Here is a 130,366-nt window from a genome sequence, read left to right as displayed (position 1 = left end):
TTGTAACTAAATCAGTTTACATATCCAAGAATGAACCAGATTTAAGTTAGGTGATTGAGATGCCAAGCCCCACTTCTGTCTAACAGTGGTTGTGTTAATGACTGCATAAACACAGACCTTCAATCTGGCCTTGTTACACTGAAGGGACTAGACAGATGTTATCACCGATTTTGAGAACAGGAGAGAAATGGCATCGATTTCAGCAAAGTAAATTTGGAGCAGACAGAGAAGCAGCTCCCGTATGGGAAGAAATACTAAGTCCTGGGTGGAAAAACTCAAAGGTGCTTCCTTTGGTGCCGGTGCCCATGCACACCTGAGCCACTGGTGTGCCCTAATGGGTGCTGGGTGCTTTGTGTGTGTTGCCTCTGTTCCTGCCCCAAACAGTCCAGACCGGGTTTACGTCATGACCAGAGCCTTAGGCAAAGAAACTAAGAAACGGGGAAATCATCACTGCCTGGTGACAATGACAGCCTGGAGAGTTTGAATTTGGAGTCTCTCTGTTTAAAGCTGATGTCTATTTTAAAACGAGTTGGAGAGCGACTGTTTTAATAACCTTCCACAGGGCTGTGGAAAAGCACTGGCTTCCATGTCCCCCTATAAACCTCTGGTTGAGCTGTGGTAGTAAGTTTGAATTCTAAACTTCTCTAGGTTAAAGTCAAAACAAAAGACCATCACTTATGCCTTTCTGAAGTTGTTGAACAAGCACTTGCTTCTTTACTTTACACCTTAGAAGAGGTGGATATACAAAGTGTGTTGTGTGTGTGTGTGGGGGGGGATCAACCTTTCTGCCCAACTAGTTCAAAGGGAGCTGAAACCAAGCCCTGGGGATTCACTTCGCAAGCCTAAGTGAATCTTTAAGAAGTGACGAATTAAAAGGTGCCCTATTTAAGAGTGAGGCGCGTGCCAAAATAAATCAGGCAGATATACCTGCGTTCATTCAGCGCTCCAGAGCAAGCCCTTGTCAAAACGACAGTGAATGGTTTTTGTTTTACCTGAGAGTGACAGTCGGGAAAAATGCACAGAATAAAAACAGGTTTCATTGAAATCAGCCTTCAGAGCTTTGAAAGCCTTTAAAGGATGTTTAAATTCCAGGGAAATGGGAGCAATGATGCCTGAAAGATGAGGTGGGTGGTGGGCGGGTGTGTGGGGGGGAACAGATGTGAACAGCTCCCAGCCACGCAGTGACCAGCTCTCAGTGTTGGTGCTACAGTGTGTATAGTAATCGCCACTGTCCACTCCTGCTGTGCCCAGGCCACCTGTTTCCTTCCTGTCACTCACAAGTCCTTAGCAAAGCCTGAGAGGAAAGAAACGTCACCCCATCTCCCAGGCTCCAAAACTGAACCTCACGGTGCAGAAGAGCTCCGCGCTGATAGTGGAGAGCCCAGGTTGAGAGTGCCAAGCTCTGTCCTCTGATGTGAGCATCCTCCAGCATCAGGCCCCTGTGTCCTTGCAGAAAATGCCTAGAGTCCTTGGGTATTCAGTCGCAAGATGTGGCAATTCTATTAGAAAAATCACAGCACACATTGCTCTGTCTGATTTGGTACAAAAACTGATTCTTAAGTAAAATGATTGTAGTTATTTTAAAACAAAGGGGGGGGGAATCCAGTTTTATTCCTGAGAACAATAACAGCTCTAACCCAGTCGAATGAATATTTAATTCCCAAACAAAACCTTCACAGTCTCTTTATCTTCCAAGGTACAAAGATCTGAAGAGGCTTTTTTTGAGCGGGCTTCCTGCTCATCTCGCCTGAAGAATATTAATGACAGCCAAGTGGAATACGTCTAAATGGTCTTGTGAGATGACAGCCTCTGGTGACTTGGGTCTTTCATCTGCTGAAGAGCCTCTTTCCACTTCTGTCATTCAGTCTGGGGTCACTACCTGGAGTGGGGAACTGTCCAAGTGACTGGAGGTAGAATTAGCAGGTCCAGGAGCTGGCATATTGTCACAGTCAAATGTCAAACCATCTGTCTTTATACTGTGCTGGTAACAGCTCTACTGTCCCTAGCCTTTGGTGCAGGTGGTGGAGGAGCCCAAGTCTCTCTCATCTCAGATAATGGGATCGAGCCTTGATCTCAAGAGTCTAGGCCAATGGCTCTCAACCTTCCTCATGCTGCAACCCTTCAATACAGTCCCTCATGCTGTGGTGACCTCCAGCCATAAAATTACTTCATTGCTACTCCATAACTGTAACTTTGTTTCTGTTATGAATCATAGTATAAATATCTGATATGCAGGGTAGGTGACCTCCAAAGGGCACACGACCCACAGGTTGAGAACCACTCGTCTAGGATGTTAGTGACAGAAAGGTGTTTCCTCTTACCTGATCTGTCTTGTACCCTTTTGGACTTTCGTGGCAAGAATGAAAAAGTGCCCAAGTGCCCCACAGCTGTTCTTAGCCCTTCGGGACAGAGCACATCATAGCATGAACTAAATAAAGTGAGACTCGGTGATTAGTCTGTGTTCAGACAGAAGAGACGCGTCAAGGAGGTCCCCTAGCTATCTTCCTACCGGGCACCAAAATTAAGCAAATTCTTATTAAGGAAATACTGTGTCTGAGCAAGTGGTCACCCTCTCCTTGTCAGCTGTCACTTTTCTCATGGATAAGGGTGGGGGACCATTGCTGCTGGCAAGTCACAGAGAGTTGTGAACCCAAAAAAATCTGGTTTTAGATTCTGGCACTTTGACCTGTCACATTGTCCAACCTCAGATAAGTCACCTGACCTCTCTAGAATCCATGTGTCAACCTGAAGGCAGGAGAAGTAAACATGATGTTTCCACACCCGCTGCAAGAGCTGCTCAGTGCACACTGCCTTTCGTTATCGTCCAAGAAAGGATATAAGCTGTGGTGTGAATTCGTACTTAATCCTTTCACGTAACACCTTATCCCTTTCACACCCATTGTTTTAGCGCAGCAACTTTGAAAGTATGCAGGACGCAGAGCGAGTACTACCCCTCTGTTACTATCAAAGAACTACAAAGAAGTGCACACGTAAGTCTTTGAAATTTTCACTGCCTCAATGTGTCGGGGATTTATACATATAAGAAAGAATCGTTAAACATAAGCTGTATGCCAGCTCCTGTGATGAGCCCTGGAGATTAAAAAAAAACCTAAGTGTATGCATGAGTGTCCCAGCTTCAAGAAGCTCAGAGCCTGGTAAGGGGGTAAAAAGTTAGGAGAGAAATAAACTATTGTGTGGTCAATTCTCAAATGTGCTAATACAACACTGGCCGAGCTGGGTGCTCAGGGATGAATGGTTGAGCAGGAAGTGACCGTGACGTTGGGTAGAAGAGCATCTGCAGAGATGGCAGGGCCAGTGGACATGGAGTACCCGCGATAACTAACAGTGAGGCCGAGGAATAAAACCCCATTTAAACTGTTGAAAAGCACAGAGCTTTTTCAGTTTGTATTTGAAAGCTAGAACAGCAAAGCATCCAAAGACTGATACAAATGATAGCCTCATTGTCTCATAGATAATCAGAAATGTCTAAATTGAATGTAGATCAAACTAGTTATAAACCATGACTAAATAAAACTGATTATTGGAATGTAAGTAATAAGTCCGGAGAAGGCAGCCTGTCAAAGACATCTGATAAATCTATTAACCTTTTCTAGAAAAAGCCTTAGAGAGTCAGGCCTGGTGATAGCATGTCTATAACCCCTAGTTCTCAGGATGGTCGTGAGTTCAGGGTCAGCCTGGGCTCCACAGTGAGTTAAAGAATTCACTAACTTAGTGAGAGCTTGTTTAGTATTGTCAGAAAGAGGGTGGGGCTGGGGATGTATCTCGGTGGTAGGTAGAGTATTTATCTATCGTGTCTAAGGCCCTGAGTTAAATCCTGGTGATGAGGAGAGAAATGGTGGGGTCCAGTCTCAACAGGTTCATATGTTCCAGTATAGGAGCATGTGGATTAGAAATGTTAGGCAGAAAAACCAGAGACACAAAAGAAATAGACAGAGACACAGGATCGAGTCGGGAGGGCAACCCAGTGAATACTGAATCTGCCTGTGTTTATTTCTCCTGAGCTTTAAATACCCCAATCCAAAAGTGGGGGAAAGAAGTGAAGACTTCATTACCATGGTACAAACAAGGAACAAACAAAATAATTACCATCTTAATACCTAGAATACCAAATAATCACAACATAGGTCAAGTCTTCAGGACTTCACAGTAGTAGCCACACCTTAAGTCAAACCTCCTGTCAGTAACCTTGAAGGAGAAAGGACAGGCCTGAGCTCTCTGACAAGTCAAGGTGAAATGGATCCATTTCTGTGGGCTCCGACAGAGAAAAAGGAGCAGTATTAGAAAGTCGAATTATAGTAATATTCCCTTGGCACACTGTCTTAGTCAGAGTTACTATTGCAATGATGGAACACCATAATCAAAAGCAAGTTGGGGAGGAAAAGGTTTATTTTTTTGCTTTTACATTATGATCCATCATTGAAGAAAGTTAGGCAGGAACCTTGAGGCCGGAGCTGATGCAGAGGCCATGGAGGGGAACTGCTTACTGCCTCATTCTGCGTGTTTGTTTGTTTTATAGAACTCAGGACCTCCAGTTCAGGGTATACCAACCCACAATGAGCTGGACCCTCCCTCATGAATCACTAAGAAAATGTCCTATAAGCTTGCCCACAGACTCATCTTATAAAGTTGTTTTCTTAATTGAGGTTCCCTCTTATCAGATGACCTTAGCTTGTGTCACACTGACATAAAACTAATCAACACACATAAAATAATATTTACCTCAAACAAATAACTGGTATGAAAAAACCTCTTCAGTGGACCTTGAGGGTTCCCCTACCGAAATCAGAGGTCAAGGATGGGTATGGTAGCACCTACCTTTAATCCAAGCACTTGGGTTGCAGAAACAGGTAGATCTCTGTGAGTTCCTGGGCCACATTATGAGATCCTGTCTCAAAAATAAATAAATAATAAACAAACAAACAAATTAGAAGTCAATGCTGTCAGCTTAGCTATTATATGTTGAATTGATGTTATTCCCCAATCTGAAGGAGTGAATAAGGAAATCGTGTGTGTAAATAGCATCAACCTAGACAAATTGTCGGGAGAGAATAGCTAAAAGAGTCTCACTGCAGAATGCTCGTCTTACCTAGGGAAGAAGCAGGTAGCGTGGCCCAGCAGAATGTACAGCCATGGAAACCAATGCATGCAAAGGGGGTGAATGTCTAAAGGGAAGAACACTGAGGAGGTGAATATAGAGACAGTCATCCTTGACCACGAAGGTAAGTAACAGGGCTGTTCAAAGATTAGTAGCAGCCCAGGACTGAACAAATTTGCAGGTCGGAACACGGTAGTCCTGAACCACAGTGCTCAAGCATCATTGCTCGGAGCTGAGTGACATGGGAACCAGCGCAGTTAAGAGCGAACAGACTGTGCAGAGAGAAGGCTGGGGTGAGGGCCTGTGATACATCACAGGAGTGCACCAGAGGGCACTGCTGGAAGCATTCAGGGACTGGTACAGATCTGAGTTCACCAAAAGTTTTTTTTTTTTTTTTCCAATTTGAAGGTGGTGAAAAATTTAACAACAATGAAAGGTTGCACACTTCCAAATACAGTTAGAACCCACAGTTTAAGAAGCCTGGTTAGAAAGGGACAACCAAATTATCTTCGTTTAGTATGCACCTTTTGTCTTTGTAAACATAAACCCAAAATTTTTAAACTGTAAGATACATGCATATGAAACATTCATAAATCTGCTCCTGGTTCCCTCCCAGGAAACCCACTGACCTGCAGAGCCTCTCCTGCATTCTCCTGAGTTGTGACTGTTTACTACAGAAGTGCTTAGCTTTGTCTCATGGGTGTTTACTTTTAAAATAACTGCTTTTGTGCACTTTGTGCAGTGTAACTTTCTTCTCTGAAGCACAGTGAAGCATAGGCAGGAGTCATTGCTCATCCACCCTCTTTGGAACAAGCCGGAGACAACCAGGCAGGTAGGGATGTCACTAGGGACTAAGTGGTAAAGACTCTTCTTTCCAAGGCTCTGTTTGGGGCAGCCCACATTGACTGGGTTCTATGCGTTGGCCTTTGTCATTATCCTCAACTCCCTTTGGGGTGTGTGTCATGGGAGGAGTAGGGTGGTGGAGTTAGGTGAAGTAGCTCTCCCTTCCTCCTCCTGGAGATGGGCAGGCTCGGTGACAAGGCATGGGGTGGGCGCTGACATGTGCTGGGTCTCTCTGCTATCCCAGCTTCCTCCCCGGTCTTCGCAAGTACATCCTGATCACTGCGCCTTGCCTGTGCGTGTCCCTCTCTAGTCCTTCTTCCCACATACCCCACCACTGGAGAACTAGCCTCCCCTTGTCCTTTGAAACCCATCTTGAACAGTGCTTGGTAAATGCTTCCCACCGTTCTATTGACTTACCCTGATTTTCTAAGGCTTTCTGCCCCCCGTGTTACCTATAGAACTGAGTCTGAGGGACTCCGGTAATCTACCGGGCATTCAAAGCAGACTGGGAGGGATTCCCATTACTAGTGGCAGAGCTCCTGAAGCTGCAGCACAAACTTAGGACCTGAACAGTTGCTGATTCTCGTAGACATCCCCAGAGACTTGGTGGAATATCTTCTTATCCACATGGGAAACAGGGTGGGGCAGGGGAGCATTTTTCAGGTCCCTCCTCCCTCTGCCCCGTGTTCATTGCCAGCAGCACTCTGCTCATTACTGAATGGGTTCCAACCACAGAGGTCCGCTTTAGCCATCTTACCCCACCAACAGGTAGACGTGGAGATGCTGTGTCATCCCAAGCCAGAATGGGTCTCCAAAGAGCCAGGGTCTTCCTTTCAAGTGTGGTTTAAATACCCATCCCCAGTCAAGTTTAATTTCAGTGTGTGATGTTCACGAGACCAGTGTCCCTCACAGCTCTGCCTGGGGCTCCAATGGGACTTCTGCAGCAAAGCCTTTTGTCCCTGGAAGACTCCTACTGTCTTAATGAACTGGGACTCTGTTTACACCACTTCCTCATAAGCCCCCTTGGCTGCTTGATGAGAAATACCAAACTCCTTTGCCTGTTCTCTCTTCCTGCCGTTATTTGGCACTTGACCAGGTCTTGTTATCTCCTCATCTCCAAATGGCTGTTATAAGAATCCACACTTTAGTCAGTTCATAAGTCATCGTTACTCAAGTTACCCTCTTTCCACGGGGTTCCTCCTTCCCTTCTCCTTTCAGTTTTTGTTTTTGTTTTAGTGTGTGTGTGTGTGTGTGTGTATTAGAATTAACGTGTCTACGTATCTACATTCTTGTTTTGCTTTTCTCTCAAGAAACACATATATTGTCTCCCCATTTTAATGAAGGTAGAAATTGAAGCCCAGGAGAAACAAATGATGCCCAGATAAATGTCACAACCAGTAGTTGGCCTCTGACTCACAAATTCCAAAGCCCTGGCTCTTTTATGACTCAAGCTTCCAGGAGAAAGTGGGAGACCTCCACAACTTTCAGAAAGCTCAGGGGCTCTGGTCCGTGTGCTCCTTGAGTCTTTCTAAGTCTGCCTGACCAGAGGAGGGAGACTGCTGGTCTAACTTGATGTAGGGATGGGTGGGATTCACTGCTAGCCGTGCCATGTCAGCTCTGTGCAAACATTGGATTTGCAGGACATGAGGAAGAGTTTTTATCAAACCCCAAATGGGCGACTTTTTTAAAAAAGATAGTAGCATAATAACCATGTATTCTGCTAGGTGGTGGTGGCTCACACCTTTAATCTCAGGCCTTGGTAGGCAGAGGCAGGCAGATCTCTGTAAGTTGGAGGCCAGCCTGGTCTACAGAGTGAGTTCCAGAACAGCCAGGGCTGCACAAAGAAACCCTGTCTGAAAAAGAAAAGAAAAAAAGTAAAAGAAAACCATGTATTCTAAGGGTACCCCAGGTAGAACATGGGTGTGGTCTTGCAAATAATGGTATAATGTTGCTACACCTGAAGTCATCATTTCAAAAAAAAAAATGTCTTTACCAGATTCTCCAACAAAAAAATACTAACATAACAGAGTTGCAAAGAAAGCTGGTCCGTGGATAGGTCTCTGAATTTTGTCAGATCAAGTTCATCTCTCTGTATTGGATTCACCAGAGTAAGAGGAAAGACAGTGGCAATGAGAATTGGTACCTTCATCAAGACAGAGAGAGAGAGAGAGAGAGAGAGAGAGAGAGAGAGAGAGAGAGAGAGAGAGAGAGAGAGAGAGAGAGAGAGAGAGAGAGAACGAGCGAGCTCGGGGCCATGGATGAGCCTGGGTGCAAAATGCCAAGAAATTCAGATAAAGCCCTACACCAGAACAAAGCAAAGGCAGAAGGTGAGCAGAAGCGGTTATCAGGAATACAGAGCAAATGGCTCAGCACCAGGGTAAGGAAAAAGAGAACAGAGCTCCCCAAAGAACACCAGCATCTCCATGACCCACTCTTACAGGATGCTCAGGCCAATGGTGGGCATTGGTCCTTGAGTGAGGACCAGTTGTGTGGATGACTACTACAAAGCTTTAAAGCAAAAAGATGGCTATCACTGCACAGGGCCTCATGCCTAGCATCAAGGAGGTGAGCTGTACATGAGATGCAGTGGACTGAACAGGTAAGGGTGAGAGGAAGCCTGGGGTGAATGAGAGACTCTTGCAGCTCTGCCTTTGCATATCTGCTCAGGAAAATTATCTTCCTCCTTGGAGCCTGGGCTTCTGAGCACAGTGGGGGGACTGGGTGGTAAGTGCAATGTTATAGAATAGTTCAGGCCTGGGAATAAATGCATTGGTGAATATGAAATTGGTGTCAACAGGGTTGCTAGCCTCCTATTAAGCAAGACTGTGTCGTGCTAGAAGGACACCAGCCAAAGGACTCCCAAACATTGCTTCCTCACCTGACCCTTGGACTTCATCACCAGGAGCAACTGAGACATTCGTGTTCACCTAAAGAGCTCTCGGGTGAATGGCACTGAGGATGGGGATGAGGAAATTCTAATTTGCTCCCAGCAAAGAGAATGGAAATCTGAGGTTTGTCATGAAGTTCCTATCTTGCCATTATCAAATAATGAATATAATTACTATGTTAACACCATACATGTACTGATCCCATCCTGGGTGTCAGGTACTGTGGAAGTGGCGCTCACATATCATCCTTAATCCTGACAAAAAAATCCCAGAGAGGAAGACTTCCTGTTGCATGGATGAAGAAATGCACCTCAGAGAGTCTGGGCTTCACATCCATGGTGACACGGGGACCCTTGGCAGCACCTGAGGACTGAGCTCCCTGACTCCATGCCCTATCTCTGAGAGTTATGTGACCTTGGGCAGTACAGACCCCTCATCTGTGACGTGGCAGATACTGATCATAATTCATGTTGTAGAAGGACTCTGGGAATAAATAAATCAAAATGAAGAATATAACTCCAGCCCATCGGGACTCCTGTCAGGATTGAAGAAGTTGATATGCCAGAGTGCTTTGTAAATGGCCCTGCCCCCTACAAATGGTATCATAGTTATTACTATTATTCCAAAAAGATGGCTGTTCCCAGGAAACAAAAACAACTGTGGTACGTATTTATGCCAACATGCCTCCGAAACAATTTCTACTGTGACAGGTTGCCTCCCTAGCATGTTATTAAAAGGTTAAGGAAAATGAACGGTGGAGGATTAAGATTAGATCTTTCACACATGAAACCACAAAATCAATAGAGCCCCTTAATCTATCCAGTGATATGAAGAAATATACTGAGGTGCCTGGAACAATTACTCAGGAAAATGTCAACAGGTATTGACAAGAAGTCCGGCAAGGAGATGGCAGCCTGGCTTGGCCACTGACTCCCTCACCTCCTGGGAAACAGAGACTAATAATGTTCAGAGAACTTCAGAAGGACGAGGGAGCCCTTCAAACAGGCACTCTGCATTCCCCCAAAGTTCTGTGTCTGCTCTGTCTGTTTCTGCAATTGGGTCAGAGCTGCGTGGGGGGGAAGTGAGCATCCCAAAAGCACCATGGGGAGTGTGTGATGACACCTATTTGTGGTCACTATGGGGCCTTGTTAAAACCTGCTATTAGTGTCCTTATGCAATGATAGCCATTATCACTGCAACTGAAAATTATTTAGCATTGAGGGAATGCTAGTTATTCCCAGCTACCTGTGGGACCAGAGACTAAGGCTGGAAAAGGATGCTTGGAGACAGCTGAGGACCGAAGAATGCCATGAGTATTCCAAAGAGGCTTTTAAGCCAACAATCTAAAATTGGATGTAGTCTCAGACTCAAGTCTGACCCTCGGGCACCCAGAGAGAGAACAATCTTAGATCAGCTTGAACAGGTCCATGGTTCTCTATCTGCATGACCCTTTTCCTACAGTCAGAGGGAAAAAAAGGAGCTTCATTTGTGGGAAAATTTGTCCAGTGTCAAGCTAGGCTCACAAATTTACATACAGCATCCCAGAGTCTTATAGCTCCGTACAACTCTCTGCCCTTTGCAAAGAAAGATTTGGGCATCCGAGAAGCATAGCGCCTTGCCTAGAGTCACACACTGATGAGTGACGGGATGAAGTCCTACTCAGGTGCTGTGCCTCAAACATCCACAGTGTGCCGCTCTTCAGCACTGCTTCTCAAAAGCACCAACCCCACTGGGCATAATGCATACCTGTGATCCCAGTTCTCTGGGAGCTGAGTCAGAAGGATCTCAGATTCAAGGACAGCCTGGACCACACAGTGAATCTGAGAGCAGCCTAATCTGTGTAGCAACGAACTGTCAAATAAAGAGATAAATATAACAGAAACCCCAAACCAGAGACTGGGTCAGAAGTACAGGGCAGAACTGTTCAGCTCCTTCCAAACAGGGCCAAATAGTGGGTCTCACAAATGCTGAATGTACCAGCAGCAAGGGCCCTAAAAGAAACAGAGAAGATGAGCAGGCCCTGGAGCTGGTCAGGGAGACCTGGACTAAAAGTGCAAGGTTAGGAAAGAGGCCCCACTACCAAGGACATGCATGGAAAGCCCAGGGGATGCATCACTTCTCTCAGGGCACACTCACTAGCTGTCCTCCCACACTTGAGGGCCTGGAGAATGAGATTTGAGGGTCTAGTGGCCCCAGGCATTCCTTCTGTAGGCAAGTTAACACAAGCTAGTGCAGCTTCCAGATCCAGATGCAATCAGTCTTCTTTCCAGTAGCCAAAAAGATCTAGGTTGCTCTGTCTTCTGCACCTGAGCATGGTAGTGATATTTTAATAAATAAATCTTGCCTGAAGATCAGAGAGTAAAACAGCTGCCCTGGTCAGCCGTACAGACCATGCAGTGGTGACACACACCTTTAATCCCCAGTGACCACACTAGTTTGACATAGAAATCAGGCAGTAGTGGTGCATGCCTTTAATCCCAGCCCTAGAGAGGAATATAAGATGGGAGGAGACAGGTCTCAGACAGTCTCATTCTGAGATTCCTGGAGGCAGGATCTCTATTTTGGACTGAGGTAGAGGTAAGAGCCAGTGGCTGGCTGATTTGCTTTTCTGACCTTCAGGTTGAGCCTCAATATCTGTCTCTGGGTTTTTATTAGTTGTGCTACAGAGCATGAGCAGCTCATACTGCCTCAGTGAGCCTACATACGTATGTGTTATGCTAGCCCAATTCCATGTGTTTTATTTGCAAAGTTAAGAAGAAACATACAGAATAAACTGAAAAGTCCTGGCTAAGGTTCTGATGTCAGATTTGCTATCTTTAGATACGGAGATAGCCCCCCCCACACACACACACATACATATTGACAAGACCAGCTTCTCCTGGCTTGAATTTGTTTGTAAGATATTCTCACCACTTACCTTGAGTATCCCTGCTCTTTTTGCTCATGTTCTACCTCTGTATTATATGGCTTCCTTACACTAGGGCTATACAACAGTTTGAAGACAAGACCATAGCCTGTGTGCCACTGATTCATAAAATTCTTAAGCCTTTAATCCTAAGTTTAGGGATAACTTTTGTGAAGTGGCATGCAGTGACATAATTCTCACTTTGGTCAGAAGGTTTGCCAATTTCTGTGAGTATATATATATATGTGTGTGTGTGTGTGTGTATGTATGTATATATATATAAATATATATATGAAAGAGTGTGTGTGGTTGTAGTGCAAATTCGAATTGGTTTTTAATAATAAAAACCCAGAGTCAGATATTAGGGGTGGAAGCTGAAAGATCAGAGGAGCAGAGAGTCTGCCACTAGATCTCACCTCTACGAAATCCTCAGACCCAATGAGTTATCCTGTCCATACATGTCCTAAGACTGAATCCTGAGCCCCTGGCTCCTCCTGTTCTATAGCCCTCTCTCCGCCCAGCCATATTACTTCCCATCTCTGCCTCCCTCGTGTGGGGATTAAAGTGTGAGCCACCACTGCTTGGCTCTGTTTCTTTTTCAGACTGATTCAATCTTGTGTAGCCCAAGGTGGCCTTGAACTCACAGAGATCTGTCTGCCTCTGTGTTAGGATTAAAGATATGTGCCACCACTGCCTGGCCCCTATGGCTAGTGTGGCTGGCTCTGCACTCTGATCTTCAGGCAAGCTTTAGTTGTTAAAGCACAAACAAAATATCACCACATGTGGTAGTGTCAGCAGTGGCTAAACAAAGGCATTGGGGGGCTCTATTTGGGGGAGAAAACAACACTTTCGATTGATTCATTAACTCATTTTGTTATTGCAACCAAATATCTGACAGAAACATTTAAAGGGAGAAGGCTTTATTTTAGATCACTGCCTCAGCAATTCAGCACACAGTTAGTTCCGCCACACACTTGAGTGGAACACTGTGGCAGGGGAATGTGGAGAAGGGAACTTTTTGTCTTCGGAACCAACTGGAATGGAATAATGAAAAAAATCACAAACCGAGTACAGTCACCAAAGGCATTCATTCACCCAATGACCAGTGTTCCCCCAACTGGTTCCTACAGGAAACAGATCTTCCCAAAACAGCACCACCAACTAAGGACCAAGCATTCAAATTAAGATCCTGGAAAGTACAGTTTATATTGAAGCCATAACTTTTAACCTCCAGTCCTGAATGATGGTGACCGTATCACTGTGTGATCTGTATTTCTTCAATCTCCAATAGTCTCTGAAGTCCTAGTAGTTCCAAAATTGTTCAAGAGTTTAAGTTCAATGTTTCCTTTAAGACACAAGATAAATTCTTCCAAAAAGCATAAAGACACAGAAAAGAGATGAATCCAAAGCCCGACAAGGAAAAACAATCATCCCTGTAACTCTCCATGCACTGTCTGAGGCACATGGTCTCTTAACAATCTTGGGGAGCTCTGCCCCATGGCTTTACTGTTTGCAGCCACATGGCCTCCCTTTTGTCTGCCAACCCTGCTCACTGTCTGTGACTTTCCTCAGCAGGCCTTCCATGGTCCTGGGCACCTTTGGAATCCCAGGGTTTTCATTTCAGATTAAGTTTCGCCCTCACTGTGTGTGTGTCTCTCTCAAGGATTCTGGCCCTGTTACAGCTACCCTAGCCCCCAACCCAGGAATCGATTTACAGTTTCTAATTCATCATTGTAGATATAGGCAATGATTTGACTTTATTTTCTCTCCACAAACGAAAGCTCTATGAGTGCGGTGAGCACGAGAGTTACTGATGCACCTTCCACCTTAGCACAGAGCCTTGGTCCAGTGCACAGTGAACGCTGAAAAATAATTATTTTTAAATGTATAAGTGAATCGATGGAAAGTTTAGGTTTGTGTGAAGTTGAGAGCATTGCAAGCGTGCAGACTGAAAAATTGTTCATTTGCTGGGCTAAGGAGTTTGAACTTGGCCCTGTAATGAGTGAATGAGCAGACGAACAAAGTGGATTAGATTTCACCATTTGCTGCAGCTAATCCGCAAAATCAATGCAAATACATAATCCATCCAGTTGTTTAAAGTCCCCCAGGCAATTAGTTCTGTGGCACAATGCCAGCTACTATCCTGTTTCCCTCCTCACACATTTGAGCATTCCTGGAAATATTTGAAGTAGAAAATGAGTACTCTGGATATTTTTATTGTTTTCAAATTCAGCTGCCTATACTTACGTATTTTGATTTATTATTATTATTAGTGTGTGTGTGTGTGCATGTGCGCATGCCTGCATGCTTATGGACACACATGCCAGAGCCTAGAAAACAATGTGGAGTCAGTTCTCTCCTTCCACATACATGATTTCCAAAAGTTAAACTCGGGTTACCAGGCTTGCACAGCCAAGGCTCTTGCTATCTGAGTCATCTTGCTAACCCTCTACTTGTATATATCTTTAAACACACAAAAATATGTGTTTCCCTTGGTTGAACTCAAGGTATTTCAATGTCTATGCTGATGACGTCAATGGCTTACAGTTCGGGTGACTAAAAGTTCAAAGAAGCATGGCATATAAAAGAGACCAAGAACGTGAAGTTGCCTGACTCCATAACCAACCCATTCTCCAAAATAAATGAATGAATGAATGAATAAATGAATGAATGAATATGTGATCAAGTCTTTGAGAGCCACATTAGAGTCTTTCAAGAACAATTTCCCCATGATTCCTACTAGCCCTACCTCACAAAGCTTCTATGCCGCCACCACCACCACTGACTTACGTGACCAGGATTCCAGCACACACACAATTGGGGGGACACACTGAAGCCATAGTACTTGCGCTCTATGTTTGTCAGGGAGATTGGCCCATTTGTACTTAGTGCACCTAACACACACTAAAAGAAGCCTGTGTACATCCATACAGAACCACCTGCCCATCCTCCACATGAGGAGATAATACAAACAGAGTATGCACAATCCCCCTCTCTGTCAAACAGGAAAAAACCCTAGGTGGCAGTGAATCTCACTAAATAGATCCCACCTTTGTGTCCCTCCAGAGCGGTCACGACTCTGAGATGGCTTTCTCAACCATGACTCTTCCAATGAACGTGCACCATGCTTTGAGAATGAAAATTTAAGGAATGAGAATTACAGGAGGGATACAATATTAGTTTAGGTAATTTTAACCAACATAACAGAAAATCCCTAGCACCTTCGTGGCTCAGACACTTATCAAGAACTGCCTATCGGCAGAGAGTGGAAAAGACTCTGCTCCACTCAGTCACACTGAGCCCTAGACTTCCCAGCTGCCCTCTTCTGCATCACCTTCTAGGTTCAAGCCAGCCATTCACACCAATGGGAAGGAGAGAGTCTGTGGGAAGGACATGCATGAGGAGATCATGCATGCCCTATGTGCATCTCCTAAAGTGGCAGCATCACTATTGCACACCTTGCCTTGCCTGTTATGTCAGTATTGTAGGTGCAGGGTCCAGTGCAGGGCAAGACCATGGGAGCCTTTCCTCCCCAGTATCTTCATAGTCCCTTCTGGCTCTATAAACACTAGTCAACATGGGACATCTTTCTCAACTCTCCCTGTTAGAGATTGATTTCTATATGGGGAAGAGCATGGGAAGCCTACCCATAGCTGAGGAGCAATTGGTAGTTGATAGCAGGTAGGGGAGTGGATAGTTGTTATTCGTTTGGGGGCATAGCCACTAATGTGTTGTCCATGATTCCATGGGTGACCACACACCCATGCAATACAGGCAAAACTAATTGGACACAGTGGGGAGAGAGAGACGAGAGAGAGAGAGAGAGAGAGAGAGAGAGAGAGAGAGAGAGAGAGAGAGAGAGAGAGAATAGATAGAAGATAGGTAGATAGATAGATACATACATAGATACATACATAGATACATAGATAGATGATAGATAGATGGATGATAGATAGATAGACGGATGATAGATAGATACATAGATAGATGATAGATAGATGGATGATAGATAGACGGATGATAGATAGATAGATACATAGATGATAGATAGATGGATGATAGATGGATGATAGATAGATGGATAGATAGACAGATAGACACATAGATGAGGTAGAAAGAGGGACCTGTTGAGAGTGTCTTGGGGTTGGAGAAGAAGGTGAATATGACCAGAATGTATTGTATACAACTACAAAATTCTCAATAAATTTTAAATGATAATGAAGAAAAATAGATGGAGTTGCATACATCACTTCTCTCTATTTCACCGAAGAGATTTTAGGTCCACACATAATGAACAGTCATGGGAGCTGAGAAATGTAGCAAAGCCTGACAGGAAGAACATGCGGCTCCGTCAACAGCTATTCTCTTGGCCACAAAGGGATGACACTCTCCCATAATACCAGGGCCATGATTTGGTTTTCTTTTTATTTTTTCCTTCTTTCTCGTTCGAATCTTACCTTCTTCTGCCCACTCAACCCACCATGCTTCTTCCAGGAGCAGTTCTAAGCCATGGTGATGATACTATGTATGGCATGCATAAGGGGTTGCAGTATGCGCAGCCACCTTGAGGGATGGAGCCAGCACAGCCAGGCATCTGCTGAGGGCTCTTTTAAAGCAGGTGCCCTCGGCCTCAAGGAAAAGCCTTCAGGCAATCCTACAGAAATCAGGAGTTTGCAGACACCAGAAGGACCCACCACAGTGGCCATGGAAGACAAGGAGCTCTTTTGCAGGGGAACCATGCTGCCGCCCACAGGTGTGTGTGAGGCGAAGGAGCAATTGTGTTCCGCCCAGAACAATGCTGCTCAGAGGAGCTGCCACTCTCAGCAATGGAAGTTAATGTGCCTTCCTTAGCAGAGCCACTCTCTCACAGCCATCCCCTTTGTGCAGAGCTGTGCAGTATCCAAAGCCGCTCGCAGACAGCATGACATTGGCCTCTCCCGGAGACTGACTCGATGCTTTGCTCTGTTTCTATCTCGGCAGTGCCTCGGGACTCTCTGCTCCAGTGCTTTCCATAATCCATTCTCTACACTGCAGCCGAGAGACTCTATCACAAAGCGAGCTGCCTCTTCTCTCAGCCCCTGATGTCCAGATGCTCTCCCTGCACTCAGAATAAAGTCCTTGTCAGCAGCACTATCCATGAGACCCTGGTTGTATGATCCCAGCCAACTTCACCATTTTCATTCCTGTCTACTGCTGGTCATTCTGATCCCCTAGGTGGTGACACCTTTGTGTCTCCACGCTGATACCCTTTGTCCCTGCAATACTGTATCCCCTCCCTTTGGTTTTCTGACTGCTGCTTGACTCCTAAGACCAGCTACCTGCTGGGAGCAGTGAGACCCCAGATCCTGAATTTCTTGTAAACAACTTGTTTTCCCCTGATCTGAGTGCCTACAGCTGCTCTGAGCACAAGACCTTCAGGAGTTCCTGATGGCAGGAGAGTGGTTTCTGGTGGGTTTGGCTGGGGTGTGGCTATCTCTATATAATCTGCCCTTGAACACAATAAAGAGAGCATTCTTGTTGCTTTGGTATCAGTGTTAAAAGGTCTGCATGTCTGTCTCTGCGTCTGCATTCTCAACCTCCAGCCCCTTGCCTGAAGCTCGCGAACTGAGTTCTAACACACAGAGTGCAGACACGGGGGTGCGGTACACAGCAGGTACCTTCAGAGAATACATTGCTCCTAACCACGCACACATGAATGTACTTGTCATGTGCCCAGACAGCACCAGGAAGACCTCTGTCACAGTGCAGCTTCCTCAGGAGGCTGTCTGCTCTCATGGGGAAGGGCTATGGCATCTTAGCACTGTCCCCATTGTCTAGTAGGTGCTCAATAAATGACCATTGCAGCATGATTTCAAGAAGCCTGCATGGGCAACTCAGGTAAGTATTGCTCAGAGGCTTTAAAGGATTTTTTCAGGATATAAACGAATAAATAAGATGCAGTGATTAACCTTGATTGGATTAAGGACTTCCTGGGAATTTAGTAAGGCAGGCCCCTGAGTATGTGAGGAAAGGCATCTCTAGAGATGGTTGGAGAGTGAGGGTACCCATGGAAGGAATGAACATAGCTGATTTGGGGGGTTCAACCCAGGATGGCATTAGTGGCAGGTAGTGAAAGGTAGGGATTGGAGTCTAGTTGGATAAAGTAGGTCTCTAGGGCCTTGTATCTTGTTCCAGCCTTTTCCTGTACACTGTAAGATCTATTCTTGCCTTTCAAGAAATAGAGAATCTTTGCCACATGCTTCTGCCACCATGATGCTCCGCCCAAGCAAGTGAAACATATTGAAACCACAAGGCAAACTAACTTCCTGCTATTGTTTCTGCCAAGTGTTTTGGTAACATGGGCAAATATGTAAACTCTTTCCTCTAAGTTGCTTTTGATCATGGTCTTTATCAGAGCAATAAAAAACCAAACTAAAACACACACCCAGCAGGTGATTGAACAGAGTTATCAGCTTTGCCCAAACCTCTTGTAAGCTACATTCAGCAGTTGTTTGTTGTGCATAAAACGGAAAGTCTGTACCAGGAGCACAGTACTGTTGTGGTAAAACCCTGAACCTTGGCAACGGACGTGGGTATAGGCTGCAACATTCCATCAGCAGAAGTTGGCAGATGGGTTCATAGAATGGTGAATTAGCATAGAGTTTAAGGCTTAGAAACACACGAGCCATTTTAAAGGTCCCCTGTGATCAGCAATAAGAGGTCCGGCCCTGAGGACAGCAGCTAGGCTAGAGGTCTGGTGAGGTATTGTCTTTTCATCTTTTCACCAGACCTGGAGCAATGCTGGCACTCTCTAAGAGTCTCTGTGAAGAGACAGAGTCTAGAGGTCAGAAAAATATTCTTGTACCTAGCAATGGATTTGTTGTCAGCCCGCTGTGGAAGCAGCTGTAAAGCTCCAACCTACAGGCATGGGGGCAATCTTTGGTTTGTTGGTTTACTGTTGATCTCAAACAGGATGATAAGTGGGAAGACTATGTATGACATTGCTACAATCCTGGCCGTGGAAGTGTGTGTTATTAACTCTGCAAGTGCAGGCTACCATCCTCCCACACGACCTCAGGTGAGCAGCATGGGGAACCCTGGGAAGAGATATTTTAGGGACCAAAGGACCTGACATTATTATAAAACAATGAGGAGTATTTAATCCCTGTGGCATCTATTCTGGGCAAGCACAGAGGTGAAAACTCATGATTCACTCGTGTAACTTTGACTTTAAGTTCCTGCGTGGATATTTGGCGGTGAGCAGGTCAAAAGGAGACCCTTGCTGTATAAGGATTTGGTTTCTCTTACATGTTCTGTAGTCATTAGTTTTTTGCTCTTTTTGTTTTATTTTAACAAAACGCCTCCCTCAGATTGGCCCATGCAGTACTTTTTAGTTAACGATAAATGTTAGAGGCCCAGCCTGCTGTGTACAGTACCACTACTGGGCAGGTAGGCCTGGGCTGGGCTATGTGGAAGAGCAAGCTGAGCAAGCCATGGAGTCAAGTCAGTCAATAGCATGCTTCCAGGTTCCTGTGTTGAGCCCCTGCCCATGATGCACTGTGATCAGGTTGAGTTAGCCAAATAAACCCATTGCTTCCCAAGTTCCTTTTGGTCGTGATCTCTTTACTATGACAATAGAAAGCAAACTAATACACACATGGACGGGAATAGGGACAGTTCTTGGAACTCAATTTTCTGCCTCCTTACCAATGATTAACTGCAGCAATCAATTGTGTCAAAGTTCAGATCGACTGAATCCTTGGTGACGTTGGTGAGACAATGCCTCCTCGTGCTTGAGTTAATGGTGACTGTAATATGGACAGGCTGATCTGCTGTAGAGAATGTGAGGGACCATTATCTTCCCTAGATGTCTCTCCACTCCTTTTCTGCGTGCCCGACCTCAGCCCAGCTACTCCAGCAGACACGGAGAGGCGATAGGCTGGGAGAGCACCACAATCGATATCTGGAAGTAGGTTAAAGGTTTCCCATTTAAAACATTTAAATCTGGAGACAGCCTATGGAGTGGATGTCAATGAATGGTCTCTATTTCATAAATAAGACAGTTTTGGAGAAATGGGTAAGAGCAAAGAACAGCAAATGCCTTTTCTATGCCATCCTCATGATATTTGTCACTTCTCCCCTTCGAGGTTCCTCACCACGTTCCCAACCCATCCAACATCTACTCTTTAAAGAGTTTATTGACGCCACTTGATGAGAATAATTGGTGATTTGATTTTAGTTTGTTGATTCTTGGAAATATGGAAGGTGCTTCTCTAAGCCTCAGTATTTGAATCTTGCCTAAGCATTGCACAGTGCATCTCTCTCTCTCTCTCTCTCTCTCTCTCTCTCTCTCTCACACACACACACACACACACACACACACACCAGTGCTGTTCTCTTTGCCACTGTCTCCAGGTTGGAATCAGGACCACAGTTTAGGTGGAACTGGAATGTGTAATACCCACCTCACATCTGGTCATGGGTAACCTAACAGGTGCTTCTTCCTCCCTCCCTCCCTCCCTCCCTCCTTCCTTCCTTTTTTCATGTTGTGTGTGAACAATCATATGTGTACAGAGATCATAGGAAGATATTGGGTGTCCTCCTCTATTACTGTCTATCTTATTCCTTCAAGACAGGGTCTCCTGATGCTGTACAGGTGCTTGTGGCCTTACCTAGTAGGTTTTTGTTGTTGTTTTTCGCTTCAAACATGGGTACTGATGATCTGAGCTTAGTCTTTCTGTTTGCACAAGTGCTCTTACACACTAAGTCATCTCCCTCACCCCTGAGATGCATTTCTAGTGGCTGAGTTGATTGTATGATTTCCAGAATGCTTCTCTCTGGTCTTTTCCTTTAAGGTGACTGAACAGGGAAGGGTGCCAGATGAACCTGGGAGCTATCCTGGGCAACAAAAGTCTATGGATGGGGTTGCCTGTCCTGCTAGGCTCAGGTAGTATACTGATGGTTGTGAGTGATACCTGTCTTGGCTGTGGTCCACCCCAGAGAAGGAATCATGGTTTCTATAACCTAGCAGATGAGGGAATCATGGTAGGTGAAGAGTCTGGTAGCCACTCAGTTGTATCAACTGTAACTCTCAACAGTTTCCAGCAAGACTCAGAAACAAATGTTGAATTTTCCTGCATCAATCATCTGATAACTTTACTTCCCAGCAAGGTCAAAGTTGATCGCCCCATAAATAAGACCCTATAAAACCTGTGTCAACACAACAATGCATTTTAGGATATTTTCGTAAAATTATAATTTTTACAATATCACTTTACATGACATTAGCACATTTGGCATCTCATGATTCCTCCAGTTCTGAAGCATTTTATCAAGAGGAAATGGAGAATATCGGGTGCATATGGAAAGTACTTGGTACCCGCCTGGCAATTCCAATGCATTCTGGATATCTAGATTGACTCATGGTTTTTTTGCATGTAATAATAATCGGTTCCATTGTGGCATTTTCATGCCTGTTTATAATGTCCTGTCACCCTCCCACTGACTGACCTCTTCAGTATAGCACTGGGTGACAGGCACTGTTTTATGCAGAGGGTAGTATGCGTTCTGGCACACAGCTGAGAATCATATAGAAAGAACTTGCACTCGGGTGGAAATCATATAGAAAGAATTCAAACTTTAGTAGCTGAGCTCTAGAGCCCTCCTCAGAGTTGCTACAAACCTGGGACTCAGCCCCAGTCCCGTCTGACTTCAGACCCTGCAACTCGATTTGTTGAGAACAGAACGCGTCTCTGAGTACCCAACATGTGACTGCACACACTACTATATAAACTTATCTATTGCTCCCCGTCTGGGGGAGGCTGCAGTGTGTGGCTACCTGAGTTACTCAGATGAGGTAGCCTGCATGGAGTTACCGTGTTCCTCACTGTCTTTCCTTTGCAGAGTCACGAATGAGTGCATTCCTGCTGTGCAAAGTCAACTGCTGTCCCAGGCACCGGCTTCTGTTTGCTTTGCCTTTGCTGAGCTGTTTGTTCTATGAGAACAGAACTGAAAGCAGCAAGAGTGGGTAGGCTTCCCAGGCATCTGGGAACCTCACCGGAGCGCCTGTCACACAGACATGAAGACAGGGACCCAGGCTTGGAGGGCACTGGCAAAGTCATATCTTCTCTGCACTGCCCTGGGATGTCTCCATCTCTCTGGGTCCAGGTAAGTGACGGGTACACATGGTTCCCTGATCAGTTACACGGCAGAGAGCATGAAAACCACACCGTGCTGACCATCCCTGCCACATGCCTGTGGGCAGAGGGACATCTCTTGGAGCAACTTGCATGTGTCTGATAAAGTAAAATGAACAACTCCCTCTGAATTATTGTGGACCCAAGTGGCTGGCTTCAACAAAAACACCTGTTAAGGGACTGACATATTTAAATGAACTTTATCATGCTGAGAAGAATAGGAGACATGTTCTATATTCTGAGTGAAGCTTTGGTCTGGCTCTTCATGCATAAGAAGGATTATGATATATGAAAAATGAGCCAGTTCACATGAATGATCTGAATAAATGGCAGTGTCTTCCTCTACCCACCCAGCAGCCCCATATATCTAGGGTGAGTGGGTCTCTCAAACTCTTTCTTCCTCTCTTTACCCTCCACCCTCTCACAAATGTTTGTTCCCAGGAGCTAAACAACTGATTTATTGCATCCAAGTTTCTATTCATAGGATGTAAAAAGAGCTAAAGAAAATAATCTTAATCGGGCCTCAAACTTGGATTCTAGAGAAAGAGGTGCCTGAGTGTTGGCAATCTGGAGACCCTCCTTGTGCCTGAGCAGTTCCCACCACGAGATGTAGAAGTGCTTAGGTACCGGAGTGATCATGAGCACTCCTGTGGAAGGAGAGAGGTAAAGGTTTTTCTTTACTCTCTGACTGCTCCCCGATAGTAACCTCTCAATGGTGTGAGCAGCGCCACGCTGTGCCTACTGTCCTGAGCCTGGCATCGTGCTAGTCATCCTCTGTAGAGCACCTTCCCAGGGATCAAGATCATGAGTCTTCACCCACCAGACACCCCAGCACTCACCCTTAGAATCAGCATGACCCTCAACTTGGTGGACAGACTAACTGTGCCGCCAGGGCTTTTTAAGCATTTACTTGTGGGCACAGAGACGCCTGCAGTGCCCAGGGAGTTGTGCCGGGAGGAGAGGGCTCATATAACCCTCCCAGAGGCAGCATGTACTTGCAGGCGGCCCCTTGTTTATGATGGAGTGTGTAGAGCTGAGCAATTCCCTCACTCGTGTTCTCAGGGAGCAAGGCAGTGTGTGAGCAAACACAGAGACATGAGAGATGATACAGGCACAAACAGCAGTCAAGAGAGAGCAAGAGTGACTAGTTCTGGCAAGGGATACAGGTGCATCCATCAGGCACTGGTAACAGCATACACAAAGGCATGGAGGTGTGAGAGAGGCTGGCTTGTTCCCAAGGCTCCAGGTACATTTCAATCTCATTGGGTAGACACCAAGGTGAGAACTGGGAGGAGGAGGAGGAGGAGGAGGAGGAGGAGGAGGAGGAGGAGGAGGAGGAGGAGGAGGAGGAGGAAGAGGAGGAGGAGGAGGAGGAAGTAGTTAGGGCATGAAACCATATCCTTCAGGTGTAGAAGGTTTGAAGTGAAGGGGTAGCACACTGGGGTGTGGTCATTGTCAAGTTCTCTTTTAGGTAAGGGCCTTGGTTCCACCAGGTACTAAATGCAGGCTATAAAACGCACAGCTCTGTCCCAAGAGGAGCAGGGGTGGCCCCTTCTTCCCACTCTGGAGAAGGACAAACTGATCCCCAGAGGGGAGAAGAGAATGGCTCGCACTCAGTGAGCCTCCAGCCCTTCCTGAACCCTGGTTGAATATTCTGCTGTCTACCCAGGCTCCCCACATGCCAGTCCTGAACACAACATGCCTTTGAGTATCAGACACAGAAAGCAAAACGAAAGTATTCTCTGTAGGAGCAGAAAGTGTTGCAACCTCTTTCATATCATAAACTTTGTCATTTCATTGCTCAGGCCACACTGTCACGTGGCCTATTGATCCGTATTGATCATTACTCTGTTCCAGGCCTTTACTCTCGTCCCCACAGCCATTCTCTCACGGTTATAGAGAGAAGGAAACTGGGGCTTAAAGACCGTGTGGCTCTCAATGCTATTCAGTCCATTGGGGGCGTGTGTGCACAACGCAAGCATTCTTTTTTCTTCCTGCCTTTCACTAACACACTTCCCAAATCCACCCGACTTGCTGGACACCCAGGATGTTTCTCTTGGACACGGATTTGCTTCTTTGAGATGTTGCTTTAAATTCCGTGTCTGCAACAGCAAACGACAGAGAGAAATGGGAAACCTTTCCCCCAGAAACCACTCCCCCATTCCAGCAAAGTGGAAGATGCTGTTGGTAAGGGGATGCAGCTGCCGAACAAATTGCGTGTGACAAGAAAGTTGTTGTGTCAGGGCATTTCCACAGAAAGCCAAAATGTATTGATGTGCCCCATCCGTATAAGCTGAGGGCCGGGAATTTACTGCTGACCTAATCCTGCCGTGCTTGGTGGATCCATCTTTATTTTGATCAGAGAAAGAGAGGAGGAGATCTGGACCCAGACTGATATGCCCTAAGGCTGGCAACAACATTCTGTGCACCCCAAAGAAAGACATGTCCTTGTTGGCACCTCCTAGAAGGGACATATTTCCAGTGACGTATAAAATGCTGCTTATGCTAACTTTTTTTTTTTTTTGAAATTGCAAAATGTTGTTAGGATATAAATGTCCCTCAGAGGAATCAATGGCATGCAAGAGATGTTGTAGGGGATAGTCTGGATGAAAGAGGCAAACTAGGTCTCTTTAGGAATCAATGTGGATCTGGTTGGCATGGGTGGGCAGACGCCCCCGCGTCTGAGCAATAGTAGAAGACGATGCACTAGACCAAAGCAAAGCACAGGAAGGTGAAGCTGCACAGTGCACAGATGGACGAGAGAATTTGCAAGATGCTGGCATGACACACAGCGTGTCTGCGACAGTCGCTGGCCTCTGAAGAGGATGGTGAACAAACAGGACTGGGGCTAGCGTGGTACCCAGATGCCCAATTCCTGGAGATGCTCTCAGTTAAAGACTACACAACTGTGGCAAAAGATTGACAGGCTCAATGTGGATGTGGGGCCCTGGATGATTATTAATGTTGGTACTTCTTGAGGCAGTTTTATGCTACAGACGAGTTGGGCTTTGCATTCGTGTCTGCTAACTACATGTCAGGCTTTCATTACGGCCCTTCCATCCATGCTCCTAATATACTTTGACCACATGCACCCCCTCTATTATTCTTTCTTATCTACTTTCCCCATATGGAGGCATCTCAGCAGAAGCCAAGCCAGTGGGCTTGTTTCCATAGAAATTTCTCAGGGTGGAAGGCGCACATAGCCGCACACAGAGGTCTCGGTTGAACCTGTCGTTTTTGCCACTCCATGCCAATCTCAAATTCAAGATGGGGCTTGGCAGTAGCCTCTCTTTTAGATTTGCATTTTGCGGCACTAATGAACCGCACTTACCCGATGTAATTTACAAACATACTATTTATTCTGCTGATTATTTCATTATATTGCCACCTCCGTAATGGAAATTGGGTGTTAAAATGAGAGAGCTGGTGGTTATAGCTACGTCTTGCGCGTTCCCTCTGTAAGTCATCATCTTGCCCATTAACGGGCTCTCAGATCTTGGTGAGGAAAATAATTGTAACTCTTAATAGCGACTGTGCATGTTACTTATCCACTTGGTCTCCACTGTGGTCCCAAATTGGGGTGATACTTAGAAAAAAAACCCAGCATAACTGCTTTGTAGTTGAAATAGGAAGAAGGTATCCCACAGAGCTGTCAAATACATACTTAGAAGAAGCCAAATCACAGACAGTATTGTTTTGTCAAACCCGAGCAAATTAGTAGATAGGAGCCATCGGAGGGCCCCCGCTGGGGTGCAGCATCCTGCCTCAGTAACCACTTTCAAGTACCCACCTGTGGTTTCCAGTAGAGTCTTTGACCTTTTGTTAAAGATCCAACTTTACTAGGCAATTGATTTTTGCCAGTCTCTGGGGCCCGCCATGGAAATGGAGCTCACAGTAGTTAATATTATCCTCCTTTTAGGACTTCTGCCAAGTGAGAATGTGTCGTTAATGACCTTGTTTGGAGTGATGTCCTGTGTGTTTGACAGTGGAGGCTTTGTGATGTTCCCCCTAATGACTTAATCTTAGAGACAGGGAGGAAACAGGCCTTGCAGACACTTATAGAGACAGTGATGGGAGGTGACAGGAGTGGATACAGCTTGGATCCGCTCCCAGATATCATGGGGCAAGGGGGAGAGTGTATACTCAGGCTCAGACAGACCTAGGCTTAGATCTCAGGGCAACTGTATCCCGGGTTCACTGCATCAGGCTTGCTGTGTTGTTTTGAGCCAGTTCAGCATCTGTCCAGGTGACCTCATTCCATAGCTGCCTTCTAGCTTATCTGTGGGATGTGATGAAAGCATCAGAAAACATCTAGTGCAATGCTTAGGTCTGACATCCTAGGCCCTCAATAAATCTCCATTCCTTTCTTCCTCATACCTCCTTTTTAGCTTGCAAAGCACAACTTCCAAGGGCTCTTACACTGATATACACACTCACGGGAAGAGATAACAAGAGAATCGTAGTACATCTACCATGGTCTAGGTAGGGAAACTGAGGCACACACAGATGATATAATGAGCTCATTCATTCACTTGGCCCCGCTGTGTGCCATGGACTCAACAAATAGCCTGCCTTACATTTCGGACATATTTCATTTCCCAGGTTGCTTGTTGGCTCTGACGGGTGACTCCTCTGTCCTCTGCCCCATCTCTGTGCTTCTCTCATCTCCACAGATGTTTCATGACCTCCGTGGCTCAGTCTGACACCGGTTCCCTCCTCTTCTGTTTTCCCTGATGCCCCCCCTCCACACACACATTTCATGTTGTGGTAGTTGGTAGTTTGAATGATAATGTCTCCCATAGGCACAGATGTTGGAATACTTAGCCCCCAGTTGGTGGTGAGGCTTGAGTGGTCTTAGGGAGTGCGGTATTGAGGGAGTACATCACTGTGGCCAAGGTTCGAGGTTTCACAGCTTTGAGTCATTTTCAGTTAGCTTTCTCTGCTTCCTGCTTCTAGTTCAAACCCTCAGCATTCCCTGCAGATGTTCTGTCTGCTATTAGCTGCTATGCTTTCCCACCATAACGGATTCTTGGTCCTCTGGAAATTTAAGTCAAATAGACCCATCTGTAAGTTGCTTCAGCCATAGTGTTTTATCACGAGGATGGAGCAGTAGCTCATACATTTGGCCTGCTTCTCTCCAAAGAGACCAGTCACTGCCCCTCCTCACCTTCTCATGATCAGATTGTTTCTTCAGCACAGACCTCTCTTAGCGATTTCAGAGCCAGGTAGGAACTGTGCCTTGAGTGAGTTTCTGTGGCTCTCCCATGAGCACCTAGAGCTTAGCCTGCCTCTACCATCTTCCCCAACATCTCTGTCCTCCTATGTCCCCACCACTAGGCATTCAAGTAGGGTACCAGCATCAACATAAACTCTCTCATCCCCTCCCAGCCCATCCTTTTGCTGATCCCTTCCCATCACTTCCGCTTGAGAGCTTACTTCCCCATTCCTCTACCCTGGCCCTACAATGGTTTGAGTTCACATCATGCACAGGGTGAGGGGAGGGACACTCCTGCACCAGCTTCTCACCTTCTCCCCAGCTTCCAGACTCAATGAACCCATGCCTAACCTCTACACATCTTCAAACCCAGCTCCGGGTATGGGGCCTGCGTGCGTTAAAAATTGCTAAGATGCAAGATATGTTTCTCTCTTAAGAAGACCCCGTACCATATACCCAGAAGCCTGATGTCTTCAGTACCAATTGTTCTTGGCACATGTTTCGTGGATATTTAATCTGAAAAGACATCAACTAATGCAAACCCCTCAGCTTCAGAGGATAAAAGAGTGTGTTGCTATGATGGATTTCCTGTGTACCCTTAGTTCCTAAGAGTTTAAGGGCTCACCTAGTGACTATAATTTGTAATATAGAAACAGCCATGAAAGGGAATACATTTCAGCCACTGTATGGAGGAGAAGCATGAAGCTCATACAGACCAGAAATCGGATGGCATAAGTGACTGAGATACTGTCTTTTTTTCCAGAGTCCAGTACTTTTTTACCACAGTACTCCTAATGTCAGGCACTTCCTGGGGGCTCAGAACATATTTGTTAGATGAATTAGCAAGCACTGGAATGATAAATGGCCCACTCTGCCCTCATGCTCTGACCTGCATTTATGGAATGGGTGATTGACGGGTGGCAGGGAATGACTAATTCCTTTGGGATACGCGACTATTTCCTTACGATGATTTGTAGAGGAGAGAAGCCAGATTTCTTGGACACAAATGCAGCCAACCAGAGCCTCATTAAGAGCAGACAAGCACGGAGTGTTGATGTCCCCCCAGCACCCATTGACTGTGAGCTATCCAGCTGGTCTTCCTGGACGGCGTGTGACCCCTGCCAAAAGAAAAGGGTAAGATCTCAGGCCTTGGGTGGGCACTAAACTTCTGGGTGGGGGTGGGAGGTAAAGAAGGAGACTTGTCTTCAACATCTGGCAGAGGCGCTGATGGTGGTGACCGGCCATAGTCTAGCCTTAAAGATGTAAGCCGTCAGAGTGACTCTCCTTTCTCTATGCTTTCTCAAACAGCAAGCTGGTGCTTCCTTGGGTATTACCATGTTTTCCACACATCTGTCTTTGCCACGTCCTGCCTCTGACCTGTTCTTTCTATCCGCCATTCACGGTATAGCCAGGGAAGCTACCACAAAGCTACATCGGACCAAGTCTTTCCCCAAATGAGCCCTAAGAATCAAAGCCAGACTTCTGTGTCACCTACCCTAGCCTCATCTCTGTGATATATCAGCTCTTGAAACCTTCCAGCTGTGTTGCTCACTCTGTGTCTCCGTTTTTGATGTTTTCTCAGCCAGCAATGACCTCTCCCACTACCTTTACTCTCTGACACGACTCAGAATTTGATTCTCTGCTCCAGGCAACCTCTTCCATGAAGCCTTCCCTAACTGCTCATCAACCCTAGCTCCACTTAGGTAAAACAACTTTTACAGGCTTCTCCAGGTTCCCCCTACCCTATATCCTAGCATATATCATAATGTGGCTTTTATCATTTGCTGCCATAAACAGAAAACTTGTAAGTGTGCATGCATGTAACAGGTGTTTAATAACACTCATATTTGAGCTCATTCTGCTTTCTGACATCTTCGCAAGGAAAAGAAGGTGGCTTGCCACCTATTCTGTTAGACAGAGAGTCTTAGAGCAGATAAGTGGCTTCTTGGAGCCCTCTAGTAGCAGAAAAGCCTTAGCTCAGGCCATGGGGTCCGTCCTGATTTTTCTGCCAGTAGAGTTTGGCACCATTTGTCTCCATGGTGCCTATCCTTTGGCTCTCTTGCAATGGGAGAGCTGACCTGGGACCCCAGCTCTGAACAAAGCAGATATGCCAGAAAAAGAGAGAGAGAATGGTTGCCCATCCCTTAGCTCTTTGGGAAACTAGACCTATCATGGCAAAGACTCAGAAAAGGCTGAGAAAGCCAGCCCAGGGCAATTGTGCAGTTAACTGGATCAATGGGGAGAGCCCAGCACTATCGTTCTGTTCCCAGAGTAAGTTTTCTTGCTGAAGTTATCAACATTGATCCAATTATCTAGATAACTGCTCCATCTGCACCATACATCAGAAGGACTGAGCGTGAGCCAGCCAGTCAGAGCTTGTCCCTGTAACTCACTGTGGACTTCTTCAGTTGGCACCAGCCCTGTCTGCAGGCTCCATGGCTGGGGCTCAGGAAAACCTCTCAATCCAGACTTACAGGTGCATTTCCATCCTTCCCATACCTTCTCTGACTTAAGAGCCTGGGGATAGTTTTCTAAGAACCTACTACATATGTGTGGCTTTATTTGTATCCTTTAATTGAATTCCAGTATTTGTGCTTATTTGTAAAGTATAGTTTTATAATTTGATACCTATATGCACTGGGCAGTGATCAAGCCAGGGTAATTAGCCTTTCCCTCACTCAAACATAATTGTTTTTTTCTGCTGACATGTAGAGAAACTTGAACATCAACACTCCTAGTTACTTTGAGCTATGCAATTATTGTTGACTTATCTTCTGTATTATAGAGCATTAGAACCCCACACACAACGTGTTTTGATAATCAATAGCACCCCTTCTCTGTCCCTCCTTTCTTTCTAACTTCTTGCAACCTCTAGTCTATTCTCTACGTCTGTGATGAACTAGTGTTGCTTCTACAAATGAGTGAGAACCTGTGATTGACTTTCTCTGTCTAGCTTATTTCCCCTAACATGATGTACTCAGACTCCATTCATGTTGCCACAAATGACTATATCATCCTTTTATAGATGACTAGCATTCCATTGTCAATTATACCATTTTAATCCATTCATCTCTTGATGAACGTCTTTGTTGATTTCTTATTCTTGGTATGGTGAATCTTGTTGTAATAAATATGGGAGTTATGATCTACTTTTGATAAAATGCCATCATCACCTTTGGATGTATACTTAAGATTTATACTGTTGGCTCATATGGTAAATCTATTTTCAGGATTTTCAAAATTAAAAAAGAATTCTTCCTTTTTCTTTGTTCTTATCTTCATCCTCCTCCCCACCGTCTTCCCTTCCTCCCTCCTTTCTAGAGTCTCTGGTATTATTTTCTGTAATCCATGATGGCTATATTAACTTACTTTCCTATAAACAGTGCGTAAGGCCTTCCATTCTCAGTCTTTCTATCATTTATATAATATCATTTATACATATTTATAGAGATCATAGATCATTTGCCCCTTTAAAACTCAGATTATTAGAAATTTTCTGTTCTTTGAATTCTTTATATATCCTGGATATTAGCTTCTTGACAGATGAAGTTTGCAGATACTTTCCTCATTCAGTTTGTCTCTTAACACTGTTGATCATTTCCTTGTCTGTGCAGATACTTCCTACTATGACCTAATCCCATTTGTCTAGCTTTGCGTTTATTATCTATGCTATCTAAAGTCTTGTTTGCTCAATACTTAGGTATTGGAGTGTTTCCCCTGGTTTCTTTCAGTAGTTGTATAGTTTGAGATCTTACATTAGATCTTTGACACATTTTAAGCTTTCTTTTTAGTTTGTTTGTTTCAAAACAGGGTGTCTGTGTGTAGCCCTGGATGTCCTGGAACTCACTCTGTAGTTCCATAGTGGAACTGGCCTCCAACTCAGAGATCTACTTGCATCTGCCTCCAAAGTGCTGGGATTAAAGGTGTTACCCACCACACATGGCAATTTTTTTATTATAAGGGCCTTTCTAGTTTCAGTCTTCTACAGATATGTGTTCAGTGTTCATTCATTTGTTCTCTCTCTCTCTCTCTTCATATGTACTTGAATGTGTCTACACATACAAGGAGGTCATTCATAAGGCTCCATCTACATTTTTTGACAGAATATAGGAGCTCAAGGATGTGGATTTTTCTCACCTTGACTAAAAGACAGAGAGTTCAGGCCTATTCTTGCTCCTTCAAGGTTATTAACAAGAAGTTTGACCCAAGTTGTGGCTACTAGCAGGATGTATTGACCTAGAGTGTGGTTGCTTGATGCTTTGTATATTGAGAAGGTGATTACTTTTTTTGTTCCTTGTATTGTGGTAAAGAAGTCTTTTGTCTTCCCCCTCCTCTTTGGATTGGGGTATATAAAGTCTATGGGGGTATATGCAGCCAATTTCAGTTTTTACTGGTGCATTCTCCTGACTCTATCCTGTGTCTCTATCTTTAATCTTTAATTTTCCACCTGCCATTTCTTAGTCATCATACTTCTCTCCAAGCATGGATAAATAATCTAGGTAGTCTAGGTAGGACCCAGATGATGTTCCCGCCCTGACACGGGATACAGCAAATGGCGCCCAACATGGGTCTTATAAGAAATGGTGCCCTAGCCGGGCGGTGGTGGCGCACACCTTTAATCCCAGCACTCGGGAGACAGAGGCAGGCGGATCTCTGGGAGTTCGAGGCCAGCCTGGTTACAAGAGCTAGTTCCAGGACAGGCACCAAAGCTACAGAGAAACCCTGTCTCGAAAAACCAAAAAAAAAAAAAAAAAAAAAAAAAAAATGGTGCCCAGCATGGGCCTTACAAGAAATGGAGCCCAATGTGGGGCTTATGAGACTTAAGGTCTCTTACTTGTCTGAAATCACCAAGTAGGATAAACCGCCTGGCTGGGGAGTTTCAAGGTTATGTATGCCACACACATCCCTGGCACTACAAGTATATACTACCGCACCTGGCTTTCTATAACTGGGCTTTGGAGATTGAGCTGAGGTTCTCAAGATTGCAGGGTAAGCATATGAGTGATCTCCCTTGTATGCCCAGTTTCCAACACTGCTTATATTTTTTTAAACATACCCCTTTCTAGAGTATGTGTTCTTGTTGCCTTGAAAAGCTATGCTGGCTCTAAGTATGTGGAGTTACTTCTGGGTTTTCTCTCTGTGCCATCACCCGTGTGCATACTCATATATCTGTCCCATATTTTTTGATCACCTTTGCTTTGTAGTATGTCTTAAGTCTTGGGTTGTGATGCCCCTTGCTTGTTCTTTTTGTCCAAAATTGTTTTTACTATATTTTCTAGATGGTTTATGCTGCTATATAAACTTTGTGATTTTCCCCCCACGAGCTGTGTAAATATGGCAATTCATGTTTGACAGGGATTGCATTGAATCTTAGATTACCTCAGTTAGTGTGGACATTTTAACATTATTTCTTCTAACCCGTGAAAACAAATTGTCCCTAGTGTTCTTCATTTTCATTATGACAGTCTTTTACTTCCTACGTTAAATTTCTTTCTTCATGTCTTACCATTTTTGAGGATGTTATAAGTGGAGTTATTTCAAAGCTCCTTTTCAGCCTATTTGTTTGAAGCATAAAGAATGCCTTTGGATTTTGTGTGTTAATTTTATATCCTGCAACTTTATTGTACTTATCAGTTGCAGCAGTGTTTTGATGAAATCTTCAGAGATTTTACATACAAGATTGTGCTACTGACAAACAGAATCCTTTTACTCCCCTTTTCAATTTATCTGCCTTTTATTTCTTTCTTTTGCCTAATTGGTCAACCTTACACTTCCAGTTCTATGTTGAATAAGCATGTTATTTTGTCCTAGATTTTTGAAAATATATCTTCAACTTTTCCCCATTTAGTATGATATTTGCTGTGGGTTTGTCATATAATATATGGATATTCTATGTATATTGTATGCATAGTATATGTATATATTGTGTGTTCCTTATATACTTTATTTATTGATGTTTTCCTAGTTTGTTTGTTTATGTTTGTTCCTCAAAGTTGTATTGAAGGTCTAAGTCTACCTTCTAGCAAGAATGCGTCTTTAAGGAGAATGGCTGTCTATTCCCTTTTGAGTTTCCAGATCCATGGTACAGATGTCACATAAGGAGTGTCTTATGCTACACTGAAGGAGGCGGGTACTCTACTTATTTCCCACATGTTGTGACTGCTAGCATTAGAAAGCCACTCAAATGTAATCACTTCCTTCTGTGCCCCCTCTCCCAGCCTGGGATCCCTGGTGGCCGGCCCCACTCTGCCTCTTTCCAACTCCCCTCACTCTCCCTCTTGTACTCCTCTCCATCCATCTATGGTTTCTGGAATAAGAAGACACATCCTTTAGGCTATTAGTTTGACCAGAAACCTTCCTCTTCCCAGGTTGTTCTTGGCCATTCTTTTCCTGACCTTTGTCCGCATCTACCTGATATTCCTCCTCAACTTCTAGATCTCAGCCCCAATATCCTTACTAGAAGCCAGTCACTGTCTCTTATCTTTGCATTGGGGACTTCACTATGAAATTACAAGCACACTGCACTTGCCTAGTCTTGCATCCACTGCACTGTGTTGTCACTGTGGGTGCCTCTTGCCGTCAGCAGTGACCCTCTCCTCTTGAAGGCAGGTCAGAAGACTTAATGATGATTAAAAACAAACCAACAGGCAAGCAAGCAAAAAATCCAACCTTTTAAATATGGCATAGATGAATCAATATTCTCAGAATAAATGAATAAGAAGAGAGAGATAGCAATATTGATTCCTAAAATAGCGGACAATAAAAAGAAGAAGAATGACAGAAAATTGGGTACCTATTTTGTGCTAGAAAAACATGAGCTTGAGATGACATATAATTATATATGATAGAAATTAATACATAATTCATAATATATAAATAATGTCAACAAATATAGAATTATAGAATTTAAATTCTAAACTGTACATTTAGGTAATTCATTGCCCCCAGTTTACCGATGAGTAAATTTGGACTCCAAAGACAAAGCTATTTGCCCAACATCATACGACTAGGGAGTACAAGCATCAGTTGGAGTTTCAGAGCACATACTTTTTCACTTAAATCACACCTATGCCTTAACCAATACACGACAATATACAAATCACCCAGTGGAATAATTAAGCTAAGAGTTGGTTTATTGTTGAACTGAACTGACTATATGAAACCTGTATTGATTTTTTATTCCAACACCCATGCTGTTTTCACACTGAGCAAATCTTGGCAGACCACTGCAGAGACAGAGATTCAAGACAAGTGCCCCAAACTCAGGGGGCTGGCAGTGCAATTGGGGAAACAGTCAGAAAATTGCCGGTCTTGCATAGACACGCGAGGTATGTGGTGAAGGAAGCATAGGAATTGCACAAATAGCAATCAGCCAACCGTGTGCTTTTCATGCACCCCCCAGCTCAGCAGGTGACCATTCCCACCACACAGTATCTTCGCTCCTGAGGTCTCTGAGGTCCCATCATTGGCTCACCTTGTTTCTGTCCACTACAGTACAGACATGCTTACTTGCTCCGGCCCTCCCAGTTCCTTGGGGACTTGTGTGACTTCTCTGACAAGGAAGTTGAAGACTGTGTTACCAATCGACCATGCAGAAGTCAAGTGCGATGTGAAGGCTTTGTGTGTGCACAGACAGGTATGAGTGAGTGTGGGCATGGGGAGAGAACTTGAAAAGCAGAACGTAGCATGTGATGATGGAGGGACAGACATAGGATTCATGATCAGGGTTGTGGGGCAGGTCAGGGAGACCCCTTACTGTAAGCCTTAAGCCTCCTTTTCTGTGTATCACCCCATGAAAGCATGCCTACCGTAAGGTGGTATCATTATAATTCTCATTTTGCATCCTATGAAATTGAGGCAGGTCAGTGGAGGAGCTGCAGGTGAGAGTCTGGAAGCTCAGCTGTATTCCCTGACTCTAGAACTTAGACGTGCTGGAATCACAAGTTGTTCCGGGTCAGTCTTAATCTGACTGTGAGAGATAGAAGATCTTTAACCTCTTTGGATTTTAATACATTAATGTCAATTGAATGTTATATTTAGTTACTTTTCTATTGCTAAGATACCATGACCAAGGCAACACCTCTTAATCTTTCCCAGATAGTTCCACCAACTAAAGGCCAATTATACCACCACAGGGGTGATGTTCCTACCTTACAACGTGCTCATGAGCATCATGTGACAAATGGAGGTAAAAGCTCCCTGTCACATATTAGCTCTGCTACTGCTCTCAGAGACCTGGGGGCAGAGGGGGAGTAAAAGATGCCCAAACCGAAACAGGTGAGACCTGTGATCCCCATTACTTACCACCAAAGGCTTTGGAAACTTGGGCCTTGTGGTTAGCGCTTCTGCTTCAGTGAATCTACCATGAGTCCAAATGTGTGGTGGACTGAGTAAAAATGTTGGCCTTTTACAAGGAAGGACAGTGAATATAGATGAGAGGTGGGGAAACGGACAGAAGGAAGGAAGCAGCACACAGCAAATGATTATCTACTGCAGGACCTAGGAAAGACTGTTTCCCAAACTGATCCGCTTGTCTGATCCCGGGAAATCTGTGTCCATTTCTTCTCTCTCACAAACAGGGATACATCACCCTAAAGTCTCTAGAGGGAGTTCCATTCACTGTGGCCATGTGGATTGTGGTCTAGAGCTTCCAAAAGACAGACAGCGATTCTCAGAATGATCCCTGAGTCTTACTGCAAATGTAAAATTCCATCCAATAAATCTGAGAGGTTTTTTTTTAATACTGTACCCAAGGACTCGTTATAGCCAGTGTTCCATGGTTTTGCCTAGAGCCATAATGGCTGTTCATGCGGGCTTTACTTTAAATGCCTTGTAAGAAACATTTGAAGACCAGATCGTTATTTTTTTTTGCCTTCTATGACTGAAGGACATTGGTTTAAATGACCCAATATGTCCAAGGAAGCAGAGCCACCTGTCATGTGAACTTTATCTCCCTGAGAATGCACAAATACGAGAGAAAGTGAAGTCATTGAAAGAAAGTTGTCTGGGGGAAGATGATGGCTCTGAAGGCGATGTGTGTTAGGGAAAAGATGAGGCAGGTAAAGGTCCCATTTGTGCTGCAATGACTTCCTTCCAATGTGCACTTGCCTCTCCAAAGCACTTACTGCAGTCGCAATTGGCTTTGCCATGGTTTCCGTGAGCGGGTTCCGGTTTATTCCATCACTCACAACTGTGTCATGGTGGGATGATTGTGATGACTTCCACCTTACAGATGAGGGGATGGAGGCCAGGAGGTTGGTTCCCCAATACAAGATGTCTTAGCTGGTGCCATTCGGAGATGCCATCCACCACTTCTTCCTAGCCTCGGTGACAGGAGGAGGGGTGGTTTCAGATACCAACCTGCTTCTTAGGGACATTGACTTCCCCTACACAGGTGGTTCCAGATAATCCTTCCTCAGTGCTTTCAAAACTGTGGCACTGAACTCATTGGGGGTCAAAAAGAGGATGTACTGTTAGCATCATTTTCAGCCATGGCTGATACGCGAAGACTTATCAGAACAGGCCTAGCCACACGCCTGGCACCAGCTGTGGCTTTGCCTCTCATCACAGCCACGTGAGTGTGGTCCCCTCTCTCCATCCCAGGGAGGTGTGTCAATCGCAGACTCCTCTGCAATGGGGACAATGACTGTGGAGACCAATCAGATGAAGCGAACTGTAAGAGGATTTATAAAAAATGTCAACAGGAAATGGAGCAGTACTGGGCGATTGGCAATCTGGCCAGCGGGTGAGTTGCTGCAGTCACGCTGGGCGGATGGACGGGCACAGTGTTAAATGGAATTCTGAAGGATGGACAAGGGGCTGGAAAGGGACACTTACTTGCTCTCCTTTCTAGAATAGAAAGCCTGTAGTGTATTCCATGCATTTTCTGAGGTGTACTCCACATTGTTCCAGAAGCACATGCCGTGAATAGACATGGGTCACAGGAGGGTTGACCCAGGAACACTAAAACAGTTGAAGGGCTGGGGTGAACCTTATTCTTAACTCTTACAATTTGTTGTGTCGGGGGAATTCTAAGCATGGCTCTAGAATCCTACAGACAACATACATCATAGGTTTGATCTAGTTCTGTCCCTAGTTCCCAGCATCCTCCACGCGGAAAAGAAGGGACTTCTGAGCACTTCGTAAAGCAATGATTTTCCAGGCTAGATCTGTAGTCCGTGTGTGTCTCAGCTCCTGGGGATATAAGTATTAGTCCAATCTTCTGTAAGATCAAAGGAGCAAGGTCAGAAAGGGCCAAAGAGGCCCAGTATTCATCCTACTTTCTTGCCATGCCCTGTAACATCTAAGCCATCTAAGCAGATGGATGGGTGAGACCAGCTCTTTCTGCACGATAGGAACCACCAGAAAGAATGCCACTGGAAAGAAAGGCAAGGAATACGACTAGAATTTATCTCCTCCTTAGACAACTGCCTATTTTGGCCCTTAAAGGTGTGTGTGTGTGTGTGTGTGTGTGAGAGAGAGAGAGAGAGAGAGAGAGAGAGAGAGAGAGAGAGAGAGAGAGAGAGAGAGACTGAGAGACTCTTCACTTGAATAGGAGCTCTTCTCAGGGCTGAGACCCTCCAAAGATAAGTGAGTTCCAGGGGTCAAAGCTAGGACTAAGCAGAGAAGACATTCAAAGTCAGTAGTGGAGTTTCAACTAAGCCGATAGGAGAGCTACTTCCCCTGGAAGAAGCAGAATACACAGGCGGAAGAACAAAGTCCTGAAGCCAGGGCTGTGTTGCTAGCTGTGTTGGGGAAGGTCTGAGATGAAAATGCTAAGCTGGCAAGACTAGGGAAATGGCTTAGTAGTCAAGAACTCTGGCTGCTCTTCCAAAGGATCTGGGATCAATTCCCAGCACCTACAAGGTGGCTCACAACTGTCTTAGAGGATTTGATGCCTTCTTCTGACCTCTACACACCAGGCATGCACATGGTCCACAGACACATAGAAGGGCAAAACACTCATACACATGAAATAGCAATGCAAAGTTCTAAAAAGAGAGGGTTGAGTTGGCACAAGCCAGATTCCCAGGACCTTGCTTGTGGAACCAGGAGTTCTGAGTTTCATTCAGTGGGATCTGCTAAGTTCCAACAGAGGTGACACAACCCCGAATCCTCAGCTTTCCACCCTGTCTGTGCCTCCCTTCCAGGATAAACCTGTTCACAAATACTTTTGAGGGTCCAGTTCTTGATCACCGGTACTATGGTGGTGGATGCTCCCCTCACTACATCCTGAACACCAAGTTTAGGAAGCCGTACAATGTGGAAGGCTACACCCCACAGGTAAGGGACAGCCAGGCAGCTGCTGCTGGCAATGAAGGAATCACTGACCGAGCACTCTAAAGCATGCTAGCTCTGTAGCTTGTCTGTGCCCCTTTTTCTCTTGGAGTCCCAGTGTCTTCTGGTAGCAAGTGGGCGTACCCTAGCACAAGACCTTGTGCTGACAATGTCACCTATCACAGCAACAAGAGTTGTGATAGCGGTAATATCAATACAGTGAATCAATAGCTCCACTGAAGACGGAGCATGGGATCTGGCGTCACACAGTTGAACTGGTTTGTCTGCTTGTCACCTACACAGTCCTAAATGCTCAGCACCTCTATTGTCCTGTCTTTATGTAGAAGTTACAACCTTCAACCGTGAAGTGACACGGTCAGTGAGATGATGTGGCTGAGCGGACAGCATCACACCTGCTATCACAGAGAGCCCTCGGCTCATGCTAACACTTGTTCCCATCACTCCATGCCCTTGCCTCTCAAGCCAGGCCTTGAGCTCAGTACTGAAAGTTAGAAAATGCTCTACTGCCAAGGCTGGAGCAATGGCTCAGGGATTAAGAGCAGTTGCTGCTCTGGCAGATGACCCAGGTTCAGTTCCCAGCACCCACATCAGGTGGTTCTCAACTTTCTGTAACTCTGTTCCAGGGTATCTGACAGGCTCTTCTGGCCTCTGTGGGTACCTTCATTTACAGATACACATACACACTTATGAGCGCACACGCGCATGCGCACACACACACACACATGGACATACACACACAAAAAAACCTTTAAATAATTAAAGATAACGCTGCACCCATAAAAATCTGTACTATGATTTGTATGTACTCCCAGACACACCAATCGCAGAGTAGAGTATGCAATACACCATGTACATACACTACCAGAACCTTGCCGTCTAAAGAGAAGATGTTTTACCTTTAGGTCAAGTTCCTTTCCCACTCTGCCCTCGGGTTCCTTGTCTGTGAACTAAAGATGGTTGACTGAGAAACTCGTCTAGGTGGTGGTTTCCATGACCAAAGATGCATACTTCTGAAGCATGGGCAACTTCCTTTCTCCTCATCCCCCTTTTCTGGCCCTTTCTGCAACACTGGCTGGCCTAGGACTAAGCAGACCTCCCATCAAGTGCTCTAGTCCATCTCTCAACCTCTGCTTTCCAAGGACACGGTGCAGGAGCCAGATCCCAGCCCAGACGCCATCTGGAGCTTCCAGCTGCTGCTCTCCTTAGCCAGCATTGAGTGAAGGCTCTGACAGGCTCCTTGTGAGCCTGGTCCTCAAGACAGATCTAAGGAGAGGGACAACTGTCCTCTCCATTTTCTACATGGGGAAACCGGGGCCTGGAGAAATTGTCCCAGTCATCCACTTAGAGGGAAGCTACGCCAGGGTTCCAGGGCCACCACCACCCGCCCCCCCTTTAGGCCACATCTATGTCATCACTGTTCCCTTCCTGGGCTGTGGATTTTATAGACGTTTCAAGTTTCCAAATGCCCATGGAATGGAGGTGAAGATGCTGGTCTCTCCAGGTCTATCGAGATACTGCCCCTGCCAGTTCCCCTACGCAAAACAATGAGCACTAATGATTTAGTGTACAGCTCTGCTGAGCTCTCTAAGACAAGTGGATAAATCGGTCTTCACTCCCTGGCTGCTGCCCCAGTCCCACATCATTAGTGCCCCGCGCTCCTCATGCCTCCTTCCTCTTGGCTTGTGACTCCACCTTTAGATTCGCTCCTTCCAGCCTAATGGGCATGCTGTCCCAGAATGGCCACCCCACTCCTTCCTTTCTTGGTCATGTTTGCAGTAAGCCACAGTTCAGAATAGAGAGTCAAAAGCCTCCATAATCTAGAATGTTCCTTTACAACACCCATCCTGTTTCCCTTACTCTGGCACCTTCGGATTCAGCTACACCGGCATCCAGGCACTTGCTGAGACCTTCCTGCTTTGCTTCAAGGCTCTGTAGAAGACCAATCCACAGCCCTGGACACCCCCACACCCTGCATTCCTCCAAACCTGAGCATGATTTGTGGTACTGAATATGTCTGTCTCTCTGGCTGGAGTGGGGGTCTTGAGGTAGGTATGTGAGCTGTCCCCGATAGTTTTGTCTGTCCAGAGTCGCTAGCACAGCACTGCTCTGCTGTGCAGCAAGAACACAGTAAACACCTGATGACGATTTCAACCAAAGCATATTAAAACATGTTTTCTTTTCTTCGTATAGACCCAAGGCCAGTATGAATTTGCATTTACAGAATATGAATCATATTCAGATTTTGAACGCAATATGACAGAGAAAGAAGATGGCAAGTTTGATTTCAAGTTCGGTTTTAAAATACCTAGCGTGTTTGAGTTCGGAGTTAAAGGAGAACGCAGCAAAAACCAACATTACATGAGCAGAATCAAACGATTCTCCCACACTGTAAGTACCTGTCTGAGGCTTTTATTTGCTTATTTTTAAATAATGTTTTCATTTATTCTATGAGAATTTCATAAACATATTTTGATCATATTCATTCCCATCCCCAACTCCTTCCAGGTCCTCCCTCATGCCACTTCCCACCCAACTTAAAGTTCACTCTTGCTCTTGACAAACACCAGTTTATTGCTTTTAAATGTATGTGTATCTTTTTATGCTCAGAGATGTGTCTGAATTTCAAATGATTCCTGGTCCAAGTAAATAAGACAGTTTCTGTTGTCCTGAAATTCTTCTCATAGACAGCATCTTAGTCTCACAATGACTTACGTTTTGGAGACGGCAAGCCTAGTAATGTATTTTTTATTTTGTGAAAGCCCTTTCCTTTGGTTTTCAATAAGCTTAATGTGCAGATTTGCCCCCCAGTGAAACCTGTCTGGACATTTTTTTCAACCCACTGTAGGTTGACTTTTGTTTGGGATAAATGTCTGGAAAGTGACCCCACTCTTCTGTGACTTCCTAGATGTCTGGTGGGGTTGTCTTTACTATCCCCGTCCTCGTCCTGCTTTTTTCTTACCTCTTATCAGTTCCCCTGCCTCAGGTTACTACCCCAGGCTGCTTTGCCTTGTGCTGCCCTGATACATAGTCTGTTGGCTCCCACTTTTCCCCAGAGATGTTCCACAATACCAATCGCATCATTGTGACTGCAAACTGATTATTTGAATCAGGGAGATGAGGTAAGGATTGGGGAGAAGGAGGAGGGCATGATGGTACTTCTCCTCCTCCTCCCCAATCCTTACCTCATCTCCCTGATTCAAATAATCAATCTATCCCTTGCTGAGCACAAGATAAGCACAAAGCCAAAGACTTGGTGGGAAAACCGCAATGGGCAAGGGAAGTGACTGGGGTAAAATGTTAAACAAACAGGTGATTGAGGTAAAGAGGGTACACATTTTCAGTGAGTCACTGAGAATTTTCACCTAGGAGTCATGTGCTATGCAATTAATCCAGGGAGATACGAAAGAAAAGAGACCAAGACCCAAAGTCTACAATGGTTTATATGAAAGCAAAAGAAACCATAAGGGATTCCAAAAGGCCTCTGCTAGAGATGGAGTCAATGGCAGGAAGCAGGCGGTCAGCATTCATTAGTATGTAACTATCTTCCATCTGTTGGCTTGTCTTATGAACTGGGGCCTTTGGGGTACAGATCTGGTTCCTTCATCTCTAGACAGGATGGCACATAACAGGCACTCATCACAGATTAGTAGGAATGAAGAACAGGACTAATCACAGAAATTGACTTTATTATGATGGAAAATGATGGGTACCATCATACCCCGCCTTCTCCTCCCCCCCCCATCCTTACCTCATCTCCCTGATTCAAATAATCAGTCTGCAGTGCTAGCATGTATATAACCTGACATGACCTAAGACAAATTCTACAAGGTTCCTTTTGTTCAATTAAATGTACTATCTAAAAAAGCAGGTATCTTTAAGGGTTACAGTGTGATAATTTGGTCCATGTATGCAAGGTCTAATGACCAAATCAAAAGAATTAGCATTTCTGTCTCCTTAATTTGCAACTGTTTTGTTGGGCACCTTCAAACTTATCTCTTGAAGCTCTTTATAAAATATATAATGAATTGTTCTTGCCTTTATATTCTCAGTCTAGTAGGAGATGTAAGCTTGTAAGCAATAAATCATTCATCATTTATATCAGCTGCAATATAGTACAGTGCAAGTTACAAAGAAAATGTGGGTGATGTGTTCTGCAAGCTTAGAAGAGGAGAGGGTATCTGGGGCTTCCAGGGATGGTAGTAAATAGCCAAGAGCCAGTAAGACACGTAAACACGTGTCCAGAAGAGAGGGAAGAACTTAGAAGCAGAGGGAACAGTCGCGACACAATTATCTCCTGCAGGTTTAGGGATCTGTACAGAGTTGGTTTAAGGCTGATCTACAATATAGCTTATGGAAAATGGACAGGCGTGAAGAGGACCACTCAACTCAGGGCAGCTGGCAGCAGTCAGAGAACTGGTGAATGGAAAGTGAAGGTTATATATCCAAGAAAGAGAGTTGATTCCGTCAGAAGGCAATAATAAGCTGATGCACCCCTGTTTGTTTGTTTGTTTGCTTTTGCCTGACAGAGGTTTATCACAATGTTCGCAGAGGTTTAGGATCTTACTCTGACTAGGGAAGTGAAAGCAGATTAGCGAGAGAATGGAGAGCAGAGAGGAAGTTTTATAGTAATATGTCCCCTGAAATAACAGTCAGAAGACTGTCAGAGACTCCTTTGTGTATTTGGAAACAGCAGAGTATCGCAATGGGAGTGAGCATGCTACCATAAATTATATATGATCCCAAGGGGATTGAAGCAAAAGAAGTTTTTAAAGGCAAAAATGAGAAGGATTGCAAACAAAAATCTTAGGCCACAGGGTACTAACACTATGGGTGCCACCATTCTGAAGCTGGGCAGTAACTGCTTAAAGGTCCTTGAAGTAGCGTACTTTTGTGTGTGATTGCTGTGACTGTCTTCCATGGCAGTTCCTATTATTACACAATCACGAATGAGTGCCCTTCCTTCGTAACTTCCAGGCCTGATGGATTTTTACTTGACTTTTGTGAGAGGTGACACAGTCAGCTCCATTTTGATTCTGACAACTTTCATAAAGCTGCAGAGAGGAGACAAAGCCTAGCAGACTTGGGAAAGGCATGAACCAAGTACTTGTGGTAGGAGAAACAGGGTTCTGAACCACTGGACAGGACTAGAATGGGGTGACCACAAGCCAGGTTGGACTGAAGTTGGCAGTTTCAATGACAGTGCATGGAAGGCTGAGTAGCTCATTAGAGCTGAAGGGCCTGATTGAAATAGAGTGCTCCCCATCTCCACCATCCCTCTTTCCCCCATGCAAGGACCTAGATGCCCCATACAAGGACCCATCACCTCACATTGTGGTGATACCTAGCTCTCATCTGGCCACACTAACATTCAGTCTATACCACAAGTCCAGAAGACACCAGGCTTTTCCCGGGAAGGACCAGAGCAAATAATTGAGGTTTTACACAATACTGAGGGAAGGGTCTGTGTCGCAACTACACCACTCTGCCACTGCAGTGTGACCATATGTAAATGTTGTAACTAGGTGCTGTAGACAATATGCAAATGAATGGGAATGGTAGTGTTTGCAAAACAGGCAGTAGATACGTTCTATACATCGTGGTTTGCAGACACTTGCCACGGTCACCTTAGAAAAGCACTGTTGTTAGACATGAGTGGTTTGGGGTTTTGTTTTCAAAAGACACAGGCAAATGGTGGAGGTTTGCAAGTTAGCAAATTCTGCTCCCATCTGAGTGGCCTCCAGTGGCCACATTCACCCTGTAGTGCGGGTCTTCATCTGCTCCCGTAATGAGATCAGCACTCATCCAAGCCAAAAAAAGATGCTGGAATATTTACGAGAATTGAAATCTCAAAGAGACTGTCTTCCCTTAGATATCCCGATGGAATCATAAGACAATGACCCCGGGCAAGAACACTGGATGGTAGTTGTAAAATCCATCTTCCTGTTCATGATTCCTAACTGTAAAGACCTGTTTTTCCCATGTTGGTATTTCATCCAGAAAAGCAAGTTTCTGCATGCACGCTCTGTCCTTGAAGTGACTCATTACAAGCTGAAGTCCAGAAGCCTCATGCTCCATTATGAATTCCTCCAGAGGGTGAGGAGCTTACCCCTCGAGTACAGCTACGGGGAGTACCGAGATCTCCTTCGGGACTTTGGGACCCACTTCATCACCGAGGCCGTGCTTGGGGGCATTTATGAGTATACGCTTATCATGAACAAGGACCTCATGGAGCGAGGAGGTATGCTGCCCAAGGGACACCCCTGTCCTGGCCAGCTCAGGAGGGATAGTGATAGAGTCTTAGACTAATGCTTGGGGGGAAAGTCTTGAACTGTGTCCCCATTTCCTTCCACTTGACCTAGCTGTACCGCCATAGAGGACTTGGTCTTCATCCTTCTCTCTTCGGCTTGGCCATGTCCATCCTTGCAGCCCAGCTCTCTCTTTGGGGTGACCCTCCTTTCCACAGCTGCTGCATCCAGTGGGATCCAAGCTTTTGATTTATCAAGTTGCATATTCCTCCTGAATCATTGGACCACTGCACCTGCTTTCTTCTGTAGTTTCCAAATCTCAGAAATGGTTCCACCAGCCAGCCAGAGGCACAAGCCAAGAGCTTAGGCATCAAGCTCAATTTCTTTTCTATTGTCCAACAAGTTTCTTCAGATCGACCTCCAGATTTCTTTTCTCATTTTTCATGTGTTTGTGCAAGTGCCTATACATATACACATCATGGTTTTTTTCATGTTTGTGAACACAGGCATGTGTGGGTTCATGTGTACTTAAATACACATACATATGCAGGCCTGAGGTTGATGCCAGGAATCATTCTCTATGTTCTTCCACAACAGTAATTGGAGCAGAGCCTCTCAGTCAATCCCAGAGCTCATCGATACGGCTGGTCTCCATAGCCAGCCTGCTGTGGGGGATCCCCTGTCTCCACATTTAGGAGCTACAATTACAGGCAGGCCTCCATGCCCACTTGACCTTCACATGGCTTTCTGGAGATCCAAACTCTGTTACTCAGTTTGTAAGACAAACACTCTGCCTATCCTTATATTAGAAGCCTCAGTCCTTTATATTGGGTTTTCCAGTTAATACCATAGGCTCAGCCTATGACCGATGCTTCATTCGCACTTGAATTTTAATGTGAATATGAATTAATTATGGGTAAATCTTTGCTGTGATTGATCTGATCCAGCAGAGTCCAGGCAAGATCCAAAGTCTCCCAGGATACTCTTGCTAGTGAGGGGTCGCTGTGGTTCCTCAGCTGAGTGGTCAGTCCTCTCTCTCTCTCTCCTCCCATCTTGCCTATAGATATTCCAGATCTTTCCAACTGTCTTCAACTACCAACCTAGGCTATGGATCCTGCTTTCCAATCCAGTATTCTGTCTCTTGTCTCATTATGGGAACTGCTCTAAGTCACATGGGTTCCATCAGCAGGGCCAGGACTTAGAATTCCAATGTACTTGCAAGAGCAAGATTGTAAATGCATGTCTTCCAGACTTGGGTCTACCACGATCATAAATGGTCTAGAGAAACTTACGACTCAGGGAGATATTCTATTGATACCACCCTCAGAGTTTCTCCAGAGGACTGCCAGAGAGAGAGAGAGAGAGAGAGAGAGAGAGAGAGAGAGAGAGAGAATCCTGCCACATTTCATGGACAATCAGCAAATTTGCATGGCCATGAAGGCTCTTTTTCTTGTAACACTGATTATCTCAATGAGATTTGTATTTTAAGGGTTTGAAATATTCTGAGGGAAATTCTGTTCCACATTAGTAATGCTGGAAAGCCTAGTAGTCAACAAGCCTGTCTTCCTCAGTCAGAGTTAAAGCAATTTAGAAAGGTCTAATATACAATTTCAGCAAGCCCCAGGGAGGAAGATACCTTGGGGAGAATTTCGGGGGGGATGAGGTAGGAAGGAATCCTCAAAGAAATAAGGGACATTTGTGCACCCACCTCCAGGCACTTTCAGACTTGTATATGCATTACTTCAACCAATTAATGCAGACCTTTTCCTCCATTATCAAAGATCAGAAAAATGGAGACTGGGGAAGGCAAGGGATAGAGCTTTCTTGTAATCTCTGGATCAGCAATCACTAGCTACGTGTCCTGGCTAGTCTTATGTCAACTTGACTCAAGCTAGAGTTATCTAAGAGGAGGGACTGTCATTTAATAAAATGCCTCCATAAGATCCAGCTGTAGAGCATTTTCTTAATTAGTGATTGATGGAGGAGGGTCCAGCCCATTATAGGTGGAGTCAGCCCATGGCTGGTGGTCCTGGGTTCTATAAGAAAGCAGACTGAGCAGGCCGTGGACGGAAAGCCGGTAATCAGCACTCTTCCATGGCCTCTGCGTCAGTTCCTGCCTCGGGGTCCATGTCCTATCCTGACTTCCTTTGATGGCGATCTGTGGTGTGGAAGTGTGAGCTAAATAAACCCTTTCTTCCCCAACTCGCTTTTGGTTACAGCAATAGTAACCCTAACTAAAAGAGTACCTGATAAGGAGTCTGGTTTTTAGAGGATTGCTTTGAACACGTGACCTTTTTGAAGGTTGCAACTATCCTTAGAGACAGAGGAGGAGGCTGGAACATGAACTTGGGACTGATCTCTACGGGGTCTCTGCCATGGCCCCTTTACTACATGTCTCTGGATCAAGGACATATTTATTTGAACCCAGGACCCTATGACACCAGGAAGGGTTAGGGTTAGAGTCAATCACAGGAAAAGGGACAGAGCAAATGACCTAGTAGATAGATCATGGACATCTTTTCTTATCCCTTCAGATTACACTCTTGACCATGTTTCTACCTGTGCTGGAGGAGGTGTCCACGTTGGTGGTAACTTGAAAGTCTACCTCAAATTGGGTGTGTCAGCAAAGAAATGCACCGATATTCTGAATGAAATCAAAGGTGAGTCAGACTCGTGTCTTCTGCACTTGCAGCTTTTCTCTCCCTAGTGCCATTGGCCCCAGACTTTCTTTAAGCATGTGATACTCCAAAGCATTTCAATGAAAATAACAATCAATCTAATAAAATCTACCTGTTCCCACTAGTATAATGAAATCCAAAAACTGAATGTGGTTGAATTCCCATATTCACAGTGAGTGTTTGAGGTAGGTAAAAGGCAAAAAGGCCAATATCCAGGCTGAAACCTTAAGGCCAAATTTCCATCACTGTGAATTATAACCTGGGTATGAGGACCACCGCATCATAGTGAGGATAGCGTTCCACTGCTCTAGAGGCTGAGAGTGGTCCTGGCTAGCCACAGAATGCTGGGGGCCAAGGCAACATGGCAGAGACTGGGCCTTACCTCAGATAATGCATGCCAAAGAGATTAGCAAATCTGGTACAGCACCAGCCATATGGCAGAGGCCACATGACAGAAAAAGCCAGTCTAGAGTTGGGGGTAAAGCCAGCCTGGGTGTAGACCCAGGGTCTAGGAGCAAGATACCTGGACGCAGTATAGGGAGCTGGGAAGTCAGCACATGTAGTGTAGGAATGAGACTGATGGCAGTGTTCTGATCCTAGCTCCCCCTCTTTTTCCCAGTCGTCTCTGTACTGCGCTGCCTGCCATGTGAAGAACTCCACAGTGGAAGCAGTCTATAGGAAAGCACAAACACGGGAATCAGCTGCCAGCCTAGAGCAGCCATTTACACTTGAGAATGAGTTGCTGATATTGCTGATTATCTGTTCCTTGTGGTGGGGCAGGACAGATTAAACTCTTTTAAGGAGGCTTGTAGCTTAGTGCCTATACAGGTCCCTGGAACAGAACATTGCCAGCACCCACAAAGTTTCACTAATTACAATGTCTCTCTCCCTGTCTGCCCACCTACTTACAAACCTATTATCTGTCATAGATAGATAGATAGATAGATAGATAGATAGATAGATAGATAGATAGATAGATAGGCAAAGCAATTGTATGTAGATGATGAATACACAGAAAGATGATAGGTAAATAGACATATGGGTGATAAAGAGATGACAGATAGATATAAGATCTATCTATTTATCATCAATCACTTTCTTCTCTCTATCTCGTGTATACTACTGCAATAACTGGCATTTGTATATGTTCATGATGAATCTTCTATCCTTGTTCTTCTCATTTGTGCTCTGCATGATCAAGTAAGTTTCCAGTTGCCCTGGGCACTAACACTTACCTATGGTCAGGAACACTTCTTCTTCCATGTCTCCCCATATAAACTTACAAAGAATCATGGCATCTCACTTGTTGTTTAGCTGAAGTAAATTCCAAGGCAGGAAAGTAGATCCTTTGATTCCATGGTACTCTTCTTGTCCACTCCAGACAGAAACAAGCGGAGCTCCATGGTGGAAGACTTGGTGGTTCTCGTGCAAGGAGGGGCAAGCGAGTACATTACCACCTTGGCGCACAAGGAGCTGCCAACAGCTGAACTGATGCGGGAATGGGGAGATGCTGTGCAGTACAACCCAGCAATCATCAGACTCAAGGTACCAGCAGCCACTATGCCCACTCCACCTCTGTATAGAACACGGGTTCTGAGAGTCTGCCGTGAACTGTGTATGGAATGTGGAGATCGTCAAGGCACAGGCAACAATCTTGAGTTACTTGAATTATAATAGAAAACAGATGTGGGAATAACCGGCTAGAACATAGCATGCCATGCCACCTAAAGTTCCTAAGCTCCCCACTTAGTCCACAAGTTATTAAGGAAATTAGCCTCTGCCATGCTATCAGAAGGTACCAGAAGCGCACAAAGCCATGACAAGATGGAAGAGATACCTAGGAAGGACAGTAAGTCATCAGCATGCATACCCATCTCTTGGGATCGTGCAAGATGTGGTGAGGATAACAAATGTATTTGAAGTACCCATTGAGTTTGCAACACTCTGAGGGGGAGTTAGGAATGTTATCTGGAGTAATGCTTCCGGCGGTCTGCATGTCAGATATGCCTGCCTTCTTCTGTGACATGCCAAGGGTCAGGAAGGCCATGTCCGTCTGTGGCTGCTCAAGAATTTGTTAGGTCTAGTCAAGAGAGTCTGTCTTCTTTGCCCCCATTATGGGCTTGGGGAGTAGGAAAATAATGACTCTCACCACCCGACTCCCACACTAGGAGTCTTGCGACTGAGAATAAACTAAAGAGATGCTTGTTAAAACAGGCCTGTCACACACATCAGCAACGGTAGGTCCTTGCCTGTGGGGACATTTGCACAGTACCCCTGGCATACTTACATCACTCTCTTCTTGCTGGTGCCTGTACTGTCGTTGATGGGCCATTGTCCACCCCCTGAGAGTTCTCTCGGCAGTCAAGGAGGGAAAATGGGGGACTGGACCTTGATGAGAGACTCTGCAGTCCTGACCCTGATGATTTTTCCAACAGGACCTGGATTTGTGTGTCAAATGCACAGCTCCATAGAACAAGAAGGTTGTCATTCAATTCCTGCCTGTGTTTTTAGTCACTAGTGACACTCACAGCACAATCGATGATAATCATAAGCGATGCAGCTGGCCATGGGCTGCAGGCAGCTGGAGAGAAATTCAAGCTTGACTGATACCAGGGTGACACTGGATGGCATCACAGCCAGGTGTGAGAACAGGGAGTTCAGAGGAAAATAGGCTTCTGAATTTCTGTCCTGTATTGGGATATCTTATCTGATATTTGTTAAAACTGAGACCTAAGGTGGATGGCTTGGTGACCCCATGAGGCCGAATGTGCCTGTCTGGGCTAGGGACTGTCGAGGTCAAACTGGTTCTATCAAGCACGGCATGCTGGAGGAGAGTGATTTAAGGAGCACAGCGGGAGAGAGGCACAGAAGGACAGAAGACTTCGTTTGATGCACCTCTGTGCATCTGTCACCTGCTCTGCAAATGCATGCTCTTCCATCCCCCGCTCCATGCTCTCTCTCTGGTCTCAGAAGCTGCAGGCTGCTTTCATATTATCTCAGAATAAGGCATCTCAACAGAGGCAGCTTTCCAGGAGGAGTGATGACTGATCTTTTCAGGACAGCAGAGCCCACTGGATAAACAATTCCTATGCTACTGCCTGGGTGTCATAAATTGTCCTTTAAGAAGACCTGAGATGAGATTTCTGCAGCTGCAAGGTATGCGAGCAAGAACTAGCTCATGCTGTTTCCTGGTAAATACAGACAGGGAGAGGTGGCACCTTGTTAAAAGAAGAGTTAGGGATGGCAGTGGCTAAATAAAGATTTTTTTTTAGAACAAGAAAGATGGAAATTATGTTCAAGCTGCAAAAAATGAGCACGTCTATAAAATAGAAAAATGGAAGTAAATTTGAGAATGCATTTGCTTTGTGACAACAATAAAATTCAAGAAAATGAGGAATTTATGAAATAAAAATAGAAGCTGAGCTGTTTAGACACTAATCAGATGAAAAGAAAGTAGCTGGATGTGGGGAACCAGGAACTCAGTGGCAGAATTAAAACCCACATTGGAAACTATAAAGAACAGAATTGACACTGCAGAAAATTGAGTCGGTGATGTGGAAGGCACTATAAAAATGCTCTTATAATGTGGAAACAAAAGACAACGAGATTAAAACAGTGATGGGAAAGATGATGAATAGAGAAGAGAACTAGGAATCTAAGACACAGAGTCCTTCCTGAGCAAGTCACGAGATTAAATGTGTGCCTATATCCACCAGGCATAGTAGAGATTCTGCCCTGCACTGACGACACAGGATGAACACGGTGCTAAAACTCAAACAGAAGTACTGAAAACAAAACAAAACAATCCTGCTGCCACACACCCTGCTGACATGTTTTCCTTTTAGGAACAATTGTATCCCCCAGTAGTAAGAATCAAACCCCAGAGCCATTCCAACAGGCAGCGTACTGGGCGACCCTGATCTTGAAAGGAAAAAGCTTGCCACCTGGTGAAATGCTTCTCAGTGGGTGAACTCCAAAGGCATTTTGAGACAAAACAAAAACGCAAAACCTATTGCCAGATTTAGCTGATGAAAATACAGAATAGCCAGCACTGAACTTGAGATAAAGAAGGAATGATCCTCTGGGTATACGCATCTCTTATGTATTGCACAAAACAGACCATACTATTCTTCTTTATTTTTTGTTTCTTTCTTTTTGGTTTTTCAAGACAGGCTTTCTCTGTGTAGCGTTGGTGCCTGTCCTGGAACCGGAACTAGCTCTTGTAGACCAGGCTGGCTCAAATTCACAGAGATCTGCTTGCCTGTGCCTCCTGAGTGCTGCGATTAAAGGCGTGTGTTGCCACCGCCTGTCTCTTATTCTTGAATTACTCTTTATCTGACTTTTGAATGGAACTGGGTGTCTTGTATTTAACCAGTAAGCCTTATCCTTAGTCCGTCATCGGCATGTGTTTCTGCATAGGTCAAGGTTGAAAGATGTTAGGGTTGGACTACAGCTGATGAAGACATTGCCTTGCCTAGGGTGGAGGGAGAAAATGTGAGTGGTGCTCACACCGAGGTCAGAATAGCCTAGGTCCTACTGCAAAGGAACAACCAGACCCCAGTGTCTTAGTTCAGTCTGAATCAACTTTCCCATTACACATGCCCAAGAAGTATTGGGAAGAATGCCCCATCCAATAAGGTCATCCAAACACCCAGATAAAGGCTCTGAAGAGTGCCAGAAGTCTTAAGTTACTTCACTCGGTGCTCCTGCTCACCTACCTGTCAGTGGTCAGAAAAGGTCACACTGAAGGCCCGCTTCTGAGAACCTGCAGTCCTACTGTGCACAGACCTTCCTCTGAAGACTGTAGCTCTACCATATGGAAACCTGCCTCTGAGAACCTACAGCCCTACTGTGTACAAAATTTCCTCTGAAGAGATGCGTCCCTACCCTATGTCAGCCTGATTTTGAAAAGCTACAGCTCTGTGTGCTTCTGCTAAGACACAGCCTGACTATGTGCAGCCTGCTTGTGAGAGGTTATGTCCAGAAGGAGAGCTGAAATCTTGAATACGCAGTCGTAATGCTCTCAAGAGGCAAATTCACTCCAAGGATTTTCATAAAGCAAAAGGAGATATAAAATGCGATGGGTTGACACTATTCCTCTAAAACCACGTCGGCTAGGCGCTCAGAAGATAACCCAGCGGTAAGTTTCACACTGTACAACCATGGAAACCTGAGTGCAGCCCCCCCACCCCCAGAACCCTTATAAACAAAGCCAGGTGTGGGGGGCTGCTTTTGTAATGCCAGTGTGGAGAAGGCAAAGACAGGCAGACTGCTGGGCTCATTGGCCAGGCAGCCTAGCCTACTCAGTGGGCTCCAGGCCAGTGAGACATTGTCTCAAAAGAACACAAGGCACATGGTTCCTGAACATCACCCAAGGCTAACCTCTGGGCCCCATATGCCCCACCACAAACACACACGCATACTACAAACAAGTTCTAGTTAATAAGTAGACTAATTAGTTAGATAATTCACCAGTAATGCTGATGACGTACCATAAATAAGAGCCTCATTAGCTGAAGAATGGCACAGTTCATGAGGAGGGTATGATCTCTGGGGAAATGGACAGCAGGCAGTTGGCTAATAAATATCCAAACTTTTAACCTCTCCCAATAAAAATAACATCATAGCACTATTGTTTTCACCTATCAAATGGACAACGAGTTAAAGTCTGTGATACTCAAAGCATTGTGAGCATTGAGGGGGCCTTTCGTGAGCTAGGAGGCAATATGATTTAGCTCGAGTCTAGGAAGGCATTTTAAACCCGTATCTCCATACTATTAAAAATGTTGATGGCTTTTGATCTAATGTTAATTTTTTAACAAATATGTATAGAGACAAATCAGCTTAGGATAGTTGTAGTAGCATACGCCAAAAGGGCAAAGGAATCAATTGGAAGCTAAAAAGCAGAGGAGCTAAATAACCAGCCCATCTGTGTGTCCTGAAGCTATTGAAGGTCACTTTATCAACACAAACTGAGTCACACAGCCTCATGTTATTATAAGTGAAGAGATGAGATATAAAATTGCATTTATGCGCTAAATTGGTATGATTTTCTAACTGTCCATAGGTCTAAAAGTATATACTGACCAAAAGCCAACAATCCACAATGTTAAAAGTCCAAGGCCACCCTTAGTGGAGTAACACCTTTGTCAGTCTACTTAGCTTGTCTGTGCCCCAGCTTTGTCAACTGTCACGGGCAAAGGTACAGGATTACCCAATCCTCGGACTGCCATGAAGACTCATGGGATGTGTGTGTGGTCCAGCTCCTTGTGATGACTGGCTGCGGTGACGAGTATTTGAAAATAACAGGGCACACTGCAGAGATCTGCGTGGACCTCGACAGAACTTCTCTAGCATCACCTGTAAAGGGCGTGACGAGTAAAATGTCCTGAAGGGCAAGTGAGGTAGAGGCCTAAGTGACCATCGCAGTCAAGAGGGAGTATCTAAGGGCGACGTGCGGAAGAAAGAGGTAGAGGGAATGAGGGGAAGGGGAGGTCGGGTGGAAGGAGAAGGGAGACAGGAAAACGGGCAGTGGGCAAATAATGGACACAGCCGTACTGACCTAACTGTAAAGGGCTGCCCCAAAGCCCCACTGGGGCTCCTGCTTCACCAAAGCAAGCTGCCATAGCCTGCGAAGTTTGGGGAACACGTGGGTGAGGCTAGTGATGGGAACCCCTGAGGCATTCCTATCAGGAATCATCCTAAACTAGTAGGGAAAACGCAGGCTTTGGACTCCAATTCTGATGGTAATGAGTCATGTATCTACCTGGGGCTTCCCCTCACCCAACATCTGCACTAATCATCATCATCTCGCGAGAAATGGACCCTTCTCTGAAGCTCAGCGGCTCCCAAAGTGCAGGGTGTGTGGGAAGTTTATTCAGGTTTGGCTGCTGGCTAGGGCTGTGTGTCTTGATAGGAAAACACCATGGTGGTTAAAGTAGGCCTTTCAAGGAGCTCGGAGCAAAAGCCAAAAGCTGACTGTGGAGAACCTTATCAGCGGTGTAAAGCAAGCTCCCCTCCCTTAACCCTCCCCGACGTGTGACCAGCAGGCTGGTCTCTCTGAAAACAGCCTCTGGATCAATTCATTGACCACAGACTGTTGAGACAATGGGACCTCCAAGGAGCCTTGCTTTGCCCACTGGGGCGAAGGTCAGCATCAGATGCATTAAGAAATGGAAGCAATTTTCTTCCCACTGGAGGCTTCTATTAGGCATGATTGCCTGCGTTTAGACAGACCCTAAACTCTCCAGGGCTGAATTAGGACAGGATCACCAACAAAATCTGGAGAGGAACCAGGCCCTGGAGCTGCATCCCTAACAGAGGGACAGAATACTGCAAAAACAGTAGTGTGGCCCTGGTTCTTCTCACCAGGTGAAGCCACAGAAGCCACACCCACTGACGCCAGTGGCCAGCCCCTGCAGGGGCTGCTTGTACTTCTCTAACCTCTGCCCTCTTTCCATGCCCGCTGCCACTGCCTCACCCAGACCCACTGCATCTAGACCACTAGCCATCTTCTTTACCCTTAATCTGAGGCTGTGCCTAAAGCCAGAGAGAGAGACTCCAAGTCTCTCTCCCAGCCAGCTTCCTGTCAAATCAGAGAAGAGAATGGAGGCTTCTTGTGAAAAGGTTTGAGGATTATAAAGGAGCATTTGGAAAACAGAATGTTATCAAATGAATAGTGTAGAGACCTCTGACGGAAGGGTCTTGGAGACAGGCTTCCTGGAGTGAATGCTTGGATTATATGAGTGATTCCCATGAGGCTGGAAGGAAATGACGCCGGGACCACAGCCCTAAAGTATACCAAAGAGCTGTCGAAGATCACCTTCCGGGCACACCAAGACAGATGAGCGAGCCTCTCCAGTCCCCTCCCCTAGCCCGCTCATCTCTGCTGGTTTGGTTCTTACTCTGTGAAACCACATGGGACAGATGCGCATTGACGCACTGTGGGATCGTGTCCAGATAAACCTATCATGAATTGAAAATATCAAAGCAGAAATGCATTCAAACACAGCTTGGCAGCACTGTGGCCTGGGAGCTTCGGGAGTCTCATGACCCAGGGGCTGACGGGGCCAGATCCCCTGTCACTGGTGGCTGTGCAGCACTCCCAGTAGAGCCTGGTACTAGCAGGGGAAGGTCACAGAACACTCCAACTAAATAGGAATCACTTTCTTGCCTTCCTAAGGTTGAGAGATCTTACATCGAACGCATTTAAGTCAGAGACTGTCTATAAGCCTTCAGTGTACACAGTGTCTGCCAGTGTCTGCCTCTGTCTCTAGCTTCAAGAAGTTCCTGGGAATAAATATCCTCACATTAAAGTTATTTTAGGTTCATGCCTAGGCCTTAGTATTTCTTGCTAATTGATTTGAACTTGAACAAATGACCTTGAATCTCCCAAGTGGGGGAGGCAGAGAAGACAGACATCTGACTACACCCTGTAGCGCCTCTCCTGTCCTATAGGAACCCTCCTGCATTTTCCATGCCTGGCCCTCCCTGTCCTTCCCCTGTAGCTTTGGTGTGATCTCTAGTCAATGTGTGTCTTGCCTCTTCTGTCTCAGGCCGAACCTCTGTATGAGCTTGTGACAGCCACGGACTTTGCCTACTCCAGCACGGTGAAACAGAACATAAAGAAGGCGCTAGAGGAATTCCAGGAGGAAGTCAGCTCCTGCCGCTGTGCTCCTTGCCAAGGCAATGGAGTCCCTGTCCTGAAAGGTACCACCACCTCCTAGAACATTGGGGTCCTCTATGGAAGGTATCGCCTGCAGGGAGCCTGATTCTGGGTCAACTGTTGCCTGCTTTTCACTTCCCGAGGAGTTGGAATGGTGGCAGGAAGGAGATTCTGCTTTGTCTGCCAGAGCACCGGTACTCTAGATCCAGGGGCATCATGGGTGGCCTCAAATTTAGCTAATATTTGGAACTGTGAGCATGTGGTCTAGTATTGATTTAGCCAACTCTGGACAAAGAAGAGGGCCCAGGAGGACCCAAAGAAATCCTTTGTGAATGTCCTTGCCGGTATGAGATGAGAGGATTTGAAGGTGGCATCATGGACAGACTAGAAGAACTCGATGACTAACTTCTAGGATCATGCCCAGGATCCTTACAATGGGTGGGACAGAGTGAGAAGAGTGAGTTTGTTGTGTCAGGCTTGTTATGAAGAGATGACAAGATGGAAGACGAGTCTGTTCCAGTACCCTAGACAAGAGAGCTGTTTGCTTACTCTCCAGCTCAGGGAGCCAACTGGAGTCAGGCAGGGCCCATATCAATAGAGCATGCCCAGAAGGTTCACAAAAGAAAACATGTTTGAAGGGAAGGAAATTCCAGGCCAGTAGTGGCACTGAGGCACGTGTGTGGAGTTTCCCAGACAGACAGTGGCTAAGAGACAGGGTGTGGCCCGCAGCTTCTTCCGTCAGATAAGCTTCCCTCCATAATAGTCACTTCACAGGAAGTGAGATCATCTCAGCAGCTCGGAGTTGGAGCCTAGCATTACTGTAGTCTTTCTTGCCATTCAAGAAAGTTAGAACTAGAAGCTGGTGGCCACTTGGCTTGTAGAGCAGAGGCGAGGGACAATATGGAGTCAGACATTCCCAGGGTCTATTCTGAGGAGATAATCTTCATGATGAGATGAGAGACACTCCAAGGGGACAGATTCCAGATCAGCATAGAGAAGCGCTTCCAAAGGTTTAGAACTTGCCAAAGGTGGGTAGGGTGAGGCTTAAAGAGCGGGAAGCTCCCTAGAGGCACTCACGCAGAGACTAGACGATTACTTGTGAGTGATGACTGGCTTCAGCGACTGCTAATGCATCATCCAATGCTGAGAGCTTATAAATGTGAGTCAAAGGTCAGCTAAGGAGCAATTTTCTCAATAGCACCATATAATTCTCATGATGGCAATGAACACCCCTCATGAGGACTCCCAGAAAAGGAGCGGGTCTTGGTATTGCACCTGCACGCTACGTACACCCCATCTACTGTCTGGTCCACATATCTACCTGATGGAAGCGCAGTTGCTTGGGACTGAGCTCCCGAGTCCTGGTTTCACTCTTTCTCTCCTTGTTTTCCTCAGGCTCACGCTGTGATTGCATTTGCCCAGCTGGTTTCCAAGGCGTAGCCTGTGAGGTTACCAAACGGAAAGGTAATGAGTCTTCCAAAGTTGCTTGGGTAAATAGACCCTGGGAGAATGTAGGGAATGACGAAAAAGATTCATAGCAAGGTGAGGGTGTAGACCAGGAGACGGCCATTGTGGTGTTTAGGATCCTGTCTGGCTCCTTCAGGATTTTATAATTTTGAATGCACCATGGTGTAGGGCTGCTAATGTGTGACATTCCCAAGCCTCCTTGGGTTGTTGTGGAAAGCTTATGCTCTTTTTGTATTATTCAACATTCAAAATCCAATGTGGTGTGTGTGTGTGTGTGTGTTTCATCTGTAGAAATTCCTGTAACATACCCTATCCCTCTGTGTAATTAGTCAATTCCTGCTGTAGATGCCCACATTATTTTGAAGATAGGTACACATAGCCCCTTTCTCATTGCATCTCCTCTCATCTTTCTATAAGTAATGCCATATCTCATTGACTTCTGCACCTCCATGACTCAGGAACAGTTGTCTCTCAGTGATAGATAGAGAGAGAGAGATAGATAGATAGATAGATAGATAGATAGATAGATAGATAGATAGATAGATAGATAGATGGTCAGCTCTCAAATTCTTTGCCCATTTTGTCATCTGAGAACTATCAAACTCACATTTCTCTCTCATTTTTATTCCTTCCCATAACTTTTTGGCGACAGCCTTAAAATGGGCATATCCCATCTAGTAAAGTTGTAGACATCCTCTGTGCGCTTGGTTGCGGACTGGGCACCTTGGTTTGGTTCTTGATCTCAGCTTGAGTTCAGACTTCATCACCACCATTAATAACTCTGACTTGAACACGTGCTCTCTCTGCATCTGTGAAGTGGACATGATCCTATCTACTACCTCACAGAGCTGACTTAAGCTTAGATGAGGCATACGAGTCATTTAGAATGCTGACTGATACACTGGAAGAGCAAAACTAAGCACCAATTGCTTTGTTTGCGATTTATTATTTTAGAGATAGAAAATAATTTGTTCTATGCAATGACCCCATGAAGTCAATACTGGTGATATCCTCATTACGTAGATAAAGATGGTGAAGATCAATGGGTCACCGCTCACAGTGAGAGCAGGAACCCAGATCCAGGTTAGCAGGTGTGACTGACTGCACAACCTTTGAGTATGTCCCTCTACCTCAATGCTGGCTTTGCTCTCTCCTCCTGCACCTCAACCAGGTCCCAAAGCGTGACCTGCTCCGAGTGTAGGGTCACATGGCCACAGTGTTTCTGTCTGGAGGAGACCTTGAAAACCATCCATGGTAGCCCTTTCATTTTGTGCAGATCTATCATAGGGAAGCGACTGGTTATTCAGCAGCCTCATCTGGGACCAAAGTCAATCCTTAAGTGGACAACAAGCACAGTGATATTCACCCCATTTACAGCATGCCACGTTCACAGTAGGTAACAGATATGACACGGCTCCACACATGGAAACCTCTCCAGTATCTTACAACCATGAAGTGCTTTCTCTGGAAACCATCCATCCACCTATTCCCCTCCCATTCTCACGTCTACCCATCCATCCATCCGTGCATGTCTCTGTCCACCCACCCACCTGTTCACTATCTGCCAACCCATGTATCTATCCATCAGCGTTTTTAGCCATCCATCCACCCACCTGCCCACCCACCCATCTATTTCCATATTCATCATGCATTCATTCGCCCATCCATCCTCCCACCACTGACACATGCATCTCTGCACCTCCTCATCAACCCATCCATCTAGCCACCCACCTATGCATCCTCCTACTCCCCAATATTTATTTTCAGAAGGCCTTCTGCAGGCCAGCCTAGGTGTTGTGATTCACCAAAGCAGGTACAGTCCCTGTCATCACAAAGATTGTGATGTAACAAGAAAGAGCAATGCTACTTGAATCATTCCACCAATGCATCTGAAGTTTCTATGCAATAACTGCTACAAGCGCTCTGAGAGCTTAAAATACAGGAAAGTGATGAAAATTAAGGATCCTGGGCTTCTGGGAAGAAATACATGTTTGCTGAGATCTTAAGGGCTAATAGGATTGATAATGTCAATGGGAAAGGCAAGGGTACCCTGGGAAAGGAATAACTGTAGAATGTGCAAATACCCTGTGGTATCTCCCTTGTTTGAAAGGAAGATATCAGAAAGTCAGCTTTCAAAAGCCTATTCACCCAACCCTACCCCACCTCCTAGAACAAGAGAATTTATTAAGGACCAACTTGCACTCTTTGTCCTTCTTTCTTATAGATGTCCCCATCGACGGGAAGTGGAGTTGCTGGTCCAACTGGTCTGCATGCTCTGGAGGACAGAAAACAAGACAAAGGCAGTGTAACAATCCACTCCCTCAGAAAGGAGGCAGGCCCTGTTCAGGCCCCGCTTCAGAAACGTTCAGCTGTTAGAGGAGGGAGCAGCCCCGGCTGGTGAGCCATTGCAAGCTCTGGGCCTCACAGATTCAGCTGGCTTCCCACACATCAGCTCCCACCCAGGGATGCCACAACGAAAGGCAATGCCTCTGTCCTCCAAAGATTCTAGTTTGTTTGATGCATGCTAATTTCAATAAACAGTGGGTTGAGCCAAACCCTAAGTCCTTGCAAGGTAAAGCATCATCGTAAACCTTCCTCTGCCTGCTCTGCATGCTTTTTACCCTCATATGGTCTAGGAGCCAGAAACTATCTTGGTCACTGTGTAGTGGCAAAGGTACATAGTAGGTGTCTAATAATGAAATAGTAAATTGGTAAGAAGTTGTTCATCCCTTGGTAAGCACACAATCTTGTTCAGTAATAAAGATAGCTAGTCTCTGTGGAATGACTTCTATGTGCCCCCGATCCATTCCCATGACAACCTTGCAAGATAAATATATGGGAAACAGACTTGGGAAAATATAGCAACTTCTCCCAGGTCATATAATTAAATGACAGAATTGTGCTGCAAATGAAGCTTCTAATTTTAAATTCTTAAATAAAATGTAGCATAAAACTTTCTGTGTGTGCGCGTGCACACACGCACACACGTGCATGTGTGTGTGTTCTTCTACATTTCATGTTCCTTCCCAGCCTCTGCCTGCTGCCTTGTCAGGAGAGTGGCTTTGGGTTTCTTGGCTGCTTTGATGTTCAGTAGAGGAAACAAAGCTTGTGGCAGCAGAGACCATGGAGTAGATCTGGATGCTGATCACTAACAGAACGTGGCTGGGAGCCACGGGAGAACAATCTCCACCGCAGGAGAAAGGGTTTACAATGGAAAGAGAAGGTCATGGTGGCTGGGAAATGGGTCGAGAGGCTGCTGGCTGTGGGGTAGGGTGCACTGAAGCCCCACCCTCCCTCCTTTGAGAGATTACCTGCACATTCACGTTGCTCACTGGGCTTTTGTGCAAATGCTATTTGGGGAATAGAAGCTTGATGATCTCAATAGGGTGGCAACTGATGTTCAGGTTACCAATATCTTCTTTTAAATAGTAACTGGTTAAGCTTCATGTTTCTGATACATTCCCGTTTTTCATCACTCCATTTGCCCATGGACATATCTCCCTGACTGAGGAACTTCAGGTGAGTTTCTTAAAATAAAATGGGTAGGGGTAAAAAGCAGTTTGTTAAAGGTAAATTGATTCCTCGGATTCATTTGCAATCAACTGTCTTCAGCCAAGGTTCTTGTTTTGCATCTGCCACAGCTGGATTTGGTACTGGGTCCCAAGAGCTGAGCACATCCATTTCTCCAGTCTGGCCTGGCCAGCTAGATCCAGCAGTCAATAGGAAACTGGGAAGGGGCTGAGGACTCACTGCCTGAGGCAGTGGCAGACAGCATGGCAGTTCTGTCTGCCTCCCTACATCCCTCGTCCCCTGCAATCGAACTGACGGGTCTGGGCCCTTGTTTAGCTTAATATTATTGCTTTGCTGTCTGCTGTTATTTCAACAGGATAATGCAATAATGTTTTATCTCTTTCATTATACGGAGGCCGTATAATTTTCTTGAGTTATAATCTATCTTCTTTTAGGATTCCCCCGAGACAGGGAAGAACCACTCTGTCTTTGGTTGACGGGAGGCTCCCAGGAAGCTGACAGTAGCACATCGAAGCAGGCACCGCCAAATTAAATTCTGAATCTCAATCACGGCCACCACTTCTAATGGGAAATTTGAGTTGATTATGGAGATGACAGCCCAGGTTCACGTTTATTGCATTTAGCAGAAATTGTTTATCCTATTAAATGTGGTCTTGAAGGAGAGACAATTGAATTGTGAAGCACCGCTGAATACCCGGGTGATGCCCAGGAACTGCTAAACTGTGTAATAATTATATTCTTATTTGTGGGCTGAACTTCCCCACGTGGCTCTTTCTGCAAACAAATGCACTTAGGAGGAGGTTGAAACATAATGTAAGAATTAAACAAAATAAATGCAAACTGTGCTCTTGGAGTCTTGGCAACTGTGGCTCACCCAGGTATACCTGTGCCGAGCCAAAATATACGGGCAGAGCCCAAGCAGTGTGGTTCAGCAGTGGCCCTGAACTGCGAGTACAAGAACAGCCCAAGGAGCCTGTGTGTGAGCGACGTTCGCATCCAAGAGGAGGCTCTTTAAAAGGCCATGAGCTCCACTGCACACTGAAGGCCAGGGTAGGAGGCTTTCCCAAGTGACCTTGGGCTAATAGCATAACTTCTGTGGGGATAATAACTGTTATAATTACTTTAACAATAGTAATAATAATAATAGCTGCCAATTAAAATGTTTTCCAGTTTATGACGTCTTTAACCTGAATCGTCCGTTTAATTTTTATTTAGATTTAATGGGGTAGAATTTCTGCAAGCAGCAGATGATGGAGGGAGTTTCAGGTGGAATCCAGATTCTTACCAAGACTGCAGCAAGCAAGAGGTGGTGCAGGGCCAGGAGGGAGCTCCCGCAGGCTGGATCACAGGCGGAGAAGGGCCATCTCTGTCTTAAAAAGAAGACACTGAAGCTAGGTGGTGGCAGTGGCGCACTCCTTTAATCCCAGCACTTGAGAGGCAGAGACAGGTGGATCTCTGTGAGTTCAAGGCCAGCCTGGTCTACAGAGCGAGTTCCAGGACAGCCAGAGCTGAACAGAAAGACCCTGTCTTGAGAAACGAGAAGAACAAGAAGAAGACACCTCAGTTCTCAAGCATTTATAGTAAATCTGTTGGGAAAAAGTGTACCTGATGCAGAAAACCTTTAGCAGTACTCCAGGGGACCCAAGTACCCTCATCAGTGGAGAAATATCCATAGGACCTTACCCTGTTCAACTCACCTGTCAGACTCCACTCCAGATTACTCCTTTAATTTTTGGTGATGGTGTGCAGGTGTGCATGTGTGTTTGCCTGTACCTGTGCGTGCCATGTGGTTGTAAGATGTTTTCAAATGTCTATCACTTTTTTTTAAGATAGGCTCTGTCATTTGATCTAGAACTCAAGTTTTGGCTAGACTGGCTGACCTGGCTGACCAGCAAATCCCCTGAACCCTCCTGTCTCTGTCTACTCCTGACCCCAGACAGCACCAGGGTTACAGATGAATTTCACCATAACCAGATTTCATGTGTGTCCTGGTAACTCACATTACCTCCTGAGCCATTGCCAGCTCTCAGTTTGTCTCCAAGCTGAACTAAGCCCACATACAACCTAACAGCGGGGGATGCTGTTTGTTAGCTCCTGTTTGGTGAGTGCAATCCTTTCCTCTCTGAATGCCCTGCCTTCAGAGCCAGTCAGATTCGTACCCTGAGGCATTCAAATGCCCAAGTGTCTTTTTCATGGAGACAGAGGCATGACATCACATCCCTTAGCAGAACTAGTGACATTGTGAGGAGAGGCTGCATAGCAGAACATGCCACAAACATGTTCTGAAGCCAGTGCTGATACCTTGAGCTGGGCTCAGTGGCAGATGGCTCTGTGGCCTTCAGCAAGTGCCTTTATCCCCTCATGTGAAGAAGGGCAGGGCACATGTCTCCTTCTGGGGCAACATGGGTGTCATGTGGACCCCTGAACCCAGAAGAGGCCCTGGACCTGGTAAGCACTCTTTTCTTAAATATGTCACTATTACGGTCATTTTCAGGGATTCTCAAACTATCACCAAGAACCCAGGTTTTTGGTTTCCACGTACAACTGCTTTAAATGATGTTTCAGGATAAAACCCTCTTTAATATGTGAGAATAAAAGTAAGTAAAATTGCTCAACTCCTGGGGACATCTTAATACAGGACATGGAGGGCTTTTCTCTCCCAAGCCCCGGGTCATTAAGGGAAATGTAACAGCATAATAACGAATATTTGCAGACATCATGACCAGTGACAAAGAACGCCACATACATAATCCAGGCTTAATCCTCTCCGTGCCTGCAAGAGGCAGATTTATTGTCTGCCTGTGACAGGTGACAGGACAGTCTCAGAGAGACTGAGTGACTTCCCTGAGACCACACAGCTCCACACCAGCCCGTGCCATCCAAGGCTGCTGTGGCTGTCCCGCATAGCCTTCCATTACAAGTGAAGCAGGCCCAGATTTGTCACAGGGCCATCTCCGATATACCTGCCTGCACAGAGTGAGCACCCTGGCCTGCCACTCCTCAGAATTACAAACCAAATGGATTTGGGAGGTCTTTGTGGCAGACAGAAGACCATTTTCTTTATCCACATTATGTATCCTCTCTTCCTTAGTGCCCTTCATGCAGGTGGCACGGCGTGACAGTTTTCGACATGGCAGAAACAAAGGAAAAGCATCACCCATGAGGGTTTGGCACAAGGCGGGTACCAAACTGACTTCCTAAGCTTCGGTGCAATGAAGACCCTGCTCATTTTCTGCCTCTTTTTACTTTCCTTCCAGTTGCTTCCTTGAACATAAAGATGCATTTTATAGAGAGAAAAGAGAAAAGAAACTATGGCCCCATGTGCAGAGGGGAATTCTTGGAGGACTTTCAGCAGGAGTCAAGTGTCTGGCCTGACATTGGCCTTGAAGCAGGAGTCGGCACCGAGCCCGGGAACTCCCGTTATCGCCCCAGCAGCGGCCACCAGTTATCTCAAGTCCACACCTTGCAGCCCCAGGTGTCCCTCCATCCATCACTGGCCATTGTCTGGGATCCACTCCGCTTTCCTCCCCACCTCCTGCCCAATGGCCCCTTGTTAATAATCCAGTTTGTTCACATCCTGGAAACGATCTGATCCTGGCCCCTTTCATCCCGAACACCATCCATCCATCAACCGCTGGCTCCACATGGCTTGGTTAGGAAAATGAGAGTGGGGGAGGGGGCCAAATACCAGATAAAACTTCTCAGTGTTATCGCTAAAGAAATAGAATGGATAAATAGATCTGTCGGACATGTATCATACCACCTGACAGCCAAGTCTATTTGTTAACAACAGGCTAGGATGGGAGGATTTATCTCACATTTTTAAGCTGTTAATACAGGGAGGAGACATATTTTTCTTTATCTCTCCAGGGGAAGGGGGAAATTGCAAGGCCACGAATAAGGGACTTTTAATTTGATTTGATAGACTTCTTTCACTGAGGTGGGAAGGGGTAAGCTTGCTCTTCAATTTGTGCCTCCGGGATGCTATGGACTTGGCTGTCCGCTAATGTTTTATGAAGGTCACGGGATCCAGGAATCCTGCACACTGCCATGCTTTGAGTCACTTTCTTACAAGTTGCTACAGTCAACATGAAGGCCTTGCTAGTCTTGGCCTTTGGCACCAAAGGTTAAGAGGAGACTGGAGGGGTGTGTCTTAGTCGTTGGGGTTCTAAGAGCCAAGAAGACATAAGAAATCCCTGTCTGTCATGGAAGTACCTGGATGGGACAGACAGGCAGGCTATGGGGATAGGACATGGACCATGTAGGAGGTCAGTCATGCAGGGGCATGCACTTGATGGACTGTGGAACCATAGGAGGAGTTGACTTTCTGGGAAAGGAACCTAAGTCATGCCCCCAGAGAATGATGGGAGGAAAGAGGAGCTGTGGTCAGAGGTAGACAGAAAGACTAACCACAGAGGACTCTGCACATCATGCCAGAGATACTAGGTTTGTGGAGCAATGGGTTTAAAGGTATCTGAAGAGGACAATGAAGGTACAGTGGTCTACAGGCCTTAGATCAGAGAGCCTACTGTGAAAGCAGCCTTTATGATCATAGAGCAGAGAAATCCCAGAAAGGTGACAAGAAAAGGCTCGGAGATGCAGCCCCTGCCATTCACAGAAAGGCCAGGACCACACGTGAGGCTCACACTCACTATCCCCAGCTTGAGAAGGACATGCGCCACCCCAGAGCTGGCAGAACACCCAAGGGCTGCACTGTCGTTGGGGCTGTGTGCCTCTTCCTGCGACACGTGCCACTTTTCTGACTTTCGGTCTTTTGGGGTTCAGATGCCTGACCGTCTTTCAGCTGCCGTCCCTGATTCCTAGACTAGACTCGCTTGTTGATCCCTGGGCTTCCTCCTGGTCAGGGGCCATTGCCATTGCCCATAGGTCTCCTCTGTTAGGTACTGGTGGCTCTGTGTATGGTTCAGCACCTCCAGCACCCAGGAGTGGTCTCTGCAGCAGATACCTCTGGAAGTTAGGCTAACACTTTATTTTTTTCTATTGCTCTTTCCTTTTAAAATTTATTTTTATTAGTAGTATTGTTGTTGTTGTTGTTAGATTAGATTTTCTGGAGGCAAGGACCACTAGCCAAGGAGTGTGATCACTCCAGAAGCTGGAGAATGCCTGGAATAAACTGTCCCCTGAGTCTTACAGACGAACATAACCCTCACAGCTTTATTTGTATGTGTGTGTAAGATTGTATTGATTAATTTTTTTCTTCTTAAAGGATTAGATTATATGGTACTGTGTTATAGAAGAACATTTTCATACATGCATAGGATATCAAAACCCAATATGGGCAAGTTCAAGAGAACCACCATATACGGGCTACCTTGGGCTTCAGCATTGACAGGGCATAAATTTCTTTTAAATTTTCACAGGATATAAGCATATTCCTCCCACATATGCCCCCCTTTTTTGCCCCCTCCTCTCTCATTAGTTCTCTTTGTTCCCCTAGATAATTTTATGTCTACACTTGGAGTTGTTTTCTTATTTGTGTGTGTTCACCACATGCACGCAGTGCCCACAGAAGCCAGAAGAGGGCATCAGATCCCCTGTAGCTGGAGTTGTGGGCGGTTGTGAGTCTCCTAAAGTAGATGCTGGGAACCAAATTTGGGTCCTCCTAACAACTCCAGCCCCTCACTTCTACCTTCAAATCATACATACAAACATGACGTGATGTATCTACATACAACCCAGGAACTGTCAGTAGCAGAAATCTAGTTTTTGAGACTGACTGAATTTAATTATTATGATTTTTTGCTATTGCATCCATTTTCTTCCAATAACATAATTTCATTCTTTAGGGCTGAAAAGATCATTTTCTTTATGCATGCCTCTGTTTTTCAACACTTGGGTGGGTTCTACAATGTCGCTATTGTAATTACAACTATTGTAGCCAATTAAGTTTATTTATATTAGTGACCTCTTTCAAACTTCAGGCTCTCACAATGTTAAGACAATAAACTTGTATTCTTATAAAAAAATAGATTTTCTTTGAGACAGTAACTGCTCCTACCCTAAGCTGGTCTTGAACTTGCCCCTACTCCTCCTAAGCCTGCATGCTCAGTTTATATAGTCTGGTGATTTGAATAACAACGGCCCCCATAGGCTCATATATTGCTTAGTGCAAAAGACTTTTTGAAAGGATTGATCTAGTGGGTGTGGCCTTATTGAAGTAGGTGTGACCTGGTGGTGTAGGTGTGGCCTTTTTGGAGGAAGTGTCACTGAGGGTGGGCTTTGTGGTTTCAGAAGCCCAGGCCAGTTTCTTTCTTTCTCTCTCTCTCTTTCTCTCTCTCCCTCTCCCTCCCTCCCTCCCTCCCTCCCTCCCTCCCTCTCTCTCTCTCTCTCTCTCTCTCTCTCTCCTTCCCGCTTGTTCCCCTGTAGATCCAGATGCGGAATTCTCAGCTGCCATCTGCCTGCCGTGACAACAATGAGCTAGATCTCTGAAACGGTAAGCCAGGCCCCAATTAATTGCTTTCCTTTTCTAAGTCGCCCTGGTCACGGTGTCTCTTCCCAGCAGTAGAACACCAACGAAGACATGGCGTGCTAAAGATTGAACCTAGGATTTCATGTGCTCTAGGCAAGCACTCTGTTAACTGAGCCCCATTCCCAGCGCTAGCCTGCCTGTTTCTGAAGTGGAAGGGTAACAGTGGAGCCCGCCTTCGGGTCAGTGGAATGCCTTCCTCTTAGCTGGTATCCCCATCTCTTCCTCGGGAAGCAAGCAGCTTCCCCGAGGCAGCCATTGTTTCTGCATCCCTTCGAGTCCATTTTCTCCCCCCTTAAAGGCTTAGTAGCTCAGCTGAGCGTCACCGAGTGCAGATTCTTTAGATCTTCCTCACAGAGAAGAAAAGGAAGACCGCCTCTCTCTCATCACTTTCCTCTCTGTCGTTAATTTACTTTTCAAAAGACACATTGTCAAGCTGAAGAGTATAACTTTAAACTGTGTGTTTACACCCCATGCCCTATAAAACCTGGGGTGATCAACCTCCTGAAAGGACCTAGGGGAAATGTACTGGGAGAGGCAGGTGTTTTGAGGGCGTGAATCACTGCAGTAGAAGGAGAGGCTGAAGTAGTAACTGGTCCGTCACAGCTGCTTTGTTTATTTGGTTTTTTGTTCTTGTTTGGTTGGTTTTTCGAGACAAGTTTTCTCTGTGTAGCGTGCTGGGATTAAAGGCGTGGGCCACCACTGTCCGTCTTATTTTAATTCCTAAAGCTGCTGGGGAACGAGTTCTGTGTTTAGCTGGTGATCTGTCCTCACGTGTGATCCTTTAGTCTCTTCCTGCGAAGCTTCCTTCCTGCTCCCAGGCTTACTACAGTGAGCCCTGACAACCCCCTCCCTCCCACCCCCCCGCTTCATCTCCTCCCCAGCTGTCCAGTCGAGCCCTCCAATGGCAGACGGTGTAGAGCCGGGGAGCAGGGGGAGCAAGTGCTTGAAGCAGTGCATGAAATATCTGGCCCACAGCTCTGACCCATGAGACGTCGTTTCCTTAACTGGGACCTAGACCTCACAAACAAACCTTGAGAGGGCCTTTTTAAGCCTACATAAAATAGCAGAGATCAAGCTTTCCCGCCCCCGGCCCTCTGTGTGCCACACACCCTATTCCTTGTGGGCATATAATGACCCTTCCCTCTCCGTGGTGGTCAGCCTTGCCTGCGCATGGAATCGCCAAGGGAACATTGAAAACTGCTGATGGCTGGCTCCTGCCCCCAGTGATTCAGACTTAATTGGTCTGGGATGCAGCTTGTGGACATCAGGGTTTATGAAATTCCCCAGGTGATTCTGATGCGCAGCCAAGGTTGGGCGCTTCAGAACGACTGTTTAGAGCAAGATTGAAAGTTCTCGTCAATTGCCCACTCGGCCTCTTCCACTTGGCCCCCAGTCCCTCGCTAGTGTGTAGCTGCTGCTAATCACCAGATCATGAATGTGAGCTAATTATGGATGTAAACTAATTTTAAAGGGGGGAAAGCGCACAACAACATGACGGAAAGCAAGAACGGAGCCTTTTTCCATTCTTTCGGAAGAAAGAACCAAGTTTATTTAGGTAAGCCCCTGGACCACATGTTTTATCAATGGGAATAACCATCATGATGCTAATAACTCTCTATGATGGGCCTCCTACACCTGATTTTATTTTTGCTGTCTTTCCCACTCTCCACCCCCAACACATACACACCGGCAAGGTCGCCCCCGCCCCACCGCCATGGTCTTTCTCCCCTTCAAGCTTTGTCTCAGGTCAGATTTCTTTTTCACAATTCTCTTGGCCGATAGTCCATGGACACGTCCTTCCAGGTCCAGTAGAACCCACGCTGCCTTGGCTACACACTGAGGGAAGATGCCGTCTCCCGCTCGTTCTCCTTCTGCCTTCATGTGTGAGCTACCTATATTGATGCTACCCGTTCATCTCCAGCGGCACAAGGGGCTCCTCTTTTTTCATGGGTACAGTCGGCCATCTGTTTCTGAAGGCTTCATAGCTATGAAATCTACCAACTTTGAAGAGAAGGCAGGGTTAAGCCTGGGATGTTGGCTTGGCTAGTCTTTCATCTTAACACATTTTGGAAGAGGGAATTTCGGTCGAGAAAATGTCCCCACCAGCTTGGCCTTGTGAGCAATGTCTGTAGAGTATTTTTTAAATTAGTGATTGATAGGGGAAGGGCAGTTCATTGCAGGTATTGCCATCCTTGGGCAGGTGGTCCTGGGTGGTTTAAGAAAACAGGCTGAGCAAGGCGTGAGGAGGAGGTCAGTAAGCAGCGTACCTCCATGGGTCTCTGCTTCAGCCTTCCTGCCCTAACTTGCCTTCATGATGGATTGTGAGTGGGACATGATGGATTGTGAGTGGGAGATGTAAGATGAAATCATCCCTTTTTCCCCAAGTTGCTATTGCCCGCGGTGTTTTATCACAGCAGTAGAAACCTGAACTAATGCAGCAGGCAATGGTGCTGAACATGCACAGGGTTTCAGGTGCATGGGAACTGTGGGCTGGCTGGTGGGACGGGCTGTTCTCGGGAAGGGTAGGGACTTCACGGAATGACCCTTTCAAGTCCCCCCGCAGCTCTGGGAGGTTGACCAGTGCAGACCTCACCTGTAAACTGGTCTGCTCATTCGTCCCAGTGACTGCTGCTGACTGGACCCCTGTGATCTGCAGCCTTAGCATCTGAAGATATTGTGCCAAATGAAACCAGCCCAGTTTCTGCCTTTGGATAGGATTGCTTCTGGGGAGAAGACAGATTAGAGGGTCATGGCAGAGGTGGTGGGGTCTGAATGATGTTGGAGTCTCTCTAAATTCCTCCTGGAAATCCTCTACCTGGTGTGGCATGAGGAGGCTGAACTTTGAGAGGTGACTGAGTCATGAAGGCAAAGTTCTCATGACCAGGACTAGTAAAGCCCTTTAGGGAGGTTGCAGAGACTCCCTAGCCCTCCACCATGTGAGCACACAACAAAGGGGGATATATAAAGTGGAACACAGCCTCCTGAGACCCTAGACCTAATGGGACCTTGATCTTGCAGCTTATGCCCCCCACAAACACGAGGAACAATTTCTGATGTGTCTAAACCACAGCTGGCTTATCGTTGAGCATCCTGAATCTAGTAAGATAGAAAGGTGGCTCTGAGAAGTATGGGGGTGACAACCCCCCTGAAACAGGGAGGCAGCTTTGAAACCAGTTAATTGGTAGAGGCTGAGAATCATGAGGTTCATACGAGGAAAAGATGTATGAGTATGAAGAAGACGGTCTTTGTTGCCTTGCATTCCCTTGGAACAGCACTTCACTGTCTTCCCAGGCTGCATCCAGAGATACTCAGCAGGCCCGAGTCTGTGTGCTCTTCCCTGGACATGGGGCACCTCCATTCTGAGGGGCAGGGTTGTTGCACTGTCTCCTCCTTTCCTGGGTACCGGCTCTGCATTCTGACCAGGAGCTCCAGCAGCTCCAGCGGCCATCGGCTTTGACTCCTGCAGGAAAATGTGCCAGAGGAGGAAGAGGTTAGGGCAGGAGGAGCAGCTGGCTGCAGGTGTCAGGCAGGAGGTCACCTGATAGCTCCAGAATGCTCTGCAGTCCCTCCTTGGGGAAATGCCCTGGGTAGCCAAGCAAGACCTCTGTGCTTGCTGCCTTGCGGTTAATTTGAAACTCTGGACAGAGTGAGGAGAGGCCACTTGGGAGCCCATCTCATGAAATTGGAATCCACGGCTGCATGAAAGACGGATGGCAGGGCAAGGCGGGAAGCATGCTTCTCTGGGGACATGAGGCCACGTCGCTGGAGGGTGTAAGGAACTAGAACTATGGCCACCCTGCAGATCCAAGGCAGAGAGATAGCTAGAGGTCTCTGGAGCAGATTGTTGAGGCTCTGTATGTGAATTTCTAAGCCAAACCCTTTGGAGTCTGGCAGTGGGTCCTGGAATATGACAGATTGCCTGTACGAAACTTCCAAATGCTTGCAGTGAGTGTGGAATCTAGAAACCAAGCACCCAGGGTTGCTGGCTCCACTGGCTATGTCTCTGCAAGTCCCTCTCCCCCAGGAAGGCTAAGGTTTTGACTCTACAAGAAGTACGGACTAAACTAAAAATGCTCAGCATTTTCTATCAGTACTTCTTTTTCCTAAATTAAATCTTTCATGAACCCCACATCTAATTCAGATGAAAGCAGAGCAATTCTGTTGAAGCGAGGGTGACTATTGGGCTCACCTTCCTCCCCTGAGGCAAGCCCTAGCCCCCCACGGCTCCTCAGATCTCACTGGGAACATCATTGGATTAGATTATCTCCAAGTCCCTTGCAACACTGTAATTATACTCCCTGATGGGGCAGCCACAGCGGGATTCATGGTCTTCTTTCTCCCACCTCTGTGACGCTAACCCTGGTGGCAAAGGTTTGCTGGGAATACTCCCAGGGACTCTAATGGGTTTCTGTGGACGCTGATAGATTTCTCTGCCTTAGTTTTCCTTGCCAGCTTAATCTCTGTCAGTCTGAAAGTTCAGTGAGATGGCCATGAGGCCACCAGATGTCTGCACTCTGCTTGGAGGGGTACTGAAGCTCGCGGCTAGGCTGGCAGCTAGCTGAATGGAAGAGGAATGAATGCAGGATAGAGACCTTGGCTATAACGCCCCCGTTCCTCTACCCTCCCCCACATCACTGACATCTTACACCTCCCCCACAGCCCACAGTGTGGTTCAGCAGAACTGTCTGACCTTTGCCCTGTGAGAGATGTGTCTAAGTGACCCCTCTTCTCTTTATCTCTCTGCTGTGTGGACCAGGCCCTAGAAAGGAAATAATTAGAATGGCCAAGACAGAATCACAAGTGTGTCTTGAAGTCAGGCCTGACTGAAATCCACAACTGGTTAGCCCACGCTTGCTCCCCACTCCCTTAGGTGATTGTGACTGAGATGACCTCAGAGTCTCTACTCTCATTCAAAACTTTGGGAACACTATGACATGAGATGTCAATAGTGAACATTAAGTCAAGACCGTGGGTCCTGGCATTAGACTCCCGTGGTCCAGCTCTCTGTTCCTACCTTCTCCAGTCACATGACCTTCAGCAAGTTATCCAACCTTCCTCCTGGCCCAGGCTCCTTCAGTAAATGATACTAACAAGAGCATTTATCCCCGAAGGCTCTTGTGGGAACAATTAGGCTCGCACACAGGATGTGCTGCTATGATGCTGGCTTGGAATGAAGAGTCATTATTTCTGTCAAGTGGCCCTTGGTCCCTTTGAGAAAGCTGCCTGACTGAAGGGGCTGCAATCTAGTGCATACCCTGCTAGTGAAATCAGAAGGGTCCCTGCACTCTGGAGCTGGGTTGTCTCAGGTTGGAGTATCTTTCTCTCCCCCTCCCCCCCACTAATTCACCAATTCCCAAATAGTTAGGCAGTGGCTTTTTCCGACTTCCAGGAAGAGACAGTGCAAGAGCCTTGAAGCTGGTAGTTAATGGTGGTAGTTTTTATTCTCTGTACCCACATTTCTCAAATTTGGGCTTTCCCTCACTCTTCTGAGTCTCTCCTTTCCGAGTTCCTCCTCTGGAGAAGAGACAGCAGTTTGAGATCTAAACTGTTCTTGAGCAGAGAAGGGGCCACCCCAAGTATGCTCTGTCTGTAGCATTTGGCATGCAACAGCCTCTTCCTTCTGCTTGCTGACATGGAATCAGCTATATGTTTTAGCTGGTTTAATCTTCAGCATGGCACGTGAGGACTATACTGATATAATTTCATTTTATAGCATGTGCTTACATGAAAATCACTAACACTTAATTCAAAGGTATGTTTGACCTTGGAGTTGTGCTCCATCCTGGAGATTCTCTCTCAACGCGGGAATGATAACCCACCATTATCTCATCTCAAGACAAGATCATCTAGGCTGTCACCTCTGACTAGTAAGGGAATTGCTGTTTGGGGTTCTTCCCAGCCAAGGGGAGTTGGACTATTTCCAGCTTCAGACTAGATCTCTTCCTCATGTTGTCCTTCCCTCGCCTAAGTCAGAAGCTCAGAGACTCTTAGGTGGAGGCCTTCAAGAGGCAACCTTACCATCTTATCTGTGACTTCCTGCACGGTCGTACCCTTGCCTCCATACGTGCCGCAGTAGATCTGGAAGGAAGTCCTCACACATTTCCAGCATCCCTCTGGTCCATTAGTCCTGAGCTTTGATTTCAATGGCCATGAAGAACACATCTCATCCCTTCCTGCATGATAGTTCCCAACAGCCTTATCCTTTCTGAGTCTTCTCTGTGCCAACAATCTCCAGTCCTCCCTACATTTCCTCTTATACCATAGTGTCCCCACTTCGCTTCAGCAACATCTGATGAAGTACATGGGAATGAGCGGAGCTCCTGGCACATCAGAAGACTCACAATTCTAGCTCGTTACTTCTGTGAACAGAACCCTTTACTCTGGGATAGATATGTCATGCTTCGGACTCCGGCTGAGTCAGGGGCCTGCATGATTTGTTTATTTTCTACATATGGCTGTTCAGCCAGTGGCTCTTACCCTCTCACTCTGTGCTTCCACGGGTTGTTATGGACATACTACCTTGTGATTTCTCCATCCAGACTGCCTCTGTTCTGTGTACGTGTTCTTCTGTGGTAGCCAAACGAAACTGATGTGTGCATTGCTTTTGCCACCCGTACGCTCTGCCTTTATTCTAGACACCATATGAAACCAGCTTTGTATGGCTGTTAAGCTGAAAACTTAGGTACTGATACATGCATTGATACTATTGGAGCTTGCCGGGCCTCCATAGGTCCGCAATCCCTGCTTTTTAAGAAACCGAGGTGGGAGGTCACAGGTTCAAGATCTGCCTGGGCAACTAAGTGAGGTCCTGTCTCAGGATAAGAAGCAAAAAGAAAGCTGGAGCGCAAACCGCCATAGAACAGTTGCCCTGTGCCTGGGCTCCTCTCCCCAGCCAGAGAGAGAGAGATTGGACTTCAAAAGAGATTTAGATGGAACCAGTTGAGACCCCAAGAAAGAAATGTTTAACCAGTTGTTAGTTTATGAAATATAAGGGATTCATGTCCAGGGTCCCCCCGAGTTCATCCTAAAAGGAGAGAGTTTTACTCCTGTTGATGAATTTCTTCCGTAACGCTGGCTAAGGGGTTGATTTATGCCAAAGTTACACACTCCTGGACCCCATTGGCCCCAATTTTGTATCTAGTAGTAACTCCTTACGTAAGTTATCTATCCAAAAGACATGTTTGACTCCCAGATCTCAATACCTGTGAACAAAACCTTATTTGAAAATTTGGTCTTTGCTGTGAAAAATCCCATTAAGAAAAGGCCACCTGGATTAGGCTGGGGCCCTAATCCAATGAACTGTATTCTTACAGAGAGAAAAACTGAGAGAAGAGGGCAGGGGAGAACAATCATATGACTATGGAAGCAGAGATTGGAGTGAGGTGTCTACGAACCAGGCAACTCCAAGATTTGCTGCCAACCACTAGAAGTGAAGAGAGCCATGGGGAGTATCCTGCCCAGAGGCTCCAGAGGCCCTATGCCTCGTGTCTCTACCAGCAAACCTGGACAACAAACCTTGATAGCAGGGAGAAAATGGAAGAAGGATTAAATATGGGACATGAACTATAAAACTCTTAGCTGTGGACTCTTAGGGTAATCAAAGAGAGGACCCAGAAAAAGGGACTAAAATCCCAAAGGTTCCTCTGCACTGGCCCTCAGATCCAGGCCAGGCTAGGGCAGGGTGGAGTGCATGAGTCTTACCCTCCAGCCCCATCTTCTCACAGGCGAGGCCTTGCCGACCCCGGCTGCATTGACACTCGCAGCTCGTGCCCTGGAGTATGGCCTCCCCATTGTTGAAGCAGGGCCCACAGCGGCAGGCATTGAATTCCATCAGATACTGGTCCAAGGCCCGGCGCAGGTTCTGCCGTTTGGTCTCCAGAGGCCCCAGGTTTGTGTGCCGCAAGAGCTCGTGGATGGGCTGCATCTGCAGGTACAAGAAGAACTCAGGGATTCTCCTTTGGCTCTGCCCACCTTCCCGGAGCTCAAGGACTGGCTGCGAGGCTTCTAGAAAGCCTGCTGCAGAGGCAGATCCTCACCGCTATTCTCTGAATGACACTAAGCATGCCATCTCAAAGATGAGGAACTGGGGCCTCAGAGTGTGCATGTGACCAGTAAGTGCATGGACCATTCTGAACATGGATCCAAATAGCTCCAAAACTGATGCTTTCTATACACCAGAGTAAGAAGAGCACTTAGCAACCACCTTAGCCAGATCACTTCTTGCTTCCAGAACTTTAGGAAGACAGAACCATGTAATGGGTCGAATTCTGTGCAGTCACGTATGAAGCCAGAACCATGTAATGGGTTGGTTTCTATGTAGTCAGGTGTTTTCTAATGGTTCTGTCTGTCCCCCTTTAACACAGGCATTGATACAGGGAGTTTTGTTGTCTTTGGAAGCAGATCCCTTAGTGATGCAAGCCCAGTGGTTTGTGGGTGGATGAGTGTCATTTCCAAGTGAGGTAACCAGCGTTTCCCTGCCTCCATTCTGTTGACTGGAATGGAGAATGTGCTGACAGGAGCATGTTGTACTGTGAGCGACAGGCTGTTAAACAGCATCACTGGACTATGCATGCTAGATGCCAGCAACACCCTTGTCCTGAAAACCAAACCCGTCTCATGCCATTACTAAATGCCCTAAATGCAAAACTGTCTTGGGCTGAGAAGCGATAGGACCAGTAGGAAGAGGACATCATTCTCCTGCTTCCTGCTATGGGATCTTTGTCATGTGACCCGCTGTACCTCCCTTCTGTATCTGAAAACTGGGAATTACCACCTCGCCTTCTGGTTTTCCTGTGAGGACCCAGGGAGATGACATGTGACACAGTTTTGTCACCTAGAAAAGTGAGGTGAATGCTACTTGCTGCCTAGCTGTATGGCTGAGAGGTTCAGTTTTCCTACTAAGCCTGGGGACATTGCCTGCCCTCCAGAATCCTCATGACACAATGTAGGAGCGAGTGTAAGAAAACAGTGTAAGAGAGAGACTAACATACAACAACATACTGGAGTTTTTAGAAATGGCATTAGCAAAAAAGTGGACCATGCCGGGGACAAGTGGGTGAGGTGTTTGCTGTGTGAGCTTGCAGACCTGAGTTAGAATCCCTAATGCCCTAAAGATCTAGGCACAGCAGTCAACTCCTGCATGTAACCTCAGCACTGGGAGGCAGAGACAAGATTATCCTGGGGACTTAACTACCAGTCATCACCAAGAGCCAAGTCTTGTGAGAGATCCTTTCTCAAAAAGTAAGGTAAGAGCAACAGAGGAAGACACTTGCCATTGACCTTTGACCTCTCATACATTTTCAAGGATGAGTGCGGCCCACACACAACAGCGGGCCGGGAGGGTATTCCTCTCTTCCACCTGCACTGCCTCTGGTTGTCTTTAGCACTGCCCTTGCAATGCTATGTATTTGCAGAAGGTCTACAATGAAAGTCTTCTCCAGGGCTCTAATTTTACCAGGGAGCAACCTGAGGCCCCAACAGGAGAAGCAATTTGCCCAGGTCAGATAGAGCTACCCTGGTCAGTCAGAAGTCAAGGACAGGCACTTCTCAGAACTTTGATGGATTCTTGGAAATGTTGGCAGAATGACTCATGGCAAACAGACCTTGGTGAATGGTCAGAGGCCATTGCAGGGCCCTACAGACAGGGGAAGCAAGGATTGGCTGGAGCCCCAGCCAAAAGATAATCGCTAACTGGGAGATCAGGGGACTGGGCCCGTTGTGAGGACGTAAGTATGAAAAGGGCTGCCCAGGGTCCTGATTAAAGAAAACTTTCAGTTCCAGTTACCTGGACAGCCCCACAGGACAACTTCCCCTTAACCTTGAAGCAGACTCAAGTCCCTCCCCTCTTCTCATGACCCTCAGGAAATGTTCCTCGGGAAGGTTGGTGGTTTTTTAGGAAGAGAAAGGGATAGAGAAGAAAGGATATTAAATTTCAGAGCTTAAAATGTATTAGCAATGATAGTATCCAATTTATAGATAAGCAGAGTCAGAGAGACAAGCAATGAAGCAACATAACATAAGCTAATGCATATTTAACACAATGTATATAATACAGAATAATACAATATGACCCAAGAATTCATTCAGTCTAAGTACCAGCTATGAATAAATAGTTACTGCTGACACCATTTCTACTTTGGGTTTCTAATAATTCCTAACCTGTTTGCTTAATCTGTGATCTATCCATCCATCCATCCATTATCCATACATACATACATACATAATCTATCCATCCATCCATCATCTATCCATCCATTCACCTGTCATCCATATCATCCATCCATTCCATCCATTCCATCCATCATCCATCTATCTATCTATCTATCTATCTATCTATCTATCTATCTATCTAATCTATCCATCTCCATATCTATTTATCTAATCTACCTATCTCTATATCTATCTAATCTACCTACCTATCTATCTATCTCCTCTCTGTCTCCCTCTCCACCCTCTTTTTAAAGCATAAAACTGGCTTTATTTCACTACTCTGAAACCTGTCTGTGATTTAGTGTGTTGACATACATGTCTCAGGGGGTATTGAAAGTTGCGAAGCCATGATGGATATTAAAGAGTTAATGGGACATGGCTGTCATTTGTTTGCTACAAGCTTTTATGCTAGTCCATTAGTTCTGGGGATCCATTTCCTCATCTAAGATTCCCTATCCCTTTCTTCAACTTTATAATCTAGCATTCTTGTTATGTAATTCACAGTGGGCTAAAAGAGAAGGAATAGACCAAGGTGACACCTGGAAGCGGGGATAAGCCATGATCCGAACCACTCTTCTCCCCACCCCAAATCCTGAGTGCTTCTCTCCAAAGAGAGTTTCAATCGTCAAATTGGGCCCTGCCCTCCCCTTGGAACTTCTTAAGGCAAAAACCAAGTCCAAATCTTGACTGTGAAAGCTTACACCACACACACACACACACACACTTTCTCCTGACATCAATTTTACAGTTTTTGCCCAAATCCACTAATAGCTTGATGCTAGCAATTTTCAGACCCCCTGTGAATGACAGGCACATGAAAGTGGTCCCTTACTTATTGGAGAAGAAACTAAATCAAGGTTAATCCATCTGACCTTCCTTCTTCCCAGAGAATGGGTTTTAAAATAGTTTTAGGGTTAACTGTCGTGATGTCTTAGAAGCGTCTGTAGACATAATATCTCTGTGTTTAAATACATGCAGAAAATGGGCACAGATAGGGAGATAAGAATTGGGACAACAATAATACTTTTCTTAGAAGTTTGAAATCAGAACTGTTTTGAAAGGGCTGTCTTGACAGCTAGTAGAATCCAGTTTGTAAGGATAAGAACAAAGCCAGTTTTGTTTTTTGTTTTTTTTTTAACTTTGTTGGCATGTCAGGCTGGAGGACTCTTAGCTGAGGGGCTTGTGTGTCCCAGGTTGTTTAGCAGGATTTCTGGTTTCTTTCTTTAAGTCCCCAAAGCACTGACCTTGTCATATTGCCTGGCACTGACCTGGCACATGGCCATATTTCCCCTGGGCAACAAAAGCACCCTATCCCATGGTAAAGAATCAGTGCTTTGTAATCTTTTTTTTTTTTCTTCTAGACAAGGTTTCTTTGTCTAGCCTTGACTGTCCTGGAACTAGCTCTGTAGATCAGGCTAGCTTCGAACTCACAGAGATCCAACTGCCTCTGCCTTCTGCGTGCTTCTCCCCCCCGCCCCCCGCCCGCCACCGTGTTTTAAAGAAGGTGCTAAGGCAGAGGCGAATGAGAACTGAACACACAGTCCATGAGCCTGCCACATAGGCACTATCTGGCAACTCATTTAGTGGCTTAAGCAGGTCATTTTTTTTTATCTGGACCTGATTCTTAATCTGTTCAATATTTGTTGACCGCCCCCTTAATGAAAACATGACATTCTGAAGAACGGACTATCATTCAGCTGGTAAAAATTTACAGGGAGATGGACACATGTGGAATCACAGTAGTCAGAGAGGTGACGCCTCCCCAAAGCATGTTCCCCTCATATACAGATCCTGGCCATTGATGTAGATCCGTGTAAACAGCTGTGCTTGTGGGTCAAACCCTCAGAAAGGCGAGCAAGAGGAGATAATACTCGGTGATGAGAAAGGACTCATGGGTAGATAAAGGAATATAAAGCTAAGCTTCATCGAGTTTTCATGGTGGATGTGTGGATTCAACTCTCCATGTACTGAAGTAGCTAGAACCAGTCTTGCATCACCATAGAATCCGCGATAGAATCCACCATGCGCTCTTCCTTTGAGGGAGCAACTGGGAGAATTGGCTGTTTGTTTGCATTCTGTTGACCATGAGCACAAGAGGAATTAAACATGACTAGCTACCGAATACTTTTGTCATACTGACCTACTTATAAAAAGTCATTTTTTTTTTGTATTTGTCCTGGTGGAAGGAGTGCTACAACTTGAAATTTTCTCTTTTCTTCTGTTTAAAGCCATATTCAATCCTTTGTTATAGAGCTACTTAACATGTAAACTGTCTTGCTACTCATATAAAGGACAGTTTTTTAGTAACCTTTATAACCTCCTAATGTACCAGATGTGATTTTTAAATTAGTTTGTACAATAATGCAAGTTGGGGTCTCATGTCCCACCCTGCAGAGCTTCTGGGATTGCTGTGGTCACCTGGACCCCAAACAGACAGTAAGTTTCTGACCCCAACTGTCCTGTGGGTCTGGTCTAATGCCACATCTTCCCGCCAGGCAGGTTTGGGCAAGGGCACCAGTTCAGTGTGCCGTTACATTTGATCTTGTTCTTTGATAGGCTCATAATAAGAAATATGAAATGATCTGGTCGGCTTCACTTTCATTCCTTATAGACGTAGGGTTTCTTCAACTGCGAAAAGACTTACCTCAAAATCGATAACAACAGGGTTATACTTTAATGATCTCCCCCAGGACCGGTACGTAATGATACTCCTATCTTCGGTCAAGACACTGCCCCAGTCAGAACTGCCACCTCGCACCCGAGAAATGATGTCCTCCACTGCCGAGTTCTTATTCTTTTTATCTGTCAAGAGGAAGGCAGAGTTAGCTTTTCTCTCCCAAACCAGAGGACTGGTGGTTAAGTTCTACTGATGAGAATTTTTAGTAGTGTTCATCAGCTCTCCTTAGAACTAGACCCATTCTTCTATGACCATCAGGATGGGGTAGAGAAACTGCACATCCTCTGAGTCGAGCAGACCTGGAGAAGCCAACCCAACCCAACCCAATGTGGATTTATCAGACTGGAAAGCTCAGTGGGTCAGGGGTTTACCCAATGCCTGCTTGTTCTTGAATTCTCTCCCCACCATCTCTCCAACTCTCCTTCTTCCTCTCTTCCTCACTCCTCTGCTTTGTTCTTGCTCTTTCTCCCTACCAAACATTGCAGAGGCTATGGCAGATGTCACTGTGGCACTCAGTGAAGACACTGAGAAGCAAGCAGCCAGACAGGCTAGTCAGGAAGGAAAAGGAGTTGGTGACAAAGCATTTGCTAGGTCAAGGAGAGAGGTCGAGAGGTCATCAGAAATGGAGTTATTTGGTTTAATACCCAAGGTGTAAATAACCTAAGCGGGGGTCATAACTTAAGACCAATTGGTATGCACTTTGCCTGCCTCATCATGCGCTGATTTCATGCTTCTTAGGTTCTCTGTCCCGCACCGGAAATGACTTTGATTTGTATTTGACAGTTGAGTGACTGAGTGAATGTAGAAATCACCCACGTTGATGCGTTCAAGAGATGTTGACTATCCATTCACATCCTCTTACTACTCATCGTTCCTTGAGCCTGGACTTGGGAGTCATAATATTTCTCATGAAGACTTTGCCTACTCCCTCTGCACCATTCCCTGATGAAATGATAACAGGTCCTCCCTAAGTGTCCCTTTTCACCCCATTCCTTGCTGGGGTCTTTGTCGAACCCTTGGAATCTGGGAAGGATTCTTAGACTATTGAGTATTTTTGAGATAGCTTTAGTGCAAGCAGATGGACCCAAAGCAGACATTATACACTGGCCATGGTTTGGGGCTATTCAGCATCTGCATTGTGAGAGAAATGGAATCAGCTGGGGAAGACAATCATTTACATGGATTGAGTGTCCCAAGGAAAGGCTGGCTTCTCTCTAGGGGAGACCCACTGATAAATACTCGCCAGTATTAGCAGCTCCAGATTTCTCACAGGTTTGTCTTGATAACCCTCCATCAACGGTGAAATGTTCCCCAAACTCCAGGCCCAAGGAACCTCCGAAGCAATATCCAATGTCTTTCGCGGTCACACCTACAGTAGGAAGACAGAAACCAAGTCCTCAGCCTTGGAGTGATCAAAATGACAGCTGCATGCTGCAGCCGGCTCAGGCTAGGGAGAGCTTCCTCTGGCTTTAGAGGCATCTTCACTTTTCTCTCCTGGACGGCCATTCAAACACCTGTAGAATCGAGGCAGCCCCGGCGCTGTCCATACGAGTTGCTCTAGACTCCTAATCTTTTTTTTTTTTTCCCTCTTTGCCATTCTCTTCTGAGTCTCCTTGGAGCAATGGTTCCAGGGCATGCACCTCCCTCCAAGCCTGGTCTTCACCCCGCTTCACACAGGATATCCCTCAATATAAAAGCCCTCTTCCCTACCACTTCACCCTGTCTGAACCCCACCCAAGCTCCTTTTCAAACACTTTACTTTAGGAAGTGTTTTAGGAGCACAATGCTTCTCGCTCTCATTTGTCACTGTTCTTTTTATGCAGGAGCTCAGTCTTTTTTTTTTTCCAGAACAAATGGTTGGTAATTGAAAGAAAAAAGTGAACGTCATGACCGTGTGGGGAGGGGATGGAAGAAAAGGCTTACAACTTCAATCCCAGTTCACCCTCTGTGAACTCTGCCAAGGACCCCATCCCACTGACCTCAGCTTCTCGTTTATGGAAAGCAGGGATTGCTCCCCCATATGTCTGGAAGAGCTGAAGTGCTCTGTGACACTCTGACTGTCGGTTTCTGTACACCTCTGGAGCTGGATGGAGTGCCTGGAGCAAGAGACGCTCTGAGCAACCCACTTAACACCAAGTAGAGGGCTGCTTCTGCCATTTCCACCGAAGCACTTTTCATTTTTAATGCACAACTAATTGAGGAAGATTTAGCATATTTAATTGTTTTGATTAAAAAATGCTTCAACAGTGATAAACAAAAGTGGATGAAAAGAATTCACAGCCAGAAGCCAGAGTGATTGCTTCCGTGAATGACAGAGTGCCGTGGGATTAACGACGTCATTGCCTGATGAGTCGGGCTGGAAAGGGCTGGGGAGTGATAGTGCTCTTGAAGGGTTTGCAGACACAGTGCCATGAAGCGCGGGAGAAGGGAATTTGAGCTTGGTTTGAGCTGTGAGACTTGACTGCAGTGACTTTGGCTTCTGAGGACCTCAAAGAGTAGAGTACCAGACAGTAAGGGGAGGGACATGACTCAGAGACTCGTAGAGTCGAGTGCTAACGAGCCTTCAGACACCCAGCCTACAGTTCTATTTGTAGTTGAGATACTTATGGCTCATAAAGGTTAATTAGCTCACCTAAGGCCATGCAACTGCAGGCCCAGAAGCTGAGATTCATGGGGATCGCTGTGTGGCCCTGAAGCCTGCAGCATTGTCACTATCCCCAATCACTGAGTCAGACTTAAGCATCCTGTTCTCTGAGAGAGAAATTGAGTTGGCACCTGCTGTGTACCATCACTGCACTTCACGTGCTGGCAAAATAGCCATCTTGAGTTCAAACTCCTGTGGGTTGGATGTGAATCTGATTAGCTAAAGTCCTGTCCTTATAAGGCTAGCAGGGGTGAGGCAAGGACCAGCAGATGACAGATCTATATCAGCTCTGCAATGCGGCAGAGCTGATGAGATGGACCTTAACAGAAGTCGTGAGAGATGCTACAAACAGGTAGCCACATAGAGCCCACTGGGACACTAAGGACAACATGCTGGGTCAGGTTGAGGAGCTTAAACCTGCATCCAAATGCAGGAACAGAAATAAATATTGGAAGCAAGGAAACGGATCCAGGGAGATGGATCTAAAGGGTGCAGAGGCACAGTGGGAAGAACACAGTAGGTTTGGAGTTGGTATGGAGGACCAGTGTGGTCTAGACAGGTGTCCTGATCTGTAGAACACCCTGCCAATGTTCTAGACCTGTTCTGCCTACTCATGTTCCACAGGGTGTCTTTGACTTTGGTCATGTCAAACTAGACTTGCTTGAAGCTCTTGAATTCTGAACTCTGGGGTTCATGGCCCCACACCTGACTGTGGATTAAGTGTAGACTCCTAGGCCCCATTTCCTTTCTTTCCGAGTCTGGATTTTTGTGGAATCAGAAATCTGTGCTCTAAGCAAGGGCCTTGGATTATTCTCAGGTGGTGTCCAGGACAAGTAGAACTCTGTGGTTCCACAGGAGATGTCTGGTAGCTTACTGGAGAGCCGTGGCACATACCGGTTCAGTCAGTGCCCCTACCATCGCCTTGGATATGGACACAGCCGTCACCCTCATCTCATTTACTCAGAGTAAGAACTAGGAAAGCCAAGAGTTAATTCCGGTTACTAATCAGGATTCAGAAATCACTCAGAAGACTGGATTTACAGTCTGAGAGAACTGTGACTCATTTCGGGGAAGTTGTAACATTCTACCCTGGGGGCAAAATACCAACCACACAGGTACCCCCGAGGAATGTGGGGAGCTGAGCAGATAAGGCCTAAACTTCCGGACTACTCCCAGTTTATCAGGGTGATGAAGCCAGATGAAAATAATAACCAGAAAAATAAAGATATAATCTTAGATTCCCCTCCCAGGCTAGAAAAAAATCAGAATCCAATAAAAACACTTTCCTTCCATAAACCTTACTTAACCATTAAAATTCCTGAAAGAGGACAGAGATCCTGCAAATTATGACAATGTACGGCCCCTGGGGACATTATACCGCAAGAAGGAAGTCAGTCTCAGAAGGACAAGGGCTTCATGCTTCCCCTTATGTGAGGCATCTAAAGTAGTGCAACCCATCGAATTAAAGGAGATCCTAACAGTTGCCAGATGTGGAAGGACGGGGAAAGGGAGAGTTGCTAATCAATAGACATGAAATCTCTGTTATGAGCTCTCCGTCCAACACTGCTCCTCTAGTCAATAACACAATGTTATATGCTTACAGCCCCGATAAAGGCTTTTGTCGTGTGTGTGTGTGTGTGTGTGTGTGTGCGTGCGCGCGCGCGCGTGCGTGTACTCATGTGTATAAAGGCCCAAAGGTGATGCCAAGGAATTTAGGGAGTCTTTATGGGTCTGTATTTGAGGCTGGGTCTCTCAATCAAACCCAGAGCTCACTGATATGGTGGGCTAATTAGCATTACTTTTTGTTTGTTTTGTTCTCAACTTGGCATAAGCTAGGGTCACCTAGGAAGAGGGAACTTCTTTTTTATTTTTAAAATTTATTAAGTGAATAAATAAGTAACTTTTGACACAGGGCTCACTATGCAGCCCTGGCTGTCCTGCAAGTCCCTATGTAGACTACACTGTCCTCAGATCAGAGCACCAGAACCACCAGACTCTGCCCCCAAGTGCTGAGATTAAAGGTGTGTGGCACTATGCCTGGCCCAGGAAGAGGGACCTCAACTAAGAGCATGCCTCCGTCAGATTGGCCTGTAGGCAGGTCTGTAGGGTGTTTTCTTGGTGGATGGTGTATGGGGGAGGGCCCAGACTACTTTGGGTGTACCACCCAGGGAAGGTGTTCCTGGGCAGTATAAGAAAGCTCTCTGAATAAGCAATGACGAGCAAGCCAGTAAGTAGTATCCTTCCATAGACTCTGCTTCCGTTCCTGCCTCCAGATTCCTGCCCTGACTTCCTTTCCTATGGACTGATGTGGAATTGTAAGCCAGGATGATTTTGATCATGGTCTTTATTACAGATGCAATCATTTTATGTAATAGGAAGCAAACTAATAAGGATAGATAGATCGATAGACAGACAGATAGACAGATAGACATGACAAGGCCTTCATCAGGCAGGCTATCATGGTCACTAGCATTTACTTGGGTTCTGGGGATCCTGGGGATCTGCGCTCCAGTTCTCTTGCTTCTGCAGCAAGCACTTTAGCGGCTGAGCCACTTTCAAAGCCCTAACCTTTGGAACAGGGAATGTTTATCTGAGAGAGTAAAGATCTCTCCTTGTGTGAGTAATATCTCTATCAGACAACTCTCTCTGGGGGCACATGCTGAGTGAGAGGGACCCCAGGGGATTGGAAAAGGATTGTGTGTATGAAAAGGGGAGGGTACTGGGATAAGAACTAGCATCAGATGAACAGAGACTTCCTAAAGGTGGCTTTAGGCTCCACCAGAGAGATTCATCATGTTGATCAAAAGCCAAGCAGAAATGAACTGACTCAGAGGGCAGAGAGAGCCCACCATGAAAAGGACCAATCAGGGGCTGCCTGCCTGCCAATGGAGGGGCGGAGGTCAGTAGGGAGGAGAGAAGAGTGGAAGACCAGAGGTCTCCTGAGGTCTTTTTGCACTGAAATTCTGAAATGTCAAGACCACACAAAAATGCTTCAAAAAAGCATTGGGGGCAACTTTGATAAGCACATATCGCTGTCTGGCCACACACAAGGCATCTTTGTAATAGGGGGGACCAAGGACAGTCAGTATGGGGAGACAGGTAAAGAGACATAAAGAAGGGCTCTGATGCAGTGCCGAAGGCCTGAACGGGCTTCTTTGGGGATCAAAGGAGGGTGCTGAATGCAGGTGGGACAAGCAGCACTAGGCAAGAAAATGTAGGCTGTAGAGACAGAGGGAGAGCACGGAGGGCTCATGTTCCCAGCAACAAGATCGTACTCAGAAAGGCTGACCTAAACTCTAGAGTGAAAAGGTGGGAATCCCCAAGGGTTCCAACTCACTCTAGTCTGGTGCCAAGAAGGGCTGCTTTAATGTCTGCTTGGCAGCCCAGGGGCTCAAACAATATGTCTCTGGCCACCACATCTGCTGTCTGCTTTCCTATTTGGCATGGCTGTGGTACGGGAGTGAGGGCAGTCCTCATGACTCTGTGAGAAGTGCAGAATCAGTAGGGCTCTGAGGGAGAAGCAGGCCGCTTGACTTCTGGGATGCCAGAACACAGAGAGTCTCTGTCGCTGCTCAGATTAAAGGCATCAAGTGGAAAACAGGTGTGATGCATTATTTATCTCTTGCAGCAAGCAACTACCACTCAGGTGACTGTGATCTCTCCACTGTGTTGCTTCGTGACACCGGTTGCCTGCAAAAACAGCCTCTCCCGAGGGAAAAGGAAATCTTAGCCATGATTCCGGCCATTGCAGTGGGAAAGATCATTGGTTAGTTTGTGGCTGGACTGGTTGAGACAGGGTGGCTAACTCACCTGCCTTCTTCAAGTGTCCATTAGTCTGTTTAAACTCATGTGTCTCGCCAACCAGATGACGGACATGAGTGCTGTATGCCTTGCTTGTGTTACTCCTCGTGGCCAGAAAGCCTTTTTGTCCCTTTTGTTGAGCCTTTTGGGTTCTTCTCCAGCTAGCCTTTCCCCCCACTTCCTAGGGATCTCTACAATACTTCTGTGTTCCCCCACCCCACCCCAGGACTTGTATTTAGCACACCCTAGAAATTTTTTCTTTTTTGTCCTTTTTCTTTTTTTCTATTAGACTGGAAGCCATCATGAGGTTAAGAAAGGTTCAGCACAGATTCTGGCATGTTCCAAGCCCCCGGGAATGTTCAGGTACCAGCTTTTCCTACCATTCCTAGATGATAGCACTAAAACATGTAGGGAGTCATGTGCGCTTCAGAGAAGTCATTTGTATTCTTTTAAAGGAAGATAAAAACCAGAGCTTCACATGAATCATGGTTAAGTGTTGGTAGTTGATGAAGGGTTGTCGTCTGTTTGATGTCATCAGCTCATTTCAACCGTCTGTGGAGCAGGGAGGGTTTGGTCCTACATGAGCTTACTAGAAAAGGGTTAGTCTGCTGGCTGAAAGTGTAACCTGAAGCCATTAGCTGAGAGTGTGCTGCTAAGTTTTTACCCTCAGTTCCCCTATCTTTAAAATGGGAACAGTGGTTTCTGTTAGCGAATACCAGAAAACAGTGTCCAGCAGCACAATGATGTACTTGACTGATATTGCTGGCTCACTCTCCCCAGGCCCATAACTAGCAAACTCAAGAATCAGGTCTCTGAAAGCTAGACAAGTTGACCCAAATCCACAAGCGCCTATGTCGTTGTTGCCAGTGGCTATGCAGAGAAGCACTCATCACATGTCACCAGGATCAGTGATGTACCCCCACAAAGAGCTCTGCAAGGGTTGCCTTCCAGCGATGTCCCCATTACACAAGGAAACTCAGAGATCGGCAGCCGTGTAGTTCCCTCACCGTGGCCATATTAGGACCGCAGCCCAGCCTTCTGCTCCCCGATGAGAACTGCTTCCGGTTCTCTGATTTTGCACGATGATATTGGCTATGCCAAGGAGCAGCATGCGGGAGGCCAGGCTCGGAAATGGTGTCTACTTGAGCTGGAATCCATCTCTGACCAGTGCCTGTCTGGACAGCTGTTTGACGTCACTCTGCTTCAGTTTGTCTACTTAGAAGGTAACTTTAGTACGGCCCCCTCATGGGACTTTGATGACAATTCAGTGGATTAATCCATGCCATATTAACTGCTCACAGAAGTTTCATTAAGGGCCAAACACTGCCATTTATTACTGTTGTGGGAAAAACTGCAGGCTACACTGAGCCTCTGGGTTCCCAATTCTCGACATGGAAAATGTGAAACCGGAAGAGGCCAGGGAATCTGTGATAACAACAGGTTCTCTTTATCAGCACTTAAATGGTATAATCTTCTGAGACACGGGTGAGGGCAAGCAGGAGAAGCAAACACGGATTATAGGTAAGTACATATACATATCCAAGGAGGCTAGCCCAAGGTACCAAAGCCTATGCTCTCTATGCCACACTATATTGCCTGCAAAGCTAAGGGTGGGAAGAATTACGATACACCTCAGATTTTTCTCCTTTAAGATATTTTCAACGATATTAGAAGTGGACATTCAAAATCAGGACAAAGTCGGAAGGATAGTGCTGGGTGTCTCTCAGTTCCATGGGTATGCAAATGACTTAAGGGGAATGGGGACAGAGCCAAGACACCAGGAGTCTGTCAGTCAATCAATACCATCCATCACCGTGAAGTCTGGTTGTCATGGTAACTGGGGATAAAGCCTGGAGCTTGTTAGAATCCAGCGACTGTCTGTTCAGGGTGACTGGTTGGTTAGCGGGCAGAGCAAAAGACCTGCTGGGCCCTTCCATACTGCTTAGCCATGAATATAGAACTCTTCACAATCAAGTCTTGGTCTAGCCCACCCTCTCCACTATCCAATGGACCTGAGACCCTTTAGGAAAACACTCGACTCTGCAGAGCATAAGGAAAGCTACAGAGAATGTATGCCAAGTAAAGGATTTGGACCCACCCTCCGCTGGGGTTCAGCCTACATCCTCGGACAGGACTCTGTATATTTACCAATAATGGGATGCCAATAGAAAGAGGTACTACAATAGAGCGACACATATATCTAAGTCCAAAGGCTACCAAAGCTCTTAAAGACAGGCACGTGGCCTGGCCCAAAAATGGAGACATTGAATGATTGCTTAGAAATTCCAATATAAGCCAGGCAGAGACCTAAAGATGAACGAACATCAGACTGGTGGGGAAAGGGTGAGAGGGAGCACAGAATCCCAAGGAGAATGTAAACATGCTCAGGGCTGAGTACGCGTCTCAGTACAGAACAGCAACCTGGATGGAGGTTTAGTGAAATATGGACATAGCTATTACTCCCAGCATCGGGGACCTTCCAGGTTAGTGTTCATCTTTTCATGACTCTTGCTGCCGACTATCCCCTCTAGCTTTTGAGGCCAACACTGACGTCATTGCCCAGGTACTCTTAACATAACTCTACCTGACACCGCACAAAGGCAAGCACAAGGCCTCCTCCACAGAGCCTAGCGATGGAGTGAGCCTGGACACTGGCCTTCTAACATCCACCCTCCTTCTTACTCCGACCACTCCCCTGCAACTCCCTGAAGGTTTGATGTCTTCAGAGGCTGAAAACTAAAAGGCATAGGAAAAGTAGCTTGGTCTCCCCTTTGAGCTTGGCCTGTGTCTCTTTCTATTCAAGAACAGTGTTCTTAGGTACCTCCAACTAACAGCACATTTCTCTAGGGCAGGGATCTGCATGCCGAACCTCTGTGTACCAGAAATCATGACTGCTCAGTGCAGATTTGCAGCATATGTGGCTGTCCTGGGCCTCCAGATTGCTCACAAAGGATTTAGGGATGGCTCATATTCTATAACTGTGAATATATATATATATATATATATATATATATATATATATATATATTGCAAAGATCTAGAATATATATATATAATTGATTGCTTCTGTGGAGAACCCCAAGATACTTTCTGCTGCCTCTCTTGTGGCTGTTGATGATTTCCCCCATTATTTAGAGTGCTTTGGTACATGTTCATAATCAGTGGACGACACATATACATACATAATTTTTAATACTCTTTTGACTGTCTCTAAAAGTAAGAAATATATTTTACATTAAGACCTCACAAGTAAGAAATACATTTTACATTGTGATCCCACGTCCACACATTCAGCTAAATAAAGTTTCAGTATTAATTACATTTTGAGCGATGCACTCACATTCTGCATCTTACCTTATTTTAGTGTGTTGTGCGTGATTTAAGGCTGGTCATGATCTACTGAATTTCTTTGACAATCTACTAATAAACTATATTCTATGGTCTGGAAAAACTAAGGTTACAACATCCTGAGACTTTATAGTACTGTTGAATAGAGTGAGGACGGCCCTGGCTCTTTGGCCTGCCAGGGAATCTTTTTCCTCCTACTGGGTGGCCTTGTCCAGCATTAATATGAGGATTTATGCTTAGTCTTATCACATCTTGTTATACCATGTTTCAGTTGATATCCCTGTTCTGAAAGGAAACGCAGGAGCGGTAGGTCTTGGGGAGAAGGGAAGAGAGGAGGGAGAGAATTCTGTGGTTGAGATATATTGTATCAGAGAGTATCAGAGAAGAATAAATTTTTTAAAAATTGTGATTTCCAAGATTGACACCTAATTCTAGTGACTGACACACACACACACACACACACACATCTTTGAGATAGATGCTTGATACTGAGAAAAATATTTGACATTGATAAACCTTATTCCTTTGTAAATTATATATTTTATTATCCTTTTCACAAACGTCTCTTCATTAAGTGAAATAGGGAATTTATTTTTAATTTTTTGAGACAGGGTTTCTCTGTAGGCCTAGTTATCTTGGAACTCACTGTAGACCAAGCTGGCCTCAAACTCAGAGATTCACCTGCCTCTGCTTCCCAAGTGTTGGGCTTAAAGATATGAGCCACCTCCGAACAGTCAAAATAGTGAATTTTAAGTTATTAGCCCAGTGTCAACCTCCTAGCAAATGCCAGTAACTATTGGTTGGTCTCACCATCATATGTATGGTGATGAATGGCATCAGAATGAATGGCAGAATGTACTTATGTATGGGAAAGGGGTCCATATTCGGAAAAGGCACAGACTCTAACTCAGAAGACCTCAGATCAACACTGAGTCACGTTACAGGGTTTACTTAAGCTCTTTGAGTCTTCTCTCTAAAAATTAGAGGAAATAATAACACAGTTCCTCATGAAACTATTACAAAGATTAATTTGAATACCAGATATGATTGTGTGTTTGCTTTACAAATATTAGGTGTTGCTGCATGTAAATATATTTTATTAAAATCAAATACTTTGGCTGATTCTAAGTACCGCGAATGAGAAATCTCGATCATTAGTCACTTTGGGTGGCAACTCATTTGGCTGCCCACAAAGTAAATCATCCGTGACTATAATCAGGTGATTATAACAAAGAAAAACCCACTCTCTTCTATGAGCCCCCCGATGAGTAGGAGTACTTATTAATCATGTTGGTATCTGGACAGTGCCTCCCGTGTTAAGCGTGTTTAACAAATGTTTATTTAATGGAGAGCTAAAGGAATGAATGAAGAAAGAAAGCAGGAAGGTGGGAGGAAGAGCAAGGGAAGCTATAATTAATTCTGTCCTTGTGGCTTGTTCTAAGTTGTGCGTGAGAAGTGGTCAACTGGCCCAAGGACCGTGATGGAGGAGACTGATCAATGAAGGGTTAGATGAACTACACTGTTGCTGGAAGGGCCTTTCCAGGGCCACTGTGATCTGGCATCCATCAGGGCCAGGGATGATGGAAAGCACACACTGATTTGGGCAGAGTTGTTAGCGCTGTGAAAGATAGTGATGAGAATCCAAAGTGACCTTGACGAATGGGAAGAGCAGACCCTCCAAAACTGGATGAAGCTCTGGAGACAGAAATGAATGACCTTGATCAAAACAGCAGGCAGGTGGGGGAGGGAGGCATGATGGCTGAGGCTCCGGGTCTACAGCAGAAACACCAGCCACTGCGGGCAGAAATTAATGATAATGATTTCCCTTCTGTTTGAGCAATGTTTCAGTACCAGCCAGTCGCACAACCCGGCGATACGGGTCTTCTTATTATCCCCACTTTACAGATGAGAGGACAGTTAAGATTACCTTCAGAAATTGGAAGGCTGGCGATAATAGCACACAGTAATACGGGCACTGCCGTGCTCTGAATATCGCTCATCCCCGAGTACTAGCATATTGTAATTCTTTCCTCAGTGTCACAGTGTTGGGAGAGGGGAGGGGAGGGGCTTTCCTAAGTGACTGTGCCATCAGCATGGATTAATACCATACCCCTGTGAATGAGTTCATTCTTGCTAAAGCTGGGTTCTGTCTCTTACGAGTGGCTGTTTGCCTTTCCGTTGTTCTGCCAAGTGGTGCTGCAGAGTGAGGCATAACCTATGCCAGGTGTTTAGACTGCCTGACCTTCAGAGCCATGGGTCCTAACTCGATCTCCTGTATGTGACCTCATCAAGTGTTCTGTCAAAGAACCAAAAGCTAGACCCAGATAAAACGATTCCATAGCACAAAAATAGGTAACGCTTCTGAGTTTCCATATGTCAGGCTTGGGGCCAGGCAGTCACATAGATCGTTTTGTTTTCTGTTTAAAAGAAATCTATGAAGTGTGCTCTGCCACTGTCTCCTTCGGAAGAAAAGGAAACTAAGGTACAAAGACATGAACTGATTTGTCTGTGGGGCCCATGACTAATAAACAGTGGAGACAACCATGACCTGCAGTCTGATTCAGAACTGACTTCAATTGGGAAGTTGCTAGTGTAGTGTGGTTGGCAGAGCTACCTTCCAGAACTGACTTCAACAACGGAAGCTTCCTGACGGTTTACCAGTAGTCTAGGCACTACACTCAAGGCTCTCTGCAAATAAGTTCACTTACTTCTCTTAGCCATGAGGGACTGGATGGTACATCCAGTTTTCAGGTGAATTTGGATTTCAAATGATTAAGCAATCTACCCAGAGTTGTGCAATTAATAAGTAACTGGTCCCATGATTTTAACTGCTCGATTAAATAATCATATTAATATCGTGCAGTCAAGGGGAAAATATCTGTTGAATGTTTACTGTGTTACTAAGTACATGAAATAATTCTTGAATAAACCTTTACTATTAATCTCCACGTAGGCTCGCTCTGAAGCTAAGGTGCAGAGAAATTCAGTACGCTGGTCACTCATCTAAAACCGAGACTCCCCACCTGGGTTTTTTGGCTTTAACGTTTAGATTCTTTGCTATGACCTATTTCTAAATCTGAATGCCTTTAGTACCTGACTGAGCCCACTTGAAACCACCGTCCACAATAGTAACTACCGTTTGGATGGCCCTTTACTTCTCGTGGGGTTTTTGTAACTGTTGCATTGGTTAATTCTCATACTGGCCACCCTCACTCCCATATTTCTGGGACAGAATCTCTTCACGGAGCCCAAACCATGCAAACCTCTTGTCTCAGCCTCCCAAGTGCATGCACCACCACACTCAGCTACACAATAGCCTTTTAAAGTCAGGATAACATTCAGATAATATTTCAGAAGTTCAGAGAAGTGACGTTGCGCTTGCAAGCAGCAGACTGTGGGTGAGAAGCAACGGAGCCCCAGGAAGAGATTCCATGTCACCAGGCAGCATGTTGGCTTTGATGGGGCCACAGAGGGCAGAAGCCTCTACTTGCTTCCTGAATCTCAACAATGCAGCAAGAGCAATCATTTTTTAGGATCCTTGCAAAGCATTCTATTTATAATTTTTTTAAGATTTATTTATTGTGTATATGCCTGCATGCCAGAAGAGTGCACCAGATCTTATTAAAGACAGTTGTGAGCCACTGTGTGGCTGCTGGGACCTTAGGACTTCTGGAAGAGCAGCCAGCGCTCTTAAACTCTGAGCCATCTCTCCAGCCTCTGCAAAACCTTCTTAATACACCCCAAACCCACAGAACCGTCGGTATGGGAAGTCTTTGGTATATTAAACTTCCTACTACATATAGAGTTTCTCTTACAAACCTTAAGCTCTTTGATGAGAAACACTCTACTTTAAGCTGCATTTGAGGGACCAAGGTCACCAAGACTGAAACAAATGTCCCAGAGTCCTGTCTACATTAGCTAAAAATAAAGGTCTAAAGCAGACCACAGCCACCTCATTTCCCGAGTCATTTATGGGATCTCCATCCACCCATGATCCTTTCCCCGTCTAGGTGTCTGTTTCACTGGAGAGATTGACAGAGAGAACAGAAAGTGGCCTCATCAATGGAAAAAGTGAACAGCCAGGGGAGGTAGAGATAGATTATGAATTCAGGACAGGTAACCAATGATGTATGGGAAGACAGAGAAAGGAGGCCAGAGGTCCTCCCAAGCTGGGAGTCCTAATAAAGATTACTGGCATGAAAGGGTAAATGTGTATTTTAACCCAGAATACCTTGAGTCTTTTTCACTAGCTAGAACTAAGGAAATGCCTCTCTTTCCTCAGGACCATCGGTAAATGACCAAACTCATATGAAGTTGCCTGAGCTGGTGACATTTAATTCCCCTTTGCTTCCAACCTGTCTGTTCTGGGAAGTCTGGGAGTTGATGTCTGAATTCAGACGAGAATCACACAAGGTGAGTGGGCAAGTTGTGGCTGCTTCTGGCAACACCGTCAAAGACTAATGTCCTAAGCGTGTCTTCATGCAATCAAGATGTACCAACACAGGCCCCGGATCTGTCATGTTCTTCCACCTCAGTTCTTTATCTCTTATCAGGACCCCAGCAAGAGCCTCCAAGGGTTCTGCCTGAGTCCACCCTCACTCCTTTTCTGTGGTTACATAGCAGCCAAACAATCTATAGCTACATGGGCTAGACCATCCTGCACCCAGCTGACCAGCCATGGCATTGCAGATAGGCTCCATCCTTCTTACTATGGTCAGCTGAGACTTTGGGGGCCTTTCTATACTGCTTTTTAAGGTGTTTTTAATTGGTTTTTCATTATATATATGTATATATGTGTGTGTGTGTGTGTGTGTGTGTGTGTGTCTGTCTATGTAAGAGTGTGAATGAATGAGTACAGAAACACGCAGAAGCCACTGATGTCAGATTCCTCTTGGGCAGAAGTTATTGAACTCAGGTTTTGACAAGAGCAGTATGCACTCTGCACCTTAGCTACCTTTCCAGTCCACACTCCTGAAAACCTTAGTCCTTTTCTGATAGCCTTCCCATTGCCCGAAGGCTTCAAACACAAATGCTTTCTTTCCTTCTCAAGCCCCGTATACTCCTACTTGCAGGGTTTTTCTCAAAGTTGCCCACTCTGCCCAAGATAACCAGATAATCTTCAGCAGCCTTTACTTATTAGCATGGCTTGGATTTTACCTCCTCAGAGAGACATCTCAGGATCCCCAAAGCTAAGTGAGCATCCTCCAATATGTGCCATTGTTCTCTGATTCTAATACCTGTTAATGTTATCTTGCACACGGCCCTTATCACGATTCACAATTTTGTCGGTATCCTATCTTTGAGCTCTGTGAATTGAACATTCATTCTATTAAGTGCAGTTTCTATTAGACATCCATGTGAGACATGAATGACCTTGATATGGGAAGATCTCAGTAGACATACCAGTCTGTACTGGGAAAGATTAGGTAGATGGATGGATGGATGGATGGATGGATGGATGGATGGATGGATGGATGGATGGATAGATAGATAGATAGATAGATAGATAGATAGATAGATAGATAGATAGATAGATAGATCAATCGTTGATGGGTGGATTCAATGCTACTTATTGGTGGTTGAGGCACTGAGCTGAGAAATACATCTGCAGGAAAGGACAAAGCAGAAGTACATAACTATACTCATATTTCAGAAAAGGGGGAGGATTATAAACAAATAAATATATCCATATGGTAGTGTGTAGGACTTACCTACATAAGATTAGTGTGTCTTAATCGCTATTAGGATGGACAGCCCATCCCACTGTGGGCAATGCTATCCCTGGGCTACATAAGAGGGGTAGCTGAAAAACCCAAGAGGAGAAAGCCAGTAAGCAGTATTCCTCATGTGTCTGCTTCACTTCCTGCCTTGGCTTCCCTCAGTGAATGACTGTGATGTGAAGCTGTAATCTTTAAGCAAGTCCTTTCTTCCCAAGTTCCTTTTGGTCACGGAATTTATCACAGCAGCAGAGAGGCTGACTGGGACAAGTCAGCTCAGCGAGGGAGGAAACAGGGGTTTCCTAAATTTAAGATAGAGCCATATAAAAAGAGACTTGCCTCCCTGGTTAAACTAGGCCTCACTGAAATGCTGGCTTTGAAATGGAGGTCTGAATGATAGGCACACTGCTGTGAAAAACCTCAGAGGGAGAGACAGCTGAGACAGAGGGACAGCCAATAAGAAGAGCCTGGGTTAAAGTTGGCCTGCTCCATAGAATTCCATAGCACAGTGACGATAACCCATCACACTCCTGCAAGAGGCAGCTAAGGGCTCTAGCAGTTTGCACAAGATGGATGGCAACTGAGTCGGGAGGTGAGATGGCCACACAGACTTTGGAAGAAAGCCAACAGGCCTCACTAGGAAGGAGAAGGATTCAGAATTTATACAAATCCTTCCAATTGGTTTCTTTCACCTGGTACGCAACACAAACACAGAAAATCCGGCTCTGCGAGAGAGGGTATAAACCAACAAATACTGCGAGGAAATGGCAGAGGCAGGCCTCTGAGTGGGAGGGAGCCCTTCCAAGGCCTACAGAGCTGAGCTGATGTTTGTCTAGGAAGGAAGCAGTAGAGGGATTAGCCTCACAGAACAAGAGAGAACTAATTGATGTAGAGGAGAGAGAAAGCGTATAGAAACCATCGGAACAGGATCGCTGAAGAATGTCATGCACCCCGGGGAAACTGCAAGTTGATGACATCTCAGACAGGCCTAAATGGAGAACATGCTCCTCACTCCCTGTTAAATCCCAGCCTGAGGACGAACGGTGAGTGCCAAAGAAGGAATGAAAAAAAATATATCCAGATACACAAATCCTAGGCCACAGCCATAATGATCCCTGCAGAGGGTAGAGCGTGGTCAGGTGCAGTGCGTAAGGAAGATTTAGGATCACGCTGGAGTCTCACATTTCCTCCCCAAAGTATAGTCTCCTCTTGATTTTTTTAAATGCATGGTGCCATGCTGTCTTAGGAAGAAAACATTTGATCTAAAGGACATATTAGAAGAAAAACAACCTTGCGCATCCTCTGAGGCAAACCCAGAGAGGATCTGAAGCAAACTCAAGGACAAAAGCGTCCCCAGTGCAAACCAGTAAATTTTTTGAAATCTTCCCATACCGAGGTCAGCCATGTGAGACGTGCGTGTGGACCACCTAGGACGTCTAATAGAAACTGCACTTAAGAGAATATAAATTAATGTCACAGAGATCAAGAAGGTGGAAAGGGCAGGGACAAAGAAAAGCAGAGATGGAGAAAAAGGACATATACCCAGAAAGAAAGGGAATCGGCGGAGGGACGCAACAGCAAACCAGCCAGACATCAGATAGGACAAAGGGCGTGCGCGCTGCTGTTTGTCAAAAGGAAAGAAGGTAGAGATGTTTTTGTTCTTTGTAGGTTAATATGTAAATGACATTCTGATTTATTAGCGGTCTCCAGCAGATGAGGTGATGATTAGCACATTTCCATATTTATAGAAAAGCAACACTAACTTTTTGGATTTATAGAAAATCAGCCCTTCACAAATAGCAAATTGTGCTATTATCGACATATGGTTTTCTATAAACAGAGCTGAGGTAATTATCCCGGGACAATTTGTCGGTGGGCTCCTTTTGAATATTAACCACTTTGGAAGCCCATCTCTGCCCTACATTATTTTAAAGAGGAGGGGGCACCAGCTACCCCAGGCAACTCATTAGTAATCCAACAGTAAAGATAGGAGCCCAAACCACGAGAGAAACACCGCAGGTCCAAGACTCTGAGGTCAGATTCCCTATAGCCTTGGGCAAAGCAATACACCTCCCAGAGGAGCCTCAGTGTTCTTGTGTCTAACATTTGTACAACACCGTCCTCTTAAGCCTTGTCACAAAGTTAAATGAGAATCTAAGCAGTTATGCTAGGAATTTATTAGGTGCTCAATAATGTTGAGCCTTTCCTTCCTCCCTCGCTTGTTGGGGAATGACTTGAAAAAGGACTTATTTGAGTAGACGTTGAAGCTCTTTTTACAGTGGTCTTATGCTGTTTATTTTGTATTTTATTATGACAGCACATATATATATTTGTGTGTGTGTGTGTGTGTGTGTGTGTGTGTCTTTAGCTAGCTAACTGGAAAAGGTCTCCCAAAGCAATGACCTACCTACCTCTGGTACTAGGCTGTTTTATGTTCTATCCTTGGTTACTGATATTTTTCAAAAAATGTAGACCTGTTACTGCATTGCAACCCACGTCTAGAAAAACGGGTGGTGGCACCATTATAGCTCATGCATGAGCGCAGTAATGTTCAGAAGCATAGCTTACACTATCACCAAGAACAATACAGCACCTACATCACTGAGCAGACTTCAAAATGAGCTAGCCAAGAGTCTGAGTTAACACTTCCTCTCTTGCTTTGCATATCCACTTTGTCTTGGGCCTGTGCTGAGGCAGAAAAGAGAGAGAAAAGTATGCAGTGTGGTATTTGTTTTCAACAATGTTACTATCTAGTGGGCATGAAATACTAATGGTTGGAAAGTTATTTCAATACTACAGTGTGCTGTGTGTCATTTATAAGAGCCAGTTGAGGAAGAAAGAAGAGTGGACAGCCTGACATCTTAAAAATGGGCCTTTGAATTTGGATTTTAAATAGGGATGGATCTTTCCATCTGTGATCCCTCATGGGTTAAGTCGGTGGTTCTCTCTAGAAGGTACCAGAATCAATGCAGGAAGCATGCGAAAACAGACTTCTAAATTTCCACTCCAGTCGAGTTTCCTTCAGTTAGGTTTGGGGTAAGGGTTCAAGAATGCACCAGTGAGTTATTGGATGGTGTGATGTAGCTGGTTTTGAGCTCACATTGAGAACCGCTGTCTGTATGGCTTAAATGAGATCATGAAGATTGTTGATGTCATACAAAGAGGTTTAAACATCATCCTTCATCTTTCAGGACATTAAATAGGGAACTAAAGTTACTGGGTGTGTGAAGTATTATCTATTGAATAGCAATGGCTGAGAAGGGTTTGGATGGGCTGAGCCTGACCCTGGAGACCATCTAGAAACTGGCATCATGAGTAAAAGATAAAAATCCAGCCTACCACAGAAGGGTGGGGATGGAGTGAGAAGGTGGAAGAGACGGACTGAGAAGGAGGAGTTGGGATGAATTTAGGTTTCACTGACTAATTACAGAGAGATTCCTTATGAAAAACTCTGTAGTCAAACATGTTTTTACATTTTAAATAACAAAATTCTCAAAATTTTTTATTTGTGAAAGGGTAACTGTGAGGTTATAGGAAGAACATAGTTTAAGGGACCAGGCCAATCCTGAGTTCCAACCCTCCCTGCGGTGTTTATTAGCTGGTCAGTCTAATGAATCTCACCTCCGCAGAAATGAGAGTTTTGGGTCAGAATCAGTAAAGACACTGTAATGATGCTGTACTGCTTGGTTTTAACTGCCAACTTGCCACAGTCTAGAATTGCTGGTGAGGTCTCCATAAAAGTTTGTCTAAGCCAGGCGTGGTGATGCCACCTTTAATCCCAGCACTTGGGAGGCAGAGGCAGTCAGATCTCTGTGAGTTCCAGGCCAACCTGGTCTACAAATTGAGTTCCAAGACAACTAGGACTGTTAAACAGAGAAACCCTGTCTAGAAAATCCAAAAATGATTTTTTAAAAAAAGGGTTGTCTAGACAAATAAAATTAAAATAAGGAATTATCATGACTAAATTTTAATTGAGGAGGAAGGACCTACCCACTGTAGGTGGACTATTCCCTGGGCAAGACCTGGGAGTGAATCTGAATGTGTGTAAGCATGCTGCATTCATTTTTCTCTGCTTCTTGACTATGGATGCAATTTGACCGGTTGTCTCAAGTTCCAGCCACAGTCATTCTCTACAATAATCAACTGTAACCTGGAACTATGAGATAAATCCCTTCTCTCCTGAGTTGTTCTTGGTGGGGTATTGTATCCCAGCTACAACAAATGAAACCAAGACGCACGTCCCCTAGTGTGTGCCGCCCACTGGGTGTGGAGTTCTGGATCAACTTACGAGCAGCTGCCATTTTCTCCTTGTCAAGCACCAGGATGTATTCATAAACGCCACCCATGGTTCCAGAGGTGATGTAGTGGGTGCCGTAGTCATTGATGAACTTGGCGTACATTCCGTAGTTGAACTGCTCTGGGAGCTCCAGAAGCGACTGCAGCATCCCTTCATCCGGCACAATATTGTGTCTCCTCATCTTAAAATGTGCCGTCTGTACCTTCGTAGACACTCTCATAAAGCTGAATCTCTTCCAGTAGCATCCGAATGAGACAAAAGGACAAGACATGGGAGAGAGGAGTCCAAAAGGTCAGCATTTAGGGCTGAAGAAAGTGCAGTCAGCAGCACATGTAATTCAGTTTTGTTTGATTTCACAAGCACATATTGGATACCAATGTATGAAAGACTTCGCCCATGCATTCCCCTCTGTTCTTTGCCCCACCCAGGGCATGTTCACAGTAACTCTAACATAGCTTAGGTATGAGTGGCAAATGCCTGGTAGACAGATGAGCTCACAAGCCTTCTTATCTATTTGGAAAAAAATCAGTCTTGTTTTAGAAACCTTGTGTGTCAAATTTAGAGGGCTGGGCTGGTGTTCTTTAATCCAGCCACTCTATGTGGTTTCCTGTATGTTCTAGGTAACCATGCTAAGACTGGGGGAGGGGCAGGATGATAGGCATTCCGGTCTTATAGTGCAGCTCTGTTCCATTTGTGAGGATGAGTCTGTGTGCAAAGGCATAAAAAAAAAAAAACAGACATGATCACCACTGATCAGACATTTCCAATTACACAGGCAAATTAAGGTTCAATTACTACTGTACTTTTTAATGCAATTAACATAATACGTGTTCAGTGTGGATTATAGAATACCGAGAGACACCGACTTTATGTTTCAATACCTTTTCATTATACTTGCTTAACTGGTTAAGGAGTGAAGATGTATGGGACCCGGATACATTCAGCGCCAGCATCACGGGAACTTTTGGTGGGCCTATGCCGAAAGTTATGCCACCTGACAGTGTCTCACTATTTTTTATTTTGGCAAAGAGCTCATTGGAATCATCATAAAACTCGGAGGAGATTAAAGTATCTGCCAGGCCCTGAAAGGAGAAAATGGGATGTTAGTTTCGTGCGTGATTCTCAGCTTCTATGTGCCCTCAGGATCTTCACTTTGCAAGCTATCTGAAGTACCAGGTTGGTGGGAGGCCTTTCAGAAGTTGATCCATGCATCGGATTGACGCCCACTCAAATCAAGAAAACCCAGCAATGTTTTTTGGTGTCAAGTGGAATTTCTAAGATATTTATGTACACACTGCTTATACACTTGCTTGTTCCTGCATGCAGATAATTATGTTAAAATGTTAATTATATTCAAAGCGTAGATTTTCTTGAGGGTGAGGGGTTGTTCATCATCTATAAAGGGGGGCTGCTTGTTTGTACTGTGGAGGGTTGTTGAATGCCATGTCTGGTCACTGACCTGGGTAGAAAGGGGTCAAGAAGGGCAGGGGGAGGATAATAATCCCTGTAAGTGAGATTTACTACTACCCACAAATGTTCAGCTATTTCTTCTTTCCCTGAACTCAACAAAGTTGCATTTCCCAGCTGATTTAAGCAAGGGCAGTGTCTTATCCTGTATTAGAACAATAGAAGTACACCTTTCAGAGTCTGTGACCCTGAAGGCATGTTTTGTAATGGTGCCATCTTCAGAGTGAGTCTGTGATGTTCAGATAGATACATAGCCGTAAAGACTTCAGAGTCTTGTGACTACATCTAGACTATCTTATTTTGCCTGCCACACACACCCTAGATCTTCCTTGAAATTAGGATGATGGCATTATCGGTGTCATTCAGCTTGACTTCTCAGAAGCCTGATACCCCAAAGAAGTGCCCACAGAACTGGGAAAGCGAATGTCTTAAAAACAGGTCCCACATGGTTTCCAGCCTTTCCTATGAATACTTTTTTTCTTAAGTGGCTTGGGAGTGGGGAGGGTGTGTCTAGATAATTGCTCATTCCATCTGCCTCTGTAGACGTTTACAGACCTAATGTACATTAGTCTATATATACAGTGTATATGTATAAGTGATTCATAACCTGGTCTTAGTTTGGACATATCTCTTGAGAATCTTGTCTCTCTCAACTTTCGCAGAACAGCTTTGGGACTGACTCTATATTCCTTTGTGTTTTCCTTCTATTATCTAAAAGGGACACTGTGAATCTTATGTTCTTGCTATGAAGCATTAAGTGGTAGAACTTACACGGAAGCTCTGGTCATACACAGCAAGCTTTCGGTGTGGTCGGCAGTGTGGACAGCCCCTCCCAAGGTTGAAGGTAAGGAAACGGATTGCCTTGAACTACCTCTGAATCTTAACTGTGATCTTGTGATGCTTGGAGTGACCGGGAAACCATGGGCCTTTAAACATGGAGAGCCACATGGACCACCCACAGTGTGAAAGCCTTTTTGAAAAGAACATTTTTTAAAAGCAAAATCATATTTAGAAAGGAACATGAAAACAACAGCCATAAGACACATTTGGTGAAGCGTGGGGCATAGGGATCAGAAGTTGACACATTTGTGTCCTTCTCCCCCTTACATATTGGGAGTGTCCCAGGGAGAAATGGAAGGTCAATGGTTCACAGTCTTTTGTAGTTGGAGTTTAACAGAGCCACATCATGGGATAGGACCTGAGAAGGAGGCCCAGATTTGTTTCACTGGTTTGAGAATGGAGCCAAGACTGAACAGGAGGTAGGCTGTGTTTATTCCATGGCTCTCCTACATACTCACCTCTTGCCACCCTCAACACTGAACATACAAGGACAGCAGACATGAAGATGCCTTCAGTCACCAGCAATCCCTACCGACAACAAAAGCCTACCAAGCTAGCCGTCTCCCCAGGTTGCTCCCCCCATCCCACCCTACACCATCTCCACCAGACTCACTTCAAAGTGGTACTTAAGGAAGTTGTAGGGTTTCCGAAAGTATTTCTCATCATCCCCATAGTAGAGGCGCTCACAGACGGGGTCATACTGGAGCTTTCTCCACTCGCCATTATACACAGTCTCACACTGGCCTCCATAATACCTGGCATCGTACACACTCAGGGCTTCTTCCTGAGTCAGGATATTGTACCTAAGTTGGAAAAAAAAAAAAAAACCCAACGTCTTGGGAAAATCTTTGCAAAGGCAAAGAAAATGTTACCCGTCATCCTCTAGAATGTGTGGTAGCTGGTAGGTGAAGAACTGATTTTGCCGAGTGGGTTTGATGGCACCCTGGGGTTCCTTCAAGTACCTTGAGTGCACAAAGGAAAAGTAGACAATACTGAAAGACTGGGTGGACTGGGCCAGGCCCCCCAGGTTGCCGCTAACCAGAGCATCTGGACCAGCGTCCTCAGGAGGCGGTTCTAAGTAGCTGGTAGGTTAGGGGAAAACATGCATGGGTATTAAGAATTCAAGCACAGAAGCCAGTGAAGTTAGTACCACAGATAGCTGTGTGAACTCAGGCTAATCGTCCCATCTCTCTGGCCCACTTTAGTCACTTGTTAGAATAGTATCACCCTCCTAGAGTTAGATGTGCATTAACACACGGTAAAGGTGTCATAGACGGGCTTGGCACAGATCATGCTGTATAGACTCTGTCATGGTGTGAATAAGAATGCCCCCCCCCATAGGCTCCTGTGTTTGAATGCTTGGTCCTCAGTGTGTTAAACTGCTTTGGGAACTATTAAGAGGTGTGACCTCGTGTTGGAGGAGGTGTGTCCCTGAGGGTGGAATTTGAGGGTTGAGAACCCCATGCCATTCCCAGCTGGCTGTCTCTTCATCTTGCTTGTGGGTGAGATGTAAGCCTTGGGCTACCGTTCCAGCACCATGCCTGCCTGCCTGCTGCCATGCCCCCTGCCATGAGTGATAGTGACTCTAACCCTGGATACTTGGTTCTGTAAGTTGCCTTGGCCATGGTATTTTAATCCCAGCCACGGAAAAGTGACTGTGATAGACGCTTCTACTGCTGCTGGCGCATTATTTCAGAAAAGGGTTCTGCTACTAAAAGGAGAATTTGCATAATCATATATGTGGAAGGTTCTAATCCTCAGAAAAGCCATTGTCTTTGGGGAAGCCTGGGATGGCAAATGGGCACAGTGTGAGCATCCAAAAGAGCCCTGAGTAATTTCCAGCTCTGCTACTTCCTGTAGCTGTGACTTTGTCGCTGTAGCATAGACTTTAGCGAGGATTGAATGTTCTAAGACTGGATGTAAAAGTCTCTAACGCAACAAATAATGAAAGTATTGCTTCGTTCTGCCTCCCAAACTCTTATGTAGCAAGAGTTGCTTCCTCCATATGGTCTTCTTTGAATGCTCTAAATATCCAGGTCCCCCGTCCTCCCCCCATCACTAGGTTCCTGGCAGCCAGTACTTAACCTTTGGCATGGCACTCCTATGACTGTTTATACACTCTGGGACAGGTACAAAGGCAAAAAAGGAACAAAAGATAGGCCGTGACTATAACCTATCTCAAAGAATAAATGCGTATTCCGGAGCCATGGCTTAGAAGTCCTCTGTATGTGCCTGTCTCTCTCTACTTCCTTTCTCCACCTCTTCCTTATTAGTAGAAGTGATGTAATAACAGCTATGATGAATTGAATACATATTAAACTAGTCATTTAACACGCATTAATTTTAGACCTCATGACAACATTGCAAATGTTGAAGCTCAAAAAAATGAAATAATTTGCTTAGTCACGGTGGATTTTCTCTTCTCCCAGTTGTTTTTGACACTGAAGACCAGGTCCCAAGCCTCTATCGCCAGCCTCCAGTTTCTATCTGCCTATGCACTGAACATGTTTCTGTCTGAAATTTAAAAGGGCAGCCTCTGAAATGCACCAAACAAAATCCCAGAGCTACAAGGTGTCTCAAAAATGACCATTAAGTATACTACATTTGGGAAAGTCCCAGTGGAAGTAAAAAAGAATTGTACTCTATTGGAAATCTACCCGTGAGCACAAAGGACACACTGGCAAGGATGTTTATTCATTGCAGCGCTGTTTGTAAGAGTGAGGATGGGAATTACAATTTGGATGGGAAATGAGCTCTGCAGACTCATGTTTGAACACTTAGTCCCCAGCTAAAGGTGCTGTTTTATGTGGGGGCCTCACTAGGGGAAGTGTGTCTTGGGGTTTATAGCTCCCCTTCTTTTTCCTAATCCATCAAGAAGTGAGCAAGCAGCCTCATGGCGTAGCCATCACATCTGTAAGACATTCGCACTGCCGTGCCTCCCCCATGATGGACTGTACCCTCAAACCAAGAGCCAAAATTAATGGTTTCTCCCCTATGTTGCTTCTTGAAGGTAATTTGGTTGCAAATATGAGAAAAGTGGCTAACACAATGAGAAGGGATCTAGCTGTCTTCCGGTGAGAGATAATCAAAATCTTCTATAATTACATTGCAAAAGAGTCTGCAAACATTTTACATAAGGGTTCAGATAGTAAATTTGTTGGACTTTGCAGGGTATAGGCTTTAACCACTGCTACTTAACTCTGCCACTTTAAGGTGACAGCTGTGTTCTAAAAAAGCTCTATGAGGACAACAGGATTTTGCCTTCAGACTATCGTTAACCCTTGTTACAAGACACCCTGTTTCTTTTTTAAAGTGAGATAGAGAATATGTGTATGAAGAGGAAAATCATCAAATGGCATTCAGCTTTAAAAGTGCAAAACAACAGAAACAAAAAAGAATCGCAATGTGTTTCTTGTTTTTGAAAGAGAGAGAACATAAAGATGGATGGGGACAAAGTGAGGGCTTCTTGGGTGAGTGGGGGAAGGGATGGAAACATGATCAAAATTGTTGCGTGGAGAACATTTTTACCTAAAACCAAAAAGTATATAGCAGATATATGTCATGATCATATTTACATACATACTACCTGCATGGAGGTTTGTTTTCCAGATAGTATGTTGTGTTAATCTGAAAGTCTTAACAAGGTCAGCTCTGAGGTGTGGGGCCACTGGGTAGGTGCCAGCATGTAAGCAGGGAACCGGAAGACACAGTTGACAACAATTTTTGCCTCAAGTATGTATCGTATATTTAACAATAAATAAAAATTTGAAGCTTGGGAAATGCTAAAATTAGGATTAAAATATCAAGAAAAGTTTCCAAGACCTTGAAAAGTGCAGAGTTATGTCAAAATATCAACGCTTGGTATAGATAGCATGGTTCAGCTAGTTTCTGTATTCAGTGTAAGAGAAACAGGCTATTCAGGAAGTGTGTCACAACTGCTCCTGATCTGATCGCAGAAGAACAGAGAGGTAGTCTGCAATGTTTTTCTCTGTTGGAGTCTTTTTCAGCTCAACACCTCAGCATTCCACCACTCTGTTCACCACAGATACTTTCTCAACCAACAAGAATCCCCTTTGGTTGTGTGGTGGCCTCTAAATTTGCTTCCAAATGCTTATAGGTTGGCTTTCTAAGTATCTCAAGTGTGACCCCAGCAATTAAGTAGAGTTGGAGAGCTGGCTCAGCAGTTAAGAGCACTGGCTTCTCTTCCAGAGGACCCGAGTTCAATTCCCAGCACCCACCTGGCAGCTCACAATTGTCTGTAACTCCAGTTCCAGGGGATCTGATATCCTTACACAGACATACATGCAGGCAAAACATCAATGCACATAAAATAAAAATATACAAAGTTTAAAAAAAAACTTTAAAGAGTACAGTTAAGCCTTATCTCAGAGAATAAAATTAAAGTTAGGACAGAGATGTGTATGAGACTCAGTGAAAACCCAGAAGATGGTAGCCACCTGTAAGCCCAGGAAAAAACCCTAGAAGAAACCTGACTGACCTCTTCGTCTCAGTGTCTAGTTTCTAGAGCCATGGCAAAATACATTGGTTAATTCAGCTACCCAGGTCAGGGGATTTTGTTATGGCCATCCTAATGAAAAAGTACAACTGGTTTCAAGAAAAGCGCATTGTTTGGTGCTGTGTGTGCGAGTCTACATGCAGTAACTACAGGATCCAAACAGTCTGGTGAGTGAGTCTAGTGTGATCTCAGAACAGCTAAGGATTATAAATGAGAGCTGCCTAACAGACAGTTCACAGTGTCCCTGAGTCACTTATGACAATGACTACCTCACACAATTCCTTATCTGCAAAGAGGCAGCCGTTCATATCAATGTACTTCAGTGGAGCCTAGAGTCGGTGAGAAGGGAAAGCGGGACATACTCTGACAGAACAGAGGATGTTGAGAGCTTGGGTCTTAAGCAATTCCTGCCCTCAAGGAGCTGATATCCAAAGAAAAGGACAAGGCCAAAGGCAAAGACCGAATAAGCAGAAGAATGGCAACACCAGACCATTGCCATAAGCTAGCCCTTGTCCTGGGGCCTGGGGCAGCTGAGATGGCTAGTTCTGTGCCTCACCTGGTGGACACCCTGATAGGTGTCTTCATCCCTGATGGTTGCATGCTGGCATAGCAGGATAGAATGTTCTGTGAACTGCAGGAGGGGCTAAGGCAAGCCGGTACAGACAAGAGCAGGTGAGGGACACTGCCTAGATTTCCTAGAAGTCATACCCATAGGATACTTGGGTGCCTTAAAAATATCAGGTTGGTACCTTAAACATCAGAACTCAATCTCTTCTTTAGTTCTATATACAAAATCAAGGTTTTCCTTGAGGTTGGTTTCCAGTGAGACTTTTTTTATGGCATACAGACACCTGCCCTTTTCACATCCTCAGGTAGATTCTTGTCTGTAAAGTGGTGGAAATAGATTGGTGTACCTCTTCATCTTTTTCTATGGATGCTAGTTGTTTTGAATTAGGGTTCCACCCCTCTGACCTCATTCAACCTTAATTACTCCCTCGAATCCCTGTCTACAAATGTAATCACTTTAGGTGCTTGGGGTTCTGACATAATCGGAGAGGGCCACTGTTTGGTCCATAACTCTAGACAAGAAGTCAGTCAGGTCAGGCTATAGACAAAGATACCGCAGAAAGAAGAAATGCAATTGATTAACGTGCAGAAGGACTGAGTGTGAGGCGTTTGGGGAATTGAGCCTAGACATAAGGTGTACAGTGAAGAGAAATTAGAACTGAGCCTGAGTTCAGCTCAGCAAAAAAAGCTGTCGTCTGAGAGGCGAATCAAACAACGGCAAGGTGGAGGTTCACGCTTCTGTCTCGCCATGAAGCCCATTTTCTTTGCACGGAATCACACTGTTAGCTTGTCCAGAGTGCAGCGAGCAAGGCTGCTGGAAACGTCAGGTCCATCTGGGGAAAGGTGCTTTGGGGGACATCTAGGAAGCTCCCGTAGAAGATAGTAGCCTTGGAAATGAAAGAAATTGGTCTGAGACGTGAGGGACAGTAGAGAGGGGAGAAGGACCAGAGGGACAGTATGGATGATGTCACCTTACCAGGACCATGCAAGCCACCCTAGGAGACAAAAGCTACTTGTAGCTACAGGCACCCTTCTGTACACTGGAAAAATGTTGCTCCCATTGTTAATAAAAAGATAATTGGCTGATAACTAGGCAGGCTTTGGGGGACAGAGAGAATGCTGGAAAGCAAAAGGGCAGAGTCTGAGGGGTCACAAGCCAGACATGGAAGAAGCAACATGGAGAGTTCATAGATGAGGTAAACGAGCCTTGGGGCAGCATATAGATTAATAGAAATTGGTTAATTTAAGTTGTAAGAGCTGGAAGAAAATAAGCCTAAGCTATTGGCTGAGCACTTATAATTAATGCTAAGTCTCTGTGTGGTTATTTGGGAGCAGTTAGAGGGACAGAGAAACTCAGCCTATGGTACCCTTCAGAGGAACTTCCAAAAACAGATTTGTTCTGCCTCAAAACTGATGTCCCTAATGTGAGAGGAATCATTTGCTACTCTTGAACAGCCAAGGTGGCTGCTTACCCCAAGGCTGCCCTTTCTGATCCTGGGATTGGTTCATACTGATGGCAGTCGTCCTCAGTGATCATGGCATCCTCACAGTTGTCCTCATCAGAGCCATCGAGGCAGTCATTGTCTCCGTTACACACCAGGTGGCGTTTCAGGCAGCGACCTAAGGGAGATGAGACTGAGGATGCTCCCTAGACCACATTCCCCCACCTCTGCTGCCACAGACTTCCCTACCTTTGCCCTCCAATCTGTCCTGTTCTCTCTGTTTGCACCGCCTCTTTCATCCTTGCTAGCCTTCTAGCTGTGCTGTGTCCCTTAGCTCCCTCTCAAACCCAACCTCCACATCAAACCCACCAAATCACCCTCTAAAATTCCAGCCTGCCCATGCCACTCTCTTGCTCTGTATGTGCCAAGGGCTCCTGTGGTGGTTTGAAAGAAAATGGACCCCATAGGCTCATAGGGAGTGGCACTATTAAGAGGTGTGGCCTGGCTGGAGTAGGTGTTGCTTTGTTTAAAGGAAGTGTGTCACTGGGGGTGGGTTTAGAGGTCCCAGAAGCTCAAGCCAGCCTAGTGTGGCTCACTGTCTCTTTCTGTGGATCCAGATGTAAAACTCTTAGCTTCTCCAGCACTGTGTCTGCCTGTGTGCCACCATGCTTTCTGCCATGATGATAATAAATTAAACCTTTGAACTGTAAGCCAGTCACCAATTAAATGTTTTCTTTTAGAAGAGTTGCCATGGTCACAGTGTCTCTTCTCAGTGATAGAAACCCTGAGACAGTTCCCATTCCTCCAAATGTCACAATCTGAACCCTGGTTGCCCACCTCATTCTGGCTTACCTTAGGGGGGTCCATCACCCAACCTGTCTCTTTCTAAAGCCCTCCTGATAAAAAGATTCTGGGAAGACTGTAAGTTCCTGGCTTCTCATGTTTTTTTCACATGCCTTCTTCTGGAAGCTTCAACTGCATTTTCCAAACCTCAAATCAAATGCCATTTTAAGGACTGTCCTCAGTCCTCAAAGATTATTCTGGTATATCCCCCCACCACCAGAGAATTACACACAGCCGGAAGCTATCCTGTGAAACTGTAATTGACCTCTTGTAGGTCTCTTTTCCTAACAGATCAGGACTTCCTCAAGGTCAGATACTTTGTTTTTAATTTGCATATTAACAGCAGGTGGTATACTGCCTGGAACTTACTATGTACCTAGTAAGTGTTTGTTTAATAAATGTCATGTATTAACTATGAGTTGTACTTTCTCTAAATTAAATATATATGACATATATAAAATTATATATACATATATGAATCAAAATTATATGGACTGGCTCAGCAATTAAGAATGTATATAGCTCTTGCATAGGACCTGCATGCAGTTCTGAGCACCCATACCAAGTGATGGTTCCTATCACATAGGCTATAACTACACTCCAGAGGATCTGGTGCCCTCTTCTGGCCTATATGGGCACCTACACTCACGTGTGCACATACCATCTTTCTGTCAATAAATATACATAATTTTAAAATAAGTATTTTTTTTAAAAGAAAAGTTACACAAGTTACTAGTTTGACTTAAAATGCACGTTTCTGGGTCCTTACCCAACAGTTAGGAGTCTGCGCTGTAAGCAGCTTCCAAGTCCGACTTGGCACGCTGTGTTTGACAAGCGCAGCTGCTGTTGCGTTGGCATGTTACTCACCTGTCTCTCTACACTGGAAATCCTGTCCACACTGTACTTGCCTCAGACAAGGTGTGGGGCTGTTACAGCTGGCCTTATCCCAGATGTCACCACTGCAGATGGCTCCCCCAAACTTGCTCGGCTGCAAGAGGCTCCTGTGTCGGTACTAAATCAGATTGCAAACCAGACATTGTCTTGTCAATCAATCATCCAAGATCTATGTAGGCAGGTCTCAACTCAGCATAAGGAATAACATTTGTGATTGAAAGCTGCCTTCAGGGCTGTCTTAGAAAGGGACACACGAGCATGTACCATGGTGTTCAGGCAGATGCCACAGTCATTACAGAATTCAGAATGCAGATGTGAAGTATCAAATGAAAGGCCATGACAGATGTGCACTGAAGGTCTTCTTACCTCTTAAGGAAGACCTCTGTTCCCATATTCAACCAGCTACAAGGATTTATCTTTCAAAGCCCATGGCTTCCCTCCCCTGGGCAGCCTTCCCTGACTCGACCATATACCCTGCAAATCCTCCTTCTCCCTTAGCACTCGTCAAGCAAGGTGGTGACAAAGCATCTGGCTCACTGTCTATCTTGTCCACCATCTCAGTGAGAAAGTCACAGGCTGAGATGGAGTAGTGAAAAGAAATGAGGGAAGGACAGCCTTAGGGGGCTTCAGACCTGCTCTCTGGTCAGGTATAGCTTTAGAGGCCATCGCCATTTGGCTTTTGCAGGGTTTCTGTCTGTTTGTTTCTGGTGTTGCCGTCTCCTCTTTACTTGGCATATATCTGATAAGAATGGCCTCCCTCCACCCCCTCCCCCCATCACAGAGGAAGGTGAACACAAGCCAGGCCTTGATGGCCAGAGCATCGTATCTGCCTGTTTGCAATAACTTCTTCAGGGTCTGCTCTCGACTCAACGTGAGCCAATAATAGCTATCTCTCATGATTCTGTTTTGGGGGAAAGTGATGTTTCTGGAGATTATGGCACTCAAGTAGCTACATACCCACTATGGAGAAATGAATAGACTTAAGAGGAGATATCATCTCTATCCCCGAGTCCTGTCTTGGCTACATAAGAGTGAATACTTGTTGATTTAAGGACAGGAAGAATTAAGACACATGACAATCTTGGGGTTCTAGAGTTTCATGATAAAGACTTCCTGACCTGAAAAATGTATAAGAATCAGGTACTGGTATAGAAACAGGAGGCCAAAAACCAGGATATTAAGAGAAATGTGAGGTTTCTTTGCTGCCTTCTAGAAGTTTAGAGTCCAGCTGAGATACAACATATAATAACACAAATGATAGTGCCTGGAAAACATTCATGGAGCGATTGACAGTGAAACATTTAGCCCTGTTTTCCTGCCTTTGATCGTGGCTCAACCACGAATGTTAACAAACCAAGAAGCAGTGATTTGAGTATTTGTGAGTTGCTTCTTTAATCTGAGTCCTTGGTACCTGTGCCCAAATTTAAGTCCCAGTTCTGTCTTTCTCAATGGGCAACCTCCCAACAGTGGACAATGGTGCCCGTTCCCTCTATTTCTTTGAGAAAGTCAAACTAGACAATGTATTTACTTAAAACATTGCTGCAGTGCCTGGGACATGGGAAGCTTTGATAAATGGTGACTATTGGTGCCATCACTGTCCTTCCTGTAGTGTCTGTACTTGGGACAGTGCTGCGAGCCTTCAGGATCATTTCTATCTGTTCCCTGTTTACTAGGTTGCTATCAAATAGTGGAGACAGCGTGCTGTTGGAGGCGAGTGTCAATACTCCCTGAGGGACCTCTCTGTGCTGTTGCCTGCAGCTTGTGTCATTAAAGCATAATTTTTTGTCTATGTAGTAGGTAATGCTTCTTCCCGGAAATGCACATCTTTGTTTGGGTGACTTTGAGAAGAAGAAACATAGTAATAAATAAAACAAAGGTGCTCCTTTACTTAAATAATTAAGAGGATTTAATGTCTTAAGGATTTCTTCATGGACACATACATCTTCCCCAGTATTTAGGGAAGTAATTCAGTTCCGACAGAAACAGTAAGAGATTCCCTGTGCAATCTGGTTCCTAAACAAAAACATGAGAAAAAGGCAGGCTTAAGATATTCAACAGGTTGAGTAATGGCCAACCAAAAGTATAACTCCAAAGTTGTAAAAGGTTTCAATTTGCCCTTATTTGCAAAAAACACTTGCTGAAAATATTAGCAATTTTGAGATGTGGTTATTTGGGGTTTTCTGAGTAGCCCCTGTATTACCATACTTTCTGAGAAGAAGGAGATAGAGATTGCAGGAGGACACACAGGAAGAAGACACAAAAGAAAATTAAGCAATCTGTTTAGAGAGACAGAGGGGATAGATGTAGCCGTAGGCCTAGGACTGTTGGCAAGCCCCAGCAGAGAATGAGGCAAAGCTCACATTCTCCCCTGGGGTCTCTAAAAGGAGGCAGGCACCACTCACACGTCCATTGCTTTCCTCTGGCCTCCAGGACCCCAAGGGGACAGATGTCCCGTGTGTAAAGCTGCCATGTTTGTAGAAATGTATTATCGTTGCCTGGGGGGGTTACTATATATCAGGATGAGGTTTGAATGCAGGAGCCGACTTTAAACAGGTGAGGTGTGAGAGTGCTTTGTCATTTCTTTGCACTAGGAAAGGCAGGGCGCTTAATCTTAGAGCTCCAAGTTCAATAATTCAGGTTCACATTGTATTTCCACTGCCTCTTAGCTCTATGATTTTTTTAACAACTCAACAACATTCACAGTGCGTCTCAGCTTGTCAGACGAGTGGAGAGGCAGGGTGAGCACCATTAGGCCCACGGAAGTTCTGCTCAGTTTAAGGTCATGGAGGAGCTGGAGAGGGGGTAGGAACCATAGTTATAAAAATCCAGGATGTTTGTCAGACACCTGCTACATGCCAGGTGCCTTTGTCCTTGTCACTCATCAGCATTCAGGAACCCCACACTGTAGGCACTGTTCTGCTACCACAGTGAGGTGCAGAAAGGATAAAGAAAAATAAGCCCGAAGTAACAGAGCAGGTAAGAAGCTGCATTCGACCAAAACTGTGGGACTGCAGGGTAAACACTTGAACTTGACAGTATTGCCCTGACACAGTCTATCCAGCCAGTGGTGTTTGAAGCAAAAAGGCTGGGGATGGTGGAGCCTATCAGACTGCATCCTATACAAAGGCAGATATCGCCTGAAGGGATTCATAAACAATATAAAGACAGTACCTGTGTAGTCTCTGTGTAGACTGCTTATTGTCAACCTGAGCCAGTGCGCCTGAGTAAATGAGATTTTTCTGCTTATACTTTCATATAAGACTGGATTTAGGGGCTACCTTGAATCATTCAAAACGATCTAAATGGGCACCTCCATGGGCATGACTATGTGTTGGGTGTGCTGGGCTTTTCAACCTTGGGGATAGCTTGGTGGCATTTGCAAACTTCTGTCAGGCCCAGGGAGATGCTCAGAGCTGTGATGTTCTTTGTTGCTATGCCGTCTAGCGGCCCTGCCAGATTACCTTCACTAGAGGGCAAAGCGCTGGCCAGGACCCAGAGAATCCATGGAGCTTCAATGCACCTGTGTCCTGGTGGCTATTTTCCTGTGTCATGATGCAGGCATTTTCAGCAGCCTCACCCTATGATGTCTTACAAACAAAATCAGGAGAGGCAGGCACAAGTCTCACCATCCAGGTACCCGGGGTTTCCAATGCTCTCTCTAGAGCCCTAGATTCACAGTCCCAGCTGCTTGTTGCCATTGGTACCTAATACAGAGATCAGATTGCAATACCCTGAGACATTCCTAGATGGCTTACCTTCGTGTCCTGACATGGAAAACAATCTGTCCATTCTGACCAGCTGCTCAACTGACAGGCAACTGGCTCAGGGGTCACAGCTCGGCTAACTCGCCTAAAGTGAGAAAAGAATCATTTTAAAGATTAAAATAACAGCAGAAGAGAACTGTGTGAAAATCTCAAGCTATCTATCTACTTATTCATTCATTTATTTATCTCTCATACAATACATCCTAACAATACCCTGCCTTCCTCCCTCCCTTCCTCCCAGCCTGCTTTCACTTCCCCTACCATAACAAGATGCTATAAGGCTAAACATAAACCTTCATATTCAAGGGTGAACTAGGCAATCCAGTAGGAGGAAACAGGTCCCAAGGGCAGGCAAAAGAGCCAGAGTTATTCCTGCTCCCCCTGTTAAGAGTCCAATAAAAGCTGCAAGCTAAAGAACCACAGGATGTATGCAGAGGATCTGGTGCAGACCAAGGCAGGTCCATGGTTGCTGCTTCAGTCCCTGTGAGCCCCGCTTTGTTGATTCTGTGGACCATGTTCTCCTGCTGTCCTGGACCCCTCTGGCTTCTACCATCCTACAACACTCTGCAGAGTCGCTGAGCTCCACCTAAGGTTTGGCTGTGGGTCTCTGTATCTGTTCTCATCAGCTACTGGAGGAAGTCTCTCTGATGACAATTGAACTAAGCATCAATCTATGAATATAGCAGAATATCATTAGGAATCATTTCATTGACTTTTAGGGGTGGGGTTAGTCATGATTGGTTCTACCAGAACCCTCTGAGCCATCCAACTTCTGGATCCTGGCCATCCAGGCAGTGTCAGACACGGGATCCTACTCAGGTTAGACCAGTCATTGACTAGGCTCTCCCACAAGCTCTGAGACACCAATGCATCTTCCTGGCAGTTTTTTGTGGGTCATAGATTTTTGAATGTGTTGGTGTCCCAGTCCCACCACTGGGAGAGATGGCTTGGGCTGGAGAGATTATTCAATCACCAAGGCTAAGCTCACAATCAAAAATATAAGACTTCAATGTATATGCATAATCCCTCCCTGGAAACTTTAGGCTCTGCTGGTTGTCGAACCCAGCTCCTATCAGAGTATTCCATTCTGAACTAGGGAACAAGGCAGAAGGTCTGTAGGCATTGCTGAGCCCCTTTCTCTGCCGTCGGGTGTCTAGCATTCTCAAAGCCCCTTCTCCTCAATGTAGAATTAGCATTCTTGCAATATTGGTAAAATTCCACCAGAGTCCAAACCCTTGGAATTCAGGCCCTTGTCTCTATTGCTACTGAATCCCACCATCTGACATGAGTAAACTTGTGGAAGCTATTCAGAGAAGAGAAAAAGAAGAAAGAAGGGAGGAGAAGAAGAAAGGAAAAAATAAGGCCTATTTTTGGGAAATAGGCAGTGACGTTTTTAGATTTGTTTGAACCTGATTCCTAGTTAGAACTAAAATAATCTTGACATCTAGAAATGCTGAGAGATCAAAGCCACAGGTCTTTTTTTCTGATATACTATCATATATTCATACACACACACACACACGCTTTAGAGAAACATGGTGAAAATTTACAAGCCAAAGATTTAGGGATTGAAAAGGGCTTGCATTCACTCTGCACCACACTGAAGAACGGTCAAGGTAAGTCCACAGCCTGTGCTATGATGTCACAATGGAGGGAAACAAACGGTAAAACCAGGCAGCTGAAAGCAGAGACCCAGACAGCAATGCTACATGGCTGCAGCTTCCCGAGCTCATGACATGGTGTCTAGACAGAGGCACATGGTGATGCTGTCACAGGGGCCAGACACAGAAGGAACACCAGGGCTGCCACTAAATCACCTCCGGCCAACATGACCAATATTCTCTCATCATTTTAATGAATTTTTAAATGTAGTTCATTTTTGATGATTATACAAGTAATGCCTTCACATTAAAGAAAGTATAGCAACAATTATAAAAAAATTATCTCAACTCTTACCACCATTAATATTTTATTATATTTCATTCCATTCTATTTTCATAATATAGTGGAGGGCATACAGAGTATCATGCTGTATGTCCTGATCTTTCCCACTTAATACAGAAGAGATATAAACTATTTATGATGACCGTGTATTGCTTTACTATTCCATAATAAATAGATATTTGAGCCCAAGTTTTTCTGAATTCTAGGCTATTTTCTGGCAATGGGATCTGTAGAATGGAACTGTTGATTTTATTTTATTTTAGTTTGGTTTTTTTGTTTGGTTGGTTTTTTTTTCCTTTTTTATTGATTTTTATTGAGCTTTACGTTTTTCTCTGCTCCCCTGCCTGCCTCTCCCCTCCCCCTTCAACCCTCCCCCAAGGTCCCCATGCTCCCAATTTACTCAGGAGATCTTGTCTTTTTCTACTTTCTACTTCCCATGTAGATTAGATCTATGTCTAATAGATCTAAAGTCTCTCTTAGTGTCCTCATTGTTGTCTAAATTCTCTGGGATTGTGGTTTGTAGGCTGGTTTTCTTTGCTTTATGTTTAAAAACCACCTATGAGTGAGTGCATGTGATAATTGTCTTTCTGTGTCTGGATTACAAGCATCATTTAGGAATAGCTAACCCAGGAGCGGTTGATTTTAAAGTTTGTGACACATGTTGCCAAAGAGCTTTCCCGGGGAGCTGTAGCCATTCTTAAATGATGCTTGTGGTTTGATGTAGTTTACACTTCTGTGCTGGAGGCTGAGTCTCCAGCAATGCAGTGCTGGGAAGACGGACTCTATACACTGTAGAGCATCACATCATGGAACGCTATCCACAGGAAGGGACCGATTCTGGTCTCTCAGTGGCTGGTCCTGTGAAGGTGGGCTGTTGGACCAGGAGCTGCCTCGCCGTTCGTTCTCCAGCCTCTTGCTTTCTGCCTTGCCTCGCCGTTCATTCTCCAGTCTCTTGCTTTCTACCTCACGATGCGTTCTCTTCCACAATATGTTTCTACCATGATGCCATCTGCCCTGTTGTGACTGAGCCAAAGGCCATCACCAGAGCCAAGAAATGCCAGCGGTGTACACGTAGGCCTCCAGAACTACGAGTGGAATAAACCTCTTTATTATGTGCCCAGCCACAAGCATTTGGCTACAGCAGTGCAAAATGCATCAGTGACCCTTAAAGAGGTACTGATAATTCTGTGGCCTATGAAATCTTGGCAAATAATTTTAGAGTATCTCTCAGCTAGCAAGAACCTGCTCAACCAGTAAGAAACTTAATCTGGGGTACCAGAACCCGGGAGCATGTGAAACTAGTCAGGCCTTTGCTTCTAACTTGCTTGATATTACTAGTGAGTTCCTCTGTATATATGCCTTCATGTTCTTCATCTATCGGAACGGTGCAAGTCCTGTGGTGCTGCCGCACATTCTTCAAAGCTTGATCGCTAGTGCGCCAGTTTTGTAAACTATATATCCAGGGTGAGAGTGGGGGGGCAGACAGAGAACAAGTTTGCGGTCAAATTCATTTGAATAAATTGCCTACAGTGTGCCATGCAGGGACATTGAAAATGCCTGACAGCGTTAGGGGCTCTGCATCTCGCTTTGCTCACTCCATTATTTCCTCACTTATTTTAAACTCAACCCATTTTTCTCACACATCATCTGGAGGACTATTGAACACAGCTGAAGCAGCGCTGAGATAACGGGACTTTTGAGTCTATCAGCTGCACGGCTGCCCCCAGGTTCTACCACTCATAACTAAAACCAGAGATAAGAGCTTGGAAAACTCTTTTGAATGTGGAGTGAGATCGTGTATGAGACCCTGAGCCACAGCCTAGGACACATGCCAATTTCTTCTCCTAATACTTTCTATTTAGTCACGTGCAAACCTCTCCATCTGCATCAGAAACATACAGGAATATACCCTGTACAGGCCACTGAGATACTTCCTCTCCTTCCCTTCCTCTCCCTCCTTCCCTCTCCCTCCCTCCCTCTCTCTCCCTCTCTCTCTCTCTCTCTCTCTGTGTATGTGCGCGTGCGCACACACGCGTGTTTTATATGTATGAACAAGCATGTAGGCCAGAGGTCAATATTAGATGTCTTCCTGAATTATTCTACACCTCCTTTATTAATTCAAGGTCTCTCACTGAGCCTGGAGCTCGCTGATTGGCTACACTGGCTGCCCAGCAAGCCCGGGGATCCCCTTGTTGCTACCCTCCTTGCACTGGGATTACTTCCATGCTGCACTGGTTTTTCACCTGAGTGTTGGGTATTCAAACTCCTGCTGTGTGGCAAGTACTTTACCGACTGAAACATCTCCCCAGGCCTCATCTACTCTTTAACTCAGGTTGGCATATTAGACAAAGGGTTTAAAATCTAGTGGAATATGCAACCCGAGAGTCAAATGTTTGACCCCACAATGTGGCCACCTCAGCAACTTAGAAAACAAAATAATTAGCTCTTTGCTGATCCTAAGCCAGTAGGTCAGAAAGCCTATCTGATTATGACAAGGGGGCACCCTAATACACAGGCTCGGCTTATAGCCAAAGCCGATTGTCACTAATGATATAATCTTGAGCTAATCCATTCAATTACTTAGGAATTATATCATGAGATGGAGGTATTTTAAATTTGGCTTTGAAAGCGAGCCCTCTTCAGCACCCTACTCACCCCTAAGCCCACTGGAGAGTTTTACAACTTCATCAGACTTGCGCTGTGTTGGCCACGGATTTCTCTGGAAGCTTGCTCCCCCTGACCTCCTCAATACAACCTCTACTCGCTCTCTTACTCAGTGGTCAGTACCTTGGGCTTCTCTAAGAACTGGAATTCTTCAGGACGCCTCTTTGTTTTTCCTCTCTCTTCTTGCTTTTCTTACTCTCAAGGAGCCGAGATTGGCTCCACCAGCATCGTGTACCGTCCGTGCCAGGGCTGTCCAAGTTTAGCTCGCCCCACCCCCCGAACTGCATTTCTGCCCCGGTGCTCCCCACCAGGCTCCCTTGCTTCGCATCCCCACTCCTCACCGCAGCACAGAAAACATTATGGTCCTAAGCTGAACCTCTTAGGTTTGACTTTCAACCAACTCCTTTCTCAACTGAACCCCATCATTTGTGGGATCACCACACAGACAAGTTCCCAGACTGGATTCCTGGCAGTGGTCCTTAATTTCCTTCTTTCTCTCACGCTCCTGGCCTATCTCTTGGAAAGTTCTGTCAAGTTCCCAAGAAAACATATCTCAGGTTTCTTCTCTTCCTCCCACCTCAGTACCTGCCATATTAGTGTAAGACCCTATTTATCACCGCATCCTTTGATAGTCTCTTGTAGGAAAGGTTTTCCCTTTCTTTTCTTTCTTTCTTTCTTTCTTTCTTTCTTTCTTTCTCTTTCTTTCTTTCTTTTCTCTCTCCTTTTCTCCTTTCCTTCCCTCCTTCCTTCCTTCTTTCTTTGTCTTTCTCTATTTCTTTTTTTATTTTTTCTTTCTTTCCCTCCTTCCCTCCTTTCTTTCTTTCTTTCTTTCTTTCTTTCTTTCTTTCTCTTTTTTTCTTATTTCTGTATAACAATGATTTTTTTTTAAATGGGAAGTCATGCACTATTTTTCTTTCTTAAGTCCCTCTTCGGTTTTGTTTTTTACTAGCTATAAACTAAAATCCAATCCCCCTTACCATGGTGTCCATGACTCTCTAAGATACAGCCCCTTGCCACCATTTTGATATGCATTCCTGCATGACATTTTGCATTCCTCCCAACCTCCTTTAGCTGCCACACATCACAAGCTACTTCCCATGACAGGAGCACTGCACCTCCTCATCTCTCAACATTGTCCTCTTCACACAGCCTTCCCCAACCTTCATGTCTCAACACTGATGCTTCCCCTGCAGAGAATGTCACTCAACCAATTTATCTTTAGGTCTCTTTGCTCTCTCTCTTTCTCCTAACCCAGTCTGTGTGATTCCTTCATGGTATTCTTCACAATTTTAAATGAAAATTTGTGTTTACATGTTTACTGTCTGATGTGGGATACCCCTCTATATGCTGGAATACCATCAGTTAATAAAGGACTATCTTGGGCCTGCACAGGGCTGAATAGATGAAGTCAGGGGAAACTAAACTGAATGTTGGGAGAAGGAAGGTGGAGTTTAGAGAAGCCATGTAGGCCCACCAAAGGCAGATGGTGGAACTTTACCCAGTAAGCCACAACCTTGTGGCGATACACAGATTAATGGAGATGGGTTAAATTAAGATATAAGAGCTATCCAATAAGATGCTAGAGCTAATAACCAATCAGTGATTTAATTACTACAGTTTCTGTGTGGTTATTTCAAGTCTGAGCTGCCAGGCAGCCAGAAAACAAACAAGTGGCTTTTTACAACAACTGTCTAAGCCTTTGTTTTAGTTACTTTTCTATTGCTGTGCTAAGACACCATGATCAAGACAACCTATAGAAGAAACCGTTTATTGAACTTGCAGTTTCAGTGGGTGAGCCATGACCATAAATGGCACAGACATGAAGCATAGAAAGAGACAGGCAGACACAGCGCTAAAGCCATAGCTTAATGCTTACATCCTGATCCACAGGCATGGAGCAGAGATAAAGAAAGCTAAATGAGATTGGTGTGGGTTTTCAAAATCTCAAAGCCTGCCCCAGTGACACACCTCCTCCAACAAGGCCACACCTGCTAGTATTTCCCAAACTGTTCTACCACTGGGGGATCAGGTATTCAAATACATGAGCCTATGGAAACCATTCTCATTCAAGCCACCATAGCCTGTAAACTACAGGAGGATCAGGATATCGTTTGCTTATTTTACTACCTAGTAACTACTATATCTAGATTATTTACTTATTAAATAAACAACAAATTAATGATACCAAAAAAAGTATCTACAAGCCACATGGCATTCCACACACACTTAGTTCCAAGAGTGTACCAGAATTTCCTGCATAATTCATACTCAGTGCCATTTGATGCATAGCTTATGATTAGTTACTCTGAATATCAATCTCTATATTACTATGACTCACTTTTGAGTCCCAGCCACCCAATTGTATATGTTAATTAGAAGACCGTGTTGCCTGTATGCATATTAATTCCAGTCATCTTGATGACTGCTGAGAACATTCACATGGCTCTGGCCCAGACTCTTGGGCAAACACACTTTGATGCCCATTTATGGAATAAAATAAAGAGAAGAAACGTGATTGACACTTCCTTGGCATCTACTATGAATAGGGGCTACTACAGAAGTGATGGATTCTACTGAATGCTAGGTGGTTTTATGTTTCCTCTAGGATTGAAGTTTTCATTTACATTTCTTTAAGTCTCCCTAGAGGATAGGGTGAAGATCTTTGAGCTATCTTGACTCCAAATGAAGACCATGTTGTTTATCAAAGCAGGAGCCCATTTTTCATTTTCGAAGAGGTAATTTGTTTTGTTTTCCTGGTGGGAGGGCCTGGTGATGGTTCTGGTGATAATGCTGGACCAGAGACTGGAAGACTGTGTGCCACCACACACCTCAGTGGGATGCACCAAATTGCTCCATCTTCCCTGGTCTTCAGTTTGAAGAATTATTAAAAAGCAACTTAAGCATGCAGTGACAAGTATAATGTTTATAAAATGCCAAATGAGAAATCTTATTACCAAAATCTCTCCCTCTCTCTTACTGGCACTTAGGTTTTCTCTGTAATATGAGTCAAGTAAACTATTTGTTAATTCTTGTGTAATGTAACCATTTTCAGAATAAGATAAAAGAATTCATTGACAAAAATACACTATAATAAATGTCAAAGGAAGTTATACAAATGAAATTACAATATTAGAACTGGTATAATATCATTTTAACATTGACTGTAATAAGTTAATGTTATACATTATAAATTTTATAGAATAACAAAAAAAGTAGAATAGTTACTCTAGCCACTTAAAATTATAAGATACTAAATTTAAAAGATGATCTGAGAAAGAGAGAGATATGGAAGCAAGATATAGGACAAATAGGAAATAGTAAGATGATGAAATTCAAAGACACCCTGCACCAATAATTACATTCAATATAAATGGTCTAATTACTATCACTAAAAGACAGAGACTGGGTCTGGAGTGGTAGCTCAGTTGAAAAATGCCTGCCTTGTATATAAAATGTCCCAAATCCAATACCAAACACACCCATAATAAGAAGGTAATGATGATGATGTGATGATAATGATGATGCTGATAATGGATAATCAACTAAGCCTTTAAAAAAGACAGAGATCATATTTAGACTATATCTACATGATAATCATTTTAAAAACATGGTCATATATAGTAAAACAAACAGATAACCATTTGCCATGAAAACACAAGCAATAAGCAAACAGAATGACTACATTACTAGTAAACAAATACGCTGTAAATTAAAAATAATCATCTAAGATAATGAAAGCATTTCTCAATGATGAAAGGACTGTTCATCAAGAAGACAGTCCTGTGTGATGGCTCATCTCCATGGTCTGTTTTACTGGGTTCAGGATCATTGGTGAGACTGCTAAAGCTCACCCTCTAAGTACACCTATGAAGACCTGTCCAGGAAAACGTAACTGAAAAGAAGAGGCCTACCCTGAATGTGTGTGGTACCATCCTATGGGCTGAGAGCCCTGAGAGAATCAATGTATAAAAGAAAGAAGTCAGCCATGAGCATACATCCCCTTCTCTCTGCATCCTCTCTGCTGTGGAATGGACCATTCTACTCTCCTCCATTGTACTGCTCCTTCTGTGATGTGCTGAAGTCTCTGAAATTGTTGAAGAAAATGCAATATTCTTCCCTTGAGTTGTCATTGTCCCCTCAGCCATTTTGTTATAGTGTTGCTTAAAAGTAACTAATCCGTCTAATTCAACTCTCTCTCTCTCTCTCTCTCTCTCTCTCTCTCTCTCTCTCTCTCTCTCTCTCTCTCTCTCTGGGTGGGTGTGTGGGTGTGTGTTTAATAACACAGATTCAACAGATACATGATACATACTAATAGAACCAAAACAGAGATAGGGAAACCCACAAGAACAGTTGAATAATACTGCTTGCCACCTCTCTTAGTAAGTGATAGAACAGAGATGAAAATTTAAGCAACAGGGGCTGGAGAGGTGGCTCAGCGGTTAAGTAACAGGTTTCTCAACATATTTGCAAGTATTTATACTGAACAGCATAGAATATCCACTAATCCTACATTCTTAGTCATTAAAGAAATCTTGGTGGGCAGTGATGGCGCACACCTTTAACCCCAACACTCCGGAGGCAGAGGCAGGCAGATCTCTGAGAGTTCAAGTCCAGCCTGGTCTACAGAATGAGTTCCAGGACAACCAGTTCTGTTTCACAGAGAAACCCTGTCTCAAAACAACAACAACAACAAAAAACAACTAACCAACCAACCAAACAACAACAACAAGCAGGGCAGTGGTGACACATGCCTTTAATCCCAGCACTCGGGAGGCAGAGGCAGGTGGATCTCTGTGAGTTCGAGGCGAGGCTGGTCTTTGATCTCAAACAGAGCAAGTTCCAGGAGCTCCAAAGCTACAGGGAAACCCTGTCTCAGAAGAAAAGAAAGGAAAGAAGGAAGGAATCTCAATAAATTGAAAGAATTTTAATAAGTTTTATAAGTAACACATACCAAAATATCTTACTTGTTTAAAATATGTTTTAGAGAATCACTGATCTTGCTGCTAATTGTAACTTCCTTCCATGGCTTTAAGATTTTATGCTTACACAACCCCTATTTCTTTCAAGAGAGTATAATGAGCAAATGTTAACCATGAGCTTACAAAGTAAATGTGAGGCATGAAATACATGCGCACACACACATACATACACACGTGTGCACAAGCACACATGCATCTTCCGTGTTAGGTATCTCGTGGAATTTATTTGGGGATAAAAACAAGTGCTGTTGCTAAAAATCCAACAAAATGTTGAAGTCTCTAATTGAAATGGATAAATCTGGAAGACCCATGCCAATTGGCACATTATAAATTTCTTCTATTGCTGTCAGCCATCCAAACAAACGGAAAAATCAACAATAACAACCCTCCGTTTGCTGTCACTGGGAGCAGCTTGAGTGAATACTCACTAAGTGGGAGGCATTGTTCCATTGTTCTAGGTACTTTTAGGCCTTTAATTCCCGCTCTTATTTTCCTCCCCATTTATAAGTGAGTAAAATGAAGCCCTGAGCGCTTATGTAATTTGTTCAAGATCAAACAACTATTAATAGCAAGTGCCAGCACCAGGATTTGAACCCAGGGGGATGATGTTGTCACGTAACTTTCTATTTTTCAAAACCAATGTCAGAAGCACCGGCAGTGAACTCAAGAGCCCCATGGTTTCTCCCGCAGCATTTTGTATGCTGCTGAATTGGATCTCTTCTGCCTTGGCTTGAATTTTCCCTCTTCACTGATCTGTCTTGTTTGATAAGTTCATCAAACATCAAGACTCTGTTAGTTTTCAGAAAGGATTACAGTGATAAGCTTTTATAATTGAGAGTATCTCAGCTGAGATTTCCTTCACCAGCGACCTCTTACCTGAGTCTTCTAATTATTAGCGATGAATTTTCTGATGTTTCAAGAGTGTATTTGTTTTAAGTGTAAGTTACAGATTATCTGCCTGTAAAACACATCTCCCCTCTGAACTGTTACTTAAAGGGAATTTCTCTCTGACTCTAGCATTTAAACAATAATGATTCAAAATTGAGTTAACTAATAAGAACTTGAAAGTAATTCTATTTAAAACCTCCAATGTTTGAGAGACAGAGCGTGCTTAAAAGATATCTATCTCAAAAGTGAAGTTAAAATGCTTCTTAAGAACCACAAAACATTCAATGGTGATATGTATCCAAATGAAGCCAGGTTGGAAATCTCAGGAAACGAATAGGCAAAATGCAACAGACATGGGAAAATATTACCTCTGTTATCAGCCCAGAGCAAAGGTTTAGAATGGCATGGCTGAGTCTCTCTATGGTTTCTTGTTCTCCCTCACAAAAATATTTGCAAATATTATCTCTATATATCCTGCCAACCGGTGTAAGGTGAGATAGATTTTTACCATTTTCTTTTTATATATAATGAAGTGGAGGCTAACTGCCTCACATTGCTTGAGAAAAATACTGTATTTTTCTACTGTATGCAGAGTAAATTTTAAGTCCAGGATTTGATTACACCTACATTAACTATTAGAGACGAGGTATTTTAAGTCTCAGTCTACAGAGGAAAACCAAGAATCAGAGAGACTGAATGATTTGGTCTGGATTGCTGCTGAGGACTAGAGTGGTCATTCCCAGCTAGACACATCAGACTAGTACTAACTGGATTTTCCCCTGTTCCAACTCCTTTATTGGATTGGAATAGTATGAAAAAGAGGTTCCACGACAACACAACCCACTGCCAACATCACAGTATCTTTGTCCCCCAGCAGAGGAGCCCAATTCTGCAAAGCCCTGGAGCCCACTTACTTGTTCACTTTCTCTTGTGCAGTTACCCAGGGATGCCATGGCATCAAAGACAAGCCAAAGAAAACAACGACAAGCATCTTATCCAGAAGTCACCATCTAGCATTGATGCAAAAGCAGAAAATAGCCTACTTTAGAAGTTACAGAAATCTCCAGGCTGGAACCCCAAACACCTATCAGATGTTTAAAATGATCAGAAGTTTTTCAGTTCCCATTCAATGTGATTAACCAGTAACCAAGGTATCGATTAGCTAAATACCTTCAAAATGGCCCCAAGCCCTTTAGCCCTGTTTGGGAAATCCCCACATGGCTAAGAAAAGGTGATATTTAACTAAAATCAGTTCAGTAAAGAGTTTTCTTTCCAGAGACAGACAAAATACAAAACCAAGATACAGTTGCCAGAGACCCAGTGTTTCCTACTGGCTCTTGGAGCTCCTGAGGTCGGAATAGTCTGTTGTTCAAGGCAGCAGCAAGGCTCAAGGCTCACCTGGCACACCAGCTCAGATTCAGGCATCCGGGAAAGTGTGGGAATATTAACAGTTTCATGGAGGTTCTGCTATACATTACCAAACATCTGAGAATGCATGAGATTCACTGGACTTTCTGCTCTAATTCAACAACTGAGTGTCCTCAAGATCCAGCCTATTTATGTCTCAAGGGGACCAGATGTTTTAAATATACATCTTGAGAAACTCTCTCTGGAATGCCAATCATGGCCAACACATCTGCACTGCCGATGCCATACCTGGATATAATCTCCCACTCTTCCAGACATAAATTAAATCAAGTAATAGAGACGGACAGAAGATAGACGAGCAACTAGTCAAAAGCTATTAGATACTACTAAATGATAGGCACTTCAAGTCTTGTATTTAGTCTCCGATCAAGAATTCTGCCACATGAGAAGTCCTAAGTCCGTACTGCCATTACAGTGGGAGCTCAGGTCAGTTAACTAGCTGGCTCAATGATGTACCATTGTCTTGCTATGTTTGGAGAGGTATAAATTGAATTTAGGATTAGCCAGTTGCGTCTTCACTGACCTCAATAGGGAGACACAATGACCAGCTTGAATGTCTGAGAAATGCACATCTGACTCATATATGGAAACTCCAGCGAGGCTGTCAGTAGTTCCTCCTTTCCACTTCTCAGGGGTTTAGGCAAAACTCGGCAGATGTGAGCCCCAGCTCTGATTGCTGGAAGGACCGACCCTAAGACTGTATCTGTCTGTCTGTCTCCCACTTCTCTTCAGTTTTGGGGCCGAGGTCTTCTTAGGCACAGTTCTTCCGTGTGTATACATCATTTGAAAACTTTCCTTTCTTCTTTTTTGCACCAGAAGCCAAGTTGGTATTTTCTGTACTATGTCTACAAATGTGGAGATGGGGGTGTGACATCTGAACACTCGGAGTACTGTATCTGGACCCCACCTTTCTCCTAACCCCCAAAATCCATTGTATGAAAAGTTCCTGTCTCAGACATGCAGATTTCCCTGGGACTGGAACTCAGGGTCCCCAACCAATTTCAGAGATTTCTTCATGGGGAACAGACCTCCCCAAACACTGTCTTCTTAAGTAGGCATGTCATTGGTCACTTGGCAATGCCCAAGGATGCTTGTGATTGCCCCCATGGGGGAGGTGCTACAGGCATCCAGTGGGTAGAGTCAAGGGATGTAGCTAAACATCCCGCAATGCACAGGGATCCCCACTATAAACAAAGACATCTAACCCTAAGTGTCAATAGAACCTATGTGGGAAACACTGTCTACAAGAGTCTGACCTGCCCTTTTCTTCCTTGGAGTCCTGGGTCCCTCTTCTTTTTATGTGTATGTGATGATGACATGTTCTTTTCAGAACTACTCCCTCTTGAAGTTTACCAGGTGACTATTCATTCTCCTTACCCCAAACCTCAGTGACATTCAGGATTCCCAACAGGCCTTAGTCACCTCTCCCCTACATCCTTCAATATTGTCATTTAAATTATATTACCTTCCTCTGAAATGTTCCCTCTTTCTTGATTTATCTACCCTACCACAAACCATTCCTGCCCCCAATGAAATCTAAACGGACTCCTGGTGGGGCCGCCTTTCTCCTCTGTCCACATCAGAGCTGATCTCATCTTCAAGAAAATGGAATCTGACACTGCTCTCCTGCTCCATGGTCTTCTGTGGTTCCCAGCTGTCAACAAATCAAAAGTATAAACTCCTCCCTAAACAGGATCCCACCCAACTTTGTATCCTTAACCCACCTCAAGCATTTTAGTGTCTCTCTGGTACAATCTAGGTCCCTCCTGCCTGCCTCTCACTTTGCCACTGTGGTGACATTGTTCATCTTGCCTCTTCCGCCAGAACCATCTTTAGCCATGCCCCATCTTTCTGTCAAGAGGCTTCTCCAAGTCAAGACCAGCATGGATATCTGTCAGGTGGCTTCAATTAGAAGTTGTTGCCTTGTTGTCTAAGCCTCATAAACATGGCAAGAGTGTGGGAAGGGCCTTGCTGGTCAGAGGTTGCAGTCTATCATGGCCTGGCAGCTTTCTCCAAAACTGGACATGACCACTCCCACCCCCTCAGCGTGACTTCCCGCTCTTTCCCTGGCCCTATCTAGAGAATATCTCTAAGCCTGGAGGACTGACCTTATCTGAAAGCTGTCTCTAAACCTGGGTACCTGAGTTATCTCTAGGGTGACCCTTCACACAGTTTCCTGCTAGAATCTTTTCCCCTGCTGCATATATGGTAACTAAGATTTATACTAGGAGCTTTGCTGTAGGACCTTGCTGCCCCAACCCAGTCTTAGGGCAGGAGTGTGCCACTGAACGCAAATTAGGGTTTTCCCCAGGCTCCCCAGTCCCATATATTTTCTGTACTCTGGAATAAAGCTGAGTTGATTCACCAAAGTCACCTCCCAGAGGACTGTCTCCATGATATCCACAGCTGTCTGAACCCTGTTTGCCATGTTCCCCTCACTTTCATGGACCAATGCACCAGTGATCCTGGGGAAAAAGCAGAACCACACAAGAGCACTTTAATTTTTCTCTATTGTGTTAGAGTTAGGGTTAGGGCGTGGAGGCTCTCTGGAAAAGTAAACCTTACCTAGGGTAAGTTCTATACCTGATTTTTCCTTATAATCTCCCATGCCACTCAGTACTGGCTCTTGAACAAGAACTATTGGTGCATGGTTATCAAGAGATCCATTAAAATAGATGGTTTTCATGATACTCACATTTTATCATTTTACCTTCAAAATTATCTTATTTCATTCTCTCTCTCTCTCTCTCTCTCTCTCTCTGTGTGTGTGTGTGTGTGTGTGTGTGTGTACACAAGCACATGCCACAGCACAAGATGGAGATCAGAGAACAAATTTAAGAAGTTAGTTCTCTCCTTCTACCACGGGTCCTGAAAGTTCAACTCGGGCCTTTCACAACAAGCTCCTTTACTTACTGAGCCATCTTGCTAACCTCCAATTCCAGAATTCTCTGGAAGTCAGAATAATTGAGAACTATGGAGTATCAGGCCCTGTACCTGCCACCTCCCAGAACCCCAATCCTCACAGCTGCCTTGCAATGCCAGGAACCCTAATGTAGTTTTAGAGATGAAGACACCAAGGTTTCAAGAAAACAGATCGGCTACAATCCCTCACAGAATGAGTCTGAATCATGGATGTATAGACTCTTTCAATCACTGAACCTGGGATTGTTTAGGTCTAGTTGTTCAACTGTAAGGTGCCATGCCAGGCTAAGGCTAGATCTTTTAGCACCAAGTCTGAACCCCCCTCCATTTATTACGCATTAGCAGAAATGAATATTATTTCTAGAAACAAAGGAGTCAAAATAAAATGGATCACAGATGAAATTAAAAGAGAGATTTGGGACTGTATAGAATTGCACACTCCCATAATCCCAGCACCCAGGAAGCTGAGGCAGGGGTGACAAAAATTCCAAAGCAAACCTTGAATATGTTAAGAGACCATATCTCAAAGAAGAGATGTGGGGAGGCCAATGGAATTGTGCTGCGCCTCTAGGAGAGAATGTGTATAGAGTACTGGAGTCGGGGCCCCCATGTGCTTCAGCCAAAATTTTCTAAGATGAATGGAGAATGCCAAAAAAAATATCTTAGGTTTGCATATTCGAATTTCACCTTAATTGTAGCATCAGGCTGTCAGTGACAGTTGTAAATGGTTATGCAGAATCAACAGTAAGATGGTAATTCATTTTGAAAATGCATCGCCTGTCTGGTGAAAACACTCTTCACTATTGAAATCAGCTTGTGAGTTATGGCCTCAGAACAGAGCATGGCCCGGGTTGCCTCGTGCGGTGCAGCCATGACATCTGGCCTCATGCTCTCGCTGGTAAGCCTTTCAAAGTTCTCCACAATGCCTGTGCTGGGCCCGCAGTTGCACAGTCACATAGGAGATCTGAATCTGCATACCTAGTGTGAAAGGAAGTGATT

General features: G+C 45.0%; 2 protein-coding genes across 3 annotated transcripts; one reads left to right on the top strand and one right to left on the bottom strand.

Moving 5' to 3' along the window:
* The first annotated feature begins 21,767 nt into the window (after positions 1 to 21,767).
* On the top strand, positions 21,768 to 59,871 carry C8b (complement C8 beta chain). 2 transcript variants are annotated; one of them, XM_057785233.1, is made up of 12 exons: positions 21,768 to 21,898; positions 28,120 to 28,276; positions 34,637 to 34,778; positions 36,746 to 36,887; positions 38,293 to 38,425; positions 40,631 to 40,828; positions 44,438 to 44,678; positions 47,220 to 47,345; positions 48,745 to 48,908; positions 55,919 to 56,072; positions 57,424 to 57,492; positions 59,720 to 59,871. In XM_057785233.1, the coding sequence occupies exons 1-12, from the start codon at positions 21,810 to 21,812 to the stop codon at positions 59,869 to 59,871; spliced, it is 1,767 nt and encodes a 588-aa protein (XP_057641216.1). In that variant the 5' UTR covers positions 21,768 to 21,809. The 2 variants fall into 2 exon arrangements, with proteins under 2 accessions (XP_057641216.1, XP_057641217.1); XM_057785234.1 differs by lacking the exon at positions 40,631 to 40,828.
* Positions 59,872 to 70,824: 10,953 nt separating this feature from the next.
* Positions 70,825 to 126,008, bottom strand: C8a (complement C8 alpha chain). Its single transcript, XM_057785225.1, has 11 exons — positions 125,932 to 126,008; positions 114,534 to 114,627; positions 110,752 to 110,896; positions 109,072 to 109,219; positions 103,130 to 103,319; positions 101,091 to 101,291; positions 100,201 to 100,441; positions 81,646 to 81,771; positions 80,370 to 80,527; positions 75,218 to 75,440; positions 70,825 to 70,976 (listed from the first exon to the last, which is right to left on the bottom strand). The coding sequence occupies exons 1-11, from the start codon at positions 126,006 to 126,008 to the stop codon at positions 70,825 to 70,827; spliced, it is 1,755 nt and encodes a 584-aa protein (XP_057641208.1).
* Positions 126,009 to 130,366: the final 4,358 nt, after the last annotated feature.

The sequence above is a fragment of the Chionomys nivalis genome, chromosome 11 (genome assembly GCF_950005125.1).
Source record: "Chionomys nivalis chromosome 11, mChiNiv1.1, whole genome shotgun sequence".
Classification (NCBI taxonomy): domain Eukaryota; kingdom Metazoa; phylum Chordata; class Mammalia; order Rodentia; family Cricetidae; genus Chionomys; species Chionomys nivalis.
This window is presented reverse-complemented; position numbering and strand designations above follow the sequence as displayed.

Bases quoted from the DNA above. Each gene is read 5' to 3' on its own strand.
- C8b (XM_057785233.1), top strand. From the start codon at position 21,810: ATGAAGACAGGGACCCAGGCTTGGAGGGCACTGGCAAAGTCATATCTT. The intron at 28,277-34,636 runs GTAAGATCTCAG...TGTCCACTACAG, and splicing joins ACCCCTGCCAAAAGAAAAGG to TACAGACATGCTTACTTGCT. The intron at 44,679-47,219 runs GTATGCTGCCCA...TTATCCCTTCAG, and splicing joins GGACCTCATGGAGCGAGGAG to ATTACACTCTTGACCATGTT.
- C8a (XM_057785225.1), bottom strand. From the start codon at position 126,008: ATGCTTGTCGTTGTTTTCTTTGGCTTGTCTTTGATGCCATGGCATCCC. The intron at 100,442-101,090 runs GTATTGAAACAT...TGCTACTGGAAG, and splicing joins TAAGCAAGTATAATGAAAAG to AGATTCAGCTTTATGAGAGT. The intron at 81,772-100,200 runs GTAAGTTGATCC...TTCCTACTGTAG, and splicing joins GGAGAAAATGGCAGCTGCTC to GTGTGACCGCGAAAGACATT.